General features: G+C 36.6%; 4 protein-coding genes and 2 long non-coding RNA genes across 6 annotated transcripts; 3 read left to right on the top strand and 3 right to left on the bottom strand.

Annotated features, from left to right (window-relative positions):
• Nucleotides 1-6,129: 6,129 nt before the first annotated feature.
• Nucleotides 6,130-13,833, bottom strand: LOC123666515 (facilitated trehalose transporter Tret1-like). Its single transcript, XM_045600596.1, has 3 exons — nt 13,813-13,833; nt 8,057-8,192; nt 6,130-7,582 (listed from the first exon to the last, which is right to left on the bottom strand). Exons 1-3 carry the CDS (start codon nt 13,831-13,833, stop codon nt 6,243-6,245), a joined length of 1,497 nt encoding a protein of 498 aa, XP_045456552.1. The 3' UTR covers nt 6,130-6,242.
• A 4,877-nt stretch (nt 13,834-18,710) lies between these two features.
• LOC123666543 lies at nt 18,711-19,161 on the bottom strand. Its single transcript, XR_006745269.1, has 2 exons — nt 18,965-19,161; nt 18,711-18,765 (listed from the first exon to the last, which is right to left on the bottom strand). It is a non-coding gene; the product is annotated as an uncharacterized LOC123666543 (long non-coding RNA).
• A 41,355-nt stretch (nt 19,162-60,516) lies between these two features.
• On the top strand, nt 60,517-61,062 carry LOC123666560. Its single transcript, XR_006745275.1, has 2 exons — nt 60,517-60,843; nt 60,943-61,062. It is a non-coding gene; the product is annotated as an uncharacterized LOC123666560 (long non-coding RNA).
• Nucleotides 61,063-74,741: 13,679 nt separating this feature from the next.
• Nucleotides 74,742-105,402, top strand: LOC123666546 (lysine-specific demethylase PHF2-like). The gene is given in 21 exon segments (XM_045600659.1): nt 74,742-74,855; nt 75,327-75,412; nt 76,823-77,005; nt 77,198-77,310; nt 78,593-78,729; nt 79,236-79,431; nt 79,927-80,022; nt 80,701-80,850; nt 83,334-83,450; nt 83,813-84,264; nt 85,024-85,247; nt 90,109-90,208; nt 90,793-90,887; nt 92,024-92,191; nt 93,389-93,500; nt 93,937-94,059; nt 94,371-94,468; nt 95,979-96,078; nt 96,411-96,543; nt 104,279-104,354; nt 104,960-105,402. Coding segments are annotated over 21 exon segments (2,940 nt in total). The 5' UTR covers nt 74,742-74,754; the 3' UTR covers nt 105,040-105,402.
• Nucleotides 105,403-106,302: 900 nt separating this feature from the next.
• Nucleotides 106,303-120,184, top strand: LOC123666390. The gene is made up of 3 exons (XM_045600484.1): nt 106,303-106,617; nt 114,191-114,197; nt 119,238-120,184. Exons 1-3 carry the CDS (start codon nt 106,591-106,593, stop codon nt 120,182-120,184), a joined length of 981 nt encoding a protein of 326 aa, XP_045456440.1. The 5' UTR covers nt 106,303-106,590.
• A 1,493-nt stretch (nt 120,185-121,677) lies between these two features.
• On the bottom strand, nt 121,678-127,015 carry LOC123666637 (facilitated trehalose transporter Tret1-like). Its single transcript, XM_045600730.1, has 3 exons — nt 126,804-127,015; nt 123,708-123,843; nt 121,678-123,256 (listed from the first exon to the last, which is right to left on the bottom strand). The coding sequence occupies exons 1-3, from the start codon at nt 126,861-126,863 to the stop codon at nt 121,926-121,928; spliced, it is 1,527 nt and encodes a 508-aa protein (XP_045456686.1). The 5' UTR covers nt 126,864-127,015; the 3' UTR covers nt 121,678-121,925.
• Between the last annotated feature and the right edge of the window lie 15,717 nt (nt 127,016-142,732).

The raw sequence follows: 142,732 nt of genomic DNA, 5'->3' as shown, positions 1-142,732 counted from the left end.
TTTTGCACATGCGTACTAATTTTTTCGTAAAGAGTTAAGAGTAATAGCGAATATATAATCATTAGAGATTATGATTGAAATATTTAATTATTATTTAAGGATTTTTGAACATTCACTGCTTTACGAAGCAGTTTCGAAGCATTGTCAGTTATGTTTCATTTTAAGCGTTTCATATATTCGTTGCTTGGTTTCGAAAATAGATTTTAAATGTAATAATAATATTTTTTTATTTTATAACTGTAATTTGAGACTGAAATCAGGTTACCTGTCTTGTTATTTTAAAATGATATGCCTTTGAGGGCTAAAATAAAAATAAAATTTTATAATAGAAATGTTCCAGCCATGATAGATTATTTTGTATGATCCATATAAATATTTGTCTTATGCGGGAACGAACTTACGATCATAAGCAAGTCAGGTAGTTGCTGATGTGACCAGTGCGCCAATGCGTTGAAGAAATATAATAAATAATTTGTTTATGTTATGTTTTCTGGTTGGAATTAACTAATTATAGACTTCACGTGAGGTCTTACAATAATTGGAGATTATACCACAGTTTCTATACTCACAAAACGATTCGTTTTACTAACGGACAGTATAAACTTCGAACACGACATATATACGAAATCTTCTGAGTATAAGAACCGAGAATAAAACAACTGTTTCGCTACTTGAACAAAACATGATATTTATAGCCTAATTTATAGATACTAAATCCAGGAAATCTTAGGTAGATAAACGTCCAAAAAAAAAAACAAAGTTTATTATGGCTTTCAATGCATTTTTTTACTAAAACATTAAAACCAACCTGATAGTAATGCTATTCATATATTATTCATTGATGTTGGTTGTACTAATTAACTCGTGTTTCTATATTAACTAGCTGTACCCGTTATTCCACCTGCAATTACTATTTGATTTTCCCCTCAATTAAGTTTATCAAATTTTAAAAGAGTAACTACGGAGTTTCTTTTCGATACTTTCTGCAGAATCGACGTTCCGATTTACGTTATTTTTATAATAACTTTAATAAATTTATTATAACCTAATATATTTTTTAATTTTTCAAATTACGATTTATAAGTGTTTTTGAAGTCAACTACGAATTAAGATTTTTTTTTGGTAATGAGTACCTATCCAGTATCAGTATATTTCTATCATCGAATCCTTCGCTGAAGGACTGAGTTTCACTCAAACAACCTGAATGTTTGGCTTGCAACCAAGTAGCAAGCTACACGTACATTCTTTCCGCGAATATGCAAATAGTGCTGACCTTCCTCCTAAGGTTTTCCCTGAGCGCTTCAATTTGAGGTCTTTCAAGCGTCGAATGTACAGACATCTTTTCCTTTAAAGCCGATAACGCACCCGCAACTCCTCTTATGCTGCAGATGTCCGAGCGACGGTAGTCATTTAACATCAGAGGGCTTCGTCCGCTCGTTTGCACCCATTGTTTAAAAAAAATCGTACAAAATTAAAAAAAGAACTTAAGTCGTTCCAAGATTCGTTCAAACTCATTCTGAAGCTACGGTGTGTTCTTTCTTGTGTTCAAATACAGACAAACAAGACGCAAAAAATATATAGTTTTGAATTTGGTATTGATTATGCTCTTCAGAACAATATTTTCATAATATTTCGAATTTAGTTAGAGTATTATTAGGAATCAAAAATCGTTTTTGTTTTTTGATAAACTTTGAAAGTCTTGTATGTAGTAATAGACAGTTCTTTTTCAATTACAAAGCTGTAATATTCGAAAGTGGAGTAGGCTATTTAACATCACGATATAGTTCAACATAACTAAACAGTATCACTCAATGACGGTTTGTATGAAGCTGCAAGCTAAATCTATTTAGTACGTCTAATTTCAGAAATAAGCTAGGCTATATAACATCACGATAATACTTAACGATATAACTCAAAAAAACTAAACAGTGTCGCTAAATTTGACTAGCCCGTTGGCGCAGTTTATAGTGATTCTATCTGCCCGGGGGTTGTGGGTTCGATATTCACTCCGAGTCTGGGTTTAATATATATATTTATTTAAGTGTGTATTATTTATATGTATGATTATAAAAAAAATAGTTATAACAGTCGGCTGTTACCTATAACACAAGCATTAAGTTGCTTACTTTAGGAACAGACGACCGTGTGTGTATGTTATAAGATATTTATTTATTTATTTATTTATTATTTATACTAATATTATAAAGCTGAAAAGTTTGTTTGTTTGTTTCAATAATTACAAACGCGTGTAAAGTTAACAGACCTACCAACAGCGTGCATTCAAATAATTATATTACTACAGCAATGAGTTTAGAATCCAGTTACTGAACTTGACCTAATTCCAGACCTAGAGAGCCTAATGTCGGTCGATGTCGATCTATTTGATCACTAGTTAGGGCCTCCTTGGTTGGTAAGTCTTAACGCCACTTGAGCACGTTTCACTGATAAGTTAGGGGTTATATAGAGCTGTTTTTACACCTTTTAAATTAAAATAATATTTTTTTTAACTGATTTAAAAAAGACGAAGTTCTTATTTCGACTGCGCTGGTCGACTTTTTTATGTGTGTTTTCTTGTAACTTTCCACTGGGTGTACCGATTATAATGTTTTTTTAATCGAATGCTAGTACTTATCGAGATATTTAGTGGATCGATTATTTTTTCGACTACCCACGATATATTCACGATATCGTCCATCAATTAAAATTGAAATCGGTTTCATCGTGTTTGCGAACAAACACGAAGTACAATATACATTTATTTATGAGAAAAGGAGGCTATTTAATATTAATCCAATACCTATTCGAAGTAAATATGTTCCGTTGTTTATTACTGATCCATGAAATTGGAACAAAATCGTAAAAACGCTAATCCTACGTAATATGAATTTTAGTTTAAATAATAGTAAAATACCTGTTAGCGTTTCCCACCAAAAATAAAAAAAAATACTTGTAGTACAGCTTTATATTTATCCCAACACAAGATGTAACTGCGCCTCCCATCCGTGCTCAAGCAGCGCTCCTTGACAGGCCACACCTGGCAGCGTCTCAAACAAGGAGGAGAGCCTTCTTTCATTTTACTAGGACAACGTTACAAGCTTCGCGAAGGTCGGATTTTCGCGCAAGGATTGTAAGCTTTTGTAAATAAACTTTCTTTTTGTTGTCATTTTGATTTTACTATACTACGGAGTTTTTGCTCCGATTCTATATACGGAATCCGTGGTAAAATCGTAATAATCATAATTCATGAAATAAATAAAAAATTGTAAAGTCGATTTAAAAGTGCTTAAGTCCACTTAAATTGAATTAATTTCTACTGTTGGGTATAGGCCTCAGCTCCATGTAAGAGAATTGTCAGAGCGTAATCAGACACGCAGACCTACTGTGGGTTGCGGTTGGTTTAACTAGGATAAAGGACCTGATTATATTTTTGATCTGTAATTCTATAAAATTAACGCAAAAAAAAAAATCGCGTCAATTGTTAAAATAATTAACGTTTTTAAACCTCAACGTTGTAGAATGTACGCTGGTAGGAGTATTTTGATTAGGTTTCTTTCCAAATGTCCTAGGGGTAATAGAGTGCATTTGTATTGAATAATAATAATATAAGAATAATAATAGCTTTATTTCAAATAAACATTTTTCACAAATGGTATCAATTACAAAAATTTAGAATTAGGAATCTTAGGATTAATTACACCAAAAAAAAAATGTTTTGAGCTCAGACTGATCACCCTATATTGATTATAGGTATAATCTGTGTTAAGGATGATCAGCCAACCTCTCCAATGCTATAATATATAATTTTGGCACAAGTTCAATATGAAGGGGTAGACATCTTTACAACAGATGAATCTCTACAAGAGAGAATGAATGTAGTGTTTGTGGCATTTTACAGGCTGAATCGTGTTATTCTTTAAAAAATATGTTGATATGTTCTAATAATTATAATTATGATCTAATAATTATAATTATGATCTAATAATTATAATTAATTATATTTGTGCCGTTTGCAGTCGAAACACTTGGACCTAGGAGTAGCAGTGCTAAAAAAAATTTAAATGAGATAATTCCTCGTCTTATTGCCTCCACTGGTGACAAGAGGGCTGGTGCATTTTTTGCCCAGAGAATCGGCATAGCGATTCAACGGGGAAATGCTGCCAGCATTCTTGGCACAATTCCACGCGGACATGATTTATGCCAAAACTATCTGTAAATATTTAGTTTTTAAGTGGTGAATTGTAAATATGTATAATGTTTAATAGACTATTGTTATTTTAAATAAATATTAATAATACTATTATGATCTAAACTAGATCGATTAAATTGTCCTATTAAGAAAGATAACCATCCAATATGGGCAAAATACATGAGTTCACGCCATTTTTGGCACGAACTTGGGGACGCCTATATCTAGCACTGGACTGCAATAGGCTGAAGAAATTTAAAAAGTATATTAAAATTAGTGGGATAAAATAAAAATCAGATATTAATAACCTTTTATATTTATATTATTATTAAAAATTACATTTCGTTTCAATAGCTAGGCTATATTGTTAAAAATAAAAAGTGGTACAAAAACGTATCACAGATCTATTATTAATAGTGATAAATCACAACATTCTCCCATTTAACTATAATACAGATATTTTACTGGTTAATGAATTTGCATTTAAAACCTTAACGATTAACAAGATATTGTTTACGTATAGATTACATGGATTCGAGGAGAAACTTATCCTGCACATAAGCAGGGAATAGTCTTTGATAGCAGGAGAAAGGAGCACTAGGACCTACTTGTCCTCAATACAACTTCCAGGTTCATATTTTCGAATGGAAATATCTCATAAATATAGTATAATTCGATAGTACCTAAAAAAAGAATAATTTATCACAATATTTTATCTGTTCGATACACTTAAACATCAAATAGCTTGAAGGTAACCAACCAGTGTAACAGGTCCTATGTTGCAATTTTGTTAATTAATTGAGTCCAATGGCTAACCATTAATGTATCATCATTATTACAGTCTATACAGTCCACTACTAGACATAAGCCTCCACAAGTTTACGCCAAAAACAACGTGAACTTATGTGTTTTGCCCATAGTCACTACGCTGGGCAGGCGGGTTGGTGACCGCAGGGCTAATGTATAGTACTGGTTAATTAGTAAATTTCTTTTAATTATGAATTTTTATGTTGCTTAGTCTATTATCACTGGTACTCACTGGTAATGTTTTTCTATGCATTAAAAGGAGAATGGGACTTTTGGGCCAAAATGTAATGAGTAGAGATATTGTTTAAAAAATTGGTCATATTTTTTTATTTTAAAATATAAAATATAAGCTTAATTCTGAATCTAGAAGCGGAGAAAATTGAGAAAGATAGTTTTCATCAAATTATTTGGGTATCGATTCAACTATAATCGATTACAGAATTCAAAAAAAAAAAAAGGTTTGCACTAGTTAATTAATTCAAGATATTTAGATGCACAATTAAAGCTGTAAACAATAAAGTGCATTTAAATAAAGTTACATTAATATGGACAATATCAATTAAAATCTGATAAACCAAAATGATTATCGATTTCATATCGATTTAAAATAAATCATATTTTTAATGACAGCTTTGAAAGCTGACTAACAATAATACTGTGTCCGTCACTCGTTTCGTGTTTACTGTTTTCCGATGCATTCTGAATCCATTCCTGATATTTATTTATGGTTTCAAGTGTATATCAATATTCGTAGTGAGTTTTCAAACAGTCTTCACTAAATATAACAAATATTAATGCTACAAGAACTTAGTGATCGCGTTTTTTTATAGACATTGTAACATAACCTCACTTTTACAAAAAGTCTAATAACTCCACTCTCAGATAGCCAAAATATAGATAATTTTCAGCGAGGAAGCAATAAACCTAAATGCATTAATTGATATCATTTTCATTTCATTACATTTTGGCCCAAGAATGTATGGAATCGTATCATTCTCCTTTTCTCGTTCTGTGTAATGTTAGTCCGGACAAAGTCATTTCCTGTTTGTTAAAATTTATGGCGATATCTCATCATAATACGATTGAACACAATAATAATAATACTACTAGTATTCCAAAGCTGATAATAACAATTATTTTCAAGTCACTGATTGACCATTTAATACAATATAAAACTATTATGAAAGACGCAGTTACAACACTTATTGAAAGGGTACAATTTTTAACTATGTCTTATATTAATTAAAAACTATTTTACAATGTTTCCGTTTTCTATAAGGCTGAGTTGTACTTCTGCTTCTGTATCATTTTTTCCCTTAAAACTATCTTCAATAGCTTGTAAGGTTCTGTCTTTAGTTTCTGGTAACATAACATACATTATTAACAAACATACTGTCAAAGTAACTGAATAGACTAAAAACGCACCTTCAACACCTATAGATGAATAGAAATGTGGAGCTGTCTTCATTGATACAATAAAAGCTGGAGTCAAAAACGATGTTGATAAAGTCGAACCCAAACTTCTATAATTCAATGGGAAAACTTCTCCACAAATAACCCAATTAAGTGGTACTAATCCCAAACAGAAAGAAATGGTATACACAATCATTAATAACATAGGAACTGTATCTAACATAAAGCTATATGTAAGTATTTCCATTTTTCTTAAATAAATAAATATAGATATTGCTGTAAGAGATAATACGGTCATTGCACCACTTGTAAATAAAATAGTTCTACGTTTTACATTCTTAAGTAAGAATATTGCTAGAAAAGCGCACACCGTCCTCAAAATGTCTATAACTGTAAACTGCCAAGTCACTTCTTTAGGGCTTTCTTTGTTTAAAACTCTTTGCAATATTAAATTTCCATAAGCTGGTACCATGTGGGCACCTCCAAATTCAAACACAATCAACATACAAATAGCTATTATCAACGGTTTATAAAATTCCTTTTTCTTGAAAATCTTCATGACCGTTTTAATTGTGTTTATCGTAGACCTGAACAATCTCTTAGCCTTCAAGTTCTCTTGTGGTTCTCCCTTCTTTTTCGATTCTTCTAAAAGTTTTTCTCTTTCTTGAGATCGTATCATTGTTTCTAATTCTTCTCGCTGTTCCTCTCCATCTCCTCGCACCCAACGGAAGGCTTTTTTAGCATCGTCGTATTTGCCTTTGGAAACTAACCAACTTGGTGATTCTGGTGATAGGCTGATGATTACCATTGAAATTATCGGGAACATCGAACATACAATCGCAGTCATTTTCCAAGTTAAATGTGCGCCCCATACATGTGAAAGTAGAATACCAAGTCCTAAAGATATAGCAAATGTACCTAAGAACGCGCCTCTGTATCTAGGCTCAGTGTATTCTGCTACTAAGATAGCTGCTAAAGGCGTTCGAAGTCCCAAAGCTAGGCCATGTAGTAATCGTGCCAATAGGAATAGTGGGACGGAATTTCCTAAGACGAATACTACCCAGCCAAGAAGAGCTGGTACTGTGCACATCAGATGTGCCTTTTGTCTTCCGAAGCGTGTCATCAGAACGGGTGAAATGAAATTTCCGACGATGCCCATTATACCAACTGATGACGCTGAAAAATACAAAAGATTTCGTTTAAACCCTCAAAATGTAATTTGTAATAAAGTCGTTCTAAGCGTCTTAACAATCGAATATCGATGAATAGAGGGCTTTCGTTGACCGATCGCGATTCTCAAAAGCTGAGTTGGAAATAGCCCGACGATTGACCTCGTTTTACTTCAAACGTAAATTTGAACTGGAATTAACCTATTTTTGTCAAGAAGGCTCATTGTCTGGTAAATTGTTCGGTCGTTTTTTATTTAAATATTCGAAGAGGTAAACTTATATATGTGTTGAGTAATAAGGGCTTACGCACATATATTGAATTTGCTTTTCAGATAATGAAACTAATACAAAATCTTGGATAGATTTTCTACAATAAATAGTGATTTTCACACAGAAGTAATATAGAAGTAATATACATCCGAACCTCAGTTTGACAATCATCAGCAATAATGGATATATGTATCAATCGGTCCATATTTACCAATCCAGGAAGTGTCATGGTCGGTGAGTACGACTGGCCCTCCGTCGGTCTTGAGCTGAGCGAACAGCACCGCCGGGAACCCGTGCGCACAACCATGTCCGATTATATTTAGCGCAGCTCCGGATACCACGAATGACTGAAAATGTTAAGATTGCAGATTTTGCTTTTAAAATTTCATTGTTTGTAAATAGTATAGGGACGCGTTAGGACAGCGGTTACAGTAGTGGCTGTTGTGCTGGTGTTCGTGGGTTCGATCCCCAGTAGCAAACGTTTCTATACATATATCGTACAAATGTATGCCGTGGTCTGTGCGTTGTGTATCTTGTGTATTGTATATGTTTCTGGACTCATGTCACACACACACTCACACTTCAGCCCATCGCAGTCCACTGCTGGACATAGGCCTCCCCAAGTTCGCGCCACACATCCCGGTCTTCCGCAATCCTCATCCAGCCTACACCGGCAATCTTACGTAGATCGTCGGTCCAACGGGCCGGAGGACATCCCACACTGCGTTTGCCAAGACGCGGTCTCCACTCTAGGACCCGTCTACTCCAACGGCCATCGGTCCTGCGACACAGATGACCAGCCCACTGCCACTTCAACTTGCTAATTCTGTGGGCTATGTCGGTTACTTTCGTTCTCCCGCGGATAGTCTCATTTCTAATCCTGTCTTTGAGAGAGACCCCAAGCATAGCCCGTTCCATTGCACGTTGAGCGACTTTAAACTTGTGGACCAGTCCCTTGGTCAGTGTCCACGTCTCGGCTCCGTATGTTAACACAGGCAGGACGCATTGCTCGAAAACTTTTGTCTTCAAGCATTGCGGAATCTTCGAAGTGAAGACTCGACGGAGCCTGCCAAACGCCGCCCAGCCCAACCGAATCCTCCTATCGGCCTCCTTCTCGAAGTTGTTGCGGCCTAGTTGGATAGTATGGCCTAGGTAAATATAATCCTGAACAACTTCGAGAAGGGTACCATCGACCGATACCGGTATCGGTATGACTTGGTTGTTAAACATAACTTTCGTCTTATCCAAGTTCATACAGAGACCGACACGTCGGGAGGACTCGTTTAGGCCGGCCAGCATTTGGCCTAACTCATCCAGCGTCTCCGCAAAGATGACAATATCGTCGGCGAAACGAAGGTGAGAGATGAATTCACCGTTGACGTTGATGCCCCGTTCCCCCCAATCCAAGGTCTACGTTGATGCCCCGTTCCCCCCAATCCAAGGTCCCGGACTCATGTAACAAGAGTAAATACTTATATTTATTTCTGTAGTAGCAATATTTTAATGAGCTGAGCTCCATGTTTTTTCCCGCGCTGGTGTTTTTTTTATCTTTTTTAAAAATAATAATTACAGTTTCTAATTGATATTACATTTGTTTCAAAGTTTTTATAATTAGAGATATATTAAAATTGTATAAATAAAATAAAATCGCTAAATTACTAAGCCCTAAACAAGAAAACAGCTGGACCAATTCGGCTAATTCTTAAAGGTTTTTACCGAGTATGAAACAAAAAAAATTTAAATATTTGATAACGTAACGTTCAATGTCACGCGACTGTCAATACAGGACAACATCTTTAGTGTTATTAGGTTAAGTGTATATTGTAAGTAGAATATAATTGTACATATATGGTAACCAGGAAATAAGTGTACATATATGATAACTAGCAAATAAGTGTAAATATAGAAATAGATAAGATATGTTCAGAAATTACATACATGTGTGTATACTTTTCCATCAATCAGTATTTTGTAAGAAAAAAAAAAACACGTCAGCGTCGGACCACATCCTAATTTTATTAAGTAGTCACAGGATCTGTGTGATCGATCTGTAGTAGTAATGAAAAATCGCCTGTGGTATTATTATAACGCATATATAATTAACAAAAGGTATGTTTAACAAACGTAAAATATGTATATTTGTTATGTGTAACAAAGGTATGTTTTGAGCCCGTGGATGTAAATTTTTTAAATAAATAAAAAATATACATATTTATATATATATATCTTATATATATATATATCTTTAGTGTCAACTAGTCAGTAATATACATTAATCCTTCACTTTAGTTTGCGTAAAGATTTCGCGTCTTGTCGAGTAGTGCCAGTGCGTCAACGTTACACATTCGTTCCGCGAAATGTTAGGTATTGCGACATTAAACCTATACTTTACCTATTACGTTATTTTATAACGAAATGATGAGATTTTATTTCTTAAAACGGTAGGTAAAAGAACCTTACATAATTTACTATTCATATTTACAATTATCTGGTACTAATATAATATTTTTTATTTTTAATAATAATAATAATAATAAAAACTCTTTATTGTACACCAATAATGAGCAAAATTATAAAAAGAAGCAGTAGATAAATAAAAAAGGCGGCCTTATCGTTAATGAGCGATCTCTTCCAGGCAACCTTAGGGCAAAGAAAATGGTATATATGTATATACTAGCGGTGCCCGCGGCTTCGCCCGCGTTGAAATCAGTGTTTCACAAACTTTTACCGGCAAACTTCCAATGAAACTCTCATCAAAATTTGCTTAGCCGTTCCGTAAACCTTCCTCTTGAAGCCCTCTCTCCATTGGTGAAACCGCATGAAAATCTGTTCAGTAGATTTTGAGGGAATCGATCACATACACTTTTGGGGACTTTGTTTTATAATACACTAACTGTTGCCCGCGACTACGTTCGCGTGGTTATGAAGATATGCATTACTATTAAGATGTTGCACTTGAAATGCTTATCACACTGAGTAACTTTTTAAAAGGCACAATTTAGTATAATTTAATAGTTTTTTTTTATAAAACCTCTCTATACACCACATTTTTAGCTTTATTTTCAGGCTGCAGTATAAATAACCTATCAGGCGAACTTATAGCTGCTGTTTATGTTTCGTACAAACTATCAACCCCAATTAAACCCCCTTAGCGGTGGAATATCGCAAAATCCGTTCTTAGCGGACGTCTACTTACTATAATCTACCTCCCTGCCAAATTTCATCTTTGTCCATCCTGGATGGATTAAAAACCGCTGGATGGTCCCAGCGGTTTTTGAGTTTTCGTGATGAGTGAGTCAATAACCTTTCTCTTTTATATATAGATTACGATACATTATTTTGACACCTCCTCACCATCTATTGAGCATACATTTTAAATTTCAAGTCTCTTACTTCATAAACATGGGACTTTCACACAAATTTTCAACCCCCGTTTAACCCCTTTAAGGGTCGAATTTTGTAAAATTCGTTCTTAGCGGATGTCTACACTCTATAAGGAGGCTTCCTACCAAATTTCAAGTTTGTAGCTATTATAGTTTCGGAGATTTCGCGATGAGTGAGTCAGCCTACCATCCCCCGTTTTAACCCCAAAAGGCAGTTGATTTCTAAAGATACGTTATTTGGACACCTCCTCACTATCTGTAGAGGACACACTTTAAATTTCAAGTCTCTTACTTTAAAAACATAGGACTTTCATATAAACTTCCAACCCCCGTTTTAGGGGTCGAGTTTCGTAAAATCCGTTCTTAACGAATATTTACGTCTTATAAGGAGTCTGTCTGCCAAATTTTAAGTTTTGGCTATTATAGTTTCGGAGATTTCGTGATGAGTGAGTCAACCTACCATCCCCCGTTTAAACCCCAAAAGGGAGTTGATTTCTAAAGATACATTATTTGGACACCTTTCTACCATCTATAGAGCATACATTTTAAATTTCATGTCTCTTACATCAAAAACATAGGACTTTTATACAAACTTCCAACCCCAGTTTTACCCCCTTAGGAGTTGAATTTTGTAAAATCCATTCTTAGCGGATGTCTACGCTCTTTAAGGAGCCTTCCTGCCAAATTTCAAGTTTGTAGCTATTATAGTTTCGGAGATTTCGCGATGAGTGAGTCAGCGTACCATCCCCCGTTTTAACCCCAAAAGAGGGTTGATTTCTAAGGATACATTATTTGGACACCTTCTCACCATCTATAGAGCATACATTTTAAATTTCAAGTCTCTTACTTTAAAAACATAGGACTTTCATATAAACTTTCAACCCCCGTTTTAGGGGTCGAGTTTCGTAAAATCCGTTCTTAACGGATGTTTACGTCTTATAAGGAGTCTGTCTGCCAAATTTTAAGTTTTGGCTATTATAGTTTCGGCGATTTCGTGATGAGTGAGTCAACCTACCATCCCCCGTTTTAACCCCAAAAGGGAGTTGATTTCTAAAGATACATTATTTGGACACCTTTCTACCATCTATAGAGCATACATTTTAAATTTCATGTCTCTTACATCAAAAACATAGGACTTTTATACAAACTTCCAACCCCAGTTTTACCCCCTTAGGGGTTGAATTTTGTAAAATCCATTCTTAGCGGATGTCTACGCTCTTTAAGGAGCCTTCCTGCCAAATTTCAAGTTTGTAGCTATTATAGTTTCGGAGATTTCGCGATGAGTGAGTCAGCGTACCATCCCCCGTTTTAACCCCAAAAGAGGGTTGATTTTTAAGGATACATTATTTGGACACCTTCTCACCATCTATAGAGCATACATTTTAAATTTCAAGTCTCTTACTTCAAAAATATAGGACTTTCATACAAAATTCCAACCCCCGTTTTACCCCCTTAGGGGTCAAGTTTCGTAAAATCCGTTCTTACCGGATGTTTATGTCCTATAAAGAGCCTACCTGCCAAATTTCAAGTTTGTAGCTATTATAGTTGCGGAGATTTCGCGATAAGTGAGTCAGCCTACCATCCCCCGTTTTAACCCCAAAAGGGAGTTAATTTCTAAAGATATATTATTTGGACACCTTTTCACCATCTATAAAGCTTACATTTTAAATTTCAAGTCTCTTACTTCAAAAACATAGGACTTTCATACAAACTTCCAACCCCCGTTTTACCCCCTTAGGGGTCGAGTTTCGTAAAATCCGTTCTTAGCGGATACCTACGTCTTATAAGGAACCTACTTGCCAAATTTCAAGTTTGTAGGTGTTATAGTTTCAGAGATTTCGTGATGAGTGAGTGACCTTTCGCTTTTATATATATTATTATAGATATAGAAGAATTGCTCGTTTAGTAGTATTAGATATCGATAACAAAGGGCCTATGTCATCACAACAGTTCCCATTTATTAAAGTAAAATAGAAATAATTAAACTTTAAGGGATAACGGCAGACGTGTCCTGGAGTGAAGGCCGCGTGTTGGCAAACGCAACGGCACGTCTTCCACCTCGCTGGACCGACGATCTACGTAAAATTGCCGGTGTAGGCTGGATGAGGATTTCGGGAAACCGGGATGTTTGGCGCCGCAGGAATGTTGGGACTTCGGGAGGCCAACGTCCAGCAGTGGACTACAATAGGCTGGACTGATAACTGACTAACAGTGATAACACTGTAACTGTAACTCAATATAGAATATAACTAGTATTCTATAAAGATTACTAGGAGATACTCTCGGTTTTATTATCAACTATTAAACAGATATGATGATGCTAATAACCAACAAATTTTAATCGCCTAAACGACAAAAATAATGGCACAATAACTTAACTATAAGGTCATTTATTTATAAGCCTTCAAGATAGATTGTGTATAACTTAATTTAAGATTATCTACATTGAACACCAATAGATAAATCCATAACTTGATCAACTTGTCAATACAGATTGACACGAATACAGATTGGTCACTCACACAACTAAGGGCGTGGTCGTAGATTGCAAGATCTCTAATATAATACATATAATGGTGATTACCTGTTTTATAAAGGAATTCATCTTATCAGGACTTCATGAAGGTTCAGGACTCAAGATCTGTAAAAAAAGATATAAATAAAATAATAAAAATTATGGTTTGTTTATTAATCTATACTTCGCTAGTGACTATTAAAAACAAAAACGTCGGATGTGAAAAACAGCAACTTTACAGGAGAGCGATTCAAAGTGTAAATTGCGTGTATCTTTTTACTTATTTTAAGCAGGATCATGAAATTTTAAAGTAATGCTGTACAGGCTATTTATGTTTAATACTATTACTAGCCGGTATTTAATGTGTAAATATGAGAAAAGTCACTTGTTACATTTTTAACATGTTAAGACTAATAGGTACTGATTTGTCAGAAGTACCACAACTAAATAAGATATGCATAAAATAAAAAAATTCTCTTCAGCTGATGATAGACTTGGTTATTTGGGAACGTTTTATGAAATAAACAAAAAAATGCAATTTTGCAGTTCCGACGATGTTAATAGTCACTAGCGACTTGTAAGAGATTACTTTCTATTTCAAAATATCTCACCAACCTTTTACTATAACGTAAATAAAAAATAATAATAATATAATCACTCGCGTAAATAAACACTATAAAATAACATTTATACTAATAGTCATATATTCACATGATTATAATTATATAATTCTTGGGTTAGATAAATCCTCATAAAAAACTAAATAAACTCTTGTTTACTAAAAATTATGACACGAATGGAACTGTTAACTTCTGAAACTACAAACACAAATAATATCAATCGCTTATAAAGGCAAGATTCGAGGACATAAGGAAGTGGGTATAACTTTTTGATTGAACTGAGCTTAGAAACTAAGGTTATTACAGTTGTAAGTATATATCTTAATAGTATTTTATTTTTTGGTAAAATCAGTTAAATTTTAAACGTTTACAATCAAATTAATTTATATTTTTTACATATATATTAAATATTAATATATTTTTTAGTAACATACATTTTAAAATAAAAATAAAAACGAGTGTGCTTTAGACGACTGAAGTAAAACTTACGAAACGTAACTCTCTCTCTTTCTATCTTCACTAACTTATATCTCCCTCTCAACTTCCGTTCGCCTCGCCCGATCACACTTTTCGTAGCTCTCTCGTAACGCATTCATCAGCTCACTCCTCAACTCAAGCGTGTCTAAAGAAGTGTTACTTCATAAAACAATTAATATAGTGTAACAGAAAAATTTCGTCAGCGTCGGACCACTAGGCTTTACCAGACCGTCACAGGACTTTCGAACTGCAGTCTTAGGTAATAAATCGTCCATAGGATTTTTTTTTATGTCACTAGGTCGGCAAACAAGCGTACGGCTCACCTGATGGTAAGCGATTACCGTAGCTTATAGACGCCTGCAATGCCGGAATCATTGCAAGCGCGTTGCCGACCCAATCCCCAATCCCCCCAGGAGCTCTGGTCACCTTACTCACCAACAGGAACACAATACTGCTTGAAAACAGTATTATTTTGCTGTAAGGTCGAGGTACTTCCCCAGTCGGGCTACTCCATATTTTGAGCAGGAAATTCCTGCTGTGCCCCACCTCAGTTAACTGAGGATAAGCATAATTATAATGCATGATGTATTAAAAACATGGGAATTTTAGAGCCTATGAATGTTAATTTTAAATAAAAAAAACCGGCCAAGTGCGACACGGACTCGTGCACCGAGTTTTCCGTACAAACGAAATTATTTAAAATATTTTTATTATATGATGTAACTAAAAATTTATGTTTATCACACTATAAATGAAGGATTGGAACTTTTTTTTACCTCCTTTTATAGAAAGTTTGACCAAATTTAAAAGTGATTGTCATCAAAAATCTAAAGAATATTTCGACCAAAGGAGTAAAGAAAAGGGTATATGGTACAAAGTCATTCAAAATCAGCCCCCCCGCTTACCTTGGTTTATAAAAGCAAGGATTGGTAGGAAGTACATCACTACAGCATTCAAATTACGTTCAGGCCATTTTCCATCCAAGAAGTTTGCCTTTTTAATGAAAAAAGTTAAATCCCCTTGTGACGCATGCGGCTTGCTAGATGATCTACACCACATATTAAGTGAATGTGATAAATACGAAACCGAGAGAGTATCATTGATGAAACGTTTTAATATAAATAAATTTGACATGGGTACATTTTTATCTGTGTTAACAGAACCTTTGTCTGATACAGCAAATTTGTTAGTTAATATAATACATCATCAATGATTCTTTCTCCATTTCTTAGATATAGGGTATCATGGGGCGGGCATGTCTGTCTAGACAAAAGTCCCTAAAAAAGAAGAGATTAATAAAAAAAATGTTTATCACAATTTTTCCTTTATCTGTGCTATAAGAAGTTGCTTTGTACCAAATTTCAAGATTCTGAGTTTACGTGTTTCAGGAATTTCTGAGATTCGGGAAATGCCCGAAAAAAGTTTTGATTCCCTTGTGAGTGTTAAAAATTTTCAGCATAAACGGCTGTATCTTTTGATTGCGTTGGCTTAGAAGTTCGATTTTTGCACAGCTCCAAGGGAAAGTAGACTTGAGTATTTGATATGAATTTCAACTCGATACCTCTAAGCGTTCCTGAGAAAATGGGTCTTGACAGACAGACGGGCAACAAAGTGATCCTATAAGGGTTACTTTTTATTTCTTTTGAGGTATGGAACCCTAAAAAAACAGCTACAGTACTCTTGAGTATTTATTAAAATATTCCGTTTTAATGCAAAAGAGCACTTTCAAGCTTTTATATGAAAAGTTCAATTTTTCGAAATGCATCGAAAGATAGATTAGTTTCTCTCTTGAATGCAAAAATTTGAATGCTTTCAAATGCTACTAATATTAACGACTTTTTGAAGGTTTAACTCTTTAAATAGGATTCCAATCAATCATATCATCATTACAGCCTATACAGTCCACTGCTGGACATAGTCCTCCACAAGTTTACGCCAAAAATAACGTGAACTCATGTGTTATGCCCATAGTAACCACGGTGGGCAGGCGGGTTGGTGACCGCAGGGCTGACTTTGTCGCACCGAAGACGCTGCTGCCCGTCTTCGGCTTGTGTATTTCAAAGCCAGCAGTTAGATGGTTATCCCGCCACCGGTCGGATTTTTAAGTTCGAAGGTGGTAGCGGAACTGTGTTATCCCTTAGTCGCCTCTTACGACACCCACGGGAAGAGGGGGTGGCTATATTCTTTAGTACCGTAGCCACACAGTATCAATCAATCATATACGTTTATATAATAGAAGATAGGAGGAGATTTTACCGTTCCAACATATAATACATTATACAGCTTATAATAAATTGTGAATACAAAATACTATTAAAGTTTACATTATAGTAACGATCGCTCTGGTGTAGTGGTGCCGACCCACAATTTGCGGGTTCGATTCCCGCTCGGGATGGATATTTCTTTCCTCTTTGGGCCTCCCCACAGTACCCCGAAGAGCAGGTTAAACCGTTGGTCTTGATTGTTATCATAAATACTTGATAGCGATCGTTACTCATATCGTAGAGAACATATCCGCCACGCGCATTGGAGCAAGCGTGGTGGATTTAGCATGTATTTACTCCAATTTATTGCCATCGTAACTTTAAGATATTTTCTATTAAAATTAATATATTTATTTTGTACTAGTTGCACGACGCGGTTTCACCCGCGTAATCCCCAATCCAGTGGGACTGTCGGGATAAAAAGTAACCTATGTTTTATTCTAAATGTCCAGTTATCTACGTACCAAGTTTCGTTAAAATTGGTCCAGTAGTTTTTCCGTGAAATAGTAATAAACATTCATACATACATCCTCACTAACATTCGCTTTATAATATAACTAGCTGGTACCCGCGACTTCGTCTGCGCAGGATTAGTAAGTACTTCGAGTAGCTTATTATTTTTATACTAAAATTCATCAAAATTGGTTGGTTCTGTGACATAAAAATCAATTAGTTACTTCCAAATGTGCATTAGAAACATACTCGTATTATGCAATATATTATCAATTTTTACTGTATTTATGGTTCATTGTTTTTGCGATAATGGCTTACTCATAAAAGATAGATACATGCTGTCGCGGACTTTTTTGTAGGACTAATTAACCCAAATATTTCTCTTATACATTATATACGTGTAAACTCTACAGTTTTTGCAGCGCACGCCTGAATAGCTTGCAGATGGCAGAGCTTTTCCGCCTTACTTGGCAATTATCGTTATATTATGGACAATTAACACACTATCTTTAAAAATTATAGCCTATGTGTTATTCTAATGTATAAGCTATATTATTGTAAGCTTTCATTAAAACCCATTCGGGAGTTTTTGCGTGAAAGAGGAACAAACATCCATACATTGGACTTGATTACGCATTGGATTTGATTTACGCATTGGAGCAGCGTGTTGGATTAAGCGCTGATCCTTTTCCTACGTGGGGAAAGAGGCCTATGCCCAGCAGTGGGATATGGCTGAAGCGTAATTTTAAAAAGAAATATTTACTAAATCAATATAAAGCCAAATATTAGTCACATAGTAATGTTTTATATCATTTAACTCAGGTATATCTGATAACATTAGTGTAGCTAGGAACGCGGGGATTTGTCATTCCATGGAGTCAAGATCACGATTAAATACCTAATAATAAAATACGAATGGTTATAAATCTAAATGATAATATCGAGTGTATTCAAACAATGTCAATGTCTATTTCTGTTGAACAAGGGTTGTCTGCATTATTAGCTAAAAACAGAATAAACTTACTTTCCACTGCACTTTCAGTAATCAAACCCTAACTAGATAGTCAAACAATTATAACGTGCAACAATATACCAAAGTGGCAAGAAATTTGGCAACTAACATGTTAGTATATCCTTTCGTAATTTTTTTTTAAATCAAATTTAAGGGCTTTATCGCAAGAGCGATTATGTCGCCCTGGTTAGGAGACCTTTTTTTTTTTATAAATTTTGATCCACGGGCTCAAAATGCCCGTGCCTTTGTTTATCATGCATGCATTATAATACCACAGGCGATTTTTCTACTTATTATACTACAGATCAACAGTCCTGTGACTGCCTAGTAAAACTAGGACGTAGTGCGACGCCGACGGTTTTTTTTATTTTACTTTTTTTTTTAGGTTAGGAGACTTAGATTAATTATTACATATACATAACTTAAGTTCTCTTATCCACTAACTTATATAACATTCGGACCAAGTCTTAGGGTGGGTCAGCCAGAATACTATTACATTTTCCCAACTTATTAATAAAAGAACATCTATCTCTGATGTCATTGCTTGCACATTCCATCAATATACGTGGTAGAAGTCATCAACAACATTACAGACGGAGCGATTCGGAGATGTAATTTGTGGTATGTAACGCAGAAGATTTGTCTGGACCTGATCAGGATGAGATGAGATTTCCTGATCGGGTCTCTGCGTTACATACCTTGCTTGGTTCAGGTTTGAGTATGCCCGGTCCGTTCCTTTTAAAGAACACGAATGTATATTCTTGAAAAAATTGTTTAGTAAAATAATTGTGTTTGCAGATAAACGAAAAAAACCGACTTCAATTATATCGACAAGTAATACACAACGTTGATAGATGAAAAAATAGTCAAGGAAATACGCATTATCAAAGATTACTCCAAAAGTTGTAATCAGATCTCGATGAAATTTAAATGTGACCACATGATTAACATCGGCTTTCGACTAAATTAAAAATCATTAAAATCGGTACAGTTTCTCTCGATTTCTCTGGGATCCCTTCATCAGATCCTGGTTTCCTTATCATGGTACCACACCAGGAATATTTTGTTTCCAACCAAAAAAGAATTATCAAAATTGGCTATCCTGCTTTTTTTGAAGTCGGTTAAAAAAGTGCATTGATATTATAAATATGTTACTTAACATATTATTATATTTACGTCACGCATTCACCAGCTTACTCCACAAGTCAAGTGTTCGTAAACAAGATTTATTTTAAAAATTCACCAGATGGCTAAACAAATTGTAAAGATTATATTAGTGTACGAAATTGACTAAGTCTGTATGCGTATTTCCCCACAGACTAATAAGGCTTCGTAGGATTACTAAGTATTTCCTAACTAACCGTAGAATAACAGACGCACTTAATGACTCAGTTACGTTGCACAATCGGTTATGCAGGCATCGAAATAGTTTAATGTTAATTTTTACTTTTGAACCGATTTCCAAAAAAGGAGAAAGCTCTCAATTCGATTGTTTTTTCCTTAATGTATGTTACCTCAGAACTTTTGACTGGGTGGACCGATTTTGATAATGTTTTTTCTATCAAAAGGTAGTGCGTGTCATGTGGTCCAATTTAATTTTAATTGAGATCTAACAAGCACTTTTCGAGTTATATCTAATTATGCGTCTTTACTTGAACTATTTTGTTCGTCGACCTACGTTGTATTATACGGCATAACTCTTTACTAGGTGTAGCGATTTTGATGATTTTTATTTTAATCAAAAGTTGATGTACGTTTTGTTGTCTGATTTAAATTTGATTGAGATTTGATAAATTTTTGAGTAATAAAAATTTACTTGACCTTTTTTTTATCAACCCACGTTGTGTTGTATTATTGATGTAATCGATGTCGGATTATGTTTCGTTTGCGAACAAACACAATTATTTATCTCTATAAAGGTGGTAGTGGTGAGGTAGCCGTATAAATACCAAAGACAGCCCGCACTTAACATACTTATGATATAACATTTTACCAACTAATACAATTATCAGGTGGAGTTGAGGAGGATAAGGCTTTACTATATCTTTTCTTCTTATTCTTTTAATTTGGCTTCTTGAAGGATTTGCCAATATCTTAAGACATACCTACTGAGTTAATGGTAATACGTCAAATAGTATGATTAGCCCGTTGGCGCAGTTTATAGTCCTGCTTTATGTTCCGCGGTTTGGGGGCATGATTCCCGCCTGAGTTTGTCTGAAATATTTACCATAGGGACAGACGACCTTGTATGTATAAGATATTTATTTATTAATTTCAATAATTATAGATCTTTAAATAACTGTAATCTTACACTTTGACTTAGGTTTAAGCACACAGGACTGGATAAAGTAAGACCTATAATTTACGATTTTAAGTTTTAAAATTATTTGAGCTTTTATTAAACATATACATTTCCTCAGGCACCTGACAACCCTGACCTTAGGACACCTAAGTTGACCTTCGCTATAGACACGCGATAATATAACAAAACTCATAAATACATAATAAACTGTTCATTGTTCGTTCTAATTGATCATTAAATGTTTAACTAGGAAATAATTTAACCGGTTTGGTTACAATCCATTTAATTGAAGATTTTATTTTTATTTTATTTTTTTTTTATTTTATTTTCAAAAGCACACTTACAACATACATATAAAAATTTTAAAATTACAAATATATAATAACAAAGTATCTGATATGCATGTCACTTACAAGTGTACATAACATTTTTGAATACAATGTTTAAAAGCACAAAAAATCACAAATAATTAAAATATTTGAACTTTAAATATACCTACATTAATATAGTTCAACACTTACAATATTCAAAAAAAAGAGTGACACCCCATCATCATCATCACAACCAAAATAATCAAAATCAAAAATAAAGATAAAAAACCTATTATTATCATATACATTTATAAAATTAAACAATTGGACAATTTAATCAAAATAACGATTAGAAACAAATTATTAATTAATTCAATTAGAACAAATTCATTAATTAAGTAATTAAGAATAGGGAAATAACAAAAGTCAAATCAAATTATCAAAAAATTCCAAATAGAAAGATTAAAATCAAAATCAAAATTAAATCAAAATCAAAATTAAATCAAAATCAAATTTAAAATTAAAATCAAAATCAAAATTAAAATCAAAATTAAAATTACTGTAAAATAAATTAAAATAAATTAAATATATTTTTTAAACTAACCATGCATTTTATAATAATTAAGTAACTTACATCTAAAGACAGAGAGAGAGTCGTGAAAAATGTCAATGCCTGGAATCGATTTACTGATACTATTATATTTGTTACACAAACGCACTAGAGGAGCTTGTTTCCCAATGTGAGACTTTACGCATGGAATGTAAAATATCTTGTGCGCGTGGGTACTTCTGTGTGCCCTAGAGGGAACCGATATGATTATCCTCTCTGTTATTTCAGAATTGGTAACCCTATTATGTAATATATTGTGCAGGAAAGTCAGATCTGAAACCTCACGCCTACTCCGAAGAGAAATCATGTGGAACCTTGCCAAACGCTCCCCGTACACTTGTCTGTGCGAAAAATTGCTTTCGTAAAAAGCAAGATGCCTCGTGAAAACACGCTGAATGCTCTCAATACGTTGAGAGTGTATACTGTACTGAGGATTCCAGATAACACTGGCGTACTCAAGACAGCTGCGCACTAGAGAATTATATAATATCGTTTTTGTTCGCCTTGAGAAACCCCGTGTGTTCCGCTTGATAAAACCAAGATTTCGTGCAGCTTTAACAACTATATTATCAACATGTGCCACAAAAGTTAAACGGCCATCTATAATAACTCCTAAGTCTTTAATTTGTGACTTCTCTTGCAAGATAACATTTCCAATAGAGTAACTAGAGACAAGCGGCTTTTTCTTCCGGGTAAATTTTATATGGAAACATTTGCCTACGTTAAGAGTCATTTTATTGTGATGACACCATTCTATTATATTATTGAGATCGCTTTGCACCGAATCTATGTCTGAATTGGTTTTAACTATTTTGTATATTTTCAAATCGTCTGCAAATAGTGAAAATCTACAATGTTTGATAAACTGGGTTATGTCATTTATGAAAACAAGAAACAGAAGGGGGCCTAAATGAGAGCCCTGTGGAACCCCACTGTCAGCCAAGTACGTATCGGACTCAAAGCCATTAACAACAACTTTAAGAGGTCTTTTTGTTAAATACGATTGAAACCATCCAATAAGTGTATTCCCAATGCCATACTGTTGTAGTTTATTAATAAGTATTTGATGGTTTACTTTGTCGAAAGCGCAGCTAAAATCAGTATATATGGCGTCTACCTGGTCCCCCCCATCTATCGCCAGTGCCAAGTCCGAAGTGAAAACCGTTAAATTAGTTTGCGTTGATAAACCATGCCTAAACCCGTGTTGCGAGTGTGTTATGATGTTGCTGAAATATTTACTGAGTGAGGGATACACAAGGCTCTCAAACAGCTTGGAAAAGCATGAGAGGATAGAAATCGGACGGTAGTTCTTAACGTCCGCTCGATCACCTTTTTTGTAAACTGGTACTATTCGAGCTCTTTTCCATTCGTCAGGAAAAATTCCATTTTTCAATGAACTGTTAAAAATGACAGTCAAAGGTAACGCAAGAGCATTTACGCACCTTTTAACAAATATAGGAGGAATTCCGTCTGGACCCGGTCCCTTTCTTGGATCTAATGATTTAATTTTTTTTATAACCTCCACCTCATAGAATACTATTTTATTAAAAGTAGTCATACAGTAAGAGCTATATGCGAGTGGAGTGTTATGCAAATTATTTAAATTAATTGTATTCGTAAGCATAGTTTTGTTTCGGTAGGCGGACGAAAAGTGAGTGGCAAAAAAATTCGCTACTTCCCTACCACAATCAGTGCTTTCGCCATCCAGCGACATCGTTGTAGGCAGAAATTTCATATTACGCTTACTCTTAAAATAATTCCAAAATGACGATGGGTTCCTGGAAACATTTTGTTCGACATTATTCTTGTAATCATTATAACAATTATTAAACAAATCACGACAACGACTACGTAGTATTTCATACTCAAGCTTATCCCTAGGGTTACCATACTTACGATACCTGTTACGAAGCCTCTCCTTCTCCTTTAGCAACTTAATAAGACTGTGTTTAAACCAGTTAGGGTATTTGGAGTTTCGATTTTTCCGTTTGGGTACCAATCGCTCTATTATATCGTACAGTACACTATAAAAAATCGTGACCATGGCATTGACATCCTCACAATCAGCAAATCTGTGATACCAATCTATATTATTTAATTCTGCAACAATCCCCGTATAATCAGCTTTATAAAAATTGAAATGCATACAGACTTTGGGACGGAGGTACGATATGCTGGAACACGAGAATCTTATCAACAGACTAGGGTGATACAAATCCAGCTTACTCAACAAGTCAAGAGGCTCAACTACTGTCACATTAGCCATGTTACTAATTACCAAATCCAAAAGTCTGTCATCACAGTTCTTAATATTATTGTATTGATGCAAATCATTAGTAGATAGAAAATCAATTAATGAGTAACCGAGCACGTTATTGTAATTAGATGGAGTCATACATGAAAAATTGTCTCCAGCACTCCAATCAATAAAACTCATATTAAAATCACCCATTATTATTACGTCATCAATTTGATTTATAACAGTATCTATACCTTCAAATAAACCTTTGGCAGTTTCAACATTTACTGGAGGCGGCAGATAAACAACACAGACACCTATTCTTTTTACAAACTGATCACAGACAATGTCTAATACTACCCACATATTTTCACCATCAGTCTCCCAGCGTGACATTCGACACGAAGAGATATCTTTAGATACAGCAATCAATATGCCTCCTCCGTCTTTTTTAGAGTTAGAGGGAGAACAAAAACGATCCTTCCTGTATACTATATAACGCGAATCGAACAGTTCATTACTAGAAATTGATGAATTTAACCAAGTTTCAGTGAAAACTACAACTTTATAATCGGAATTTAATATATTTTCCATGACATTGTTCGTTTTTGTTCTCAACCCCCTCACATTTTGATAATATATATCAAACATTATATCAACCCAACAACGGTAACATTGACGGACCTAATGACGCTAGTTGATAGCATTAAGGCAATCCATGCTCTTAACCAGCTTAGCCTGACTAAATTCGTCCTTACGTACAAAAATTCTCCCATTCCTGATCCAAGTAAAACGGTAATTCATCTCTTTGGCCCTAATACGTGTGGCTGCGTGAAGAGCTTTATTAGCTGGTGACAAGTGTTCCGAAACATACACTGGCTTGGAAGTTCCACCGATTCCGAGGTGACTTGAGTTTAACTTTTCTTTGGGATTCTTTTTGTTGTATTGAGCAACCGATGCGAGAACTGCGTCACGATGTCTTGCACTTCGCAACTTGACGATGACACTCCGCGGTTTTTCGGGAGTTCTGTTAAATTGTGCAACTCTAGTAACATGTTGTATGTCTTCTTCAGTCAGAGGATTCTTAATAATTTTACTCAACTGAACAACAACATTCACCAAATTCTCATTTCGATTCTCAGGAATACCATTTATTTCAATATTGCTCTCCCTCATGTGCACTTCAACAATATTCAATCGAGACGTCAAATCTTTTACAGTTGATTTGAGAACCTCGTTTTCGCGTTTTAGTAGGTCAACCGTGTTACATCTTTCCTCAAGTCTTATTTTCATTTGTTCATACTGCGCGTTAATAAAGTTTATTGATTCTTGAAATTCTTTTATTTGATTATTAATGGTGTTCAATTGAGCTGTGACTAAGTTTTGAATTGCTGAAGTCAACTCCTGCTGTATAATGTTACGAAGTTTACATTCCGTCAGATCTCCGAGTATGCTGTCGACTTTATATTGAGTAGGTGAGCATTGTGGCGATTGACTTAGTTTTTTACGTTTCGTAACATAGGATACTTCATCGGTGTCTGTGGAAGAATTGTTACAGTCGTCCAATGTTGTAACAGATCTTATAGGTGTATGTATGTTGCCATGTTTTGGTTGCTTATTTAAACATTCCGGGCACTTCCAGTTGTTTTTCTGATGTACTTCCATTTGTTGAAACTGTCTAAGAGGTACATTGCCACATTCGATATCGTATCTAGCTTTGCAGCTGGCACAAGTTAGAAATTGCTTCTTAGGCAAGGTAGTCTTGCATCCCGCACACACGTTGCTGGATGACACGCTCATCATTTTAGCGAAGAAATCTTATTCACAAAAATTTAAATGTAAATAAATATGAGCGCGGCGGGTGTGGTTTGAACCAGTGTCGTCTTAAGCTTCTTACTAAATTCACACCTCAGACCACTAGGCCAAGCGTTGATTTGACGTAGTGAGTGAATTATGTGTATCGTATATGCTCCAACCTTTTGTGAATAGATCGATAACCGGTACCTATACAGAAATATCAGATCACCCACAGTTTAACAAATTGTCTTTCTTTGTTTCAAGTTTGTTGATTATAATTATTAATTTATGTTAAATTCAGTAAGAATGATATTATTCACACTGCGTACGATTCTTAGACAACAAAGTTTGTTTATTTCTCTGTATCACAACTCACTAAATGTTAATATCTTAAGAAACACAATTACGTATCTTCCTTAATAATTTATTTATTTATTTGTGTATATTATTCTAGTCCACTACTGAGATTAGCCGAACACACCACTATTCCTTAGCGCTCACTAGGTATAATGATTTCGAAACTACTTGTATGATTTTATGCGCTTTCAACCACGAGAAAAAACAATTTAATTACGGAGCTTCTCTTTTACGTACTGACACGGCAGAAGCGACGAACGAACTGATGAAACGAACTGACGAAAGATGAAATTATTTTTCATTAAAATATTAAATTAATAATTTATGATAAGCGCATGCCCTGAAAATTAATTAAAATTTTACCTTTTTAATCGATTTCATAAAAAGGAGGAGGTTCCTTAATACGACTGTATGTTTTTTGAGGTTATACTTCTTTTGGCCCGTTAGGGAAAAATGGTGACAGTTTTTTTTTTTCGATAAGCGCGCACACCATCACAATCATCATCATCAATGTGGAGGCCTATGTTCAGCAGTGGACTGCAATAGGCTGAAATGATGAAGTTAGCTAGCAAATGAAGTATAACTTCTTACGTGCGTATATAAGTACACACACACTTTTTTATGTATATCAGAACTTTTGACTGGGTGAAACGATTTCAAAGAATTTTCTTTTAATCGAAAGATGTTGCGTGTAATGTGGCCCCTTTTAAATTTAATTGAGATCTAACAAGTACTTTTCGAGTTATATCTAATAATGCGTATTAACTTCACAATGTTTTTCGTCGACCTACATTGTACTATACCGCATAATGTTTCACTGAGTGTACCAATTTTGGAGATGTTGGGTCAAATCGAAAGTTGATGCTGTTCTTGTAGTCCCATTTAAATTTGATCAAGATCTGTTGACTAACTTTTACTTAATCTTTGATGACGCGTATTATTTAGTTTTTCGTCTACCTACGTTGTTTTACTTGTCGATGTAACTGAAGTCGGTTTTTTTTTCGTTTGTGTGCAAACACAATTGTTAATTACACGTTGTGTATCTTAGCAACCGACGACCGTATATGTTCTTAAATTACAATTTCCTCGTGGGTAAAATGAAGCAACACCACCATGTATATTGAAACATGGTGAACTTACGAGATGTGTGTCGGTTTGCGTGTCACGAGTTATTCATGAACGTAAGGCGAGAACAATGATGACCCGGGTGATGTTGCAAGCTCACGTAACTATTGTGTCTTCGTACATTGTTTACCTATTTATATATTATCTTTCTAAGATCTTAATTTGACGTGTTTATAAAGCTGTTGATTTGTTTGTTTGATCAAACGCTTATTTTTTCGAAACGAGTATACTGTTCGCCTTCTCTTTAACAGACTTCCAAATAATTGTGTTTGCTCGCAAACGAAAAAAAAACCGACTTCAATTACATCGACAAGTAATACAACGTAGATCGACGAAAAAATAGTCAAGCAACTACGCGTTATCAAAGATTACTCAAAAAGTAGTTATCAGATCTCGATAAAATTTATATGTGACCATATGATAAACATCAGCTTTCGATTAAATTAAAAATTATCAAAATCGGTAAATCCAGTAAAAAGTTATTACGGATTTTCGAGAGTTTCCCTCGATTTCTCTGAGATCCCATCATCAGATCCTGGTTTCCTTATCACGGTACCAAATTAGGGATATCCCCTTTGCAACAAAAAAAGAATTATCGAAATCGGTACATCCAGTAGAAAGTTATGCGGTATAATAGAAGGTAAGTCGACGAAAAAAGCGTCAAGTAAAAACGCATTATTAGATATAACTCGAAAAGTAGTTGTTAGATCGCAAATAAATTTAAATGGGACCAATTGGCACACACCACCTTTCGATTAAAACAAAATTTGTCGAAATCGGTCCACACGGTCAAAAGTTCTGATGTAACATACATAAAAAAAAAAAAAAAAAAAAAAAAAAATACAGTCGAATTGAGAACCTCCTCCTTTTTTGGAAGTCGGTTAAAAAGAGGAGGTGTTCAAATACATTGTATTTTTTTTTTGCGAACAGTAAACAATTATATACTAATAAGGTGGCAAACAAGACCGACTTTTTAGAATTGTCATATTAATACGAATTATATAACAATGGTTTAAGATAAAATCTTGAACCAATTGAAGTTAAAAGTAAGTGCAAAAAAGGCTTTCGACGACATGCTTAAAGTTCATCCTGTCCTTCTATACAATCTTTGCCATGTTATTTCTATTTCGCTAGTGTGGATTTAAGCGTAAGGTCCTAGGTACCTGTAATCGATTTCTGGCCTTCTTCATGAGCTCTGGTTACCTTACTATCAAGGAACGCAACAGTGATCAAGAATTCTATTATTCGGCTGTATGTACCTCAATCTTACAGAAGGTCTGAAAAGTTTAAGTACTTTCCCTGTTCGGCAACTGCAATTCCATCCCCGTCCCAAATCCTGCTTATATGAAGCAGACACATTAGGAATTTGCATCGAAAGCCAGGGTTAGCGTCTAGTTTACAATACAATATTGTATGAGTCGTGCGTGCGTCCATCTCTGAGGCAACAGCTAACTTAATTGTTGGTTACGATCACGTTTTTTACACAATGTTTTAATTAGTCCTTCGCATCGATGCAGTTGTCACAGCAACTTTCGGATGCACTAGCGGTCGCGATTTCTATCCCCACGCGTGACGTCTTTGTGGTCATATAGATATTTGTCTCTTGCTGTTTATAATATATTGAGTGTGTTGCTGCCTTTCTAGACTTCCAACACATTTTCTTTTTAGGACCATTGATTAAAAATAAAAACAAAATGTTTACAAAGATTGAATTATTAATACACAAAAATTTCTCACACTTATAGTTTATACATAGAAGGAGTGCAGAATTTTTGATATATATATTTTTTAATTGGGCATAAAAAAACACATTAAATCAGTAAAAAAAATCACACACACTACCACGTATTTGACACACACACGCATATACTCTTTTGTTTATTATTACAGAAGTATAGTCTTTGACAACAGAACCTTAATAATGTTCAAACATATATACAAACCCAATAATGGTCAAATTTCGACCACTGGGCCACTAGTATATATTGGAAACTCCTCTATTGTCAACAGTATTACTTATCTATATAAATAATAACTCGAAAAGTATTTGTTAGATCTCAAATAAATTTAAATGGGACCAATTGACACACACCACCTTTCGATTAAAAAAAAATTGTCGAAATCGGTCCACACGGTCAAAAGTTCTGATACATAAAAAAAAATACAGTCGAATTGAGAACCTCCTCCTTTTTTGGAAGTCGGTTAAAAATGAACGTTGCAAAACGCATAACTCGAGAATGGCTCGACCAATCTGGCTAATTTATTTTTATGTATGTTCCTTAAGGCCCACGGAAGGTTTTAATACAAAAAAAAATTAAAAAAAAATTACTATTAACTTTTGACAGAACGAAGTCTGTCCGGGCAGCTATTTGATATATCATAATATATTCATAATAAACGTGACTAATTGAATATTGGAAATATAAAAAAAAATGGTTATCGACGGACACTGGCTAAAATTAAAAAAAAAAATGTTTTATCAAAAACTTCAATCGGCTAAAGTTTTTACGATATGTAACCGCACCAAGGCGCCACCAAAACACTTATACGTGACCTCCTTATAAAATAATAATAAATAAAAACTCGATGCGTTTTAAACGTTAATTTATTTCCGTATTAATTCATTTTTTCAATTATTTTTACTATCAATTGTTAGTTATAATAGATTATTTATTATTCGTTTTATTGAAAAACTATTCCGCGTTCGTTAAGAATATTTTGATAGCTTTTTATATTACATTTGTATTAAGTAATTTTCGTTTTTACTTCCTTGTTTTTGATGAGCTGGAAATATCCTGGTCAAAATTTGGAGCAGACCGACTGGAGTAGAACCTCAACCTTACAGAAGATCACAGCTAAATAATACTGCTTTCAAGCAGTATTGTGTTCCTGTTGGTGAGTAAGGTGACCAGAGCTCCTGGTGTGATTGGGGGTTGTGCAACGTACTTGCGATGCTTCTGCTGTTGCAGGCGTCTATCAGCTACGGTAATCGCTTACAATCAGGTGAGCCGTACGCTTGTTTGCTGACCTAGTTATATAAAAAAAAGATAAACACGTGGATCGTCTAATTTTTTATTTTTGAACATTCCTTGCTGTCATAACACCAATTTGATTTGCATTTTAGGTGTAATATATGTATCGTTAAGTTGGCTATTATCTAAAACGCAAACATTCCTTTGCCTCCTCAAGGACGAATACAGTGCTTGAATATATTAAAGCACGTGTTTTTAAATTTGAATGTCCATGTCATATTTTCTTTAGTTCACAATAACATATATAATTTAATAATTTTAGTTGCGCGACGAGAAAAATTCCCAGTTACATAAATAAATATTCATTTATGATTTGTTTAAACGAATTTCTATTTTTGATTTCACTTTTATGTAATTTTTTAATCGTGTGAAAGTAAAAGAAAATCAAAAATGACAAAGATAATTATAATGTTTATTTTTAGACTTTTGTTTCACCTACCTACATAAAAATAGCAAGTAAGCAACTTGCTATTTGCAAGAGTTTAATAAATTTTTAATACAATTGTGATATTTTTCCTTGACTTTTATGAAATTTATAAATAGTACAATAAAATTAATCAAAGAATCAATGCAGCATATTTCTTCAAGGTAAACATATAATCTTTATTTTTAGACGTATTGACGGAAAGTATTATTGTTTTTATATACGTTCGTACGGAAAAGTTACGGAACTGTCAATATATTTGTTAATATTTTGTATTGAAACTTAAAAAAAACAAATTAGTTCGACCGTTCAAATACAAGGAAAACTATTTATATTTATTCATGTGTAAGATTTATTTAACAACCACTTTCTAAGCCTTTCCATTAATATGACAATACATAAGTTTTATATTTATACAAACATCCGAAAAGGATCGGTCCTCAATACTTGTTTAACCAACTCACGTGGACGTCCGTTCTTACGGTACTTTTTAATTCTCCATCTATTGAAAAATAGGAAATACAGTAAATCTCTGGCTAATGGGCTGGATTTATTTTAAAATAATGTCTCACGTGACGCGCTCATTGATTTTTAACATTCCAAAACTACGATTGTTTACTTCGACTGCACTGATTAATCTTCTTCGTGTCTTCGCTTTTTTACAGTTGCGTAGCGAGGGGGGGGACCTCTCGTCCCGGGCGCTACTCACTAAGGGGCGCCAAATTGTCCGCAAAACAAAAAATTGCTGAACATATAATACGGTTTTCAAATGGGGGGGGGCTCAATCAAAAATCAAAATCAAAAATAGCTTTATTCAAATAGGCTCTAAGAGCACTTTCGAATCGTCATTTTACAAATTAAAACTTTAAAAATAAATTATTATTTTTGTAAAAAAGATAATATCCCCGGACGCGAGTTAAGCTCGATACGTCACTGCTTTTATGTTCGTTATTGTTAGGAAAAGGTTTTTATGAAAGAAAATTAAAATATATACCTTAAAAATATAATTACAGATTTATAATCGAACTTAAGATGATTCGTATTAAGTTAACGTCTTTATTCATTAAACACATAATAATATTTTATTTGCAAGTCTACATACCAACAGTTCTGTAAATATACTTAAAATTATTTCCAAAAATCGATTACTCTACGGTGCAAGTACACAACACTTATTTAAAATACATATTTATCGAGTTAATTCACACGAATGTCCGAAGTTGACTTACCAAATAGAAATACTGTGTATACATCTTTTTACACTAATATGCTATCACTAGCTTTTGCCTGCGGCTTCGCTCGCGCAAGAACCCTACCTAAGGAAGTACCTAAGGGCTAAGATTATTTATTTTTTCAGTCTATGCTGAAAGTACTTCGTAAAAAGTACTACATTAGAGGTTTTGCGATCAGATGCTAACACGACCAAGTTGTCAGATTTTGGGTAAAATTATGGTACAAATTGTAGTAAGTATACTCCAGCACAAATAAAACACTAATTAAAATTAATGTTATAATGATGTATTTGAAGTTTGAAAACTTATAATAACTTTTTTTTATTGGAGTACACCTACGAAGTTTCGAATTGAATAGTCACCCCATAGTGGTAAAATGGGAGTCCAGAGTTTGTAATGGGGAAACAATTTAATTAATTTTGCCTTGTCTAATGCCCGCCGTCTTGGACTTTGAAATAACTGTCATTTTCGCAATCCCCAAAAACATAAAAAACGACACCCATGTCGATTATTAGGTTTATTTATTCCATTTCACCCCTAAGGAGTTGATTTTCGGAAAATCATAAAAGACGTATTTGCTTATTTATTTTTGGGAGTACTCCTACGAAGTTTCGAATTGAAATATATATTTAATCTTTTTTCGCCATACAAATTTAGAACCACCATTTTACCCCTTTAGGGGTTGAATTTCGAAATATCATTCCTTATTCCTTGTATACATTATAAAGGGACTCTGGAACTCTGTGCAAAATTTCAGCATTTTAGGTCCAAGGGTTTGGGCTTGGGTTTGATGAGTGAATCAGGACTTGTCTTTTTATACATATATAAAAAAAGAAAGAATATTAATAATATTCTTAAACAAATTGTCTTAGAGTTAACTTATCATTCTGAGATATTTGTAAGGGACTACATTTTTTGAGATTCTTCGCCGCAAAATCGATAGGTATTATCACTACAGCATATAGCAATCCTCTGCTGAACATAGGCCTCCACAAGTTCACGCGAAAATTGTTGTGAACTCATGTGTGTTGCCCATAGTCACAACGCTATCGCTAGGCACGCGGGTTGGTGACCGTAGGGCTGGCTTTGTCGCATCGAAGACGCTGCTGCTCGTCTTCGGCCTGTGTATTTCAAAGCCAGCAGTTGGACGGCTATCCCGCCATCAGTCGGCTTTAGAAGTTACAAGGTGGTAGTGGAACTGTGTTATCCCTTAGTCGCCTCTTGCGACACCAACGGAAAGAGAGGGGGTGCTTTATTCTTTTCTGCCGTAACCACACAGCATTTAGCTATTAGTAAATGATGGCGCATAATTTTTGAATGATTGCATCGAAATTGATAACTTCAGATCGCTATTGTCAGGACAAAGTTCAGATAAATGTAATTTAAAGAAATGTTGATATATCATGAAAAAAAAATGGAGGAATTTCATTGGCTCAGGTAGCTTTAAATAAAATAGGCTAATCTCTAAATTAAGGTTTACCTTTATATGCCAGTACCGAAAACGGTAATAAGTGAATAATAAATAGAACAGGAAGGTACATAACACAACACACGGTACGGTAACATAAGGAAAAGAAAAAAATACACATGAAAAATAAAAGGAAAAATAAATTATGTGCGATATATGGTCCAGAAGTGGGTCGGGAAGTGGGGTAGGTTTAAGGGGGTAAACGGTTTATCGCGACTTCGCAAATCAAAAATTAAAAGTTGTAGATAATAAAAAGATCTACCATGTAATTTCTATCAGTCTCTTTTTTATCTTTATTTTTTTTTTAATTTTTATTGATTAATTATATATTTTTTTGCCTATTACTTTATTTTATATTAATAAATCGTTGAAAACTATTTTTTGTAGTAATTAAAGAAAGATAAACGTATCAAAATAATTTGATTTAGGGCACTCTATAAATCGTACACAGCCGTTTTGTCTGGCGAGTGCGACACTTAAAAAACTTAATTGAATTTTAGGAGTGTATAGTAATTTAATTAAATTTATTATTATAATTTGTAAATAAATAAAATCTACATACAACTTTTGAATTTAGACTTTTTTTACATAAACTTACTTTTAGTTACTTATTTCCTACAAAAAAATTGTTTGCACACATAAAAAGATAAATTTTCACCTAATTACGGTATGGTCGCCATAGTTGGTAATATAACATAACATAGCTATTAAAATTTAGAAAAAGTTAAATTTGTTTACATTGTAATCAAATAAATATTCCAACTAACCTCACGACAAATCGATCCTCAGTACGAAATATCCCGAACTCTTTATGAAAACACCGACTTTATACCGACGACGATGGCCATATGTTTACAACTAAATGTTTGCAGTTTCTCGTCCAAATTATAAACTGATTTATGACCTTGGTTGTAATGATATTAATACAACTATATCTATTATGAGGAAATGATATTCTATGTAAATCGAAGTTAATTGTGTTTAGACGCACAATTAATTGTTTATTGTGTTATTTTTACAGAAAATTTCAAGTGGTTAAGGTAGGGGCCGACAGTCGGGGGACTTCGGCCGGCTGGACGACACGACCCCACACGTCTGAGGAGTGGCCTTGTTGTGAGCAAGGGTACCCCACCATTGTGCCGGAGCCCGGAGTCTTTGTCCGGGCCTACCGCTGGGGCGAGGTGGCGAATGCTAGCGCGACCCCATCTTGCCCCATCCAGGTGGACGACTGCTCACACGTGGTGGTTTTTTTAGTCAGTAGGAGTCGGACATAACCCTCTGGCGCCCCCGCGCTGGAGGGTATGCATGATGGATTTTCCCCACGTAAAAAAAGGGCTCAGTAGAAAAAATCATGCCTAAGTTTGGAACAGTCCGTGTACCACGACCTTACAGAAGATCACCTCTAAATAACATTGTTTTCAAGTTTTGTTGTGTTCCTGTGGTGAGTAAGGTGGCCGATGCTTTTGCGTAGTTGAGGGTAGGGTCGGCAAGGCGCTTGCAATACTACACGGTGTTTTACAGCCGTCCATAGGTTACGGTATCTAAAACTATTGAACCGATTTAAATGGAATTTGACGCCACTTTGGCGTAACGGTTATAGCCATGGATTGTGACTGTTGCGCTGGCGGTTACGGGTTCGATCCCACAACCGTCCATAAAAAAATTCTCTAAACATTTGTATTGGCCTTACAGGTGTTTGTCGTGGTCTGGGTGTTTGTACAGTCTTTGTGGGTCTCCCCACCGTGCCTTGGAGAGCACGTTAAGCCGTCGGTCCCGGTTGTTAACATGCACACCTGATAGCGATCGTTATTCATAGTAGGGAATATATCCGCCAACCCGCATTGGCGCAGCGTGGTGGATTAAGATCTGATCCTTCTCCTACATGGGAAAAGAGGCCTATGCCCAATAGTGGGATATTACAGGCTGAAGTGAAATGTAATTTGGTACAAAGATAGTTTTGAGTTTGAGAAAGGAAATAGGCTGCTTTATAATCCAAAAAAGGGGTGTAAGGGGTTGAAAGGTAGGGATGAAAAGTTGTATGGAAGTGTCGTCATTTTTGGAGCTAGGAGCTTGAAACTTACTTTTTAGGCTGTTGATTCGATATAAATAAATACGACATTCAAAGTTTGTAAAAGTTTTACACTAGAGGGTGTAGAATAACATAGGGAATAGATGATGAAAGTTTGAAGGAAGGTTTATGTGAACGTTTTATAAGTTTGCGACAAGAGACAAAAGAGAGCTATTCTGATATCCAAAATAAACCAAAAGATATATCCAAAAAATGCTGTCCAATGTCACTATTCCACGAGGACGAAGTCGCGGGCACAGCTAGTCTAGTGTAATAAGACAATTAGAGACTTAGTTTGCATCTTTTAATTCTGTGCAATAAAGAATACTATTATTATTATTATTATTATTAGATATGGTATAAAATAGGTACTTGATAGTTCGTATACCGTAGCAAAGGTTTGCGTCTTTGATGTTTAGTGAAAAGCCGCTTGACGCAGGGTTGCCGCAAACATAGAGATTATTAAAATTTTTGTCCTCCAAGGTAAATAAAAATTAGAGTTCGATGGTTGAAGTTTGTCAAAGGGTTTGCAAACTAAATGTGATTAGATTTAAACGGACGTTTTTATGTTAGTTTATTTTTGCTATTTTGTTTTATTGTAAACCAAACATTAAATTATTAAATATTTATAACAAATCGTTACCTTACATACACATTGCGTCCCAGTGGCGTAACGTGGGGGGTGCTGGAAGGTCATGCCCCCGGTCGGCACACAAAAGGGGATGACAAAGTCACCACGATTTGTTCAATTAACTGAGGATTGCGGAAAACCGGGATATCTGGCGTGAACTTGAGAAGGCCTATATCTAGCAGTGGACTGCAATAGGCTGAAATGACTGAATGCAAGTTAATAATTTTTGCTGTAGACATACAACTTTAGATTATTTTAGAAATCTCACTGTTAGACGTAAATAACTCACAACTCAATCTTAAAAAAGAAGAAGTATACGGTATCAGAATTAATAGTGACATGGACTCGTCAGATCTCACTCATATTTCAATGGGGCCACACAATAAACCTCGGTTTTCGATTAAAAAATTATCAAAATCGGTATACCCGCTAAAAGTTATAATGTAACACATAAAAATATGGTAGAATTGAGAACCTATTCATTATTTTGAAATCGGTTAAAATTGGTAGTATTACGAGTACGAGTATTGTAATTGATTTGTAATTAATCTCAGTTATGAATAAAAGAAGTTGATTAAAAAATTATAATTTTTTTATTTTTTGTTTAGTTCAAGCGTATACACGGTTTTTTGGAGAAGTAAAACGGCGGTCAATATCTAGTGTAAGGAAAATCAATCTCAAAATATTACGTAACAAAAAAAAATCGTTGAAGGTCGTTAGGATTACCGAGGACTTACGACGTCAACGCAACTATTCTACTTTATAATTATTGCAACAGTTAGTAATTTTAATAGTTTGAACGTCGAGCAATTAGTCAAATTAAATCATCAATTATGATTTCAATAATTTTTCAACAATGACTGTTTTTGTGACAATTTTCCTTCAATTCTGTTGACATGATTTAGTATTTGTTTACGCTTCAGCCTGTAATATCCCCCTACTGGACATAGGCCTTTTCTTCTCATTGTGGTGGATTAAGCTCTGATCCTTCTCCTACATTGGGAAAGAGGCCTATGCCCAGTAGTAGAATATTACAGGCTGAAGCGTTATTTTGGAACCACGTAAATCTCTCGGACCCGGTTGTTATCATAAACACCTGACAACAATCGTAACTAATGTGTATGATATTTTTGTTTTGATTTGTATGTTAAAGATTGCTTGAAAATAAATCTAAAGTTTATTATAATGAAACAATTTTTTTCGGTTTATTAGGTTTTTTACATACTCGACGTTTCGGATACTTTACAGCAACCATGATCACGGAAGGACTGGGGTGTCGGACGTCCTAACGTTACATAGTTATTCGAAACTGCACTATGTTACATCAATATTGTAGTTAGCCCTATCTACGTAGAAAGTTTATGTTAAAAAAAAAATTCATAGCTTTAGCGTACGATTTATATTAATGACTAGCGGTGCTCGCGAGTTCGTCCGCGTGGAATGACTCTACATGTTCAACGTGATTCTTTAAATTGGCATAACTTTTTTATTTATGAACCGATTGACATGAAATAAACACTCAATTTGTTAAGCTAAGCTTGCTACAATGTATAAGTAAAAACTACAACAAAATCGGATATGCCGTTTCTGAGATTAGTGTGCAAACAGACAAAAATTCTGACAATCATTGTTTTGCGTGCTATTTGGGATGATAAAGGTCCCAATAATATTTTTTTTCATATATCTTAAATGTAAAGCAGGGACCCGTTATATTTTTATTATATGTACTGGTAAAGATGTGTGGATTTAGTGACGCTGTATTTCATGCAAGATATTCCCAGTATTATATTAAAATACGGATTTTTCTTCTTCTTAGTCGTTCACTCTTGACAGAGTGGTCGTGGTTGACGACGATTCATTGGCTAAAGTAGCCCCCGCTATACGTCTCCACTTGATGCGGTTTTCGGCGTCTCGAGAACTCTGGACTATGGAGGTCTGTGTCGCAGCTTTGATAAGGTCTGTCCAACGCGTAGGTGATCGACCGCGTGACCGCTTGCCTTCTACTTGCCCTTGGACAACGAGTCGCTCTATGGATTGTTCGTTTCGAACAATGTGTCCAAAATATTTCAGGATTCGAGTTTGCACAGATTTTTATTATTATTAAAATAGTAACTCTGGATTTTCTTGCCGATTCTTCTCTGCTCTAAATTCCGAATCGGCGATAGCTTCTTATTTAACCTTAATTGATAATTTAATTTGTAAAAAAACGATCCGAAGCTTAATTCTTATATATTAATAAAGAAAGATTCGCGGATGCTTTCGTCTCACGGTCGCTAAGATGTGTTCGATCATTTATCTCAGACATTCAGTAGTTGAAAGGTCGACTGGTTGTAATTTCGAACTTGAACTCACATATGACTTATAAGACCAGTTTTAAAGGAAATAAAGAACCCGTTGAAGTAACTACATAATACAAAGAAGCTTAAGATACCAAAATGCAATAACAAATTCAGACTAAAGTCATTTTCCATAAGGGCAGTTGATACGGACATATTTTGATAATAAATATACATATAAATAAACACAAATAAATATATTTTACACCCAGACTCAAGGCGTGAACAGAACCCACAATCGAGGGAGCAAAAACATGGTCAACAATAACTCCCCCAAAGCAATGAGCTAGTTAATAATTATTAATTAGTGGAAACTTTGTTGATAAATGTGTTATGTAAGGAATTTAATTTTATGTAATATATATATATATATATATATATATATATATATATATATATATATATATATATATATATATATATATATATTATGTGTGAATTTACATATTCACACGTCTAGGTTCAAACTTCTATTAGGTAATTAATTATTTATAATAAATATATATACTTTATAACATTTACACACGCTCGTCTGTTCCTAAGGTAAACAACGTTATGGGTAATAGCCGGCTGATATAGCTAAATACTATTTTTTTGATAAATATATACAGAAATAATACATATATAACTAAATACAAATATAATATATCTATACATCTATAAAAATAAATAAAATTGGAGTGTCTGTTTGTAATAATAAAATAACCGCTTTTTACTAAATACATATCGATGTATACACGGTACTCATACCATAAAAACATTTTTTACAATTTTTGTGTCTGTCTGTCTGTTTGTATCGTCTAATCTTTGAAACGACTTGACCGATTTTAATGGGACTTTCACTGGCAGATAGCTGATGTAATAAGGAGTAAAATAGACTACTTTTATTTTAGGAATTTATTTATTTTATAACTCTGCAAACTGAAAAATAACTTTTTTGTTAAATTGCACGTGGACGAGTCGCGGGCACAGCTAGTATGGTAAAACCGGGAGAGATGCCGCAGTGGGATAGATGCCTCATGTTCTAAAAACCTAACATCCCGAACTCACAAATAAAAATTAATCGCATAAGTAGGAGTCGAAGTCACCCCGTACCTCAGATATCCACAGATATTCGTGTGGCAAGGACGCGTTTGGAAATTTACAAACACGTCAAAGTTTTAAAGGTTAGTATTTAAGGTTGTATAATTTTATAAATAGTAATAAATTCCGTTATATTTTTTATCACGTCTATGTACTGGGTCATTGAGTCTGCATATAGTTGTAAATAGATGCTATTTTGTTTATAATTTATTTAAAAAATACGTGGGCATCTATCCCAATCACAAAGGATAGTTGCCCTGATTTTTTGAGGTATAGGTGCCCTTAGGGGCATCTATCCCTTCATTCACCATATACAGAGTAAGTTTATATGTATAATTTTTTTGTGTCTGTTATATTTTTTATGTATTTACGTATATTTATGTTTGGATGTTTTACTGATTCTAGCAGAACTATGCCACGAAAATATAAAAGAAAGGAAGAAATGCGAGCTCGAGTATGTTCTTGGACTATAGAAAACCTACAGTCAGCTTTCGATGAGAAAGTATGATTGTGTAATGTGCATGTTGACACTTGATATGTATATTTTAGACCAACAATTAAGAATTTATACTTTTGTTGAATAAATGCTTTTAGATATGGGAGAAAGTGATAGCGCGACGAATAAGAGAAGAATGTGAGGTCACACAGAACCAATTTGGATTTATGCCGGGCCGGGGAACTACGGACGCCATATTTGCACTCCGCCAAATCTGCGAAAAATATCGACTCGCACAAAAAGACTTGCATATGGTGTTCGTGGATCTGGAAAAGGCATACGATAGGGTCCCCCGTAAGGTTCTGTGGTGGGCTATGAAAGGGAAAGGAGTGCCAGAGAAGTATGTACGACTTGTGCAGGCGATGTATGATAGAGCTAGCACGTCCGGTCTGAAGCCGGAGTAACTGGCAAGTTCAATGTGGCTGTAGGTTTGCACCAGGGGTCGGCTTTAAGCCTGTATTTATTCCTCCTAGTAATGGATGTTCTAACATCAGACATACAGGAGGAAGCACCCTGGTGTATGCTGTTTGCTGACGACGTTCTTTTTGTCGGAGATAATGCTCTTGAGGTACAGAGCAGACTAGGAAAATGGCAGGAAAGACTGGAGGGCGCGGGATTGAGAATAAGTAGATCTAAAACCGAGCACTTATTCTGCAATTTCAGCGGTTTGTCCGGTTTTTCCCATATTTCCTTGGATGGTGTATCCCTACCAGTCTGCTCCAACTTCCGGTACCTTGGGTCATTAATACAAAATGACGGCAACATAGACCGTGACGTGAAAAATAGAATAAATGCGGGATGGATGAAATGGCGACAGGTCTCTGGAACAGCTTGTGATCCACGAATGCCCCTTAAACTTAAGGGTAAAATCTATAAAACGATCATAAGACCTGTCGTAATGTATGGATCGGAATGTTGGGCAACAAAAGTGACGGATGAAAGAACAGTGCACGCAGCCGAGATGAGAATGCTAAGATGGATGTGTGGAGTAACGAGGAAAGATCGGATTAGAAATGAGTATATAAGGGGAAGTTTGAAAGTAGCACCCGTGACAGAGAAAATGAGGAGCAATAGGTTAGCGTGGTATGGGCATGTAATGAGGAGGGATGAACGCTATGTTGGTAAAAGAATGTTAGGGATGAATGTCGAAGGACGAAGAGCGATCGGCAGACCGAAAAAGCGATGGATGGATTGTGTGAGTGAGGATATGAGAAAGAAAGGAGTAAACACTGAAGTGACGAATAATAGAGAGGAATGGAAGAGGAAAACATGTTGTGCCGACCCTACATAAGTGGGATAAGGGCAGGAAGATGATGATGAATAAATGCTTGTAAAATTTAATTAAATATGATACATGATATATATATATATATGAAACTTAAGAATTTATATTTTAGTTAAACAAAAGTTCTAAAAATTTAATTAGGTATAGTAATCTGTGTGATATAAAAATTATATTCTAATTATAACAATTAAAAGATATAAAAAAACACAAAATTTTCTCATTGCTATGGCCCATATTTCTTGGAGACAATCGATGTTTTAGGAGTAGAACTAACCTAACCTAACCTAACATTTGGTTTGGGTTTTTCGTTTACACGGTTTAAAGGGCATCTATCCTACTCACTATTTTCATGGTGGGGCAACTATCCATATAGGTAGGCATCTATCCTCAAAAGAAAGGGTTCACGAAAAGCTAATTTCTACTTAATCTGCATTGGCTAGGTTGAAGAAAAAATAGTCATAATTCAACATAAAGGATTGAGCTAGCTACATTAATAAAAATTATTCGTATAAAAATCATATTTTTAAAATTAGGTGGCTATTTCAAAAAGTGAGGCATCTATCCCGGTTTTACCCTATATAATAAACATAAATACATTTATAGTAGGTCCTCAAAGGAAGCGTAATTGTATATCTAACTAGAGGCTTTTAAATATATATAGTGAGAATCTATATAGGATTCATTGCACCTCTCTTACGTCATCATATATAAGCATTACCTTTAGAAAGAATTACTTAATCAGCGATATTGCACCTACATTACACATACAGTAGGTCAATTATATATAAAGAATTTACCTAAAGTCACAACAATCAGATCAGACAGATTAAAGGCCTGTCTTACTTGTTTGTGCTAATACAATTAAACTTCCCAGGAACTCTAGCCTCTTTACTCACTACAGGAATAAGTACGACACAACTTGAAAGTAGTATTATTTATCTGTGATCTTCTGTAAAGTTGAGGTACTTTCCCAGTGGGGCTGCTCTAGATTTTGAGCAGAATATTTCTTATTTATATTATCTTAAATAAAAATCAATCGATATTTTTATTATTATTTTTTATTCATCATCTTCCTGCCCTTATCCCACTTATGTAGGGTCGGCACAACATGTTTTTCTCTTCCATTCCTCTCTATTATTCGTCACTTCAGTGCTTACTCCTTTCTTTCTCATATCCTCACTCACACAATCCATCCATCGCTTTTTCGGTCTGCCGATCGCTCTTCGTCCTTCGACATTCATCCCTAACATTCTTTTACCGACATAGCGGTCATCCCTCCTCATTACATGCCCATACCACGCTAACCTATTGCTCCTTATTTTCTCTGTCACAGGTGCTACTTTCAAACTTCCCCTTATATACTCATTTCTAATCCGATCTTTCCTCGTTACTCCACACATCCATCTTAGCATTCTCATCTCGGCTGCGTGCACTCTTCTTTCATCCGTCACTTTTGTTGCCCAACATTCTGATCCATACATTACGACAGGTCTTATGATCGTTTTATAGATTTTCCCCTTAAGTTTAAGGGGCATTCGTGGATCACAAGCTGTTCCAGAGACCTGTCGCCATTTCATCCATCCCGCATTTATTCTATTTTTCACGTCACGGTCTATGTTGCCGTCATTTTGTATTAATGACCCAAGGTAGCGGAAGTCGGAGCAGACTGGTAGGGATACACCATCCAAGGAAATATGGGAAAAACCGGACGAACCGCTGAAATCGCAGAACAAGTGCTCGGTTTTAGACCTACTTATCCTCAATCCCGCGCCCTCCAGTCTTTCCTGCCATTTTCCCAGTCTGCTCTGTACCTCAAGGACATTATCTCCGACAAGAACAACGTCGTCAGCAAACAGCATACACCAGGGTGCTTCCTTCTGTATGTCTGATGTTAGAACATCCATTACCAGGAGGAAGAGATACGGGCTTAAAGCCGACCCCTGGTGCAAACCTACAGCCACACTGAACTTGTCAGTTACCCCGGCTTCGGACCGGACGTGGGTGCTAGCTCTATCATACATCGCCTGAACAAGTCGTACATACTTCTCTGGCACTCCTTTCCTTTTCATAGCCCACCACAGAACCTTACGGGGGACCCTATCGTATGCCTTTTCCAGATCCACGAACACCATATGCAAGTCTTTTTGTGCGAGTCGATATTTTTCGCAGAGTTGGCGGAGTGCAAATATGGCGTCCGTAGTTCCCCGGCCCGGCATAAATCCAAATTGGTTCTGTGTGACCTCACATTCTTCTCTCATTCGTCGCGCTATCACTTTCTCCCATATCTTCATGCTATGTGACATGAGCCTTATTCCCCGATAGCTGCTGCAGTCCTGTATGTCACCTTTATTTTTAAAAATGGGCACCAGTGAACTGTAGCACCATTCCTCGGGTATAACCTCTTCTTGCAGCAACTTATTGAAAAATAAAGTCAGCCACTTCCATCCATCCGCATTCAAAAACTTCCACACTATTTTTTATTATTATTAAAAACAATTAAAAATAAACACTGTATGTGTAATTTAATTTTTATTAAATTTACAAACATAAAACATAAACCAAAACTGTGTCCACAAATAAGTTTAACACAATCAGCTTTCGCTAAAACTAAAAAGCAAGAATACATTTGTTAAATAAATTAAATATTAACTTAGCATTTAAAAACCAAATTTAGGATACAACTACAGGCAAATAAATATACGGCTAATATACGTTTGTGGTATAATTTTCAATGTATCCGTTAAACTTCACTTCACTGCTAGTCTATCTATACTAATAATAAAATGGTAGGAAAGTCAAAACTGTAATGTGTGAATATTTTTTTTAAAAGAATACTTGGGGTGTGATCTACAATCGATACCGAAGCCAAAAATATAGTTTTTAGAATTTTTGTCTGTTTGTCTGTATGTATGTCCGGGATAAACTCAAAAAGTACCGCATGGATTTACTTCAAATTTGGCACGAATATTATTAAGAAGTCGGGTCAACATATAGGCTACATATTATCACGCTATCGCCCACGGGGAACGAGCAGTGAACCTTTATTTCCCCAACGCATTCTGTAACAACTTGTAATCTAACGACGCATATTTGAATGTTGTTGTTATTATGTTAATAACCATGCTATATAAGCTACCTTCACACTATAAAAATCACGCAATATAAGTAACTAAGCCGATAAACATAATTAAATGAATATAAGTAGACAAGACAATTTTAAAGCAGCGCCATAGTAATCTATAAGGTTCGGTAACCGAATTACCCTAAAATTTGCAGAATTGTTAAATAATCTATTTCTAGCTTAACGTAATGATAATTAAAGTTTTTAGTTAAATTTAAATTTAATTTAAACTATTAACGTACATCCGTAATTTCCGTACTTTCTTTTCTACTTTAATTTTTTCGTCGAGTTATGGATACAATTTTTCTTGTTTTTGTAAAAAAAAAGGTAGAAATACGGCTTTTCAAGTCTATATAGTGAATTGGATACATTTAATTAATTTGTGTGAATACTAAAAAAAAATTGTAGTTCATTGAACTTACTTTCAGGTCTAAGAAAAAAAAGGCCTTGGTAAGAACATTAAAAGCCGGTTTCTACTCGTGACTATTGTTTCCGGACGAACCCCCAACAACAGGACAAAAAATCCTACAGGGTGCCGTTAAGTGTAAGACGTTTATTATAAACATTTACTCGTAGAAACTAAAATATTCCGTTTATTCTCAGGAGTATCTTCATTGCAAATCATTTAATAACTTCACATTGACCATATTTTCGAAAATGATAAGTCAAAAATGCTTTTACTTGGAAACCCGCTTCGATTAAGTTACATTTTTTTAAATTAAAATTTTCAAGAACATTTATCTAAAGTTATTGCAATTTTAATTGTGGACGCGAATTTATCGTGCAAAGACAACTACAGGTAGTTAAAACGAGTATTTAGAAGAAAAAAATGATAATTAATTTTTTTTTAATTCTGATTTGAAAAATTACAAACCAAAAAATATATACAAGTTAATTAGGAATCAAACTGAAAGTTGATCTAGTCAATTTTAAATTATAATGTTTTATTTAATTCCATTCAATAGTACTCGTCAAAAGACAGACGGATTGAGTTATTATACACACGTAATGTACAATGTTAGAGAGAATATTATGTATTTGGCATAAGGTCACGGTAGGACAAAGAGAAAGTTTTTTCTCGTTTCCGGAATGAACTGTATTTGACTATTTTACTTATAAAAATAGATTTTTTTTTGTCAGAGAAGTAGCGGTAAGACAATTCTTAAAATAAAGTAAAAAAATAAAAATCAATAAAAAGTTATGAAAATAAACTGAGAGTATTATTTACATCGAATTAAAAATGTTGAACGAATATGATGAAATGAATGATATATCACTTTTAAAAATTATGATTACAATGTATAAAATTCGCTAAAAGTATAATCATTACTTTTTTATTAATAAAAAAAATATTATTAATACTTATTATTAATATGAACTTATTAAAGTGTTGAGTTAATGTAAAATAAAATACTTACACAAAATGAAGAAAGACACTATCAAAATAACACTAAATATTTATTTAAACAATAACTCACATATTAACGTCATATTAAACACACTATAACACATGTCTATAAAAACACAATAAAAATATTACATCTCTGTCACTGGCAGTTGATAACTTAATAATTTAAATTAAAAAAAAAAAAAAAATTAATCGTACGCGCTTAGTGAGGGGAAAGTGACAACGGTCGATTTCTCCCTTGGCGGCAAATCGACTGTCCAATGTGCATCGTTCATGATTACAAAACCATGATTACGTGTCTCACAATCAGAGATCCATTGAATAAGATTTGTGGTTTTCTTTTATGATATTATACGAGTATGTATACTTTTATTTTAATTTTGAGAGATATCGTTGTAATAGATATGCTAATTTCAATCAATTATTTTTATTCATCACTAACTTGGACTTATTTAAAAATGAATGAAAACATGAATGAAATATTTATTAATAATATAATCATCTGTCGAAAAGGAGGGGATAAAATAGTAGCTTGTTAAACATTCCATTATTTATTGTAACTTGAAAATTTTGTACTTTTTTTTTTGTAACTGTAGAGCTCTTAGTTAAATGAAAACCTATTGTTTCATCTGTTTCAGTAAGGTAACTTAAAGGCAAAGATCACTCCTAGTGTAATCAGTAGCATTTGTATACTGATACAAAATAGAAACAATAAATCATATTAAAAATAAGGCACTTGGATAAGATGTAAGTGGTCGCCTTTACGCCTAAACAGCGATCTCTTACTGTCGACCTTTGGGCTGAGCGCTGATGTATAAAATGTGGATTTTTTTAATATACAAAATTTATCATGCGATTGCATAAAAAAACATACATATTTAGAACCTGTAAGTCGACTGACATCAGTATATACATATAAATAAACGAATACATCATTATTACATCACTTCAGCCTATCACAGTCCACTGCTGGACATATTCCTCTAAAAGCTCACGCCGATTGTCTGAAATCCTCATCCGACCTCCGTCGGCAATCTAGCATAGATCGTTAGTTCAACGGGTCGGAGGACTAGTCACACTGTGTTTACTGAGATCTGTGAGTGGAAACTCCAGGACACTTTTTCAGCGGTCAACGGTGCTGCCATACATCCGACTTGCCACTTCTACTTACTAATTTTACGAGCTATGTCAGTTACTAACTGGTTCTCTTGTAGATAATTCCATTCCTAATATTATCTTTGAGAGAGACTTTAGCATAACTCATTCCATAGCACGCTGAGTGTTCTGTCTTGTGGTCTTTTTGCCAGTTTCCACGTCTCAGCACCACAACACAGGTGGGACATATCTGAACAAAATGATAATAATATGCATATCTAATTATTTTGTTTTATAATAATGACCGTAAAATAATGCGGACAAACAATGGCAGATATGAAATAATAAAAAGCTAATATTTTCAACATACTCGTATCATAAACACTCGACACTATTCACTTCGAAGATTCCGCATTGCTTGAAGACAAAAGTCTTCGAGCAATGCGTCTTGCCTATGTTTACATGTGGAGCCGAGACGTGGACACTGATAAAGGGACTGGTCCACAAGTTTAAAGTCGCTCAACGTGCAATGGAACGGGCTATGCTTGGGGCTTCTCTCAAAGATAGGATTAGAAATGAGACTATCCGCGAAAGAACGAAAGTAACCGACATAGCCCACAGATTTAGCAAGTTGCCAGTGGGCTGATCATCTGTGTCGCAGCACCGATGGCCGTTGGAGCAGACGGGTCCTGAAGTGGAAACCGCGTCTTGGCAAACTCATTGTGGGACGTCCTCCGACCGTTGGACCGACGATCTACGTAAGATTGCCGGTGTAGGCTGGATGAGGATTGCGGGAAACCGGGATGTCTGGCGCGAACTTGGGGAGGCCCATGTACAGCAGTCGACTGCAATAGGCTGAACTGACTGATTGACTGACGTATCATAAAAGATTCAAAGTGTATAAAATCTTGTTTGACAATCAAAAAAATGTATTGTAATATTGTAAGAGCTGGCAGTAACAAACCGACGAACTAAAAATTAAATTCATTCGTTTTAATGTCTATGTTTAAATTTTACATTTCAGTTTAAGCTTACAAGAACTATTCATGCAATGGTTCTTGAGTTGCAGGCGTCATTAGATTACGATAACCACTTACCATCAGGTGGGCCTTACGCTTGTTAACTACGAAAAGTAAGTAAAGTTTTAGTATAAAATAAGATTAAGGGTGGCAAACAAGCGTAATCCCACCTAAGCCGAGTTAAGTAAATAAGCTGTAGTCTTTGGACGCTGATGGAGTGCTGCACACTAGAAGTATCGCAAGCGCGTTGTCTTCCATACTCCCGAACCTCCCCAGGAGCTCTGGCTGCCTTACTTACCACATGAACACAACACTGCTTGAGAATTGTATCATTGAGCTTCAATCTTCTATAAAGTTGAGGTACATTTCCGTGGTCGTGTTGCTCCGAATTTCAAGCACGATACTTCCTGCTGTGCTCTACCTCATTACCCTAATTATTAAGTAGTATATTCTTTTCAGACTGCGCCAATTTCCAATATCTTGGCCCTGAACTTAATCGTCGACTGCTTTATGTGATCTACAATGCACGGCGAGATGACCCACAAATCCAAGAAGAAAATATTTGTGTAGAAATTAGAAAGATGGCGAAAAATATTTGGTCTCGAAATATAATAATAATAATAATAATAATAATTTATTTATTCACTCCTTTTAACAAAACAATTTACAGTACGTTAAGTATTCACATTTTAAACAGAAACATATACAAGTTAACGTTGGCAGCCGTAATAGTATAAACTGTGATACAGCTGCCTGCGTCTTCCACTGTGAGATATAAGACATAGCAAACATTACGTACATAACAGGTGCAAATCTACTTGAGAAATATTATAAAAATAGTATTTAAACAATATTGTCTTTCTTTTTGGGGGTAATAAAGTGTGTGCGGGTGTGCTCATTTTTACTCCATATCTATATGTGTGTGTGTGTGTGCGTATGAGTGTGTGTGTGTGTGTATGAGTGTGTGTGTGTGTGTGTGTATGAGTGTGGGTGTGTGTGTGTTTGTGTTCATGTGTATACGTGTGAGCGTGCGTGTGCGCATGTGTGTTAGAAGAAACATTTTTTTTTTTTTTTTTTTTAATTTAATAATGAATTACATTTTCAGTCTCGACAAAATCAAGTGATTGAAGCCAGCCGCGAATTACTTTTTTACAGTGCATTGTTTTAAGGGGAAAAATATTGTTCACTTTATTTGCATTATTATAGAGGTGAGCGCCAATGATATAAAATTGCTGTTTTGCAAGAGATGTATTATGTGACGGTATTGTACACACCCTACTTCTGTTGCGCTTTTGAGAGGGATTATATATTAAACTTTTGTGCTTACGAAGTATTGACTGCATGATGAATATCTGCCTGACAGTGAGAACAGAACATTCACGATATAGGAGTGCTGTGGAATATCTTCGTGGTCTTTTAGACAAAACTTTAAGAATTGCACGCTGCGCACGCTCCAGTGGTAGCAGCGTAGTAATATTAGTGCCTCCCCATGTGACAACACAATACTGAAGCAAGGTCTGAACAAGTGCATAATAAACATTCATTAGTATGTCACGGTCTGCAGACATCCTAAGTTTATAGAAAATAGGAATCAATTTTCTTACACGTGCTGTTAAAGCCTGAACATGTAGGGACCAGTTGAGATGTTTATCTATAATAATACCAAGATATTTTGTACTGGGTGTAGAAGTTAAGCTGGGACAGTGACATTCACAATAGTCGTCTGACTTATCACAATGATGAGCTCTTATACAAAAATCACTTGAGGGCTGGGTATTTGCACGTAGTGAAAAAGTCATATATGTGGTCTTATTCAGATTAAGAGTCAGCAAGCTATCATCTAGATATTTTATAATTTGTTTCAATGCATTTTCTGTGTGATTGTGTACCTCTGCCCAGTCTTTCCCATGTAGAATCAGCGCTGTATCATCTGCGTAGGTAATTATTTCACAGTTAGTTAATCGCAGACCACACAAACTGTTAATGTATACCAAAAACAATGTCGGACCAAGGACACTGCCCTGTGGGACTCCATATGTTAACTTAGTGTCACCACTGGTGCAATTTCCTATTTTGACACATTGGGTACGATTCGAAAGGTAATCACACTATGAGAATCACACTATCACAATATGAGATGAATGTGGGATGCATAAAATTAAAATAAGCACATCTTGGTCTGGAATACTTGAAACCCAAAAATAATGAATTAAACGGTCATAAAAACAATCATAATTATAATGAAAGAAGAGATATCACAACAAACTGTAATCTTAGATCAGAATTTAATAAGGTATGGTAGCAGTGAGAAATTAACAGTATAAACTAAACTAAATCAGCCACTAAATTTCCAACTAGGTGTATCCATCGCACTAGTCGACGGGACCGACGATAGCGTTACGTGCTTTCTAAGGCATAATGTTCTCTTTACATACAAGGATATACATAAATTCTAACCAGAAAATATATAATGTTATTTTAATCAGTAAAAACTACACTTAAAAAATTGGTAACTTCTAAATCAATTGAAATAGTAGAAGTAGGATCAGCAGCCAGATCACCTATTATAAATTGATATTTTTATTTCGATATAACTTTAAACAGGCAATTTGGTTTAATTATATACAGAACAGACAAATAAGCTACGAATATTTTATTGTTTTGTCATATACCTTCTTATATAATAAATATATTTAACGCGAAAGTGACTGTTCTTTCTTCAAGGTTAGACGAATCATTTGAAGGATGTTTGTCTAGTAATAATCACATACTGATTTTTTAAGGCAAATAAGCTTTAAGAAAATGTCAAAGATGTACATTTATTATCTACTAGCTGTGCCCGCGACTTCGTCCGCGTGGAATTTAACAAAAAAGTTCTGTTCGCAGAGTTATAAAATAAATAAATTTCTAAAATAAAAGTAACCTAAGTTGCTCCTTCTATAGACTATCTGCCAGTGGAAGTCTCGTAAAAATCGGTCCAGCCGTATCAGAGATTAGTTGGAACAAACAGACAGACAGACAAAAATTGTAATCTGATTCTGTATACTTACACGTGGGAAAAATTAGCTAGTTAAGTTTGACCAAATCATTAATTTGTATTTTATGGCGACGTTCATTTGGACCATGTGTTTAAATATTTTTATTAGCGCACGAATTAGTCGTAGTTATAACGCCGCGTTGGCGCAACGGTCACAGCTATGGGTTGTGCCCGTTGCGCTGGCGGTAGCGGGTTCGATCCCCGCACATGACAAACATTTGTATTGGCCATACAGGTGTTTGCTGTGGTCTGGATGTTTTTGCAGTCCTTGTGGGTCTCCCCACCATGCCTCGGAGAGCACGTTAAGCCATCGGTCCCGGTTGTTATCATGTACACCTGATAGCGATCGTTACTCATAGTAGGGAATATACATATCCGCCAACCCGCATTAAAGTAGCGTGGTGGATTAAGCTCTGATCCTTCCCCTACATGGGGAAAGCGGCATATGCCCAGTAGTGGGATATTACAGGTTGAATCGTAATAGTTATGTATATAATTATATCATATAAGTATCTCAAAAATTATTTCTTGTTGTACAGGAATGACGAACAAACTGATGGCACAGTTAGCTGTAATCCTGTCTTCTTCTTCAAGCAGTTCCGTCTTTACCACACAGGGCTCGTGACCCATGCCCAGGGCCTAGAGTGGTAGCTACACCGTTAACAACAAGTAATTAATTAAAACTAATATATTTTTAATTTGTAAAATGACGATACAAAAGTGCCTTTGAATCCAACTAGAATATACGATGTTTTATTTGGAACGAAGTTTCTTACAGCAGGCTTGACATTTGGCTGGGCGACCGAACTGAGAAAAATGTGAGACCAAAACCGTAAGAAAAATATATAGCGGAAGTGACAAAAAAGTAAATTTCCTAAATACTTTTATGTACTTAATAAAAACCAATCAACAAAATTAAAAAAAAAATTAAGAACGAAAATATATAAAATTTATATAAAATTCAACATTTTTTAAATTGTGTTGCTTTTATACTATTCGAAGGAACTTCGTTCCTACCTGGTGTCCCATGGCATCACATAATTATTATTTTTTATTTATTAATACTTCCGCAAAATCAATTTTCATTTACATACTTACAATTGTCTTACATCGACGTCTTATTAGCGATAACTCTTTAAAGGGCCGTCTATTAATTACGTGATATTTTTACAAACTTTTTAACCCCCTACCTCCCTTAGTCATGTGTGGTGAGGTTCTGAACTAACAACCCCTCCCCCTGTACCCAAAAATCAGGCGTATTATTTTGTACAAAGTATATAAAAAAGTGTCAAACTGTTATCTTTAAATATAATCTGATTAAGTTTTGTAAATTAAGCATACATTTTTACCTCACGAGATTAATGCATGACCCCTAAACGAATGTTAAATGGATATATTCATTACGGCTAAAAATTTTACTTCACATCTTCGTACTCAATTACAATTATCGGTGAAGTTACAAGAATAAAATTTCAAGGTGTTCTCGTGGTAACTATTTTTAAACGGAAGTTTTAAAAACTTGATGACATTACGATGGTGTGTAGTCCTCATCACCAAGATATATTTATTATAAGATACTATAGCTGACCTGGCAAACTACGTTCTGCCATATTTTTTATTTAAAGTTTGCTATAAAATTATCATAGTCATTAATCGAAATAAAACATAACCTATCTTGTAAGTTGGACAAAATTCATATCCCATATTATGTAACCAAAATTTCATTAAATGTGTCCAGTAGTTTCGAAGATTAGCCCGAACAGACAACGGGACACGAGATTTTTATATCAGATGAGAAAAATCATTCACCCCACTTACGTCGTTCGTCTTTATGAATGAGTGAATGAATGAATTACTGATTCATATAGAAGTAACAGGTGCAACGTTTCTTTTGACATTTTGTTAAATTTTTGATATATGAATTATATTTTATGATATAAATATTTTAAATATTATTTTATTTATATACTTATTATATATTATAAATAATTTAATAGAAAATAAATAAAACGCTTGACACTCAGAGGCGGCTCATCTTAAAGAGCGCCGGTGCAGTGCACTCCGACGAAAATTACATAGGTAAAAATTACATGCTATCCTTACATTACATTCTTTATATTCTGATATGCGTATATAACATCTATTATTTTACATAGATTTGACATTAAGTTGTAACGAGTGGTTCCTATGAAACGAAGTTTAAAACGATTCCTAGCACTGTATTTAATGAGTGCGAAAGAGATAGACAATAATAATACAGTGTATCTTTTAATATACAGCTTAAAAAGACTTTCGAAATGCGCCTCGAACTGAAATTGTACTCAGTCAAAGTAGTAGGTACGAAAACTAAATCTTCTAATCGTCGTGTTTTTAAACATGAACAATATTTCAAAACACCTTGGTTATGTGGATGTGAAGAAAACGATAAATGATTTTGTTTTCCGTGTCTGGTGCTTGGAGCTGGCGCCTGAAGTGGTGCTGAATCTTAATGGGCGGAATGGATTTACAGTATAAAAAAATTAATGGTAAGTTCCAGTTTTTCTTTTATTACTTTTGTCAACCCCTATCGTCTATCAATCGTGCGGCGTGTACGGTTAGTAACTCGGGACACGTCTTTTAGGGTTGGCGCATGTTTGTTTTAATTTGTAAGCAATTAAAATGGTTCATACTACCTGTGTGCAGGAGATTGTACATTGTCATCCTGCATAAGTAGAGAACTGCGATTTCATGAATGTCCTTACACAGAAGAAAGGTAAACCTTTACTTAAATGCGACATGCGGTGTTGTCTTGTCATCAAAAATCAAAGGCGTTGGACAACAGATATGTAAGAATTATAATATAGATGCACGTATGGACATATATGGAATTATAATATAGATGCATGTATGGATATTACCATTACTATTGGTAGTGCACCAATTAGGATAATAATAATGTGGTTACAATTACATTCTAACGGTCAAGCGATTCAACGTCTAGTTGCGTCAGACAGCGCGTCGTATTTATGCAATGCGTTGCCATAACTGATGGTAACAATCCGCCTCGGAGTACCACGAGCGGTGGAAATGACATGTTCAGTGTGCCGCTAAGATGAACAATATGACACGAATAATATTAAGTAAATTTAAAATGTGATATAATGATAACTATAAGCGCTCTTGTGTTTAGAGGTAGTCGCTTATAACAATATAATACAATTATTTATTTATTTGTCAAGATACAAACAATATGCATCATAAATTTCCTGCATAGCAAAAATTTTAATTATTAAACAGTTGTAATGGTTATTATGATATTTATTTGACGTTGGTAAACAATAAAATCAGGAAAACATTTTTTTTAATTTCTCTTTTTAACTTTCTACAATTTCTTTGCCAACTTATAGTAACAAGAACAAAGGCCATAAAACTTGATTGGCTTCGATGACTCCTTTAGTTGACTTTCTATTCTATGTCTCTAATGATACAAAGCCTTTTACTATAAGTAGGTAAACACAATTAAAGAGTATTTCGTGTCAAAGATTTACATAGCGATTTGTATACTTGAAATAGCGGAAATAACGTGAAATTATTTATTAAGTTAGAAAGTCTACTAAAACTTTACAAAAATATTTTCTCATCTTTCTTTTTTTTTGTTGAACATACGGTCACATGTTCTTATTGCAGAGTGTGGACAACTTAGGACAGTTGGTAGATACAGATAATTTTTTTCTTCTAAATGTGAATACAAATAATCGTAGATTAAATAAATAAATAAATATCTACACAATACACACACGGTCGTTTGTTCCTAGCAACTAAATGCTTGTGTTATAGGTGTATATATTTTTTTGATAAACATACTTATAAATAATACATATATAAATAGATAAATAAATATGTATATATATTACACCCAGACTCGGGGTGGGAATCGAACCCACAACCCCCGGAGTAGAAAGTCATAGGTTGATTGACTAATTCAGCTTGTAAAATTCCACTGCTGTGCATAGGCATCTTTCTCCATGTAGGTGAAGGATCGAAGCTTAATCCACCACATCACATTTCCTACTATGAGTAATGATCACTATCAGGTGTTTGCGATAACAACCCGGGTCATCAGCTTCACGTGGGCTCCAAAGCACAGCGGGGAGACTGAGCAAGAACGTCATCCAGAAAGAATATAAATAATTTTCCAAATACAAATCTCCTTTCACGGGTTTTCCTAGTTAGTTTTGGGGCCAGATTAGCAATGAAAAATCTATAACAAAGTTTTACGAATAAATATTTCTCATTTCTTTCTCCCAAGCCCGCGAACGCCGCGGCGGCTGGTGCTATACCCAACCCTATATCAGAGCGGTTGTCAGTAAGCAAAAGTTACTAAACCAAAATCCAAAAGCATTATATTTCTTAAGTCTTGTTTACTCGTCCAAAGGTTATGTTAGAGAAAATGTGACAGTGCATTGTGACGTTATGTAATTTATGAATTTTATGAATACATAAACGCATGCTATTACTTATGATTTCTGAGCATATTTTAATACATAATGTATTAAAGTCGAAATATTTGTGATATATATATAGGATCGAAAAGTCACGGTTTCCATCATCATCACTTTAGCCTATCGCAGTCTACGGCTGGACATAAGCCTTCACAAGTTCGCGCCAAAAATATCGTGAACTTATGTGTCACGGTTTTAATGTCATCTCAACCACCTTATTTTTTTCTTTCTTAAATATAATATATTAATTACATATATCAAAATAAGATAGCCTATCTTTAAAGTTGGATAAACAAACACACGGTGTGAAAATTTGATTAAAATCGGTTAAGCAGTTTAGGAGTCCATCGCAGACAAACAAACGTGACTCGCAATTTATACATATGAAGATTTATCACTGCAGAGTGCCAATAATATCTTTCTTAAAAGAAGACAGTGACAAACAGAATATATAAGATCTTGCGAATCTACCGTGATTTGATTGCATAAGACGCCGCAGAGGTGCACGTTCACCCGCTTTTGTTTTAGTATTTTTAGACACAAATAGATGAAACTTCAAAGCGCTACACGAACGGCTAGGCTTACTCAGAACACTAAAGTAAAGTTGATCAACACAGCAGTTGAGCACAAATCGTTGCTATCAATCATATTATTGCAAACTTTATATAGAAGGGTCTGGTTAGAGACTATCCTTCTTTTATCCAATGGAAGTACTCGAAACTTTAATAGTAGATTATCGTAAGAAGACTTACTGTAATAACATTTGTAATTGATGACAACCAGAAATTTACGCTGAACCATTTCCACACGATCGCTATATTTATCATAAAAAGGATTCCAAATGACTGTTGCATATTCAAGTTAATTTGATGAGGGATTTAAAAAGAATCAAATACGATCTAAATGAAGTACACGCTCTAACAACAAAACCGTAAAGTTGATAGGCTTTGTTGACAATATGATCTACATGGGAATCAAAGTGCAACTTCGAGTCCATCAATACATCTAGATCCCTTATATATTGCGATATATATGCGATATTTTTTGTAACGGAACATTACAAAGACTATATTGAGAATTTATAATAATGAACTTTTTAGTAAAAGTTCAATATTATAAATTTTCTTTTACATTTAAAGTTATTCAGTTGTAATTTGTTCTCAATGCAATATTCAGATAATCCATCAAGGTCCGCTTGTAATTTAAGATAACTGCTGTAATTATCTATTCTTAAATATACTTTTAAGTCGTTGGAATATAGTAGGTACTTGGCATTATGGAAACAACACCCAATATCGTTAATAAATAATATAAATATAAGTGGGTCAATTGTTGATCAGTAGAGCTGATAGTAATCGACTTAGAAGCGAATCCGTTGATATTACCCGTTGTGTATTTGCGATATAGGAAGCAAACCAGCGTAAAATATTTCCTCTTATCCCATTAAAGGCTAATTTTTTTAAGAGCAGCAAATGATCGACCTTGTCGAATGCCTTGGAAAAATCTGTATAAACAGCATCTATCTGTTGCCGACTATCAATACTTTCAAACAAAAAATTTGTATAAGTATATCATTTTTTTTTTTTTTGTTATCGCAGGGGAACCCATTTATGGGTGATATCCAGGACGCCCGGGAAGGCAGTCCTAGACCGTATGTCGGCTTCAACACTTGGGGGTGCACTACCGACCAAACCCCTGCGGGAGCCTTCAGCCGCTTTAATTGGAGGCTTTAACAATCCCGACGACGCCATGTCTAGCAGGACCGGGTTACCATCCCGAACCGACACAAGCACAGGGGCATTACTGGAGGTGCATTAAGTAGCGCCTCCTACGCACCCCCGTTCGTCGCCTGCGGACGGAGGCCTCGTCGGTGGCCTCCTCTCTCATCCGCTCGTCGTTCTCCTTCTGGAAAATTACTGTCTCGCAGAAGGAGACCATCGCCGTCCAGGACTCGTCATTGCCGAGCATCGCGGTGATGATGCTCGGCAGTGACAAGTCTCCTCCGACGACTGTCGTCAGATCGCGACGCAGCGCCGCCCATCTCGGGCACACCTCGAGAGTGTGCTGTGCAGAGTCCACCGCCGCGCCACAATCGTGACATCCAGTCGTTGGCTCCTTTTGGACCGTCCGACACAAGTTGTATAAGTATATCATAAGATTACTTATTACTGACCTATTTTTTTACAAATCTTTAATCTTATTAGAAAAATGAGATATACTAATAATAAAAAATCCAACTAAATAATTTTTAGCCATAATTGTGTTTGCTCGCAAACTAAAAAAAACCGACTTCAATTACATCGACGAGTAATAAACGTAGATCGACGAAAAAATAGTCAAGTAACTACGCGTTATCAAAGATTACTCAAAAAGTAGTTATCAGATCTCAATCAAATTTCTATGTGACCACATGACAAACATCAGCTTTCGATTAAATTAAAAATTATTAAAATCGGTACACCCGGTTAAAAGTTATTACAGATTTTCAAGAGTTTCCCTCGATTTCCCTAGGATACCATCATCAGATCCTGGTTTCCTTATCATGGTACTAAACTAGAGATATCTTCTTTCCAACAAAAAAAGAATTATCAACATCGGTACATCCAGTAGAAAGTTATGCGGTATAATACAACGTAGGTCGACGAAAAAAAGCGTCAAGTAAAAACGCATTATTAGATATAACTCGAAAAGTAGTTGTTAGATCTCAAATAAATCTAAATGGGACCAATTGGCACACACCACCTTTCGATTAAAACAAAATTTGTCGAAATCGGTCTACCCGGTCAAAAGTTTTGATGTAACATACAAAAAAAAAATACAGTCGAATTGAGAACCTCCTCCTTTTTTGGAAGTCGCTTAAAAAAGGACTAATTACAAAAATTAACTATTCTACAGATTTTTAATTTTGCATAAATCACTGCGTGACCGTATAGCAATGACGGGCGTAGTGTCACTTTCACGAACCAATATGTTTCCATATTTGATCCAGGTATATCTATAGGCACATTTCTTAGCTGTCTCCCATACTTCCTGAAATAAACCTTTATTTTTAAGGGTGAGATGCTCATTAATAAATATTTGTTGTTTCGGCCGGTAATCCCGAGCTGATCCCTCTTAGTTCCCTTTGCTAGGCGTGCAGAAGCAACAAGGCTATCACGTATCATTCTATTATTAAATTTAGCTATTATATTCTTCGGGCGGGATCTCTTGAAATCTGGCGACAGGACACGATGAACAGATACTCGTACAACATCTTGTTTTGAAAGTGGACATTTTAAAAGTGTTCCTATCTCCAGACGCGTTATCAGCAGATCTTTTCCACGCTTTCTCATGATTTCTAAGTTGTATTGCCTTGCCTGTTGCGCCGTCATATCCACTTTTGATTCCAACTCTTCAACTCGTTTATCCTTCGTTCAAGAATTTCGACACGTTTTTCAATTTCATGAACTGAAGTTAATTTTTAACATCATCAAGATCATTTGTGATTTGAGTGAACTCTCCGTCGCATTGTTCAAACCAAGATTCCAACCTTGAAATTATACGGTTTTCGTATCGCAGCATATCTATCTATCTATCAATATACAGTGTGAACACAACTGGTCAGCGACGATGCACCAGGCGAAATGAAATTAAATGGTTTAATAATGATATAGTGATATAGATAGAATGAAATTTAATGGTTACATAATAAAATGGTTGCTGTAAAGTACCTACCTATCCAAAACTTTAAAAGGCTTTTTAGGCTTTTAAAAAACTTAATAAGCCCCGATAAAATCCGAAAAAGTAGTTTCATTATACCCAATTCAAAAGGTTCATTTTTTTTGTTTTTATTTACAAACTGTCGGTATATGTCACCTGTACAAAGATTTTGTTAAAATTGATAGAAATAATGACGTTTTCAGTGAATAATTAAGTGCGTTTAAAAAACAAATCGACAAAGTTCTGTTCACGATATGAAAGACTTATTATCGACTTATTTTTAATAAACGTAAAATTTTGATTCTAATTTTATCACAATTCTAATTAAATTACCTTACCTGTCACCGAATTTTCCTTTATTATATAAATTTGTAATAAAATTAGTTGTAAGTAAATGTAACCGACATAGCCCACAGAATTAGCAAGTTGAAGTTAGTAGTGGGCTGGTCACCTCTGTCGCAGGATCGATAGCCGTTGGAGCAGACGTGTCCTGGAGTGGAGACCAAGTGATGGCAAACGCAGTGTGAGACGCCTTCCGACCCGCTGGGCCGACGATCTACGTAAAAGATTGCCGGTGTAGGTTGGATGATGCTAGCAGACAACCGGGATATCTGGTGTGAACTTGGAGAGACCTATGTCCAACAGTAGACTGCAATATACTGAAATTACTGACTACACAAATGTAATCAAAATCAATTTATTTATACTGTTATATATTAAGGTTTGTTACTTAGACCTATAACTATTGTTACATATATGCTTTTTGGGGGTGTAAATGGACAGGGTGTGAAGTTCTTCGCCCGCCATCGAAAAGAGAGGATATACCGACCAGACGGGTGTTGAGTCTGGCGGGCTACTGCCCCAAAGGTTATTGTCGGGTTCTTGTATATATACTCAATCGCCCTGAAAATTTTGATAGTGCGATGTAGCATACGTCAGTTATCTCTATTTACGTAGTTCGTATGTAGTGCGATAGATGTCGCCACAGCTTTATACTTTTGTATGTCTCAAACTGTTTTGTATGCCCTATAAAATAGACAAATTAATTAATAATCAAACACATTGTTCCCGTGACTTTCCTCGTGTTTATATATTTCGACTAACCTACTCTTTTCCGTGATATTACTAATGTTTGAAAAAGTACTTCAAAATGTTGATTTTCCAATAACAAGCCACAAAAAAAAATTATTTCGGCAAAATAAACACGCTTTCATGCCATAAAATTAAATTACATTTTAAACCTTTTTTATTTCCGCGAAAACGCTATCAACTATTTTGGTGACGTAATATGGTTAAAAACAAAAGTCGTGTATGACGTAAATAAGACAGAACTCGTTGAGTACGTCAACGTCAATAGTTCAAAATCTTATACTCTTTGTAGTTCAACGTTAACAGCTAAAACTATTTGGTGTATTTGTGTAAAATAATGAATTACAATAGCTATCGTTGGTGTTTAGTGCCTCGTTGTACAAATACTAGCATTAAAAATCCAGGAAAGTTGTTTATCAAAGTGCCAGATGATACTGAAATGAGGAAAGTTTGGTTGGAACTTGCAAAACGAGGTCCTAATTCATTATCAACTAAAAGCCGAGTGTATTTATGCGAGGATCATTTCAATGTAAGTATATGTATATGTATAAATAAAGTTGATGGTAACATAACTTACAATGACTATGAAAGCAAACAACAAATTAGTAATGAACGCATTTTATTTCAGTTGGAACAAGATATGGAGAATTATATGGAATACAAAATAATGGGATCTGTAAAACATGTTAAGATGAAAGTAAACACCACCCCGTCCAGATTTTGAAAACAAAATGAAATGAAATGAAAACATTTATTTCGTCATAAGGTGATATACACATTTATAAAAGTCAAAATAATGTCATTTACAAAAATAATAATAAAATATCTTCGACAATAATTAAAGAAAGTTAAGGTAGCAAAAAAATCAAACAAATAAAAATTTATATCTTAACATTGGGTACATTACAAACTTAGGTAATATACCTAGTGTGTTATGTGCAACCTTAACTTAGTCAAAATAATCAAAATATTAAGTTAAAAGTTTTTAAATTTCTAATGTCTCAGTAGACATTACCTTCCTATTATGTCCTCGGCTTAATTAAATATTACAATAAATAAGATAAACTAATGTCCCTAGTGTAGGCCGAGAGAAATAAAGACAGAGAAAAAAAACTCTTGGTACTCTTTTAATAATTTAAAGGCATATACAAGACAAAACGTAACAGTATGACCATGAAATTATCAGGATAAACACGAGACAGCCAATCGTGTGTGTGGAAACCACCACATGTCACCTGCTCCCAATATTTTAACTATATCTATTTACAGATTGAGATCAGAGACATAGCCTGATCGAGCTTTATTCAATCCCATGCCTTTTCATCATTAAGTTTTCTTGATATATTTTTTTTTAACTTTAGTAAAGGCAGAGATTGAAACGCAACCGGAATCTTATTGTATAATAAGATAAACATTCCTATAAAGGAAATACTTTTTTTTCCTGAGCCGGCATATAGGAAATATTAATTTGTGGTCGTTCCTGAGTGTTACATCATGTGAGGCATGTCAATGACTATGACTAACGAATAAATGCCTACTTTTCTGTATGTACATTATATTTTCATAAATATACTGCGATGCAAAGGTCAGGGTGTTGAACTCTTTAAATTTCTCTTTCAGAGATTCTTTACATCCCATTTTGTAAATATAACGGATAGCCCTTTTCTGCAGAATAAAAATGACATTAATATCAGCCGCATTGCCCTATTGCGAAATGCCATAGAAGATTATACTATGGAAGTAGCTGAAGTAAACTAATCTAGCTGTATCGACATCTGTTAATAACCTTATTCTTTTAACCGCGTACGCTGCAGAACTCAGTCTATCCGTAAACTGACAGATATGGGGTCACCACTGCAACTTTGAATCAATGGTGATTCCTAGAAAAACGGTTGAGTTAACTAAGTTCAATTTATCACCATCAAGTTTTGGATGCATATCAATTTGTTTGACATTTGGAGAAGAAAATTTGATACAATTTGTTTTTTTACTATTGATAAGTAAGTTATTCACAGTACACCAGTTCAGAGAGAGTATTTTTTACATCGTCATAGTTAGTTTCTTGTCTATGTAATTTAAATATTAATGAAGTATCATCAGCAAACAATACAATCTCATGCTTCTACTGTACTAAATACGGTAGGTCATTTATGTATATTAAAAACAAGAATGGACCAAGAAATGAGCCTTGTGGGACCCCCATCTGTAGATGAGATCCAGACGACTTAGTACCATTTACTTCAACCCTCTGAGTTCTATCACTAAGATAAGAACTCGGAAGATTTAGTACGGTATTTTTAATGTCATAGTGACTGAGTTTCCTGATCAATGTATTATGCTGAACACAGTCAAATGCCTTAGATAAATCATAAAATACACCTTAAGCATCACACGAGTCCTCCCAAGCACTGACTATCGATTTTGTTTTCATATTTAGAAAAAAATTTAGGTTGTCACCAAGTACTAGCCAGTATGCTCTTACACAAACACTGCATTTTGTTCAAGGGACTGAAAACAACAAGCTATCTGGAGACTACATTGACCCAACATCAACATCATCTACACTAGGTATTACGGTCTAAGTGTACTGAAGAGGACACCAATGGTTACTATATCATTAGCGTAGTGCTATTGAGTACAATAACAACATATTTAGAGCATTACTATTTTTAATCAAAAATTTATGTTAAATTAAATTTAGGGCTATTATGTACATCACAGGTGACTAATTTATGGGAGGTTAAATTTTTGTTACGTCTGACTCTACCTTAATTCCGGTGCTGCGAGAAGTGTACTCATGTTCCGTTCTGCGACTTTGACACGTTATTTTCGAACAAATGTATGTAAAAACGATCTTTACTGCAAGATCAAAATACGATATGAACTGACCTTTAACGACTGACAAACAGACACTTTTAAACAAAATATCGCGTCAGACACAATATTCTAATAAAATTAGTAACATTGCGTGCTAGAATATAGGTATAGAAATTCGAAAAATAGCCAAAACTGAATCGGAGCACCCCACTGTTCACGTAGTCTTGGTCTGCCCTACCCCTAGTGTTTTTTAAGCCGGAGGTGCGGAGGAAAGGCAGCCCTCGCCCGCCGTGCGAGCGCGCGCGAACGAATACGTAGAGGAGCGGCAGACCAGCCTCCGCTGCGGAACAGAGCATGAGTGAGCGTGCTTTCGCACGCAAGGACGGAAGGGCTGCACTTCCCGCAGCGCCGGAGCCAAGCGTTATTCTAGCCTCAAAGGTGGTAGGTTAATTTTTTCCGATTTAAAAATTTAACCTCAAAACTTCAACCACGATATCTGTAACAACGGGGTTTACACGAAAATAGTTGTCCGGGGGGGGTGAAAAACGCACACACCCTCCCTTCCCCCCCAACCCCATAAATTTTTTGCCGGCGATGTACAATTACCAACGTTAGTACTTAGCTATTGTTTATGAGCATTGCTTCCAGATTTACCAGTACCTGAATCTAAAAAATATAGAGCGGATAAAGCAAATCCAGTGTCAATATTGATTTAATTATGAAAAACATCATTTTTATTCATATTGTATAATTAAAAGGATTTATTATTTCATCGACGGACGATTCGATCGGACATTTCTGGATTCTTTAAGAATATTAATGTAATTGTAATACAGGTATACATAGGAATGATTTGTATATAAATAAGAAATAATACTATTGGTACTTCTTAATGCCCTATGTTTCTGAGGAGTTATATTATTATTAAGTTATATATTATAGTTCTATGGAATCACCGCGCTTCTTTCAACGTATTTCCAGTATATAATCAATTGAGTTTATTACTGAAATGTAAATAACTTTAGACTAATGAATACGCTACAAATCATAGTTTTTTATAACTCAATTGGTTCTATACTGATAATAAGTTAGAAGACACATGGATTATTCCATATTTTTGCTCACAAGTGTTGTTTTACAACTGTGTGTAGTTGCAATGTTTGTAAATTAATGAGTGCTAATCGTGATTTTGAATTACTTCACTTAAAAAAGTAAAATAAAAATATACATATTTGAACTACTTCTTTTATTATTTTTTTTTTTACACTTTCATATGAAATTGGGAAAATATTGTGTTTCCAAAAAGAGATAACTCTGGTTCCGATACATAGTTTTGGTCATAGTCAATCTCTATAATATCTACTTGATATCTACTTGGTTGTCTTTTTCAAAATCACTGCATGCAACACAAAAGTAACTTTTATTCAAATTTGCACTTGTATTTGCACTTGTGCACAATATTGTTTGGTGATAGCACCATTTTTGATATAATTTTTTTAATAAATAAAAAGGTACAAATGGAATGCTAAGTAGCGAAAGAGCACAACTATTACTCCTTGAAATTAAAGTTGATAGATATGTAGGATATGTACCTACCTAGCTGTTTATAGCACTGACAGAACTTTGTTTTTGCACTTATGACGTCATACCATGGCGGGTCGTGTTTTAAGTCACGTGATATACAGATTAAAATATACGATTTCTAATTTCAATATAATAAAACAATAATGTGCTTTTATGATTTCAAATCAGAATATTTAAGTGTATTTCTACGTAAATTTTAAATTTTATCAAATTTAATAATTTCAGTCATCGGTGATCTGTCATCGAAACCGGTCGTTACCTGCGTGCGCTAGTGATTTATTTTTCCACGAGTGCATTTCTACCCTCATTGTGTAAAGTGATTATTATAATGGAATCGGATTTTTTGTTTTTTCAATAAGTGATAACATCGCAACATTCCTATTGTTTCTGACTACAGGAACAAAATGAACTCCCAAACGTTAGTCAATAATCCCAGTTACGCTACTGTGACACAAAACACCATGTTCCCTAAAAAGGACCAAGCAATTATCATTGATGCTTTAGAAAACGTACAAATCAAAGATTATGCTCAAGCGTTAGGAAGAATAATCGACCCATCGCAAATCCGTTTTTTGTCAAGAATATCAAACAATAGAATTTGCATCTACGTGTCATCAAAGGTAATCGCTGATGAGATCATTGATAAAATAAAATATGTCACAATTCAAAACCAAAAACTACCCATCCGACCGCTGATCAGCAGAAACAGACGTATCATCATATCCAATGTGTGTCCCATTATACCGCACGTCGAAATTGAAAAGAAACTATTAGAAATGAATATTACACCACAATCACCCATATCTTTCCTGCGTGCTGGCTTCAATGAAACGGGCTATAACCACATTCTAAGCTTTCGAAGACAAGTTTATGTAACTCCTGAGGATTTCACCCGACTTCCAGATAAAATATCTATGAATTTTGAAGAAATGAATTACTGGATCTATTTCTCATCAGACACAATGACTTGTTTTATATGCAAAAAAGACGGACACGTAGCCTCTAAATGCCCGGAAAATATCAACGACACGAATGTTTTTAACCAAAGAACACCGGATACTACTGAGACAGCAATTTTCAAGCGTCCTCATCCACCCACTGAATCTTCAACTACAACTGATTTTATTGAATCCGAAACAACAAAAGAAAACAGCATTCCTAGCAACGAAAACAGTGATGAGGACTTTGATGATAAATCTTCCCAGTCCAGCTTAGACGAAGTTTACAAGCCCAAGAGTGGAAAGATACTCAAAAGAGCACCTCATAACGATTTGGAATCAATTGACTGGGATCACGTGGAAAACTTTATAAACATCTCCGGTAAAACATATCCACTATCCGGAAAACAAGTTAAAGAGTATCTCACACACACATATGGAGTTAAGGACATATCAGAAATTACTTACAATTACACAGAAGAAATTGGTGCGTTGATCGAAATGTTTACTGACTTGATACCGACCATCTCATATCGCAGTGTTAAAAACAAACTCTCACGTATTGTAGGTAAACTAAAGTACTTATCTTGTAAGAAAAATTCCGATATAAATAAATAAATAAATTACTTTTAGGTAAGTACTACTCTATTTCTTGTGGGATTTAATGGTATTGACTGTAGGATTTAAGCTTAATATTATTCAATGGAACTGTCAAAGTTTGATACCAAAATTAAGTGAATTGGATTCATATCTACATAATGAAAAAGTACATATATGCGTTCTTTCTGAAACTTGGCTGCAATACGAACACCATATTAACTTAACCGGTTACTCTATCTTTAGAAAGGATCGAGTAGATGGATATGCAGGCTTAGCAATTTTGGTTCATCAATCTATAAATTGTTGCCTTAAAACTCTTCCAAGTAATTATAATAACATTGACGTTTTGTGCCTTGAAGTCCTTAATATTAATAAACTTCAACATATCATAGGGGTCTATTCTCCCACAAATGTCACAGTGAGCGTTGGGGACTACCAGGAGCTTTTCAGTTATTTTTCTGAGAAAACTCTAATAGTCGGAGACTTCAATGCACATCACTCGGCTTGGTCATACACAACTGACACACGGGGTAGACTTTTGGCGGACACTAGCATAAATCATAATTATGTATTTCTTAACAATGGAGACTTTACCCGTTGCGCTAAACTTAATGATAGTATAATGTGCACATCACCTGATATATCTTTCTGTAGTTCCGATCTAACACTCGACTTTGATTGGAACGTTACTAACGAATCTCTTGGCAGTGATCACCTCATTATTTCTATTAAAACGTTAGACAGTACTCAAAATAGCCCCGAATTAAAAAGGAACATCAAAAAGGCCAACTGGTGTAGCATATATTTTTATTAGCACGTAGTTTCGTTCCTGCTGATGTATAATAGCACAGTTATGCATTAGCGTTGCTATTTACTTTTTCTAGGCGACTGATTTAATTTTGGAATACCCTCGTATTGTATTACGTCGCGGTTGTCCTTAGGGGGTAGTAGTGTCGCGACACTGGGTTTGTGTATATAAGGCTCAGGACGTGTGTTGCGGGCCTTTTTGCTCTTTTCTTTTTTTGGGTTGGATTCTCTCGCCGTCTTAAGATCTGTGTGCGATTTGTTGTGGGTGAGTCATTGTAGTTCTTATAGGTTTAAGTTTTGCTTTAGTGTAAGGTGATTTTGTGTGTTTTGAAAAAAAAAAATTAAGATTCTGTAGGATTTTTTTTTACTCTCTCTCTTGTGTCTCGTGTTAGGAGTTGTGGGTGTCTCTCTAACCCAACAAGCAATTTTTTAACGCGTAGCACTGGCGCCCAACGTAAATTCTCTAATATTTAAAATTATTTGTTTGTCGGTGAATTATTTTAATTATTTTATTTTGTAGGGTATCGCATTGGCACTCAATTTTTTTTTCTTATTCCTAGCAAGTGTTTTCTCTGGGTATGGAAAGGGTCTTGTTCTTGTGTCTTTGTGTGTTTTGTGTTTTGTGAATTGTGTTAAATTATTACTTTTCATTTTTATTAATTAAATTTGATTACTGTTTCGTTTAGGTTGTGTATTTATATTAGTATGTTTAAAATTTAAAGTTAATATTTAAAAGTTTTTATTTGAATTTAAAAGATTTGTACGATCGTAGTCACGGTTTTTGCATTGTTAATCGTTCCTTGCTAAAAATTTTCAGTTACCTACTTTTTGTATTAATTATTTCTTGCTCAATAATTTTTGCCGTAACTAAATTTTTTTTACTACCCTCTATTAACGAATATTTTTGCTTACTTTGTACTTCTTTGTTACATATTAACATTAATTTAAATCGAACTTTTTTGTACTTTTTGTTTCGTTTTAATTTTATTATTGTGCTACGATGACTCACTTAATAAAATTCGTATCCCTGCCTAAGGCTGAGTTAGAATATGAGGTGGTTGTTCGGAATGAGGAGCCAGCTGCCACGGTTTTAGCTTTACGTAAACAAATATTACAATTATCGGAATTGTTACCGTCAGAGGAGATTTTGGTCAGTCCGTTGGATATTATAACCGATTTGGGCGGTATTAGTGACACCTTGATAAAAGTGAAATCAATTATTAATTCTAATCCGAATTTTAATAGTTTATTGAGGGCAGGGAATTTGTTGGCTCATTTGTATCATAGGATTGGCAGATTGGATGAGGATGAGGTTAAGAAGAATAGGGACATTTACGATTTGTGTATTGATCAACATTACATGACATTACAACATGACATTAGGTGTCATGGGTCGTCCTAAGAATTGTGTCCGTCCTTGGCAGGTTATTTCAATTGACATTATGGGTCCATTGCCTATTAGTAGAAAACAAAATAATTATATATTGGTTGTAACTTGTTGTTTTTCAAAATTTTGTTTAATTTTCCCTATGAAGCGCGCAACTTCCAAAGTAATAATTAAGTTAATTGAAGATAATGTTTTCTTAGTTCATGGTATTCCTCAGTCGGTAATATTGGATAATGGTACGCAATTCATTAGTAATGAGTGTATCAAATTTTTTAAAAGTTATAATGTTCCTAATGTTCATTTTACTCCACGTTATACTCCACAGGTTAATCCGGTTGAGAGATATAATCGTACTATTTTAACTTGTATTGCATCCTTTGTCGATGAGGATCATAGATCGTGGGATAGGTACTTACCTCAAATTCAATTTGCAATTAACAGCGCGGTAAATGAAACTACGGGTTTCACTCCGTCCTTTTTAGTTTTCGGTAGGGAGTTAGTGTCGTGTGGTTCGCATTATTTGGACTCTGATAGTATAGAAAATATGATTTTTACTCCTCGTGACTGTTATGCGGAGAACTTAGGTCAGTTGGCGAGTATTTTCGATAAAGTTCAATTTCGGTTGTATGCCGCTCATTTAAAAAATACTTCAAGTTATAATTTGCGTCGTAGGACTGCGGAATTTAATGTTGGTGATCTTGTTTATAAGAAAACTTACTTCTTGAGTGATAAAGATAAATACTTTTCTAAGAAATTAGCGCCTAAATTTATCAAATGTCGAATTGTTGGTAAAAGATCTCCTCTTGTATACGTATTACAGGATATGAATGGTAAAGATCTTGGGGTTTGGCATATTAAAGATTTGAAGTTAACAGGAAGTTCTGGTAGTAAGGGTAATTGATATTGTGTTTTCTTTTTGTTTTAAATCTATATTACGTATTCCATCTTTGAGACGGGTGATGATCTCATTTTTTTTATTTTGTGCTTATACAAGTACATGACTTATGATAGTTGTGTGTTGGGTACGTCTCTAATGTACTTTTGGTGTTTATTTTTGTTGAGTTATTCCACTGAGCAATAACTTAATTTGTGTGTGTTGGGTGCATCTCTAACGTATCTACTCACTCATATTATTTTGTTTAAAGCCTACGCCATAAGTTGTTGTTGTTGTGTTACAACTTAATTCTGGAACGGGTGGCGATTCCACATATTATTTTATTCTATTGAATATATATTCGATTCTAATTGTGTTATGCACATTCTAAAGCCTACATCGGGAATACGGTATTAAATATGGATTAAAAAGAAAAAAAAAATTGTTAAATTAAAAATTTTAAGTAGCTGCTGAGTGGTGCTCATTTATAGACCGTCACTCTGAGTGTCAGGGCGTTAATTGTCTAGGTCGGTTAATGCACGTTGATAGTTGAATTTCAGGATGTTGTATGTTAGTGACGTATGATTGGGTCGTAAGACAGTGTTGCAGTGAATTCAAAATTATATGTGGTGTTTTTGTAATTCGATTATCTCTTATGATTAATCTATCAAAAAAAATTTTTTTTTCTCTTAGTATGGAGTTAAATTTTATAATCCCTTTCTGAGCTTACCAGATTCTCTCCTTACATTAGTTTTTTTTAGAATTTTGCCAGAGATGCAAAATTCTTCTCTGTCGGGGGGGGTATTGTAGCATATATTTTTATTAGCACGTAGTTTCGTTCCTGCTGATGTATAATAGCACAGTTATGCATTAGCGTTGCTATTTACTTTTTCTAGGCGACTGATTTAATTTTGGAATACCCTCGTATTGTATTACGTCGCGGTTGTCCTTAGGGGGTAGTAGTGTCGCGACACTGGGTTTGTGTATATAAGGCTCAGGACGTGTGTTGCGGGCCTTTTTGCTCTTTTCTTTTTTTGGGTTGGATTCTCTCGCCGTCTTAAGATCTGTGTGCGATTTGTTGTGGGTGAGTCATTGTAGTTCTTATAGGTTTAAGTTTTGCTTTAGTGTAAGGTGATTTTGTGTGTTTTGAAAAAAAAAAATTAAGATTCTGTAGGATTTTTTTTTACTCTCTCTCTTGTGTCTCGTGTTAGGAGTTGTGGGTGTCTCTCTAACCCAACAAGCAATTTTTTAACACGTAGCACTGGGTAGAGTACACACAACACATAGAATCTGCATGTGAGGGATTAAATTATGGAAATAATGTACAAAGTAACTACGATAAACTCATAGAGATTATTGAGGAAAGTGCCAACAAAAACATACCATATATTAAAACTGGTTTTAACCCTAACAAATTTAAGCCAAAACCGTGGTGGAATCCTGACTTATCGAAGGCAGTAGCTGAGAGACGATTATCTCTTAAGAACTTTAGGAAATTACGCACGGTCGAAAACTATTTAATTTACAGAGAAAAAGTAGTTATTGCTCGAAAATTGATAAAACTCGCTAAAAGGAATTCCTGGCAAGAGCTTTGTGACAGCATAGACAGCAACATGCCCAGTCGTGAGGTTTGGAGGAAACTCAGATGGCTTAAAGGTTACCGAAGCCCTAAACATTACTTACCAGAAAGTACCGCAGTCTCTTTTGTAACAGAACTCACTCCTGACAGTGTTTCCTTCCAGCCCCTAGATTCCAATATTGATGGTTCCAACCCTTTATTTTTCACTTTTTCAGAGCTTGTCATGATTCTTAAAAGAGTAGATACTTCGGCGGGTTTGGATACTATTACTTATTCTATGATTAGTCACTTACCAGATAACGCAAAAAAATATCTCTTACACATATTTAACACAATTTATAAAAAAGGCGAAATACCAGAGCAATGGCGTAGGATCAAACTTATTGCCATACCTAAGAGAAACACTGATAAGTATCGTCCTATTTCACTCATGAATTGCCTTTGTAAAACCTTTAACTTAATGATAACTCGTCGTCTTGAACATCATTTCGAAAGCAACAAATTATTTAATGGTAGCACGTTGGGTTTCCGCCGTGGACTTTCTTGTCTAGACAATCTTAGTAGGTTTATTGTAGACACAGAGACTGCTTTTATACACAAGAAATACGTTTTGTGCGCGTATGGAGACATAAGTAACGCTTATAACAATTTGGCAATCGAACCTCTTATTAGCTCTTTGGTTGAATTTGATGTCGATCCGCTCATATGTAGATACATTAGGGAATTTTTGAAAGAAAGAGTTCTGATATATAGGCTACGGGATGGTACAGAAATAACAAGAACAAGCAGGCAAGGTTTAGCTCAAGGTGACCCAATGTCACCCATTTTGTTCAATATAGTCACAATTAAATTATGCAACAAACTTGTTAAGACAGTTAAGGTGTCACAATATGCCGATGACTTCGCTTTTTACTGTATTAATCAAAGTATTGATTTGTGTGCTAGTGTCCTTCAATCAAGTCTTAGCGTCTTTATAACAATGTTACAGGAAATTGGATTAGAAATATCTCTCTCGAAGACTAAAGTTTGCATCCTAACTAGAAAATATAAAGTGCCTTCTATTAGTATACGAATAAATAACACTGAAATTAAGCTTACAAATTGTACAAAGTTTCTGGGTGTATGGGTGGACAGTCGCCTGAACTGGACCCGACAAGTTTTAGAAACTGCTCAAAAATGTATTCCATTCGTCAATATCCTTAGCTGTATAAGTAGTTCAAAGTGGGGTGTCCATCCAACTCACTTAAGAAGACTTTATTTAGCACTGGTGCGATCCCGACTCGATTACGGGTGTATTATTTACGGTAACGCCAACTCTAGGCTCCTACAGAGGTTGGACGTGATACAGAACCAATGTCTTCGGCTTTGTGGTAGCTTTATTCGGGACACCCCAATTTTTACAATGGAAAGCGAACTATGTATTCCATCTTTGAGTCTTAGAAGAATATATCTAAGTGATAAATACTTTCTGAAACTTTCTTCCAGAATATCCGACCCTTTGAAAAAACAATTAGAAGCATTAGACAAGACTTTGAATTCGGGTACAAGATATTGGCGCAAAAACCAAATTCCACTTCTGCTTGAGAGTTTCAGAAACTATTCCAACTTACCCATGTCAAAATTCGAGATTTTGCCCCAATTTTCGCTTTCTTTTGATATTAAAACATTCCCCTGGGATAATATTATCGTGCATAGAGTGAACACTATTAATAAATCTAAAGCTCAACTACCCATTCACGACCTTAAGCAACATACCGAAGATATGATAGATATAAAGTTCTCAGATTACATTCAAATTTACACCGACGGGTCCAAAACAAGAGACGGTTCTAGTTGTGCGTTTTACGATGTAGCTGCGGATTTTGGGGCCAAATTTCTTATTGAAAATTCATGTATACCCATCATGGGAGTTGAACTGACAGCAATTAATGAAGCAGTACATTACATAGAGTCGACAGCATATCATAAAATTGTAATCTTTACAGACTCTAAGAGTAGTTTACAACATTTGTTGAGATGTGCTAAGGGCGGTTGTGTCGGTAGAAACGAAGCTTACCTCATTATTAAATGTATCTATAGATTGATACGTAACGGGGTTGAAGTTCGTCTACAATGGATTCCTTCACATGTGGGCATCAAGGGTAACGAAGTTGCGGACTCACTTGCATCCAAAGCTCTACAGAACGGCATACCTCTCGACATCGTACCGCACTATACTGACCATCTTCCAAAAATAAAAAACGACAATTATATTAAATTTAAATCTTATTTCAATGAGTGCTCTCAAAACAAGGGCCTCTGGTACAGGACCATTGTAGACGAACCACCACGCGAACCTTGGTTTGCCTCAAGAAACCTCAACAGAAAACATTTAACTGTTTGCTTCCGGGCCCGTACTTACCACATCCCACTTAACAAGTTTAACTTCATTATGAAAAAAAGAGACGATCCAAACTGTACACGATGTGAGAGAGAAGAGGACCTCCTACACTTAGTTCTCGAGTGTAAAATCAACGAACAAGCCAGATTGAATTTCTTAAATGAAACTCGATGCTCTACTGGTGAGTTTCTCTTCTTTCTCCATCGAATCTTAAGTTCAGGGTTCACTGCCGAATATAGTGATAGATTTGTAGGTTTCATGATACATTCATTGAATCTTAGATATGACTATTATAAAAATACTCATTAAGTTGCAATCCCAACTGTTAACGTAACGCCTAGGGTATAAGTATCATTGTTATTATTTTTAAGTCGACTTAATCACTTGATGTATGGCTTATAAAATAAATAAGATTAAAAAAAAAAAAAAAAAAATTTAATAATTTATTTTTCACTACCGACAGTACCATCCACTTTAGTGCTGTTGATCAAAAGTTATGCGCGTAGCTTAGATTTCTTCAATTCTTTTTTATTTAAATATAATCTCTAACAATAAGGACAGCAAATAAATTAAAACTTATGCCGCTCATTTTCAGAACATCTTTTTTAATCATAAATTTTAAAGTTTTAAATTTTAATACAAATCCTACATACATACCTACTATTAATAGTCTGAACCATACGATTACGATGATGTACGGATCTCAATTGCAGTCTCGACGACTTTACGGTGAAGGTTTGAACTCCGGAAATACGTGTTATAAATAATAAACTTCGAAATATGATTTATATTGAATTATAAAGTTCTTCGTTAATAAATTAAAAAAAAAAATACATCAAAATATAAATTTAATCAAACAAAAAAATATGTGTTCAACTAAATAATCTATCAATAATACATTTAAATATCAATAATAATAAATAACAAAAATTAAGTATTTGAAAACGGTTTCTGTTTTGAATATTAGATTCCAAATTCCAATTATAAAATAAAGTAAATTTCCTGCTCTCAAGTAGTTTTGTGTTCCTGTGTTCAATAATGTGGTAAAAAGATCATCGGCTAACGAGCAACGCCAGTCGGTACGTTTGCTTGCTATAAATATAATTATCCTAGTGATATAAAATGCGTTACTGCCAACTTTTGATTTAAATATTACTTTAAGTATATTTTTTTCTTCCAGCTTATTTGTTCACTAGCGCCTTACAAATAATTAAAACTAAGTACGTAAAAACTGTTATTAGATAATAATAACAATTAGGCGTCGCAAAATTTTATTATAAAAAGTGGTTGTTATTTATCAAAACCTTTTTGAAAAATTATATTAGTTTCATTTGTATAATAATTTGTGTAATTTAAGAATTTGATTTTGCTAGTACAAAAACGTAGTCTATTGTCTATGGGAAAATGTAATTATAAAGTGGGCACACAGCGCGACGTGGAGAAAAAATAAAAGGATTGTCTATTCGCCATCAAAATGGCGTCATCGAAGGAAACCTATTGTTTGTGTGGTCAACCATATAATATTGGACAATTTATGATAGAGTGTGACTGCTGCCGCGAGTGGTTTCATGGAAGGTAAAGTGGAAAATGATAAAAAATTTAAGTGATAATAAGTTTGCGAGTGAAAAAAAATTAAATGAATTTGACAGCACTCGGCAGTTCGGCCATCATGTTGTGATAATATGTTTTCTTAAATATTTCCGTATTTTACTCAATTTTGAAGAACAAATTAAAGTTTAAAGACTCGAGTTGTGTCTATTGAGAGTTAATAGTGCTTCTGATTGTGGTTTTAAAGTTTTATCGTTTGTTTATATCAATGGTCACCATGGAACTACCAAATGTAGAATTCGAGTTATTAGGCTTTGTTTAGAAAATAATGAAAAACATAATAAATATTTAAACATTAAAACATAATTTTTTGTTAAAGCTTACTTGCCAAAAAAATATTTTTTTGTTACGTCTAAAATAAAAAACAAAATCAAAATATATAAACAACAAAACACGTGTTTTTGGTTCAAATATAGATATTCAAAATTTTTTCCGCAGCTGTGTTGATGTGAAAATTTATCATTCGGACGATATTGACAAGTACCACTGTCCAAAATGCGCGCAGACGTACGGCCCATCTGTATGTAAGTATAAAAATTCCATTGAATTTTCCTATAAGTCATTTTATTACGCAACATAAACACATAATTGCTTCTAATGTCAATTATATTACAATTATATCGATTTTATCTTAATGTAAAATTTTGTAAATAATATTTTCTGTAGTAAAAATTGTCCCTTAAAATTTTTGTAAATCTGTCTGCTTTTTTTAATTATCTGATATTTTTCTAACTTATATACCCTTTTAAAATTATGGGTATGTTTTTAGATTAAGGGCCGTCGAATGATCTAAGCTCAAAATTTGACCGTTTATCAGCGTAATTTCGTTACAAAAAAAAAACATTAACCTATTTAAATTCAAAATTAGACCGCTTATTAACATAATTTCATTACAAAAAAAAAAAAAATAACCCAACCTATCTAACTTCAAAATGATGGCCCTTAATAAATCAAAGACTCTAGAAACTAGCCAAATTAGGATTTATAGTTCAACAGTAATATTGTTTTGTCTCATCTGCTCATGTCCGCCAGTTTGTCATATTGTGTGTATAAATATTAGATAATATATCAGTCAGTCATAATAATAATAATAATAATCAGATAATATATAGAATAATTTAATTGCCTAATGATAATTAAATGTAGGCCTAATAGTATTTATATGCAATATGTTATGATTAGGTCAAGAATAAGTAGGTAAATAATTGTAATTGAATCTCATACAATAATAAAGACAATAGGACTAAGGACAAGTTAAAACTGTGAATTATGACTTGAGGGTTGTTTTGAAGAATCAAACATTACCAATCTAATATATTGGACATATATTTTTATTAAATGCTTATATATTTTTTTTATAATTTTACTTAAATTAGCTTAAAATTATTGAATTTAATTAATTGAAATATATTAGAAATTTCCTATTTATAAAGTTAATTGTTACACACAGCAGCCAGTTTTTACAGCAAAAAATTTAAATATTTCTACTTACACGCCAAATATTGTTATATAGATTTACACCTTTTATATGGAATAGCCCTACAATTACCCACAATAAACTACTGGGAAACACTACTTTTTGAGTGGTAAAAAGCTAGATTTCAAAGAGCAACTTCTTGTAGGATTTCCATGTGTATATAGATTTAGTTACATTGCATTATTTATAAGTATACTAGCTGACCCCGCAATCCTTAATCTCCCCCCCCCCTCCCCTTCCTATAACCTAGGGATATGAAAAATAAATGTTAGCCGATTCTTAAACCTACCCGATATGCACACAAAATATCATAAAAATTGGTCCAGCTGATTCGGAGGAGTATATTAATTAACATTGTTTTATTTATTTTTTATGTCATATATTATCATTGTGTTGTGTTAGTTTGGTAAGAAGTGTGTGGGTCACGTATAAATTTCTTTCATTACATCAATTGTAGTAAAAATCCCAACGAACAATCACCGAGCGGACAGATACGAGTTAGGGGCAGAGACCCGGCCTTCACAAGCTGGGACACCGGCATGGGTCCGGGCGCTGGCAGCTCGGCCTCTCAGGCCCACCTCGGCTGCCTTGCAGAGAATGAGACCACAGAACTTTACTGAAGAATTTGTGAGGGATAATGGTATATTTTCAATATTTTATTTTTTAAAACAAATAGATCGGCAAATAAGCATACTGCTCATCTAATCTTAAGCGATCACTGTAGCTCATAGATGCCTGCAAGACCAGAAGTATCATAAGCCAATTTTTTTTAAGTGACTACCATTTTTTTAGTCTATATTATTATAGTAATAAATCTCAATTTTCCTTTTAGGCTTCACTCGGCCAGTGATTTTCAATACAATTGACGGTTTGGACATGAAAGTGCCCAATCCAGCAACATTTAACGTCAGGTCTGTGCTGAGATACTGCGGAGCTCAGTTAGAGGTATATTAATTAATTTACTAAAAAACTATGAAGAATTTTGGATAAAATGACATATAAATTTAATCTATACATATAATAAAATGGTAGGAAAGTCAAAACTGTACATTGAATATTTTTTTAAAAGAATACTTGGGGTGTGATGTACAATCGATACCGAAGTCAACAATATAGTTTTTAGAATTTTTGTCTGTTTGTCTGTATGTATGTCCGGGATAAACTCAAAAAGTACTGCATGGATTTACTTCAAATTGGCACGAATATTATTAAGCAGTCGGGTCAACATATAGGCTACATATTATCACGCTATCGCCTACGGGGAACGAGCAGTGAACCTTTATTTCTTCAACGCATTCTGCAACAACGTGTAATCTAACGACGCATAATTGAATGTTGTTATTATGTTAATAACCATGTCATAAGCTAGCTTTACACTATAAATAAAAACATTCTGTAGTATATTTAGTATCAGCATTGCACCCGTGCGAAGCCGGGGCGGGTCGCTAGTTGTCAATAAAAGTTTATCTGAAATTATTTGCAGATAGCATAATAAATGACAATTTTGTACACAAAATTAACTTCAAAGTGCTGTCCTGTAAAGTGCCTTTTTTCAATTTCGATATTATACATAGGGACAGTGGACTTCTCGAGGATGGTTAATTGTAACTACTATTTCTTTTTAGTTCCTTTTTTTTGTTTTTTATAACTTTGGCTATATTTTAATTTGTACAAAGCTACACATCTATTTGAAATTTAATTAAAATCGGTCCAGTAGTTTCTGAGATTAGCCCAAACAACATCGTGAAACGAGATTTTTATATATTATGTAGATATATTCGCTATAACTTACACTTTTACTACAAGTTCTTCTAAAATACTATTATCATAACAAACGAAGACAATATATATTATACCAGCTGCCCCCGTGACTTCGTCTGCGTAGAATTGAACAAAATAATTATTGCTCAGTTTGCAGTTATTAAATAAGAAAATAAAAATAAAACCATAACTAGCCTAAGTTACTCCTTATTATATCAGCTATCTGATAGTGAAAGTTTCATCAAAATCGGTCCAGCCGTTTTAGAGATAAGCCGGAACAAACAGACAGACAGATAGACTAAAATTAAAAAAATGTTATTTTGGTACATGTACTGTGTACATAATGAATTTAGTAAAAAGCGGTTATTTTAATATTACAAACAGACACACCAATTTTATTTATTTGTATGTATAGATTACATTATAGTAATGTAATAAATATTGTAAAATCTCTTAATAATTTCAGGTTGAAGTTATAGATGTACGTAAGCAGTCGACATTGAGAATGCCACTCGCAGATTTCGTTGATTATTTCGAGACACCGCCGGAACATAGAGATGATAAAGTGCTTAATGTATTAAGTTTGGAGTTTACGGATACCAAGTAAGTTAGAGTTTGTTGTCCTGGCTGATTTCAGGAGATATTAGTCCAGTAAAAGTAGCTGATGGAGCCATAGTCTTTAAAGAAGAAGAAGAAGAAGTCCAGTAAAATTTTTTTTTGATTAGAAAATCTATTTGCTGACAATGGTTAAGCACTGTTAAGCATATGTGTGTGTGATTTAACTATTTGTGTTTTTACAAATAATTTTTTGTACTTACATATATGTTTCAGAAGTAAAAATATTAGTTTGGAAGCCATTAATCTGAATGAATTAAATGAAAGTATTTGTTTGTACACAAATGTCATATGTAACAGCGGTCACAGGACTGGCCGTTCTGCTTCTGGTCTTGGTTCAAATCCTTCTCATGATTATTATTGGCGCGTGCTCTGTCTGTCGCAGTCTGGGCGTTAGTGCTTGTGTATTATGTTTGTTTCCAGACCCCCGAGAAGAAAGTCCTACATCAAGCATTTTGAAGCATCTATTTATTGTTACTATATTTTTTTTCCAGTATGTGCCCTCTAGTGGAGCCCCCTGGAGCCCTACGGAGTCTGGACTGGGCAAATACTGCTTGGCCATCATCAGCAGAGCCCGCCCGACCAGCGGTACAGCGCTACTGCCTCATGTCCGCTGGGGCTTCATACACTGACTTTCATGTAGACTTTGGTGGCACAACAGTTTGGTACCACGTGCTGAACGGAAGGAAGGTAATAATAATTCATTTTATTTATCAAATTATAAAGTATAATTTGTATACGCTTCTAAAAATGTAACTAAAATTATTTTAAGAATGTTGTACATGTATTTTGTGTGTATGGTTGATATACTTGAAGGTGTGTGCGTGCGTTCTTTAGTGTTTGCAGATATTATATTCTGCTTTAGTTCAAATATGAAAAATAATTAGTTTTTACTTATATTTTGGAGAATTAAGTCATGCATAACATATACCTCTAGATCAGCGTTTCCCATTTGCCGGATCGCGACCCGGTACTGGGTCTTTGAAGTAAAATACCGGGTCACAAAAAATAATACCTGCTATCGATCTATACATCGTTTAAACATATTAAGTGGATCACGAAGGGGCAGTGTGAAAATGACTGGGCCATGGCAGAACAATGTTTGGGAAACAGTGCTCTATATCTATTTCAGGATGGTTGCTTTTTATGTAATTATATTAATTTACATGTAACTTATTGTTACAGATATTCTATTTAATTCCCCCGACGTCAACTAATCTCGCCTTGTATCAGCAATGGAGCGCTGCTAATAATCAAAGCGAGAGATTCTTTGGTGATATGGTAATTGTTGTAGTTTTATTTTTAGCAACCCTATCATTTGACAGATCAGCTAGTCAAGTAAGAGATATGTGGCAAAAGGCTTTTTTTTTTATCATCAAAAAAAAAAACATTCATTATCTGATTGATTTTTTAATTATGGAATCGTTTTTTTAATTACGGGGCCCCATAAATGGTGCTTAGTTTTTATGACGTAATATTTGTTTGGGGATCACTGAAAGTGTGACTTAGTGTGACAAGGGGAAGGAAGGGTAAAAAACGATAAAATTATGCATGACATTTTTGGACGACCCTAAATGTATTCAATAAATAAATAGATAGATAAATGTCACAGATAATAAATGTAGATCGATCGATCGATTCTGCCTGTAACATCCCTCTGCTGGACATCCACCATGTTGCTCCAGTTCAGGTGTCAGACTTATTCCTTACTATAAGTAATGATCGCTATCACATATTTACGATAACCGGGACAGACGGCTTAACATGCTTTCCAACGTATGTGTGGAAACTCACAAGGACAGACATCCAAATTAGAACAAAATACAATACAAACACAAGTATCCATCAAGTACAAGTATCCATCCCGAGTGGGACTGCTATGTCAGATGATAAAATAAAAATTGCATTTCAGAAATGTGTACTATGTAAATATTATTTAATTGGTATAATTATTCCCAGGTGGAATGGTACGGTACAGCCGAAGTCGGTCCAGGTGAAACACTTTTCATACCGACCGGTTGGATCCACGCCGTCTATACTCCGTGTGATTCACTCGTGTTTGGAGGGAATCTTTTACACTCGTACGCTATTGAAATGCAGTTGCAGTAAGTCTATATATAATTGATATAATATATTTGTTTTATATGGATTCGGTTGGCTTGGGAGTTTATAAGAATATTTTTGTTAATGTAAGCAAAGCTCAGTTGTAACTAATGATATTAAATAAGTTTTACTGTATATACTTATCGAGATATACGCTTCAGCCTGTAATATCCCACTACTGGGCATAGGCCTCTTTCCCCATGTAGGAGAAGGATCAGAGCTTAATCCACCACGCTGCTCCAATGCGGGTTGGTGGATATATTCCCAGGTGTATATGATAACAACCGGGACCGACGGCTTAACGTGCTCGCCGAGGCATGGTGGGGAGACCCACTAGGACTGCACAAACACCCAGACCACGGCAAACACCTGTATGGCCAATACAAATGTTTGTCATGTGCGGGGATCGAACCCGCAACCGCCAGCGCAACAGGTACAATCCATGGCTGTGACCGTTGCGCCAACGCGGCGGCGAGATATATTCTAAATTTATTTATACTTTAGATTCTACCTCTATGTTGCGCATTTTATATTATTATTAATATTGATCTAAAGAATATAATTGTTATAGTACAGTATATTCCTCTTCAATATTTCAATCAAGCCTTCATGACACATGAGTTTTTAAGTGCTGTGACTGTTACCTATATTTTTTTTTAATCTGCTGAATTTATGTTCAAAATTGAATGAATACAAACCAATACGAATCCTTTTTTAATAAAGGAACCTTTCGTTGGACTCAATTTTACTTTTACCCTCAGGATATATGAGATAGAGAGTCGGGTGGAGACTCCAATGATGCTCCGTTATCCATTATTTGAAGCGTTGCACTGGTATGCAGCAGCGCAGTTGTTAGCGGCGTTGCGGAGACATAATGAGGAGACACAGGTTAGCTATGTAACCTTTTTGATCTTTGTGATTTTATGACCTTTGTGACCTTGTGACCTTTGATTATCATCATGAACTTTGATCTTTATAGTTCGACAGAAAAGCTTGTGAAACTTTTTGAATAAGAATAGTGTTGGAATAAAATCTACTGTCCTAAAAAGAATCAATTCAGTTAATTCATGTTTTAGAAAAGATACTAATATTGTTCAAACAATTTAATATTACAAGGTCTTTTAATGAAACTCTCAGAGGGAAAAAAAATGGTTCATGTTCAAATGAAGTGCTTAAGCACTATTATAAAGCTATTATAAATAAGATATAGATAATACCTAACAAAATTAATCTCATTATAACCCTCTTATATATAAGTTTGAACATTATTAAGGTTCTGTTGTCAAATACTTCTGTAATGATAAAAGAGTAAATATGTGTGTGTAATATTTTTTTTTATTGATTTAATGTATTACTATGCATTATTTAAAAAAAAAAAAAATTAGCATTCTACACTCCTTCTCTATATAAACTATAAGTGTGCGAAATATCATACTCCTCCGTCCGCGCAATTTTCGTTAAAAGGGGTACAAAGTTTTTGCTTCACGTATTAATATATGTATAAACGTAGATGTAATGTAAGTAAACAATGTTACAGGATGAAGATTTCACAATAAGCGAGAGTTGCGTCACCACCCCGCCGGCAGAACTACCGCCGTTACTGTTGAGAGGAATAAAAATATTAGCAAACGCTCTCAAAGAATGGCACGCTCTTAAAAGTGTAAGTTAATAAACATTTCACGCGTTTTTACCCAAATTATTATTAAATAAGTGAGAATTTTTATTTATTTTTTATTTTTTTTTTACGTCACTAGGTCGGCAAACAAGCGTACGGCTCACCTGATGGTAAGCGATTACCGTAGCCTATAGACGCCTGCAACACCAGAAGCATCGCAAGCGCGTTGCCGACCCAATCCCCAATCCCCCCAGGAGCTCTGGTCACCTTACTCACCAACAGGAACACAATACTGCTTGAAAACAGTATTATTTAGCTGTGATCTTCTGTAAAGTCGAGGTACTACCCCAGTCGGGCTGCTCCATATTTTGAGCAGGAAATTACTGCTGTGCCCTACCTCAGTTAAATTTCATTTTAAAAAGGAGACTTCAAAGAAAAAAGGTAATATTTGTCTGTTACACAATATTCATTGAAATCCTAGATCCTGATGTCTATATATCTGTGTCTAAGATAAAATATTAAGTCAATCCATATGTGTATCCTTAAAGCGTTAAGGGCCCGTCTTCCCACGAATACTCCTACTGCGTCTTGGAACTAATTGCATAATAAATGATGATTGTGACTAGCCCGTTGGCGCAGATTGTAGTGGCCCTGCTGTCTGCTCCGCGGGTTGAGGGTTCGATTCCCACCAAAGTCTGGGATATAGATATTTGTATTTATTTATGTATTATTTCTATCTATACTCATAAAAAAATATAGCATTAACAGTCGGTTGTTACCTATAACACAAGCATTGCTTACCATTAGACTAGAGGACCATTTGTATATGTTACAAGATATTTATTTATATAATATAAAATATGTTTCTTTTTAGACGGACTCGGCGAAACGTGACAATGTACCAAAGTGTCTCAATTCTGGTCAGCTGGTTCGTGAGCTGTGTAAAGAATTACGTACATTAGAAAAACGTAGCAACAGTAATAAGGATAAGGTACTATATTTATTTGATATTCAATTTATACCAGTGCTTTTAAGTTGTAAATTTCTAACGACGAAAAAAATTACCTGTGGCAGTGTTATTAAATAATAAACACGGGAAACACTTTGTTCTTTGGTATTATATATGTATTGTTTTGTAGCTATAGAGATAGATAGATATAAATAATATATTTTTATTTAGGTCTACTTTTATTTTGGTCTTTTTACTAGGTCTGTATCTGTATGGTAAGCCTTATAAATAAAACTGTATTTATACAAGAACACAGACGCAGTGCCACTTACCGTTATGAGTTTATTGTTTTATATATAAATGCTAAAAAATTTAAAAACTAATATTATGACATACATTTTCAGGACTTTAAACTTAAGAACAGTTCACCGGTAAAATCACAAAGCAAGAAAAAAACAGATGCGACACCTAAAAAATCTTTAAAACTCACTCTACCAAAGCCGATAATGCACATGACTCCGAACGGAGATTACACAGATGAAAAATTATACGCAGAAAAATATTACATCGACAATAAGGAGGTTTTATATCCAGATAGATACGTACAGGACAAATATGTAGATAGTGATGTGAAATTTGTCACCGGTGAGGCTAAACTTGTGAGTAGTGATGTGAAATACGTCAATAGTGAGATTAAGTATGTCAACGGTATACCCGACACTAAATACGTGGTCGACAGTAAAGAAATATTAACGGAGAAGTTTGCGTATCAAAGTTACGAAGAGGTTACATATCAAGAAGGGAACGGGTATATAGACAGGCAGGATAAGAAGACGTCCTTGAAGATTAAGTTGAAGTATGTTTTTTTTTTTGTTGTAGTCTCATAGTTGTAAATTGAAAGTAACTTTTGTATTCATAAGGGGAAGGCTTTGTAGATTTGGGAATGACAAATTCTTAAAACATGTTCCGTAATGTTCGAAATGTATCTAGTTAAATTGTAATTCATTATTTATAAACCATTTTACGCAATTATAGGTAACTATTACTGTTAGTAAACAATAATACACTAAGTTTTGGGGCAGTAATTATAAAGTAGGCCGTAGACGGGCAGCAGCGTCTTCGGTGCGACAAAGCCAGTACTGCGGTCACCAACCCGCCTGCCCAGCGTGGTGATTATGGGCAAAACACATGAGTTCACGTTATTTTTGGCGTAAACTTGTGGAGGCCTATGTCCAGCAGTGAACTGTATAAGCTGTAATGATGAATTATAAAGTAGCTAGTACAAGAAATGTAAAAAAAAAACGAGTTTTTTAGACCACACGACTAAAGTAACACTTACGAAACGTAACCCTCTCTCTCTTTCTATCTATCTTTACTAACATATCTTCCTCTCAACTTTCGTTCGCCTCGCCCTATCATAATTTTTGTAACGCTCTCGTCATGCATTCACCAGCTTACTCCCCTAACCCATGTCAAGCATGCATAAAGAAGTTTTAATTCGGAAAGCTAATCTAAATTCTGCAAAATTCCATTCTTAATATTACTGTTATATCTAGACAATTGTTGGCAATAGATGTATAGAGCAGCTGTCTCATGTCAAATATTGTTTTTCCAGTAACTCGCCATCGTCATCAAGAGAAGAACCCCCTCCCTACAGCCTCCCAGAACACTCGATACTAAAATCCCACCTTATAAGAGCCGACCGACTCAAACCTATACAGCAGTGGACGATATCAAAGAAAGACATTGGAGATTATCACGAAGAACAGATACTATTCACTAATGAAAATTTGCAAGCCAATATGAGGATTGAAGGACAGGATATGAATTATGGAGCAGGTAATGATTTTATTTATATTTTTTTCTATGTTATTTAGTTTTATAAACGATATCACTCATGTTTTTTTATTTTATTTTAAATATAACTAGGTTGGCTAACAAGCGTACGACTCACCTGATGGTAAGCGATTACCGTAGCTTCGCCATGACGTCTGCAACAGTAAAAGCATCGCAAGCGCGTTGCTGACCCCGTCCGTCATTCCTCCAGGAGCTCTGGTCACCTTATTCACGAACAGGACCACAACACTGCTTGAAAACAGTATTATTTAGCTGTGATCTTTTCTAAGGTAGGTCGAGGTACTATCTCAGTCAGACTGCTCCATATTTTGAGTGGGAAATTTCCTGCCCTGCCCTATTTTAGTAAAGGTTTAATCTGTATGAGTCTCGATATCATAGTGATTTCATTATAATGTTAATTTGATAATTTTCATATTAAACTAAGTTTATTACTCAATTAAATTTGTTATTAGTGTAATGTTAATGGCAACTGTGAGTGATACTATGATAATAGCTGTCTAGACTTGAGGTTCATCACAAATATTTAATTAGTTTTAGTGTGAAAAGTATCGCAATATCTAGTTATATACGTACTTGGTTGGGTGATTTTTTTTTTTTTTTTTTTTTATTTATTTATTCATATAACGAAACAATAGTACAATAAATGTATAACAATAAAAGTCAAACATTTAAATCACTGTTACATACACTTTATGAGGCTAACAATCACCTATCAAAGTTTACAAAATGTTTACTATTACTCGTAACAACATAAAATACTAAATATGACAAGATAAATGCACATAATTATGTTTTACTGTGATCTATTAATAGTAGTATCACTTTTGACAAGAAGGTAGATTTAAAATTAAAAGAAAATATCAAACAGGCAACTGCATAATATTAAGCGAACTTATCGACCAGTATGATTTACGCGATGCGAGCTACCTCGCCGCCCGCTCCCTCTTACTGTACAGACACTTGCGGGGATGTCGATACGGCGTTTGAGGCTCACTCAATTGGTCATGCGCGTGCTCATAGCAACTACTGCTATTGGATGGCGGAAACAATAGGTAGTGATGAGGCAAACGATACGTGCCGTATTTGTCGATATAAGGCAAATCTGATATTTTTGTTTTACATATATTTGAAATTAATGGATTCTTATGATTCTGAATTTTATTGTAAAATTTGTGAGTAATTTTGAGAATGAAGTTTAGGAGTAACGGAAAATTGATTTTCAAATGTAATTTTATTAGATTTGTTTTGTAAGGGGTATTAAATGAAATTTTTAAACATTTATTTTGAATGACTTGAAGTATTTGGTGGTTACTTATACATGTACTACTCCAAACGGGACAAGCATAGGTTAAGCAAGGCCTAATTAGGGTGCTGTAAATTCTAAGTTTGGTTAGTGGAGAAAGAATACTATTTCTATTGAAAATCGGGCTTAAGCACTTAACTGCCTGAGCTCCTTTAATACGTAAAGTTGAAATATGTTTCGACCAATTAAGTTTACTGTCCATAGTAATCCCTAGATAACGAACCGAACTACTCCATGGTATATTATGCCCTGCAATTGACAGTGTCCTGGTAGGAACCTTTCGTTGCCGAGTAAATAAAATGGCTTCGGTTTTCGCCTCGTTTAACTTTAGCCTCCATTTGGAGAAATAGCTATGAAGTCGATCAATGGATAATTGCAAACACCCAATAATTAAATCAATATCATTTGAAGATGTGTATGAAGCTGTATCGTCGGCAAAGCACGCCAGACTGGTTTTAGGTTGAATAGGTATATCGTTTAGGTAAAGGAGAAACAGGAAAGGTCCTAGGATAGATCCTTGAGGAACTCCGGCCGGAATAATTTGAGGAGAAGAAGCGCAATTACCAATACAGACAAAGAATGAACGATCTCTTAGGTACGACTCAATAATTTTTACTAAATTTAGGGAAATATTTAAGTTTATTAATTTATGTAACAATCCCTCATGCCAAACGCTGTCGAAAGCTTTTTCAATATCGAGGAGAAACATACCCGTTGACTGCCCCAAGTTAAGATGATGGGATATGTGCTCGGAAACTCTGGCAAGTTGCTGTACAGTAGAATAAGCGGCACGGAAGCCAAATTGTTCATTTATAATTAGGTTATTGGATTCTCCTAAGAGTCTGTTGTAAATTATTTTCTCAAATAGCTTACCAAGAGATGGTAGCAAACTAATGGGACGGTAACTTGTCGGTAGTTTATGGTCTTTTCCTGATTTCTTTATAGGGATCACTTTAGCCGATTTCCACATCTTAGGGAAATAACCCAGAAAAAGGCAGCCGTTAAATATTCTAGTTAAAAACACGATCGACTTTTGAGAGAGATTTTTAAGCAATATATTATGTATACCATCACTACCTGGTGATTTACGATTTTTAAAAGTTTTTAAGATTTTCTTTATTTCCAATGGCCTAACAGGTTTGCTAATATCGTTGATACGGTGTTTACTGAGTACTGATAAAGACTTTTGGACTTCTTCATCAGTATCAGATGTATCCCAATTCAAAGTAAGGCATAGGTTGTCGAGAAATGCCCGTGCAAGTGTATCGCACTGATCAGCAGTCGTTGAAGTAATTGTACTATCCGGTCGGGTGAGAGGAGGCAGGACAACAGTGCCACTCCGCTTAAGAGAATTCGACAGACGCCAAATATCGGTACTAGGGTTGTCTACGTTTGAAAGTTTGTCGTTCCATACCTTATCTGAATGTTGTTTAATGAAGGATCGAACAATATTTTGTAAGCTGTGAATACTACGGCGAACAGATTTTTTGAGGGGTCCTTGTGATAAGAGATTATCCAAACGACGAAGAGAATTTTTGAACCTTATTAACCTCTTAATACGACTTGGTAATTTGAAAACACCTTCCTGTATCTTTTTTGTTGGAACAGATAAATTTCTTGCCTTGATTATAATAGAATGTAGATTTTCAACAGCTATATCAATCTCTTCTTGAGATTTAAAAGAGAGAGCAGTAAGGTTGATATTATCGTCAAGAATAGAGTGAAAAGTAGTCCAATCAGCATTTCTATAGCGAAATGTCTGTATATGTTTCTTCCAATCCTTTGTACCCCTAACACTAAAGAATATAGGGTAGTGGTTGGAAGAAAGAGCAACCAAGGTTTCAACGTCACTAATGTTGTACACATTTTGAGCTAAAACAAGATCAGGTGTAGTTGATCTAAGACTAGAAGAGTAGTTAATTTGGGTTGGTAAATTAGGTGCATGAATTATAAAGTCTTTTTGGAACATACTGCGAAAGAGTACACGTCCACGCGTGTTAGTATAGCTACTATTCCAATGTCCATGGTTGGCATTGAAATCGCCAGCTAATACAACTCGCGAGCCAATATTCAGCAGCAAGTCCAGATCATGTTGGAGCAAAGGCAAGTTAGGCGACTGGTAAACTGATACTATGGTATGTTCCACTCCTGATAGTTTTATGTTAATAGCGATAGCTTCAATGTTAACAGTTGCGGGCATAACGACAATAGAGTGTTCTAAATTATTTCGGACTAGAATAGCGACACCTTGACCACGACCATTCGGTAATTTATCTTGTCTGTAACAAGTAAATCCCGGCGTGGCTAATGGTATCGATTGAGTGAGACGAGTCTCACATAATAATATTATATCGACAGATACGTCATGTTGAGAAAAATCAAGTAATTCAGAGATCTTACCACGCACACCATCGGCGTTCCAGGAGAGGATACGTAGTTCATTTCTTTTAGACATATTGACTAAGGTGATTGAGCACGAGCATGACCTTTTCAATAGGTGATGAGCATGCTACATATTCTGACTTTAAACTACGGATTTTTAATAAAATTTGGTACATCTCTATGATAGTGGGATCTTCAGATGGCGACGTGAGACTATCCAGGGGCAAAGGTTGCGAGTTGACTCTTGATGAACGACAGGTATTATTTAATGTATCTCCGGAGGAAGTAATTTGGTTAGCTGCTACTTGCGCCCAAGACTTGCTATTGTCTACCTTTTTAGCAATATGTCTTTGGGCTTCAAACTTAATTCCAACTTCCTTCTTTTGACGAAGGCGTTGTAAGTAAGCTGTTCTAGCACTGCATTTCTTATAATTAGCAGGATGACTTTCATTACAATTACAGCAGCGTGCCGATTCTTGACGATCTTTTTTGCTACATTCAGCTGTGGCGTGAGTTCCGGTACATTTAACGCACCTGGCTGGCATGTTACAGTTTCTCGCTGAGTGGCCAAAATTTTGGCAACGGAAGCACTGGGTACCTTGTGAGTTATTAGGCTTAAACTTGTGAATGGTAACCACGCAGTTAAAAAGATATTTAATTTGACGAAATCTGACTATATCTACTCCTGAAGACAGTTGAACTAAGAAAGGTGGACATGAAGTATTATTTTGTCTGCGAGATTTAAGGATGGTGACTTTGCAATCTTCAAATCCGAGCTTATTCAGTTCGGCTGGTAGGTCATTTTCAAAACAAGGAGGAATACCTTTGATTACTGCTTTAGGCCTCTTCTCGTCTTTGCGTGTGTAAGTAATGAAAGCGATATCTTGTTCGGTATCTTGTTATCTTGGTTGGGTGATTAAAATGTTGGGTAGGTGAAGGATTTCAATAAGATTGTCACGTGGTGTGCGTTTGTTTGAGGTGCGAGTACACATTTCCTTTCTCTCTTTCTCTCATAGCCAATTCGTTTCGTATATCTAAGACACGGTACTGGCCTATCGCTAAAGAAGTTTTACTTCAGTCGTGTGGTCTAAAGCACACTCGTTTTTTGTTTTGTGCAAATGGCAATATGTAATTGTATGGCCATCCTAATGTTTCCAGGTATGTACTCGGCGCAAGATGTGGGCGAGTACTATGAGGAGGGGAAGGGCTACCAGCAGCTGTACGCGCCCGAGCTCGCCTACGAGTACGGCGCCACCACCCCCACCCCCGGACACCCCCCCCCACCCGCTGCGCACGCGCCCCCACCTGCGGTGAGTGATGTCACTCAATTGTCTAGTTTGTATGCTAGAATATGGTATATTGACCGAATAAAACTCTAATTCAATGAGAAGAAAAGTTTAAATGACTACGTAAATTATTTTCGAAGTAAAACTTCTTCACACGCCCTTGACTTGGCGAATAATTTTTTGACTTAGCAAATAAGCTGGTGAATGCGTGATGACAGTGTTACTTAGAGTATTTTCTAATCCAACCGATGTATATCGGTATCCAAGAGATAAAAGCTTTTTATGTATTTTTCCTTTTCACCATCAAATCCCAATTTAATTATGCGATATCTCTATTTGCAATTATGATCAAAAATTTGTAGTCATCAGTATAAACTTTTTCTATGGATGGTAAAACAGGCCATAAAAACAATCTTGTTAGCATTTTAACTTTAAAAAAAATGTAAATGTAAAAATTAAATAATAATAAACAAACAGTAAGTAACAATATACATGGTTGTAATTAGGATTTCATATAAATTATATCACTTGTTAAAGTATTTTTTCTTTATCGTAATCAGGCTCCGAGCTATAGTGGTGGTACGTTTGCGCAAACGCAGTTACCGTCTTACGATGCAGCGGTAGCGCAACAGTTTCAGACCGCTTATGTAAGTAATATTGTTTACTTGAATAATAATAAATGCCACACACTCAACGACCCACTAGAATTGACTCCTATGTCGGTGGTACGGAAACACACAATAGACAAGCGCACAAGCAGCTCGACCACAACAAACATCGCTTAGTCGTCGTCGCATCGTTAGAACCCGCAACTGTGACCGTTGCGCTAACGCGTCGTCGAATATTTCATGATTCTAGTGTGAAAAAATATAGATAAAAAAGTAGAATAAGAAAAAAAAAAAAAAAAAAAAAACAATTTTAATACACTTAAAATTAAACTCAATCCCTTCTGCTTTCATAGTTCTAGTCTCATATCACTCTCATAAATGTCATTGAACATTGAAATTTTTTTAAAAAAATATAAATGCTTACGTAGTTGCAAGATTTACTTCGGCCTATCGCAGTACACTGCTGGCTAGCTTTCTTCTTTCTTTCTTCGGCCTGTGTATTTCAAAGCCGGTAGTTGGATGGTTATCCCGCCATCAGTCGACATTTTAAGTTCCAAGGTGATAGTGGAACTGTGTTATCCTTTAGTCGCCTCTTACGACACTCACGGGAAGAGAGGGTGTGGCTATATTCTTTACTGCCTTAACCACACAGCAGATTGTTGAGTTGCAAAATTATAGAGTGTTAATTAATTCGTTAATGTATATTAAAAAGAAGAATGGACCAAGAATTGAACCTTGTGGGATCCCATCTGTATATGAGACCCAGACAATTTAGTACCATTTACTTCATCGTGCCATTACTCCAACTGAGTTTTATGACTTAGACAAGAACTCAGATGTTTAAGCGCGGTATTTTTAATGCCATAGTGACTTAGTTTCTTGATTAATGTGTCATGATGAAGTCAAACGCTTAGGATAAGACATCACATATCGTAATCAGTAAAAATGTTATCAATGCATGTGGCTGTAGAGTTAGTTACTCGAGTAGACTCGGACGAGGAGGAGGTTAGTAAGATCACAACATTTGAACAACAATAAAAATTTGCTCATTATTATCCACAAACAAATAAATAAGTATCTAACATACACCCAGACCCGGCGCGGGAATGGAACCACAACACAAAGCAGGGTCACCCCAAACTGCGCCGACGGGCTAGTTAAACACATAAAGCTCACAAGTCGTGACGTTCCCCTGCCCGCAGACCCCGGAGCCGCCGCGCGCGGTGCGGCGCTCGGAGCGGCCGGCGCGGCGGCGCGTGTCCAGCTCGTACGAGTACGAGGACGACCTGTACGTGGACGAGGCGCCCGCGCCGCGCCGCCGCCCGCGCGCGCGCTGCCGGCCCAGCGGTGAGTGCCACCACTCGACCTACCGCCACTCGACCTGCCGCTACTCGACCTGTCGCCATTCGACCTGCCGCTACTCGACCTGCCGCTACTCGAACTGTCGCCACTCGACCTACCGCCACTCGACCTACCGCCACTCGACTTGCCGCCACTCGACCTACCGCCACTCGACCTACCGCCACTCGACCTGTCGCCACTCGACCTACCGCCACTCGACCTGCCGCCAGTCGACCTACCGCCAGTCGACCTGTCGCCACTCGACCTACCGCCACTCGACCTACCGCCACTCGACCTGCCGCCAGTCGACCTACCGCCACTCGACCTGCCGCTACTCGACTAGTCGCCACTCGACCTGTCGCCACTCGACCTGTCGCCACTCGATCTGTCGCCACTCGACCTACCGCCACTCGACCTGCCGCTACTCGACCTATCGCCACTCGACCTGCCGCTACTCGACTAGTCGCCACTCGACCTGTCGCCACTCGACCTACCGCCACTCGACCTGCCGCCACTCGACCTACCGCCACACGACCTACCGCCACTCGACCTACCGCCACTCGACCTGCCGCTACTCGACTAGTCGCAACTCGACCTGTCGCCACTCGACCTGTCGCCACTCGACCTGCCGCCACTCGACCTACCGCCACTCGACCTGCCGCTACTCGACCTACCGCCACTCGACCTACAAACATTCGACCTGCCGCCACTCGACCTACCGCCACTCGACCTACCGCCACTCGACCTGCCTTTACACGACCTACCGCTTGAGTTCGGTCTAGAGACAATCAATGACAATACCTATACAGATGTTCGACTTCTAACTGAATTCCTTGAAATCGGGAGTTTTGTAGGTGTTATAGATTACGTTCCAAGTAAAAAAAGTTTATTTCACAGCACTGAGTTACCACTTCAGCTCGGTTACTGTGTGTAACGATCCGTGTTGGGGTTCCTATTAAAAAAAAAAGTTTTTTGGAAGTTTGAAATTAGTACGAGATCCGACCTAATGAATATATGCCTTCATGTTTTTCATCTCAATGATCCAATACATAATAAATATATCGCCATATATCTGATAGAGACCGACCAATAAGCATATTTATAATTTACAATGAAGATTAAGAATGATTCAGCCTTGCCCAAATTACCATCTAAGTTCATTTACTTTATTAAATAATTAACGTTGCCTGGACGCAATTTCAGCATCGAACAGCAACTCCAACACTTACCGACAGACGCGGGCGCCCGCGAATGGCATCGAATCACTCATACAAGCTTCAGAACTTGCGGACGAGGAACAACCAGATAATGACACGTGAGTACCTTTTCTTTTTATTACAATTAGATCGGATGATGGTAAGCGATTACCGTAACCTATAGAAGTCTGCAACACCAGAAGCATCGCAAGAGCTTTGTCAACCCTACCCCCCCGTTCCCCCAGGAGCTCAGGTCACCTTACTCACTACAGGAACACAACACTGCTAGAAAGCAGTATTATGCTATTCCAGACGGGTACTTAATATTTGAAACACAAATATCCACTCCCGAGCGGGATTCGAAACCACGACCATTGGTGTTTAAGCGCCGCCGACACGGCACACGCACCATTAAACCAGAGCGGTATTTCTATGTACATATATATAAAAAAATAGTCAGCTGTTATCTATAACATAAGCATTAAGTTGCTTACCAAAGGAGCAGACGACTGTGTGTGTTCGTTATATGATGTATATTTATTTTGTCTTCAACAGTGAGAATGCAGCCGTCGCCGGCATGTTGAGTATAAGCGAACAGAGATTCGAGGCGCCGGCCAGGACCTTCGGTTTAGCGGTTGAGACACCACAGAAACCAACGGATAGTTCCAGAGTGGAAAGGTGCTAAATGTTATTTTTAATTTTCATTTCTATATATGTAGCGTATATTTTAATTATGAAAGACTATCAATATAAAACTTCTTTAGCAATAGACCTGCACTGTGGCTTAGATATATATACGAAACGTATGAGATAAAGAGAGAAAGAAAATGTGTGCTCACACCTCTCTCTCTCTTGCTTCGTTCGCCTCTCCCGAAGACACTTCTCGTAACATTCTCGTCACGCATTCACTAGCTTACTCCTCAAGTCAAGTGAGCGTGGATTAGTTTTACTTCAAAAATTAAATAAATGTATTTTTTTAGTAGTAGCAGTGGAACGGGTCGCGGACGGTCGAAACGCTCTGCGGCTGTAACTGAGGAGTACGATGAGGAGGATGTCATCAAGGAAGTACATCGCGACGAGGAGTATGGTGAGCTGATGTCCATATTTATCTTAAACAAAGTTCTAAAGAACTAGCTCACGGCTGTTGCGCTGGTGTTCGCCTGTTCGATCCCCGCTCACTACAGATATTTGTATTGGCCATATAGATATTTGTCGAGGTCTGGGCGTTTGTGCTTGTGTATTGTGTTTCTGGACCCTCGACACAAAAAACTAGATAACTACCGGATCGATTTCAAGCTGTTTTTTTTAAGTCTTCTGAAAATTTATCGAAAGTTCTTCGGTAATGAAAAATTTAAAAAATGGTGCAGGAAAGTGGATAACTTCAGAAAACAGTTATTGTAATTTCACGGGTTTGACAGTTTGCGATACACTAGTTTTGATTTATTGATTGATTTATTCTGTGAGATCCCACTGCTGGACATAATTATGCCTCTTTTCCCATTTGACTTACCGTGCTTATCATTTTGAGACTATCGATATTTCAGTGGCGTTGTGGACGTTATGTTTAGCATGAATTACGCCCGGTTTCTGAAACGTTTGTCTAAATATAGGTCTACTAAGCAGCTGTTAGATTTAACATGGCTGTCAAATCAATTTGAGTTGCTGAAACTTCATTCACAGCAAAATTAGCTAGTCCTCGATTAGTTTGATTTGACATTAGGTTTGTAACATGTGGTCATGTAACATAATTAAATATTATTTTATATATTTGTGATGTATCAAAACCTACAGAAACTGTTAATTATGATGTTATTTAATACATCTGATAAGACTGATACATCCAATAAAGCATCATATAAACATCTAAGGAAGATACAAAAAAAGAAAATAGTTCCTAAAAACAATAACTGACTAGCCTGTTGGCGCAGTTTGTAGTGGCCCTGCTTTCTGTTCTGCCGGTTGCGGGTTCGATTCCCGTCTGAGTCTGGGTGTAGTATTTGTATATAGATGTATGTCTATTATTTCTATGTATATTTATAAAAAAAAAATAGTTATAACAGTCGCCTGTTACCTGTACCCAAGTATTAAGTTGTTTACCATAGAAACAAACGACTGTGTGTGTATGTTATAAGATATTTATTTATTATTTAAAAAAAAAAACAATATCATAAAAATAAGACGAAGAGGGCGGCATCTTTAGAAGAAAAAATTAAATTATCACAATACAGAGTGATTTAAAAAAAAAAACAAAAATTAACAAATCATCTGTCAAATCTCTTGTTAAGTATCAAATGAGTTGCTAAAAGCATGGTTAAACTACTTAATTTAAAAATCCAGTTGACATAGCTGTCAAATTTGACCGATTGTCGTTGATTGTCTGATTTGTTAATTTTTGCGTTGATCAGCCTTTCGGAAACCGGGTGTAATTGTATCTGTATTGGTAATAATCAAAGCTTGCTGAAATGCTGAAATTGAACTATCTTGTATACATTTTTTATCATTTAGCAATGATTATTATGATTGTCTTTGGTTAGATTATTGAGTTTTTATTTTTATAAATAGCATTAGAATTATTTAAAAAAATTCTTATTATACAGTGTACCCATCGCTGGAGATGAGTTCGGATGAGGATGAAGAAAGTACGTCTCGTCGCCGTACAGCGCGTTCGAGGACAGATAGTAGGGGCAAGAATGACAAGTACGTTTATTATTTGTAAAACAATTATCATTATTATTATACATATCCTGAGTCAATTTTTCATGTATGGCTCACTTGATAGTAAGCGATTACTGTAGCTCATAGTCGTCTGCAACATCAGAAGTATCACAAGTGCGTTGCCGACCCTACCTCCAATCCCAGGAGCTCTGGTCACCTCACCGCAGTAACACAACACCGCTCGAAAGCAGTATAACTTAGTTGTGATCTTCTGTAAGGTTGAGGTACTACCTCAGTCGGGCTGCTCCATATTTTGAACAGGATATTTCCTGCTGTGACCTACCTCAGTAGATGATTTATATCTCACGCCGCAGGGACGAGTCGTGGTCGCCCCGAGCGCGTCTGGGCCGCGTGCTGCCGCGCCTGCGCGGGCCGGCGCGCTCCGCCGTGCGCCGCGAGTGCGTGCGCGCCGCGCTGCACGCCGCCGCGCACCGCCACCAGCCGCACGCGCACCACCACCCCCACCCGCAGCACCCGCAGGTACGAGCGCTGCCCATACAGTAGTACCGAGTGCGTGCACGCCGCCGCGCACCGCCACCAGCCGCACGCGCACCACCACCCCCACCCGCAGCACCCGCAGGTACGAGCGCTGCCCATACAGTAGTACCGAGTGCGTGCACGCCGCCGCGCACCGCCACCAGCCGCACGCGCACCACCACCCCCACCCGCAGCACCCGCAGGTACGAGCGCTGCCCATACAGTAGTACCGAGTGCGTGCGCGCCGCGCTGCACGCCGCCGCGCACCGCCACCAGCCGCACGCGCACCACCACCCCCACCCGCAGCACCCGCAGGTACGAGCGCTGCCCATACAGTAGTACCGAGTGCGTGCGCGCCGCGCTGCACGCCGCCGCGCACCGCCACCAGCCGCACGCGCACCACCACCCCCACCCGCAGCACCCGCAGGTACGAGCGCTGCCCATACAGTAGTACCGAGTGCGTGCGCGCCGCGCTGCACGCCGCCGCGCACCGCCACCAGCCGCACGCGCACCACCACCCCCACCCGCAGCACCCGCAGGTACGAGCGCTGCCCATACAGTAGTACCGAGTGCGTGCACGCCGCCGCGCACCGCCACCAGCCGCACGCGCACCACCACCCCCACCCGCAGCACCCGCAGGTACGAGCGCTGCCCATACAGTAGTACCGAGTGCGTGCACGCCGCCGCGCACCGCCACCAGCCGCACGCGCACCACCACCCCCACCCGCAGCACCCGCAGGTACGAGCGCTGCCCATACAGTAGTACCGAGTGCGTGCGCGCCGCGCTGCACGCCGCCGCGCACCGCCACCAGCCGCACGCGCACCACCACCCCCACCCGCAGCACCCGCAGGTACGAGCGCTGCCCATACAGTAGTACCGAGTGCGTGCGCGCCGCGCTGCACGCCGCCGCGCACCGCCACCAGCCGCACGCGCACCACCACCCCCACCCGCAGCACCCGCAGGTACGAGCGCTGCCCATACAGTAGTACCGAGTGCGTGCGCGCCGCGCTGCACGCCGCCGCGCACCGCCACCAGCCGCACGCGCACCACCACCCCCACCCGCAGCACCCGCAGGTACGAGCGCTGCCCATACAGTAGTACCGAGTGCGTGCACGCCGCCGCGCACCGCCACCAGCCGCACGCGCACCACCACCCCCACCCGCAGCACCCGCAGGTACGAGCGCTGCCCATACAGTAGTACCGAGTGCGTGCGCGCCGCGCTGCACGCCGCCGCGCACCGCCACCAGCCGCACGCGCACCACCACCCCCACCCGCAGCACCCGCAGGTACGAGCGCTGCCCATACAGTAGTACCGAGTGCGTGCGCGCCGCGCTGCACGCCGCCGCGCACCGCCACCAGCCGCACGCGCACCACCACCCCCACCCGCAGCACCCGCAGGTACGAGCGCTGCCCATACAGTAGTACCGAGTGCGTGCACGCCGCCGCGCACCGCCACCAGCCGCACGCGCACCACCACCCCCACCCGCAGCACCCGCAGGTACGAGCGCTGCCCATACAGTAGTACCGAGTGCGTGCACGCCGCCGCGCACCGCCACCAGCCGCACGCGCACCACCACCCCCACCCGCAGCACCCGCAGGTACGAGCGCTGCCCATACAGTAGTACCGAGTGCGTGCGCGCCGCGCTGCACGCCGCCGCGCACCGCCACCAGCCGCACGCGCACCACCACCCCCACCCGCAGCACCCGCAGGTACGAGCGCTGCCCATACAGTAGTACCGAGTGCGTGCACGCCGCCGCGCACCGCCACCAGCCGCACGCGCACCACCACCCCCACCCGCAGCACCCGCAGGTACGAGCGCTGCCCATACAGTAGTACCGAGTGCGTGCACGCCGCCGCGCACCGCCACCAGCCGCACGCGCACCACCACCCCCACCCGCAGCACCCGCAGGTACGAGCGCTGCCCATACAGTAGTACCGAGTGCGTGCGCGCCGCGCTGCACGCCGCCGCGCACCGCCACCAGCCGCACGCGCACCACCACCCCCACCCGCAGCACCCGCAGGTACGAGCGCTGCCCATACAGTAGTACCGAGTGCGTGCGCGCCGCGCTGCACGCCGCCGCGCACCGCCACCAGCCGCACGCGCACCACCACCCCCACCCGCAGCACCCGCAGGTACGAGCGCTGCCCATACAGTAGTACCGAGTGCGTGCGCGCCGCGCTGCACGCCGCCGCGCACCGCCACCAGCCGCACGCGCACCACCACCCCCACCCGCAGCACCCGCAGGTACGAGCGCTGCCCATACAGTAGTACCGAGTGCGTGCACGCCGCCGCGCACCGCCACCAGCCGCACGCGCACCACCACCCCCACCCGCAGCACCCGCAGGTACGAGCGCTGCCCATACAGTAGTACCGAGTGCGTGCACGCCGCCGCGCACCGCCACCAGCCGCACGCGCACCACCACCCCCACCCGCAGCACCCGCAGGTACGAGCGCTGCCCATACAGTAGTACCGAGTGCGTGCACGCCGCCGCGCACCGCCACCAGCCGCACGCGCACCACCACCCCCACCCGCAGCACCCGCAGGTACGAGCGCTGCCCATACAGTAGTACCGAGTGCGTGCACGCCGCCGCGCACCGCCACCAGCCGCACGCGCACCACCACCCCCACCCGCAGCACCCGCAGGTACGAGCGCTGCCCATACAGTAGTACCGAGTGCGTGCACGCCGCCGCGCACCGCCACCAGCCGCACGCGCACCACCACCCCCACCCGCAGCACCCGCAGGTACGAGCGCTGCCCATACAGTAGTACCGAGTGCGTGCACGCCGCCGCGCACCGCCACCAGCCGCACGCGCACCACCACCCCCACCCGCAGCACCCGCAGGTACGAGCGCTGCCCATACAGTAGTACCGAGTGCGTGCACGCCGCCGCGCACCGCCACCAGCCGCACGCGCACCACCACCCCCACCCGCAGCACCCGCAGGTACGAGCGCTGCCCATACAGTAGTACCGAGTGCGTGCGCGCCGCGCTGCACGCCGCCGCGCACCGCCACCAGCCGCACGCGCACCACCACCCCCACCCGCAGCACCCGCAGGTACGAGCGCTGCCCATACAGTAGTACCGAGTGCGTGCACGCCGCCGCGCACCGCCACCAGCCGCACGCGCACCACCACCCCCACCCGCAGCACCCGCAGGTACGAGCGCTGCCCATACAGTAGTACCGAGTGCGTGCGCGCCGCGCTGCACGCCGCCGCGCACCGCCACCAGCCGCACGCGCACCACCACCCCCACCCGCAGCACCCGCAGGTACGAGCGCTGCCCATACAGTAGTACCGAGTGCGTGCACGCCGCCGCGCACCGCCACCAGCCGCACGCGCACCACCACCCCCACCCGCAGCACCCGCAGGTACGAGCGCTGCCCATACAGTAGTACCGAGTGCGTGCACGCCGCCGCGCACCGCCACCAGCCGCACGCGCACCACCACCCCCACCCGCAGCACCCGCAGGTACGAGCGCTGCCCATACAGTAGTACCGAGTGCGTGCACGCCGCCGCGCACCGCCACCAGCCGCACGCGCACCACCACCCCCACCCGCAGCACCCGCAGGTACGAGCGCTGCCCATACAGTAGTACCGAGTGCGTGCACGCCGCCGCGCACCGCCACCAGCCGCACGCGCACCACCACCCCCACCCGCAGCACCCGCAGGTACGAGCGCTGCCCATACAGTAGTACCGAGTGCGTGCGCGCCGCGCTGCACGCCGCCGCGCACCGCCACCAGCCGCACGCGCACCACCACCCCCACCCGCAGCACCCGCAGGTACGAGCGCTGCCCATACAGTAGTACCGAGTGCGTGCACGCCGCCGCGCACCGCCACCAGCCGCACGCGCACCACCACCCCCACCCGCAGCACCCGCAGGTACGAGCGCTGCCCATACAGTAGTACCGAGTGCGTGCACGCCGCCGCGCACCGCCACCAGCCGCACGCGCACCACCACCCCCACCCGCAGCACCCGCAGGTACGAGCGCTGCCCATACAGTAGTACCGAGTGCGTGCACGCCGCCGCGCACCGCCACCAGCCGCACGCGCACCACCACCCCCACCCGCAGCACCCGCAGGTACGAGCGCTGCCCATACAGTAGTACCGAGTGCGTGCACGCCGCCGCGCACCGCCACCAGCCGCACGCGCACCACCACCCCCACCCGCAGCACCCGCAGGTACGAGCGCTGCCCATACAGTAGTACCGAGTGCGTGCGCGCCGCGCTGCACGCCGCCGCGCACCGCCACCAGCCGCACGCGCACCACCACCCCCACCCGCAGCACCCGCAGGTACGAGCGCTGCCCATACAGTAGTACCGAGTGCGTGCACGCCGCCGCGCACCGCCACCAGCCGCACGCGCACCACCACCCCCACCCGCAGCACCCGCAGGTACGAGCGCTGCCCATACAGTAGTACCGAGTGCGTGCACGCCGCCGCGCACCGCCACCAGCCGCACGCGCACCACCACCCCCACCCGCAGCACCCGCAGGTACGAGCGCTGCCCATACAGTAGTACCGAGTGCGTGCACGCCGCCGCGCACCGCCACCAGCCGCACGCGCACCACCACCCCCACCCGCAGCACCCGCAGGTACGAGCGCTGCCCATACAGTAGTACCGAGTGCGTGCGCGCCGCGCTGCACGCCGCCGCGCACCGCCACCAGCCGCACGCGCACCACCACCCCCACCCGCAGCACCCGCAGGTACGAGCGCTGCCCATACAGTAGTACCGAGTGCGTGCACGCCGCCGCGCACCGCCACCAGCCGCACGCGCACCACCACCCCCACCCGCAGCACCCGCAGGTACGAGCGCTGCCCATACAGTAGTACCGAGTGCGTGCACGCCGCCGCGCACCGCCACCAGCCGCACGCGCACCACCACCCCCACCCGCAGCACCCGCAGGTACGAGCGCTGCCCATACAGTAGTACCGAGTGCGTGCGCGCCGCGCTGCACGCCGCCGCGCACCGCCACCAGCCGCACGCGCACCACCACCCCCACCCGCAGCACCCGCAGGTACGAGCGCTGCCCATACAGTAGTACCGAGTGCGTGCACGCCGCCGCGCACCGCCACCAGCCGCACGCGCACCACCACCCCCACCCGCAGCACCCGCAGGTACGAGCGCTGCCCATACAGTAGTACCGAGTGCGTGCACGCCGCCGCGCACCGCCACCAGCCGCACGCGCACCACCACCCCCACCCGCAGCACCCGCAGGTACGAGCGCTGCCCATACAGTAGTACCGAGTGCGTGCGCGCCGCGCTGCACGCCGCCGCGCACCGCCACCAGCCGCACGCGCACCACCACCCCCACCCGCAGCACCCGCAGGTACGAGCGCTGCCCATACAGTAGTACCGAGTGCGTGCACGCCGCCGCGCACCGCCACCAGCCGCACGCGCACCACCACCCCCACCCGCAGCACCCGCAGGTACGAGCGCTGCCCATACAGTAGTACCGAGTGCGTGCACGCCGCCGCGCACCGCCACCAGCCGCACGCGCACCACCACCCCCACCCGCAGCACCCGCAGGTACGAGCGCTGCCCATACAGTAGTACCGAGTGCGTGCACGCCGCCGCGCACCGCCACCAGCCGCACGCGCACCACCACCCCCACCCGCAGCACCCGCAGGTACGAGCGCTGCCCATACAGTAGTACCGAGTGCGTGCGCGCCGCGCTGCACGCCGCCGCGCACCGCCACCAGCCGCACGCGCACCACCACCCCCACCCGCAGCACCCGCAGGTACGAGCGCTGCCCATACAGTAGTACCGAGTGCGTGCACGCCGCCGCGCACCGCCACCAGCCGCACGCGCACCACCACCCCCACCCGCAGCACCCGCAGGTACGAGCGCTGCCCATACAGTAGTACCGAGTGCGTGCACGCCGCCGCGCACCGCCACCAGCCGCACGCGCACCACCACCCCCACCCGCAGCACCCGCAGGTACGAGCGCTGCCCATACAGTAGTACCGAGTGCGTGCGCGCCGCGCTGCACGCCGCCGCGCACCGCCACCAGCCGCACGCGCACCACCACCCCCACCCGCAGCACCCGCAGGTACGAGCGCTGCCCATACAGTAGTACCGAGTGCGTGCACGCCGCCGCGCACCGCCACCAGCCGCACGCGCACCACCACCCCCACCCGCAGCACCCGCAGGTACGAGCGCTGCCCATACAGTAGTACCGAGTGCGTGCACGCCGCCGCGCACCGCCACCAGCCGCACGCGCACCACCACCCCCACCCGCAGCACCCGCAGGTACGAGCGCTGCCCATACAGTAGTACCGAGTGCGTGCACGCCGCCGCGCACCGCCACCAGCCGCACGCGCACCACCACCCCCACCCGCAGCACCCGCAGGTACGAGCGCTGCCCATACAGTAGTACCGAGTGCGTGCACGCCGCCGCGCACCGCCACCAGCCGCACGCGCACCACCACCCCCACCCGCAGCACCCGCAGGTACGAGCGCTGCCCATACAGTAGTACCGAGTGCGTGCGCGCCGCGCTGCACGCCGCCGCGCACCGCCACCAGCCGCACGCGCACCACCACCCCCACCCGCAGCACCCGCAGGTACGAGCGCTGCCCATACAGTAGTACCGAGTGCGTGCACGCCGCCGCGCACCGCCACCAGCCGCACGCGCACCACCACCCCCACCCGCAGCACCCGCAGGTACGAGCGCTGCCCATACAGTAGTACCGAGTGCGTGCACGCCGCCGCGCACCGCCACCAGCCGCACGCGCACCACCACCCCCACCCGCAGCACCCGCAGGTACGAGCGCTGCCCATACAGTAGTACCGAGTGCGTGCACGCCGCCGCGCACCGCCACCAGCCGCACGCGCACCACCACCCCCACCCGCAGCACCCGCAGGTACGAGCGCTGCCCATACAGTAGTACCGAGTGCGTGCACGCCGCCGCGCACCGCCACCAGCCGCACGCGCACCACCACCCCCACCCGCAGCACCCGCAGGTACGAGCGCTGCCCATACAGTAGTACCGAGTGCGTGCACGCCGCCGCGCACCGCCACCAGCCGCACGCGCACCACCACCCCCACCCGCAGCACCCGCAGGTACGAGCGCTGCCCATACAGTAGTACCGAGTGCGTGCGGGCCCTTATGTAACCCCCGCCACACACACGCACACGCACATGTATGACGCAATGCGTGCGCGCACGTTACCCTTTGATTAATATATCCATATCCTACGAATAACAACCGAAACCGACAAATTAGCGTGCTCTCCAAGACACGGTGGGAAAGACCACCGGGACCGACACCTACTAGCTGCACAGGCACAGGCGAACCACAATGCCGAGTTAGTTAATAACCAATGGTTACAGACTCCATTATGTTTTACATAATTTTTGAAGTAAAACTTCTTTACGCACGCTTGACTTGGATGTCACTAGGTCGGCAAACAAGCGTACGGCTCACATGATGGTAAGCGATTACCGTAGCTTATAGACGCCTGCAACACCAGAAGCATCGCAAGCGCGTTGCCGACCCAATCCCCAATCCCCCCAGGAGCTCTGGTCACCTTACTCACCAACAGGAACACAATACTGCTTGAAAACAGTATTATTTAGAGTGGAAGATAATTATGTTAGATATATGATAGTTAGTGAAGATAGAAAGAGAGAGAGTTGCGTTTCGTAAGTTTTACTTCAGTCGTGTGGTCTAAAGCTCACTCGTTTCTTTTTGTCCACAGAGTGCAAAACGAGCAGTACTAGCTACGAAGAGCAGGCGACCTCCCCCTCCCGCGCACCCCGTCTCCTCCAACAAAAGTAAGTTGCATCACCATTCATTAAAGTTCTTGAACTTGTGACTTTTATATATATATATATATATATTTATATACCTATATACTGGTATCATTTCATGTTGTATAATATTAAATTAACTCAAATGTTGATTATTTTTATACATTTAATCACACTAACGATATAAATAAAGTATTTGAATGCTCTTATGAATTTTAGTAGCTTTCCAATGTGCACACAAGCCCGGCTTTAAGTTTTGTTTACAATGAAAGGACGGTTTATGAAAAACAACTTTGCCTGAGTAGCTCCGTATAACAAAATCAAATTTAAAAAAGTGTCTGTGTCTAGGTGTAATATTTATATTAATATATTATATATAGTATTATTTCTATGTATATTTATAAAAAAAAAAAAAAAAAAACTATTTAGCTATAATAGTTGGCTATTACCTATAACACAAACATTGAGTTGCTTACCATAGGAACAAACGACCGTGTGTATGCTAGAAAGAAAGGTTTCAAAATTTAAAACATAATAGAGTAGCTTCAAACTATTATCTTTTAAAGATTCGTAACCATACACATTGTTGATTTATTTATTACCTTCCTAACCTAATCATATTTTTTCAGATATAAGACTGAAAAAAGGTATGAAGACGGCGAAACAACGCCTAGGAAAAATCCTCAAAATACACAAAATGATATATTAATATAGTTTTTAATATTAGTTAATTGTAGCGACGGACATTAAGATGTATATTTTATATATGTATTTAGATAAAGGACCAATATGTGTTGTAGATCCCGTGCGTAATGTCCCCGATGAATATATAATTGAATAAATTCTATGAACTGTATCGATATTTAGAACATTACATGAACAACGTGTTGGATGGAATTTGTATAAAAAAAAAAATTTTAGCACGCTGTATTACCACATAGAAGTTTAAAAAATGTAACCTTATTGTTCTATGTATTCTATGAAATTATGGATTTTCAAAGTTTTCATCTTGTCATCCGTTATCCTGCCTTGCGAACTGTCAAAAGCGTAAATTAAAAAAAAAATCATTGTTTCCGGGTATTTCTAATTTTCAGCGACTTTAATTTTTTTATCTCATAAGTACTTTTCTGTAAAATGGTATAAAATTCAAAATCTTTGTTTGTACGTTTTTTTTTGCTACCATTTTAATTTAAAAAATCTGAAGACGACTTGCGGTCGCGGAGACCCCACTTGCTTTGTAAAGGTTAATAATATTTTTTTTTGTACATATTCCATTTATTAACATTCTTATGATCACAATAATATATAAAATTTATTATAAATTTAATAATCAATTTCGTGATAATCTTTCTAGAAATATTTAACTTCACTAAATAATATAACGGTTTTATAAACGGGATATTCGAAATCAAATAATCGCTTCTTCAGGATATATACTGTGACGTAATAATATTTATTACTATAAAGACGGTACATGAACAAAATTTCATGTTACTTGGTATTAAGTTGATCCAAGAACAAATTGTAGTGTTCTTTGAAGTTGCAGGTTACGTTATAATTGTAAATTTTTTTGTTTATTTTCTCAACACAATTAATCGATATTTAAAACATTTCAAATTTGGGTTTTCTAATGAAACTTTTAACCGACTTCTATAATAGAGGAGGTTCTCGTTTCGACTTTTTTTCTTAACATACCTATTATTCCTTTAAAACACATTTGTTTTCGAATATCTTAATAATGAACCTAATATTGAAAAGGGAAAGAGTTATTTTTTTAATCACCTTTCTCTATCGCACCTTATATCTAACTACCCACGTTTTACGTTGTTTTTTTGTAATTTATGCGTTTGCTATAGATCTGATCTATATTAATAGTTTTAATTTTATATTATGTATGTTTGTCTATTGATATTTTTTAACTGGACAGGCGTTACTTAGTTATTTCTTTTATACTTGTTTTAATAATATTCATTAATTTATTTAACAATTGTAAGCAATCACTATCATTGATAAAACTTTATATATATTAATCTGTTAAGTATGTATATTGTGTTTTTCTTCTATGTACTTTTAAAGTGTGCTATAAAAACATGTGAATGTGAACCCACGACACGCGACTGGAGGTAACTCCTTAGGAACGATTACCGGTAAAGCTGTCAGGGTAAGTCAGCGTCACTGATTCACACAATTCCCCCCCCCCCCCCCCCAATTATTTCATTGCGCTGACTTTATATCGTTTTTCTTTGAGTAAACTTCAATAATGAAATTGACAAACATAATCTCCATTGACATGACGTCACACTCCTAACGTTTATAAATGTTTCATAATGTTATGTTTAACAAGTTATAAACTTGTTAGCTAACATAATCATATATTTATAAAGCATTAATCAAGCAAAAATTTCTTACTATTTTCTGTGAAAATGTACATTATTTTATAACAAACACAAAATAATAATAATAATAATAATAAAGAAAGCTCAATTCTGTGCTGTCGTTGGTAAGTTTTGCATATAAATTACAGCTATCGATTTTTATTTATATACATTTTTAATAATTAATGACACATTTGTTAACGCCTGTCTTGTTAAAATATCTATATTTATTTAAATTCGATTCTGAAGTTATTAAATAATGTCTGGCGTTACACTGATTATGTGACGTGAGGAATTGTAAATACGATGAATTAAAGCTACGTCCATACATCTGCGACAAATTTGAAAAATATTATTTTATGAATCGTACACTACACATTCAGCGTGTAACATCCTAGCTGGGCTCTATAGGCCTATTTCTCTATGTGGGAGTATGAACACTTGATTCTACGGATCGCAATCGTTATTTTTAAAATTCCGATATTTCGGCGACGTTGCAGGCGCCGTGGTTCGGGTTTTGTACCGGCGGTTGGTCTCGGTGTATATGTTTTGTTATATTTGTACATTTTTGCAAAAAATATATATATGTCAACTGTATGTCTTTCAACCTGCTGTCACCTGAAGCATAAGTTTTAAGATTAGCTTAGGAACAGATGACCATGTCTTTACGTTAAAAGATATTTATTGAAGTATTAATTCTTTACGCACGCTTGACTTGGAGAGTAAACTGGTGAATGCGTAACGAGAGCGTTACGAAAAGTGTGACCGGGAGAGGCGAACGGAAGTTGAGAGGGAGACATAATTTAGTGACAATAGAAAGAGATAGAGTTAAGTTTCGTAAGTTTTACTTGACGCTTCGTCTAAATAACACTCGATTTTTATTTATATGTACACTTATTTTAAATATAATCGATGTTGCTTGTTTGAATTTTTGGTGAATTGGACTGAAAATATCTTAAAAAATTTGAAACAAATTCGATACAAAATGAAAAATAAAAAAAATAAACAGTGTATAAAAATTGTAAAAGATTAGTGATTCGATGATTCCGAAATTGGCTTTTGTTTGGATGATCTGTATTGCTTTATGAAACATAAAATGTGTAGCTGTGGATTTTTGTACAAATAAATAAATAAAAAAGTGGTTGTCTGGAGGAAATGGCTAATGAATGAACTGTAGTAAATCCATTGTACTACTCATTTATTTATTATTTATTTATTTATTATTTATTTATTTAACACTTTATTGTACACAATACAAATAAAATAAGCAGGCAACATTAGCAATAATTTGTAGAAAAAAATGTACAAAAGGCGGCCTTATTGCTTAAGAGCATTTATTACGTCTGAGCAATTATTGCGAATTAAATAAATTAGACCTTAATCCATCTAAGTGTTCACATTTGTCATTCTGTCGTCAGTCAGCCCACATTCCATCAGAATATCGACTAAAGGGTCAGAATTTACAGAGACTTACGAAAGTGCGGGATCTTGGGGTGATTCACGATTCGAAGCTTCTCTTCGATGAGCATATTGATGAAATTATTAAGAAAGCCTCGAAAGCACTGGGATTCATCATGCGAACTTCAGAAAATTTTAAGGACATTAAAACTATTAAGATTTTGTACTGCACGTTTGTTAGGAGTATCTTAGAATATGGATCAGAGATCTGGAATCCCCGCTATAAAAAGTACATAAATAGAATCGAGCAACTACAAATGAAATTTGTTAAGTTTTTGTGTTATCGTCTAAAGCTACCGTACTCCTCTACTATTTACCTTAATCAATGTGCACGATTCCACTTGCTTCCTTTATACAAACGTCGTGAAATTGCTGACATTATTTTTTTAATAAAACTTATTACTAATAAAATTAACTCTCCGGAACTACTTTCTAAAATTAATTTCATTGTACCATTGAAATCAGTACGGCATTATACACCTATTCAACTACCTCTAGTATCCACAAATTACTGCCAAAATGCTTTCCTGTGGCGCGCGAGTAAAGGCTTAAATAATCTGTGTAGACAGAGCGATTTTGATGTATTCAGTTCGGGTGTGGTGGTGGCGAGGCGATTATTGAACCAGAATTTCTTTGCATTGTTTAGTTGATATATGTATATGTAATGTTTAAAAAAGGTTATGTAATAATATCTTGACGTGCAACTACTCTGTCCGCATGATATGTTTATTTATGTACTAGTTCTTATACGTGAAGACCTTTCATTAGCCAAATGTTGTTTAGTTCAATTTGCTATGTATTGTTATTTGTGCTGTTGGTTTTCCGAATATTAAATAAATAAATAAATAAATAAATAAATAAATAAGAGCAATCTCTTCCAGGCAACCTTAGGGCAAAGGAGATGATATATTGACGGTGTAGGTGTAGAGTATAATTTTATAAAAAAACTACTTAATCCGTTATTATCTTTAAACTGTCAAAAAAATGTATTTTTAGTGTACAGTAAAGTCAAAAAAAAAAAAACAATAATTTTTGTGCTGTGTGACTTACTGGGTGTATAGGACTTACTAAGGGCCTGCTTTACCAGTTGTGGATTACGTTGGTTGACGGATGATAATACAAATATATTGACGGCGGGAGGAGCGGTGGGAGGAATAGGCTTGTAGGACCTGATTCTCTTCAGTCAATAAATTGCAGCTTTAAACATTTTTGAATATCATATCAAAAATTGACCGCTCCAGCGGGGTTCGAACCCGCGTCTCCGACTGACCGTGTCGGCGCTCTAGCCAATTAAGCTATGGAACGATGTACCCGCTAGATCGAAATTTTTGCAGCTTTAAGATTAATGTTTGCGATTATCTCATAAATATAGTGGAATTCGATGGTAAAAAAGATTAATGAATCAAAATGATTTTTATTGTCGGATACTGTCATCCGCCAGATAGCGTTATCCACAAGGTCTTATATTATATAGGTGCCTATATTTTTTATTTTTTGTCGCAATTGTATAAACGTAGCTTTATATTCAATGTAAACAATCCCCAATAGACTTCAAATTCGTTTTTTTTTTACTTATTTTTGATGTTAGAAAATTTTACAATTTTTTCTTTTAATCTTTTGTCGCAATTGTATAAACGTAGCTTTATATTCAATGTAAACAATCCCCAATAGACTTCAAATTCGTTTCTTTTCTTTTTTTACTTATTTTTGATGTTAGAAAAATTTACAAAAAAAGGACAAAAAGGTGTATTTTTCCTTCATCATATTTTTTTTTTCATTATTCGCTAACTCGCCACCGAAAATATTTTTTTTAGTAAGAGTTAATTATAGAAGAAAAAAAAAAGTAGTTTTTATATTACATTGGTATTTTCGTTGTTACAATAAGTGATAGTAGTTGTTAAGAATTATTTTTTAAATGTTATTATTTTGTTAATTTAAACGGAATTGCGATGTGGGTGCAAATTTGGTTTATATGAAGTTTTAAACTGGATTTCTTTATTTTTATTTTTTACAAAAATAATGATTTAAAAATATTTTCAATAAAAATAATATCAAATATTATATGATTACTTAAGCCTAGGTTCCGAAATTGAAACGGCCTTCGTCCACCTGTTTAATAGATAAAAATTATTACTTCAATGTATTAAAAAATAAATAGACATAGGGTTGGCTCAAAAATTCCTTGACAGGCTGTAATAAAATATGCAACCGTTTTTATCCAGATTCTTAGGCGACAACCCTATATCATTGTATTCGCAATAAAACAAATAATACAAATAATAATAATAATAATAATACAAAAAAAAAATACAAATCTACCCTCAGTTTAACAATTATCATAATATATATTTTTAAATAAACAGAATTTGCATCCAATAGCTTATTATCATTGAAAAGAACAGGGTGTATCATTTATATAAAAAAATAGTTTTAAGCTACATAACATTGAGTATTCACAATTTTTAGCTGTTTATAATATTTTCTCTATACATTAATTATTTTCTTATTTTGGGCCGTAGGGACTAGGATAGCCTACATAATTAATATAGCTCCAAAAATATAATATAGCCTTTAAATCAAAAATATCGTGTCTCATCTTGGTTCAATTTTTTCAATTTTGGTTCCGATTGTTCTGAATTTCCCACCAATAAATAAATTTGAGGCCAAAAATTGTATAGGCCTTTTTAGCCCTTATGGCCTTATTTCAACGTGCTATGAGTGGACTTAACTTTAATTACTTGCGGGTGATTAGATAATATTAGTGTTAAGGCAATGATTGTAACCTAAATATTTTTTTTTTCTATGAAGTTCTCTTTATGAGCGATATACGTATTAGACGTGTAATGAGTTATGTATGTTTATCTGTTGAAGTTGATTAATGAATTGATTTTGATATTTTTTTTTTGTAACCGAGAATTAAAAGGTTCTCAAGTCGACTGTAATAGTGGTTGTCAGGTAATCGAGAAAAAGATATTTATATTCAAGGTATAGTGGTTATAATGGAAGACATTATTTTCAATATTCAAAGGAATTGTTATAAAATTCGTTAATCAACTTGAACATACTTAATGTTGTAGCGACACACGCCTTCTAATCACATTAATGCCTTCATGTGTAATATGATATGACAATCCCTTTATATATAATTATAATAATTATAATATTTATATAACCCGTTTGTAATCGAAGTACATTTTTAATGTTAGTTCTATAGGTCTGGGTGTGTGTATGGAAATAAAAGAATAGTTTATGTAATATATTTCAAACTATAAAATTTTTCATAAAATTATCTTGATAGATGAAAAAATATTTTCTTAATTGTGAATTAGGGTCATTTAAAGCTCCTGGCGTTGCAAGCGTTCATAGGCTACGGTAAACGTTTACCATCAGAGGAACCGTATGCTTGTTTGCAACCCTACCCTGCATTTATTCGTGCTATTATGGGGGCTTATGAGATTTTTTCCATAGGTTAGTGGCATAAAAAAATTGTGTGTGTCAGCTCTGACGCACGACTGGAGTTTACTCCTTCATATCGACTGTCTAAATAGGCACAAAAAAGGCTTACTAGTAGCCATGCGAAGTTTATATCACTGAAAAGAAAAGAGAGATATATATTATTTTGATCTTAGGACGTATATCACTCATTTAGCTCTTCAGCTCATTCAGCTCAGTGAATTAATTTTATAATGCAACCAAAATGCAACCTTATGTGGTGGTAAAAAAATACTTTTTCGCTTGTTCAAAGCAAGACGATTGAGTCTATGACCTTGTGAAATATGAATCGAAAAGATACAGAGCCATAGCTTACTATCTCTCTCTTTCGCATGATAAACGCCATCGTCCGATCGAGTGGCTCACTAGCTCAGTCTCGTTTACTCCCGCTCAGTACGTCAGTCTCTCGAAAATGATTCATAAGCCTAGTGACCTGCAGGCCTAGCATGCGCGCCACGACAAAATTTTGTCTACCCCTTTTCTCGTATTATCTCTCTATGTCTACAGTAGCTAACATGCGTGCACGCGATACTCTTCTCGTTACGTCAATAGAAGAGATAATCATTAAATTTTAGTGATCTGTGATATTTATCTCTACGGAAGCTAACATGACATCGTAATTTTGTCGAATTTTGTCGTTTTAGGAAGAGAAACTTCTCGTTTTCAATATTATCGACGAGAAAGACGATAAATAAAAAATAAGTAAAACCGGGTGCCTATTTTTTGTATACCATGGCGTTTCCCTATTATAATTATATAATTTCGGTATACGAAGAGCGGGAAATGCGAAAAGTCGAGTGAAGTGTGCCATATAATGACACAAAAAACGTATTTGCGCCCTGTTGCTTCTTATTCTAAATAATAATAATAATAATACTTTATTTCAGACCAAAGTATAAGTCCATATTGGGTTAGTACAACAAGACAAGACAACATTCAGAATAAAAAACAAAACAAAATTATATAAATAGAATAAAAGTAAAATCAATAATTAAAAAAAATATTCAAAAATTCAAAAAATTTAAAAAAAAAAAAAAAAAAAAAAAAAACAATGCGTGATAGAATTACAATTATTTAATGTGCGACAAGATATAAAGCACAACACGAGCATATTGTTTTACATATATAATTAAATTCATTTACTTACGCCGTTTTATTTTCCATATTAGATTTTTTAAATTAGATATACACTTTTTATCTTAGCCAAAAGGCCGAGAACATTGTTAAATAAAACATGTGTCACTCGTTTGAAATTATACAAACGTTGGCTCATCCCGGTTTGGCACGATTGGTCAATAACCTTGTAAATTCAACTTTACGACATAAGAAATAAGAATGATATTCAGTTGTGATTATGGTTGATAATGTTTCTCTACTCGACAAGGCGAAGTCTTCGGAAGAGAATTTTGTCTCTCGTAGTGCGCATGTTAGGGTAATCGAGAAAATACTCGATGTAGACATTATCTCTCTCTCTCGTCAAGAGATATCTCGTTGTATGCATGCTAGGCCGGCTGGAGATATATTTGAAACGTAAGTGAGCTGATGAGAGACTAGCTCACTTGAAAAGATATGTTTCATTTGTATCACTCACTCATGAGTTACCCAAGTCTACTTACTAGTCTAAGAAAAAGATGAATACCATATCAAATGGTAAATAAAGGAATCAAATTAATATAAACGTAACGAGGTCATTCTTTCCGTAAATTTTACTTTTCATATTTTTTCACACCGGGGGCCTTACATGAAAATCGATTATGAAGGAGTAAACTCGAAAAATAGACCCATGTTATAAAAGAAAGGCGTGCTATGATTACGGCCTGGTTATATACGTGTCCTGACTCATACAAATATATTTTTCAACACCTAGACGTATAAATGTGCAACCGAATAAATAATAGTGCCTCGAGTAGTAACATTTACTTGCAAACGGTAATATTAAGGTAGTTTAGGATAGATTTAAATTTATAACACTTCTACCGAACGCTAAATATTCGACAAATTCTACAAAATTACCAAATGATTGTTTGAAAACTTTCCCAGTCTATGAAATGTCCAGCCAGTAAAATATCCGCATATCAAAGTATATTCTAAAATAATTATATAATTATAACTATATTGTACTATTAATATTTTGGTAACTTAGATTTGAATTTCATTCATAGTAATTAGTTGTGGACAATCTTTTACCTGCTGGACAATTTTATGAACTAGATAATGATAATATAAGTACTAAGAAGATTTATCGTATAAAAAGTGATGTTTGTTATGTGTAAGTTACTAAAGACATGTAATTTGAGTTAAAACAATTAAAATATAAGCGAAAATATATAAGAGAAAAATCACTCAAACATTTTCTTCCAAGTAAAAATTTGTCCAAACTCGTTTTTGCTAACGACACTATTTCTTTTTTCTACTTTACATGTCTTTATAATAAAAGTTTAATGTCATAATCATGCGAAAGATTATTTGTAAAGAAAGATATCCATGAATGTAAAATGTGTATTGTCGTGACGAAAAAAAAAAGTTTTCTAGACGTATTTATGTTGTTTTATTTTTTCTCGTTTTTTTTTTAAATCTTGTTTTATGTTTTGTCTTAGTTTTTTCGTATTTTGCACCAACGAGCGCCTTAATGATTCAGTCAGTTCAGCCTATTGTAGTCCACTGTTAGACGTAGGCCTCCCCAAGTTCGCGCCAGATATCCTGGTTTTCTTCAATCCTCATCCAGCCTACACCGGCAATCTTAGTTGATCGTCCGTCCAACGGCCCGGAAGACGTCCACTCCAGGACCCGTCTGCTCCAACGGCCGTTGGTCCTGCGACACAAATGACCAGCCCATTGCCACTTCAACTTGATAATTCTAATTCTAATTAATAATTCAGAATTAGAATTATTAACTCATTAGTTATTATTACACCTCGAGGTTAATTTTGAGTAGTTATCTAGTAGCTAGCTAATTAATGTTTGAACTCCGAAAAAAGATTGGCCACATAACATGGACGTACCCAGAAATTATGTAAGGGTGGGGCTAAAAATCTAAATCGTGATCTCATTTCAGCGCTCTCAGGCACAGCGTTTGCACCATTTTAACTGCCCTTGTTACGGCACTGGGCTTGTTTAGTGAAAAGTTTCAGTCATACATCAAAAATTACATAGCACAATATTACGATTAATTCAATAATACTATAATTTAGGATATAGAATTTTACGATTATTTTGCAGAGTGAGTCAATTTGTTCATTTTTAACCGACTTCCAAAAAAGGAGGTTCTCAATTCGACTGTATTTTTTTTATGTATGTGACTTCAGAACTTTGACTGGGTGGATCGATTTCGACATTTTTTTAATCAAAAGGTGGTGCGTGTCATTTGGTCCCATTTAAATATATCTTTAATATTTAACTGAGGTAGGGCACAGCAGGAATTTCCTGCTCAAAATATGGAGCAGCCCAACTGGGGTAGTACCTCGACCTTACAGAAGATCACAGCTAAATAATACTGTTTTCAAGCAGTATTGTGTTCCTGTTGGTGAGTAAGGTGACCAGAGCTCCTGGGGGGATTGGGGATTGGGTCGGCAACGCGCTTGCGATGCTTTTGGTGTTGCAGGCGTCTATAAGCTACGGTAATCGCTTACCATCAAGTGAGCCATACGCTTGTTTGCCGACCTAGTGACATAAAAAAAATATATCTTTTCGAGTTATATCTAATAATGCGTTTTTACTTGACGCTTTTTCGTCGACCTACGTTGTATTATACCACATAACTTTTTACTGAATGTACCGATTTTGATTATTCTTTTTTTGTTGGAAAGGAGATATACCTAGTTTTGTACCATGATAAGGAAACCAGGATTTGATGATGGGATCCCAGAGAAATCGAGGAAAACTCTAAAATCCGCATATTTTTTTACTGGGTGTACCGATTTTAATAATTTTTAATTTAATCAAAAAATGTTGTTTATCATGTGGTCACATTTAAATTTTATCGAAATCTGGTAACTACTTTTTGAGTAATCTTTGATAACGCGTAGTTACTTGACAATTTTTTCGTCTACCTACGTTGTATTACTTGTCGATGTAATTGAATTCGGTTTTTTTTCGTTTGCCTGCAAACACAATTATGTTATTCCATTTTTTTTTCTTTTAAAATATGCATCGATACTTCACTGCAACTTTAGAAAACTGCTCTCAATTAGAGGCCTGTTATGTTGCGTACATTTTACTGATAACCACCTGCGCACCGAGCTACCAGCGCTGACGGTCAGCGTGACTAAAATCGTTCGGTGTCTTAAAAATACGTATAAACAAGTAAATGCCACTTTTACGTATTCTTGTCGGGACATGAAGTAGGAAAATAAAAATGGCGTATAACTTTAATACTATTTATTATATTAAATCACATAATCACACCATATCTTACATCGATAGCAAATTAACTTTTAAGTCAATTCTGTTACTGCTAAATCTTTCAGAATGCTTGGCTTTATCTTAAGAGTGGGACGTAATTTTAGAAATGTCAGCACAATTGTTCTCCTTTATAACTCTTGTAAGATCTATCTTGGAATATTGCTCAAGCGTATGGAATCCATTTTACAAATGTCATGTTGCTCAATTGGGTAATAATTAATCATAAATTTATTAAATTCTTAAGTTAAGTACTAAGCTTTCATCTTCAAAAAAACATTTTCAAGATATTACGTATGTTCCTTCTTTAGAAAATCGTCGATTAGAGAGATACCATATATTTTTATCTAAGTTACTTCGTAATTTTTTCGATTCCTTATCTGCTAAGCAATGTATCATTTAGGTGTCCCAAAATAAATACTAGTCAGTCCCTGTTTTATATATTTAAAACTATGACCAAATACCTAATACAATGTTACTCTTAGAGCATGTTAAATTTACAACCAATGTTTTCATAACATTGATTATGCTACTTATACAGTGCAATCTGTAAGGAGGGGAATTACGAAATGCTATAAATTTGTAAATTATTATTATTTATATAATTTAGGAATTTATAGTACCGTCAAATCTGGCAACTTTGCCAAGGATTACTAACTTTGCCACCAGCAGAGTGCGAAAGATAATCCTTTCTAAAACGTTGTACGCATATTTTTTAATGTTAAACCTATTTTAGAGGGAAAATACGGTTATCAGTTGGCAACATTTGTTTGAGTAGGGCAATACCACGGCAGTCAATTTTCGGCATTTCCAATTCGAATTCAGTCTGTTACCTAGCCTTAAAATTCAGTGCTCAGGAACTTTTAACATTTTCGTCGATAAGCAACGGATCCAGGTATGTAAGTTTCAGATATAATGTAAATTTTATCTCGAGGATTAGATTGATTACCTTAAAAATGCCCTAGCGTTTGAATTGTGTCTCATAATTTTGTTGGCAATGCTACCAGACTATGGTGGCCAGTATAAGATGGCAACTATACCATGTTTTGTGACGACCTAGGGTTGTACACGAGTAAAAAAAAAGTAATATGTAGATGACACAGTCAAAAAATAAAGTTTTATTTTGTAGAGCTTTACATTCTTGCTAGTTTGAAACTTTTAAAACCTTTATATTCTTGCTAGTTTAACTTAATTATTTCTTAATATCTACTTATAAGAGTCAATACTTACCAACACGCAAACAGATAATATTCATACTAACACGAATGAAATACATATTATATGAAACGAAAAATTTTGATGGCTATGTGAAATACTTTTGTACAGTTGTCTTTGAAGAACCATAATAATTTCTGCTAAAACATCAACTCTCAGAAAGCTTCCACCAACAATCGGTTCTGTAGGTATTAACCATATCTAGCTTTATCCTGCGACTTTTGTCAGCCCCTTTAGTAGTAGGTGGTAACTTATTTTTGTCTATTATTTTAGGAAATGGGTCGCCGTAACCGACGAAAACTAGGATCAAGACACTATAAAAACTGTACCCAGGAAATGCTAGAGTTAGCCGTTGATCTGGTGAAAAAAAAGAATATAAATTCATTGGAAGCAGAAAGACGATTTCTTATACCTCGGCGTACAATAGAAAATAAAGTTAAGGGACTTCATTCAAAACTTCCCGGTGGCCAGTTACGTCTATTAGACTCTGAGGAAAAGGACATCGTGGATGTCTTAATAGCCGCTGCAGATTTTGGTTCCCCATTATCTCGACTAGATCTACGTATACTTATCTTTGAATATTTGAATAAAAATTGTCGGTCTTACCTATTTTCCAATAAAATACCAGGTAAATGGTGGGTAAGAAATTTTTTAAGCAGAAACAAGGATGCATTAACTGAGCGAGCAGTACAGAACATAAAGAAGGCACGGGCGGAAAAAACTGTGGGTGAAATCGAAAATTACTTCAGCAATCTTGAACGCACTGTATTAGATGTCCCTCCACGAAATATTCTAAACTATGATGAGACTAACTTATCCGACAACCCCGGATCAATAAAATGCATTTTCAAACGCAAAGTTAAATATCCCGAAAGAATATTAAACCATTCAAAAGGTAATATTTCTATTATGTTTGCCGCATGTGCAGATGGATCTTTATTACCTACTTATACGGTATACAAATCTGAAAATTTGTGGTCTTCATGGTGCATAGGTGGACCACCGGAAGCGAGATTTAATAGAACGAAGTCGGGATGGTTTGATGCTTTAGTATTTGAAGATTGGTTTAGGACTGTCGTTATTCCATGGGCTACTAAGCTTGATGGACCGAAAGTCGTTATTGGCGATAATTTGTCGAGTCATCTGAATGTGAATATTTTAAGGTTGTGTGAGCAGCATTATATACGGTTTGTATTTTTACCACCGAACTCTACACATGTCACTCAACCATTAGATGTGGCCTATTTCGGACCATTAAAAAAAATCTGGCGGCGAATCCTAACGTGTTATAAAATAAAAAATCCATCTGAGGCTCAAATAAATAAAACTCACTTTCCCATATTGTTGAAAGAGTTACTGATAAAAACCGAAATTTTCGATAAGGATAAAATTAAATCAGGTTTTAAAGCCACAGGCATCGTCCCTTTTAACCCCCAAAAAGTCCTTAAGAAACTGCCTGATTACGAAGAAGAAACAAAATACAAAATAGACGCAGCACTTTTAGATTTTTTGAAAAAAACTAAAGCGCCTGATCCTCTTAAGAGAACAGTATCAAACAAAAAATTGAAAATAGATCCTGGATGCTCAATTTCATGTCAAGATGCAGAAAAAATTATGAATAGAGCAAAAAGAAAACAAAAAACATTAACCAAAAAGTTGAATAATCCAAAAAATAATGAAAAACATGTAACTATTTTATCAGATGTTCGTCTTTCACCAGAAAACCAAGCTTATTTTGATTTAAATCAATGTAGGAGTCTTGATTTAAAATTAATAGATGCAAAATCTAAACTCCCTTTAAAAAAAAAAGAAACTGAAAATATAAATCCATATAAACATCCAGTACCCTCAACTTCTGGGACTTGTAAAGTGATCAAAAAGAAAACCCCAATACAAACAAAAAAACGGAAAGTTAATTATGACAGTGACGAGGAAAATGAAGATAATTATTCACTAAGAGATACTTCAGATGAGGAAATGGTCATGTCTGAAGATGAAGACATGGCTTTGTGTGCCATTTTAAAACATAGTAAAAAGTACGAGACTGATTATTATATAAGCAACACATTGCAAGTGTTGGGTATTGATGAAATTAATACAAATCTGAACAACAGTTTAAGTGAAATGAAGGATTTACACTCAAAAATTGACGAAACGAATATACCAGAACGGAAAAATATCGATATAGGTAAGAAAGATGATGTAATATTGGATATAGATGATAAAGAAATGAATGAAAATGAAAAAGCTGAAAATTTTTTATTCTTCAATATGGGCGAAATTGAAACAAAAGAAAATGAATGTATAAATGACCATGAGAAAAAAGAACGTATGCACTCGGACTTGAACAATATTGGAACAAAGGAAAGAGCTGATAATATAGGTGTGAACTCGACTAATGAACAATGTAAAATAAATGAAAAGACGGATAAACAGTATAAAGAAGAAAGTACTGCTATAGACTTTAATATGGATAAAATAAAAACATTCGAAACTGAAAAGATTAATAAACATGAAAAACAAGGAAGTGTGAAAGAGATTGAAAATTTGGATCTCAACCAAAATGAAGATATTGATAATATACGCGAGAAAAAACAAGAAGTGATCTCAGAAATACAAGAAAATAAAAAAGAAACCATATTTTACGAAAAACAAAGCGTTTTAGTTAGATACTACAATCGTAATAATTGGAAATATTACGTAGGATTCATAGAGAAGATAGACGTACAAGAAATAGAAACATATTATTCGATTAATTATTTAAAGACTGTTAAAAAGCCTAACTTAAGATTTATAGTTTGCAAAAGAGATTATGATGTCGTACCATCTTCATTTATCGTCAAAGCTATAAAATTAAATTTAGTGAAAAAAAACCGAGAATACTTGGTTGAGAAATGTGATGAACATTATTTTTAAGGTCTAAGGTTTTTTATGTCTAAATATTTGATTATTTATTTGACGATTATGAAAGCCAGTAATTTTTCTTTCCTATAATATTTGCTAGAATTTGTTTTTTTTTTTAAACGATTTAAACATTTTTACATTTTATTTGTTTACTGATACAACTTATTAAACAATGTATAAATAATGACATAATTAATTGTTCCTAATAAAATTTATTGGTATAAAGAATATTTTCTTCGATATAATGCTATAGTATTGTTTTTTGTTTTTATAATAATGTTACAGTTTCGTATGTTTCGTTTTTGACAAAACTTTTATTGGTGCTTTGTATGTTCCTATGTACCTAATTACTCGTAAGTAATAAAATAAATAAATACCTACATAATATCTTTTCGTTGTCAACCCTGAACGTATTCACGGAATTTCTATGAAATTCTCAGAAAAGGGTGATCAACTTTGCCAATAACTCTGTGGTTTACTTTATAATAAATATATCTTATGGGTCATATTCCTTAAGTATTGTATCCAAACTATTGATGATTCTTTACTAATGTTATAAGTAGAATTTACATTTTCCAGGAAATTAAATTTATTTGGCAAAGTTACCAGATGGTATAGGTATCTTTGCCATTTTATTTTTTTAACCCTTGCCAAAATATCCTTTATTTTATTTCAAAAACATTTACATCTATGTACTCTTTGATAAATATACTATCTGCAATACATACTTCTGTGATTTCACACGTTTGATTTTTGGTTGAAATTTAACTTTGATTTTGTAACAGTTGTTTAAAGTGGCAAAGTTGCCAGATTTGACGGTAAGTTGGTTTTATATTGCTTGAATTATTTGTATGACTGTGTGTAATTTATCGATGATTTCTTACTAATGTGGCCATTTTAGTTATTTGTTTATTGTATCTACTGTTTATTTCCTAAATTAAAAAAAAATATATATATATATTTTAGAAGTTTTAAACTTGTTAGTACATAATGTACTAATGTAATAATGCTGCTATTAACAATGAAGTTATATTTTGTTACCCTTGCATTTAATGTAATAATCTTAAAGTAAAAACATTTGTAGTATTTTTCGGGTTTTATCGCAGTTTATTAGATTTTTAGATGCCCGACGTTTCGGATACTTTACAGCAACTATGGTCACGGGAGGTCTGACAAACGGGTGGGAAAACTTAATAAACCGCGATAAAATCCGAAAAAGTTGTTTCATTATAATAGTAACTAGTACCTGTAACACGGGCTCGGCCTAGTTCTGGTATTAGTAGTGCATTGCACATCCACTTCACTAGGTGTTCTATTATTAATAAGAATGCAAGCTAAATCTTGACTCCACTGTTTTTGCGATTCACAATATTTGTCTTAAAGTCACTACGGCATTCAAATTTAACTTTTATTTCCTACTTTTTTAAAGCTTATATTCCTATTAATGGAGTTCTAATCGCAGTCTTGTCTGATAATTAACAAGGATTGTGAATCGCAAACTACCCTCAGATGTAAATTAACTTTGAATAATTTGGCTATAAGATGGTTTTTAAGTATACAAAGTGTTTTGTCATTTTATATGCAACAAACTATTTGAATTCGCATTAAACCGCTTATCAGTACTTATATACGAATTTGCATCACAATCCACGCCATAAACATTTCGTTTATAGGGTTAAAATCACTACAATAAAAATTTTATAGTCATCATTAGCGTAATGATAATACGACGACAATTACGTCAATTGTAATTTTATATGACAGGGCTACTACACCGTCTGTCCATATTGAAATGCTTAAACGATGTTAGAGATTGGGTTGATTTTAGTTCTTCGGGAGACAGTGGTTGTCCTCTGAACTCATTTTCGATCTCTAGTAAAGTTCTATCCTTAGTTTCTGGTAATAACCACAATACTACGACAAGGCAATAACCTACAACTCCCGCATACAAGAGATAAGCTCCATATATTCCTACACTACTAAACAAATATGGCGCGGTTTTGACCGTTATAAAAAGATTCGATGACAAGAAGAGAACGCTCAGTCCTCCCGCCAAACTTCTATACTCTAATGGAAATAGTTCTCCAGCTATTATAAAAGGCAGTGGTACCGTACCAGTAGCTATAGAGAACATGTGTGTATGAATTAACAATATTCCGATGAAGGGATGGTCATATGGTAGCATGTTCTGACTTTTGAAATAAGTGTAAGCAGCTGTGACTAGAAAAGCGAACAGGTTAATCGAAACTGTTGCAAATAACATAGTGCGTCGTTTCACCTTCCTTATCACAAACAAAGCTACTGAATTCGAGATGAGTCTTTGGATATCCAAAATTATAATCATTAGAGATATATTAGTACCTGTACCAACTATATTTGTAAATATTTTAAGTGTGTAAGCGGCTAAAAGATTTGCTCCAGACCATTGACCTAATGTGTATATATGGATCATTATAAAAATCGGTTTATAAAATTCTTTTTTTCTTAAGGTCGTATTCACATATGCTATGTTTCTTTTTAATCTCTTACAAAATGATCCAGACTCCTCTGTCAAAGCTTTGGCCTCTCTGATGATTTTACTTGATTCGATCATTTTTTCTAATTCGTCATCCTCTGCATTTCCTCTGAGCCATTTGAACACTTCTCTACATTCATCGTATCTGCCTTGATCAGCTAACCAACTTGGCGATTCAGGGGAGTATATAACAATTAGAAGATCTCCAAAAACTATGAAAACAATAACCAAAGCTGTTATTTGCCAAGTGAAGTATAAACCTAAGGTATGGACGAAAAGAACACCTGTTGCGATTGACAACGAGATAATAGTTAAGAATGCTCCACGGTTTTTCGGACTGGTGTATTCTCCGATTAAGACTGGACCCAGCGACGAACTCATTCCCATTGAGAGGCCTTGAAGGAATCTGGCTATTAAGAGAGTTGTTATACTTGAGGCAGTGAGGATACAGAACCAGCCAATAATCATGGGTGCTATGCTGACCAAGTTAGCAGTTCTCCTACCAAATTTGGCCATGATAGAAGGAACTATAAAATTTCCTGCCACTAATGCGAATCCCAAAATTGAGGCTGAAACATTAAACAAGTAAATTAGACTAATACACTTATAAACATATATTATATGGTTATAACCGGTATTATACTTTAATTCTTACTACTTAGTCGGGCAAATATGAACTGAACTAGATCTAATTTGCTCATGTATAAGTAGCATGTATATTTAAATATTGATATTGAGTTAATACCATTCATTCGTTTGCCTTCATGGCTTTAATTTGTGCCAGAATAGCGCGGCTGATTTAGCCAATGATACGAATAATGAAGAAGACAAATTATTTCATATAAATGTGTCTTTGGCAGAAGTTTGCAAATCAGTCAATCTACTTTCAACTATGTTCACGAATTAAGTATTTGTCGGATAATGGCCACTGTTTAACTCATATGTACAAAGGTATCAACTTATTTAATAATATAAAAAATTATTACTAAATTAATAAATATTTGTTTAAAAGAATTTTACCTATCCATGATCCTGACACGTCATCAATAGGTATTAGAGAATTCGGAAGAGCAAGCTGTGGTAATAAGATGGCTGCAAATCCCATCACCAAACCATGCGATGCGAGGTTTAGAGACACCCCCGCTGTCACGAAGCACTGAAATGAACGATCGAAAATGAAAAATGTAACTACACACTGTTGCAGATGCAACGATATAATTTTAAAATCTTGAGATTTATTACAAATATTTTGTATCGTAAAATGTATGTTAAGTAAAGGACAGGAAAAGATACGAAAAAGCGAAAGAGTTATTTAAAGAAAGCAAACATAACTCTGAATATTTCTGGAATATATGTATTACTTTTATAATAATAAAGGTATATTATATATCGTTCCAATTTTAGTATATGTACTGCCGAAGCGAGTACTGGTATGTAATATAAAAGACAAAAGAATAAAAATGAAGGAGAGGCATACATCCACATACGCTCTTGAATTTTGCTGGTGGTACTTTTGCAGATAAGGAAATACATACATAAATAATAATAAAAATATTCATTAGAAATATTTTTCAGTAAATATTTATAGATCCTAATTTAAGCCATCAAAGAGGCAAGCGAGAGGATGTGGTGCTTTTTCGTGTGCTATAGATTAAAATACCCTCATTATACAATTAACTTTGATGGCAGTAAGAGTTATCATTTTATCAACTTTTATTATTTAATTATTTAAATAAAGACTAAGTACGAAATAATTTAGCAAAGATTTATTTACTTTTCTGTTCTGAATTAAACATTTTAGAATATGGTATTTTATTTGACTCGGAGTAAAGATGTGTACCGACATAATTATATTACTAGCTTTGGTTAAATATGAGAAAGTACTAACTTACTGCATGCTATCTGCATGATAAAAATGCAGTCAGGTTTTGGTTTAACGGCATTTTTGTTACTGTTATGTACAAAGATCTCTTAGTATGAAGAAGACATTTTTTTTTACTTCTGTGGGTTTGTTGGAATTGGAAAATATTCCATACTCATAACAGCGCATTCAGCAGCTTGACTTTAAATGTCATTCAAAATCTTACCCAACCTGCCGTCAGAGTAAATTATTAATATCATTATTAATAATAATTATAGATTAATAAAGGACAAGAGAATATTACAATACCAGGCAATATAATCAGTCGATATCGTATAAGTCATTCAATGAGTAGGCCAAATATTTTAGACTGCAGCTTAGAAAAAATTTAGTGTAAGCCAGATTTTGGCATACGACATTTTTTTAGTTGATCTAACGAAACTGCCAAATACCACTTTCCGACCTCAGATTGCCCGTAATTTATTTTCCTTTCATTTTCGTTGGGTTTCATAACAATGGGTTTCATAATATTATAATTTTTTTTTACTTTCTACCATTTTCAAAGGCTAAAATCACTGGTCTAAAAGGATCACGTCAAGTCTGTCTGAATTCTGAAAAAAAAAACCTACCCGACGCTACGTCAAAGTTTGCGCCTCATACTTTGCTTACGCTGAACTCAATAGTTTTGTGTTGTTCTGGTTGTATAATATTATGCTATTGAATTATTTATTGTTTTATCTGGATTTGTTGCCGTTGATAAAACATAACATGTGCTTTTACAATTGATAACATATATAATATAAACGCTTAAATAACTGTGATAAAAAAATAAGAAAACAAACAACTGAAATATTTTTTAGGTAATATCTACAAACTTCAGCCTTCGTATTGTTATCTGCTGAGCCAAATGATAATCTAAATATGTGGTATGTCAATATCTTGTGCAATCTATCAGAATAAGAAAAATATATATAAACGTGTGTATGGAGTGTGTGGTAATCGTAATTGTCATTAAAACACCATTAAAATCATATTAATTGTATTGACTAATAACCCAATGTAGGCTGATCGAAAAGTTGACCTAGTAATTAGTTCATCAGTCCAGAGTTTATCTACCGTAACTAGGTGTGATTACTTTTGAATACTTGTAAACTGTTACAGCCTTTTTCGGCTTATGGAAGTCACAGCAATTGACTGACTATAAAACCTCCTGATCCTCCTCATGAAATGATTACAAGGTCATGCAGATATGTTTATACAAAATGTGTCCTGGTAGGTATATTGCTCGATGAGTGCATTTATATATTTAGATTAGGTGAAGAAGAAAAAAGATATTTAAATTACCCACTTTCTAAGTTTTTCTACTCACTGTCCTAATCTACCTCTACATCTATCAAGTTTTTTTACATTTTGGAAACAACACACAACAATACAACAGTAAGATAAATATTTTATCTTTATAATATTGGTCAAGTCTTAGGTGCATATCACCAATCTTTATTGGTTCCTTATTGCGAATAAATTATAAACTTATTATGGGTTGATTTTTAGATCAGAACGAAGAAATTTTATGGGATATGTCGAGATTCAGCCTATTGTAGCTATTAAGCACTAATCGTCCTTACAATAACTTCTCAAGTTCTCAATGACATCTTTATAATTTCTATTATACAATTGTCAGATATGACATTGAGATATCTTCGAGTGTTTTTTATCGATTGATATACATTTAGTAAATTGTCACTGTTTTTGTTTTATTTAACTTAAGAATAATATACCGGTTTCACTCATTTTTTTTCTTTTTAGTTTTCTAATATAATTATATTTATATTCATATAAATTGCATTTCGCTTCAACCTATCGCAATCTACTGCTGGACGTATGCCTCCCAAAGTTCGCGCCAAACTACCTGAATCTCCACAGTCCTAATCCATCCCACACTGCGTTTTCCACATTGCGTTGACTATCCGTCAGTATTTTGTAACAAATATTACTTATAGTGTTTATTACACATTAATAAATTATAATTACGCAATAAATAATGTATGATTCGAATTCGTTTTTTCGGGATTTCTACCATGTACCTTTTTATCTTTGAGGCTCCGATATTTCAAAAAACGAATTCAAATAATGTTAAGAACCATGGAAATTTAAAACAATATAATGTATGATTCATTACATAAATATTAACACATAAATTTGCAATTATTATAAAGAAATTTTTAAAAATAAAAAAATATAATAACAATAATTACCTGCTTTTTGAAAGGAGTTATCCATGATGTCTTATCCATGTCAATATCCGCACTAAACATCGTTACATAACTTTTTTTCACGAAGACATGTCTCTATAATTTATGTTACACTACTGTCGGATATGGCAATGAGAAGTTTTTGAGTGTTTTTTATCGATTGATAGGGAAAATCGATAAGACGTTCCGTACATTTTCCGTTGTACAGCATAATAAAGACTACTTTTATGGCAAAACGCCAGTTTTCATATAAATAGATACTCATTGAGTAATTCAATGTCACGTTACAGCCAACTGGTCGAAATAGCTTCGACAGTCCAACCAAACATCTGCACCTTTTAGTCAACGACGCCATTCAATTAAATGTTGGTTGAAGAGACGGTTGACGACCTCTCTGGTGTAATGGTGCGTGTGTCGTGTCTGCAGCGCGTAACCACCGACGGTTGCGGTTTCGATTCCCACTCGGAGTGGATATTTTTGTTTATACAAATATTTAGTTCCGGCCTGTTTGTTAGTCCTTGTGTGTCTTCCCACCATGCCTCGGAGAGCACGTTAAGCTGTCTGTCCCGGTTGTTATCATGTACACCTGATAGCGATCGTTACACATAGTAGCTAATATATCCGCCAACCCGCATTGGAGCAACGTGGAGGATTAAGCTGTGATCCTTCTCCTACATGGGGAAAGTGGCTTATGCCCGGCAGTAGGATATTATAGGCTAAAGCGTAAAGAGATGGATGATAAAACGATAGTACATACAACGTTCAACTTAGTTGAATATCAATTTTGAACAGTATTTATATTTTCGTATGTATAAGTTACAAGATACGTTTTATCAGATAACTGTGTCAAAATGACCAGACAAACACACCATGAAATATAATTTGCTAAATAAGTAAATTATTTTTTTCGTATATTATTAGGTAATAAGATATAAGAAGTGCGAAGCGAGGTAGGTAGGTGAGAGTATTGAGGCAACAGACAACGTGTGCTCAGCGACTGATCAAGGGTTCTGACCGCCCTAGTCTAATTATGAGGACGCGCCCCCACCAGGTGTAACGGACGGCCTAAAAAGTAGTAAGTGAGTAGAGTAGTAGTATGAAAATTTTAACATGGTTCATACTACCTATAAAAGTTTTCAGATCAATCTGCAAGCGAAACTAACGCTGCCTTACTCGCCACAGGAATACATACTATTTGAGAACAGTATTTTTTTGGATGTGATCTTCTGCAAGGTCGAGGTAGACCTCCAGTTGAGCTGTCATAGATTTTTACCACGCTTTTATTAGCTTTGGTTGTATCTATGTATGTATATATGTGGTGCTTGTTATATGAAATGTAACAATTATTCTACTTGCAACTATCTGTGCGGAGAGTTATAAAAACATAGTAAAAGGTTATGAAAATATAGTAAATTGTACCCGACGTTTTTTACTCTGAATTGAATTATTCTCGTAATAACTTAAATTTTATCACAATTTTATTTTGAAGTAATTATTTATGATTGATTGTTCGATCTTCTACTACTGTAATATAAACTCTTTGTAATTAAAAATTATTTTCTACTTTTTATTTCGATTAGCTATAAAAGGGAGGTAGGTGGTTTTTTAGTTTTTTAAAATTATTATTTATTATCAAAATATTTACTACTGTAAGCTACAACATCGTTATTGTGTAGATGTGCAAGTATGTGTTATACTGAATAATAGGAAAAAAATCAAGGAAAAAATCGCTTTAATTATTAGATCGATTATTTTTAAAATGCCTGCGTTACTTATACAGGCATTTGTCATATTACCCGTTTATAAGTTCACACAAGTATATGTAATTTCAGTAATTTTTATAGCACGCGGTTATCACAATTACGTCGAGATCATCATGTTATAATTATCTTATCGTTATCAAATTATTATTTAACTGCTTACGGCGCATTAAATTGTCCTTGTTTCTATTGGTATGTATCTGTTGTCGCTAATTCTAGAGTATTGGTGTGATAGTCTATAAGCAACGAGCATGGATTTGATTTCCCGAAGTGTGGTCCCGGGTTCCTGGTCCTTGTGGCTCTCCCCACCAAGCTTCTAAGCTAGCGAAAAGTTCGGCCCAGTTGTAATCATGTACACTTGGTAATAAATGTAACTGCTAGACAAGAAAGTATCAGCCACTTCACAATGGAGTTTCAATATGTTTTCCAGAATATCTACAGTTGGATAATTTTTAATATATACACGATAATCAGTTATCGTAGTCTATGGACGCACGAAACTCCTGAAGCATCACAAACACGTTGTTGACCTTATCCCCGATCTTTTTCAGAACTTCTCCCTACCTTACTCACCATAGGACCACAATAACTAACTAATTCAGGACAGTAATTTTCTTTGTAATCTGTAAGTTTGAGGTACATACCCTTTGGGGCTGCTCCAGATTTTGAGCAGGAAGTTTCATAATGTTCTGTATGTCAATAAAAAATTCCGTTCCATTTTCAAATTATTTACTACTATTGTTTCCTAAAAATTTAAATTTCTACTAATTTACTTTGATCTACGATCAAAAGTCAGATGATTTATACTATTCAGTGCTTAATGGTTAAATATTTGTATACAAACATTTGTTATCTGCCCTTGTCGTCTCTAGGACAAGGTCTTAATAAAAGGTTGTCTATTTCTATTAATATTATATCAAACATATCCTTCTATCTATCAGACAAATCCTTTAATATTTAGTTAAAAATGTGTCTTTTCTTGAGCTCAGACAGACTTTGTACGTTACTCTTAATTTGTAATAATTCTGACTTATTTGTTTGTGGTGCACGAGTACAATAAAGCTTATTATTATTACCATTGATTGCAACTGAAAGATTCGCCTACTCAGGATGTAATTCCCTGACTGAATCTTGGTCTCCAGCAAGTATAGAAGTAGACTGCGATAGGTCGAACCAATCGCAGTCCGCTGGTGAACATAGTTATTTCCAAGCTTACACCAAGTAGGCTCTGTGAAATTCTCAACCAGCCTCCTCCAGCGATTTTTTGTCAAGAAAAGCGACTGCGAAAAGAATATATCGAAATCTTCTTGGTGAAAGTTTACTCTGGAGACTTATTACACCTATTTGGAATAGATGGACGATTTGGGGTCATCATCATCGTCACTTCAGCCTATCGCAGTCTACTGCTGGACATAGGCCTCCACAAGTTCGCGCCAAAAACGGCGAACTCATGTATGTTGCCCATAGTCACCACGTTGGGCAGGCGGGTCGGTTACCGCAGAGCTGGCTTTAACGCACAGAAGACTTTGCTGCCCGTCTCCAGCCCGTGTATATCAAAGCCAGCAGTTCGATGGTTATATGCAATCCGGCTCTTTTTGCTATGGCCAAATATTTTTTGGAACAAGTTAGCTTCTTGGACAATTTTTGTTCATAAATCAGTTAAAGTTTCTATTTGGTAAATTCTTACTTTAATTAAATGTCAGCTTGTTACGAGGAATTCAAATTTGCTTATTTAATTAAAATTTATATAGGTATTAATAACAAAATGTGGGTTCCAAATTATATAACAGAGGTAGGGCACAGCAGGAAATTTCCTGCTCAAAATATGGAGCAGCCCGACTGGGGTACTACCTCGACCTCACAAAAGACCACAACTAAATAATACTATTTTCCTCTACTTAAGTCAAGTCAAGATGTGGAGGTGGTTACGTCGCAGGGCCGATGGTCACTGACGCAGACGCGTCCTGAAGGAGCGCGTGTTGGAACATAACACTCCCGCCGGCCCCGGACCAATGATTTATATAAGATCACTGGCGGAGGCTGGATGAGGAATCCGAAAAACCAGGATATACAAATACAAATACTCTTTATTGTACACTATCAGAGAAAAAAAATTTATACCGAAAAAGAAAATATAGACATGTACAAAAGGCGATCTTATCGCTAAAAGAGCGATCTCTTCCAGACAACCTCAAGCATATTTGGCATATAGGATATTTGGCACGAGCTTGGGGAGGCCAATTTCTAGAAGTGGATTGCGATAAGCTTAGACGAGCGATCGAACGGATGAGCCAGAACAGTGACGAATAATTCTTTTTAGATATAAATAATTAATTTATAATTGTGTTTGCTAGCAAACGAAAAATACCAATTACATCAACAAGTAATATAACGTAAGTAGACGGAAAAATTAACAAACGCACTAATCGTCACTACGATTTTCGAGGGTTCCCTTCGATTTCTCTGAGATTCCATCATCAGATTCTGGTTTTCTTATCATGGTAACATCCTTGGGATATCGCCTTTTCAATAAAAAAAGAATTATCCAAATCGGTTCCTAAACGACGAATTTATCCCCGGACATAGTATATAAAAAACTATATGCATACAGTTGAATTGAGTAACCTCCTCCTTTTTGAAGTCGGTGAAAAATAAAACGATTTGCTAACTGTAACAAATTATTTACATTTTTTTCTTATTGTTTCAAAACTAATTGGACAAAGGTTGAGTCGAACGATTATTAATTTAGACTGAATTCTTTAACCAAAGTTATACTAAGAGAAGAACTTGTTATAATTTCCATGGACTAAGCTATTAGCTTTAAAAAAATAATTTTGATTACGCGTAGAAACATGGAAAATAGTTTTCTACGCGTTCCTGCTTAGAGATTAATTAAGAGCTTTAATCCATAACGTAGTTGTTTGATCGCAGTTTTATTGTAAGTAAACTGGATATGACAACATTTTGCTATATGGCATCTAATTTATACGGTGCCGTTGATCATTTGTTATCTTTTTAATTTAAGGTATATAAAGTTTAATGTCAAAAAAAGTGTATAATCTGCAAGATTATATAGGTTTGCTTTTCAAATAAGATTAAACAATAAAACGAAAATTTTAAACTACGTAGTTATAGTTTTGTTTTTGTTAGTGTTTGTTTTAAGATATAATTTTGATTATTAAACTTCGAAAATTTTCAACTAATAACATTTGTAATACATCTAAACATATGAGTTTGGCTTTCAACTTGTGGAGGCCTATGTCCAGTAGTGGACTGCGAAAGGCTGCTGTGACTGACGACTGACTGTGAAAATTTCTAATTGTTTGTTTGTCTGTTACTTGAATAACTAAGGCAAGATGTAGATCACTTCACCAGTTTTCCCTGTGTTTAGTACTAAATAACGTGGGCGTTGTTATATAGTAGAATTTATTCCATCTCATTTCATTTTCAACTTTGGTTCACTTTTCTTCAAATTTCCGGCTAAACTACAAGTTCTTTTGAAAAAAGTTCTATAGCAAAGTTGTAGGTACTAAAAAAGTCTAAAACTTTTGTATTTAAACTTTTTTCGCATATCATCAGAATTCACGTGAAAAATTAAAAAAAAACAAGTTTTTGGTTTTTTATTTTTATCTTTTACAAGAACCTTTGAAAACTTACCTATTTATGTCCACTATACTGTAATTCGTTTAATTTAATATATTTATTTTTTCACCTTATTTTGACCTCAATATCTATAAAGCACCCTCATTTTCAATCGAAAATTCCCTCGTGAAAATATTAGCTTTTTTAAAAAGTCGGTAGGCTTTTTGTTCCTTGGAATCTCTTTTTTCTGATGGTGTAAAAAAATATACATTGCTATGGTAAATGTTCTCAGAAAATGCAAAGAAAAAATCAAAATCATAAACAGCTTTATTCAAATAGGCTCCAAGAGCAGTTTCGAATCGTCATTTTACAAACTGAAACTTTAAAAATCAATTATTATATTTGTAGAAGTAAAGCTACCACCGATTCGGAATGCAGATTCTGCAGAGAAGAATCGGCAAGAAACTCCGCAGCCCTACCACTTCCCGACCTTAGATCGCTCTTAATTTATATTTCCTTTCATTTTCGTTGTATTCTCTTTCTTATACAGTGGGTTCCATCCTACTATATATATTTTTTTGGTTTCTAAAGCTACCCGCACTGGGCTAATATGTATTTAATGTTATAAAAAGGCTTGATTCAAGACACCTGAAATGGAGCTGCCTTAAAAGGAAGAATTCACTAAAAAAAAAATTTATAAATAAATCCTTTTCTTCGTTCAAAGGGGAATGTATATAGTGTTGATCTGCGTTTGATACATTGGTTCAGAGTGTACGCTAAAGAGATTTTGGTCTTACAATATTTACAAGCTATTCACCACCATACATCACATCGCTCCTGATACAACTTGCTCCTGATACAACCGACTTAAAGCCTCCAAAAGCTACTATGAAAATTTTTCATAAATCAAATTTTTATTGAAAATGTCTTAGATTCCGTTCAATATTGGGGCATGAAGTGAGTTAACGAATCGACTATGAGTGTTTTGAGTCATAGGAAAACGTCACTACCTCTAAACATTTTTTTAATATCATATTAAAAATCAACCGTCCCAGCAGGGATCGAAGCTGTCAAAGATTTTCATTGTAATATGAAAACTTTGAATAGATACAAGTTCTGTATTATTTGTGTTTGCTCGCAAACGAAAAAAAACCTACTTCAATTACATCGACGAGTAATACAACGTAGATCGATGAAAAAATAGTCAAGTAACTACGCGTTATCAAAGATTACTCAAAAAGTAGTTATCAAATTTCAATAAAATTTATATGTGACCACATGACAAACATCAGCTTTCGATTAAATTAAAAATTATTAAAATCGGTACACCCAGTAAAAAGTTATTGGGGATTTTCAAGAAGTTCCCTCGATTTCCCTGGGATCCTATCATTAGATCCTGGTTTCCTTATCATGGCACTAAACTAGGGATATCTTCTTTCTAACAAAAAAAGCGTCAAGTAAAAACGCATTATTAGATATAACTCGAAAAGTAGTTGTTAGATCTCAAATAAATTTAAATGGGACCAATTGGCACACACCACCTTTCGATTAAAAAAACATTTGTCGAAATCGGTCCACACGGTCAAAAGTTCTGATGTAACATACATAAAAAAATACAGTCGGATTGAGAACCTCCTCCTTTTTTGGAAGTCGGTTAAAAAGAACTCACTATAGATGGCACCACGGTCGCTTAGAAGCGTAAAAATCATCATATCAAAAATTGACCTGACGGATACATCGTTCCATAGCTTAATTGGCTAGAGAACCGACATGGTGAGACGGAGATCCAGGGTCGGTCCCCGCTAGAACGGCCCTTTTATTACAAGCCTTTATTTAACTTGCAATGTGTGTATGTATGATTGTTCAGGTGAAATATAGCAACTTAATTTTGAAGTAGATAGTAAAAGTTTTAAAGTAAAAATTTATTTTTTTCGTTTTAGCGCATTCCAATAAAAGCTTGTTTTTTAAAATGCGTTTTTTTTTTACTTTTAATTTATTGATATGATATTAAAAAATATTTATAATTCTTTAATGTGTGGGTAACACAAAAATAAATAATAAGTCACCACCTCTGTCTGTACACAGATATATAATAATACACAATAGATCACAAGACCTGTCGACAAGACCGTAAAGTATCATTTTCGAAATCGATTTAGCAACAACAATATCTTACTTTTAGTTTGCCAAGAAGTTAATCAAATTTGTAGAAACAGTGGACAACAATACAATACTTAGTGTTATCAACATAATGTGCATAATTATATTCTTAATTTCCTATATAAAAATTACTGTTGCTTTACTTAGAAAATATGGTATCACCAGGGTAGCTTAGATTTAGCAGAGAGGTACGAGTAAATTGTGGAATTTAGTTAAAAAGAAAACTATACTTGAAGCGACCAGAATTATTGAACTGCGATCTTCTGTAAGATCGAGGTACTTCCCCAGTCAGGCTACTCTATATTTTGAGCAGAATTTCTGTTGTACCCAACCTTAGTAAAAATTATAATTTTATTTAAATATAATTTACTGAAAATGCATTTTTTTAAATGAAGTAATGTAATATTATTAAAATTTATACCTACATATTAACGTCTCAGCAAAAAATAAAAACATATTCTATTCGAAATGGCAACCTTTAAGCTTTTATACAGGCCTTTAGTCTGTTTGGCCACGAATCTATGGATTTACGAACTGTTTCCAAGGGAAATTTCACCACTGCTTGCTCCATAGATTTTTTAAGAGACTCAATGTCACCGTGTCTTTTAGAGCAGGCCATGTCCTCTAAAACTGACTACAATTTGAAGTCTAAAGGGTTGAGGTCTGAGGAGAGTCTAGATGAGGGCCAATCTTCAACTCTTATAAAGTCCGGAACGTTGGTTTCATTTCAGGCTTGGGCACTTTGTGCCTTGTGACCAGGTGCAGAGTCCTGCTGGAAAGTCCACGGTATATTTTTAAAAAGTGTATTGCTGAGAGGTTCCACAACATGATCCAAGACTGTGTACACTTTGGCTGAATTACTGACGCAGGATGATGACCACGTTGTACCTTTCCGTCAACTTGAGCAGCTTCTTTAGGACTGTGAGCGTACACTTTATCATTTTGCTTATTGTAGTGTTCTTCAATCGTGAATTTTTTTCATAAATAAAGAGGATACTTCTGTGCCTTTCAACTGCGTATCGCGACAGAAGGCGTTTTTATCGATCCACTCTCTTTAATTGATAGATTGATTTAGGGCATGTCCTGTATATCGGCGATAAGCACCGAGCTTCAGGTCTTGTTTTATAATACGCGATAGAGTCCTAGCGGGAATCTTCATTTCTCGCGATAAGATTTTTTGCTTCCCAATGGGGTTTCGACGAATTCTGGCTTTAACAGTATTAACAGCCTTTGTAGTTCTAACAACACGCGGCCGCCCCAATCTTTTCTGGTTTTCGACAGACGAAGTGTTACTGTATCTGTTGATAGTACGATATATGAACATACGGCTAATACCAAGCTTTTGAAGTGTCTGGAATATGATCGACGGCTCCATACCCACTCTGTGCAAGACGATAACTGCAATCCTATTTTCTGTAACACCCCATTCCATATTGTAATTTGATAATGAACACGAAACGTAACGTACGTTTCCAATTTCAAAATAATAAAAAAGTTAAGAAAAAGAAAACTTTTTATGTATCAGTATTTATGGCCAGAATAGTTATATATATAAACTACGATGTGGTTACTCGCGAATCTTAGACCTACGTAAGATAAACCGTGAACAAACAGAGAAAACAAACACAAATCTTGTCGTCTACCTATTTACCAACTTATTATGATTTTTTGGTACTTATTACGCATTACTATCTCGTGCAAAAATATAGAACGCAGAGTTTTTTTTTTAATCTAAGAAGATGGTAATCAAGTGTACTGTTCATCATGGTAAGCGGATAGCCTATAAACGCGTTGCCGATCTATTACCTTAACCTCCTTTGGAGATCTGGCTACCTTACTCACCACAGACTATTTGAAACACAACACTACTTGAAAGCCCGTTAGTCAAAAGGTCACAGCACTGGCTTATGGCTGTTGTGCCGTCGATTGCAAGTTCGATCCCCACACATAATATACATTTGTACTAGCCATATAGATAGTTGGCGTGGTCTGGGCATTTGCGCTTTTGTTTTGTGTGTATCTACGGCACTGTGCTGTGTGGCTACGGCACTAAAGAATTTAGCCACCCCCTCTCTTCCCGTGGGTGTCGTAAGAGGCGACTAAGGGATAACAAGGTTCCACAACCACCTTGGAACTTAAGAAGCCGACCGATGGAGGGATAACCATCCAACTGCTGGCTTTGAAATACCCAGGCCGAAGACGGGCAACAGCGTCTTCGGTGCGACAAAGCCGCCGTACTGCAGTCACCAACCCGCTTGCCCAGCGTGGTGACTATGGGCAAAACACATGAGTTTACGTTATTTTTGGCGTCAACTTGTGGGGGCCTATGTCCAGCAGTGGACTGTTTAGGCTGTAATGATGATTGTGTGTATTTCCAAACTCTCGACATTGGAGTAAAATCCTAGTGGGTACTGTTTAGTGTGAAGGGCCTATTTATTTATTTATAAGCAACCAGTACTATTTATCGGCGATCTTCAAATTTTTAAATTTCGAACGACATATTTCGAAATCGCACCAACACACCAGTCTTCTCTTAATTTTTAAACTTAATTTTAAATTAAGAAGGTAATTAAATATGCGTTATCGAAGATTACTCAAAAAGTAGTCATCAGATCTCAACCAAAACCAGAATCATCTAAATCGGTATACCCAGTGAAAATTTATGCGGTATAATATAACGTAGGTCGATTAAATAGTCGAGTAAATACGCATGATTACAAGTACTTGTCAAAGTTCAATTAAATTTAAATGGGACATGGAAAAAAAAACATGAAATCGGTCGACCCACTCAGAAGTTCTGAGGTAACATACATTTTAAAAAATACAGTCGAATTGAATCTTTTTTTGGAAGTCGGTTAAAAATAATAAGTTCAACTGCTAAAATTTGCTATTAAGATGGATTGATTATATGTGATAAATAGTTGTGGAGGGATAATCCAAGGTGGACTAAAATCTTTAACGGATTATAATTACATCTATTTTTGTACAGATAAGAATACTCGACAAATATAAAGATTTATCTCGGCAGGCCAAAAAAGAGGTTTTATAATATATTTTTAAAAAGTTTATCAGAAACTTGCGCCGTAAACAGAGAGAGCACTGTTTGACAGACATTTGTACGAGTATAGAGACTACAAAGGTGGCGTTTATGACCTGATATTAAATTAATGAATCTAAATATGGACAATACAGTCACGCTACATAAAAGTTTTCTAAAAACTGAAAACATTTCACATCATAATATTTATAAATATAAATATAAGTGAATTCGGCTCAATGCAACTTTGCTATTATTATTCTGGATGTGACTCCACCCATTTAATATATAATATCATTAAATAGTTTAAAACAAAGTCGTTTCCTGCTGTGTGTATACTTAGATCTATAAAACTACGCAACGGATTTTGATGCGGTTGTCTTCTCCACGAGTTATTTATGAATGGTCACAGATAATGTTCGACTTCTTTTTCAATACTTAATATATTAACAAAAATTGCAAAACTATTTATAATGTTACAAATGAACACAATAATACAATAAAGTAAAATTTAAGTAATTTTTTTATTTTTCAAAATATTTAAGTATTTTTGTTCAAAATATTTAAGTAATGTTGTTTTAATATTTCATATAGAAATATCAAAAATAAATTAAAACAACAAAACATACATAATTTTAAGCGGTTGGAGGATTACGCCAAGGAGACGAAACGGCCGGGGTTAGGGCTGTAGGCTGAGAACCCAGCGGACAATCCTAGCCAAGTGGAGTACTATTATTCATCATTGGCCTTATTCCGTCTATTGTAGATTTAGACAGTGTCAGACAGACACTGCGTCGCCTAGGACAGTTTTCAGGAAAACGCAGAGTTGACAAGCTCTGCGCCAACCTCTTGACCTCACTGGCTAGGCCCACAGGAACGACGAGTCGATACGTGTGGAGCCAGTTCGGCTGCAGGAGTCTTTCGCATTTTAGAGCTGTGCCACAAATGCTTGACGGAGACCCCATTTCGGGTTTCAAATGAAGTTTTCCTTCTCCAGGACCCTGATGATTTTGAGCCAGGTTTATCCCTTGGTCGCCTTTTACGACCCCCACGGCAAGAAAGGGGATGGTGCTATTCTATTCGGCCGACACCACACGGCATACCATTATAATTATTAATTATTTTGCTATTATTGTGAGTTTTTGAGATTTTTGAGAACATTTAGATATCAAAATAAAGGTTGAGACAACTTTCAGTTTATTTTTATACTAATGTTAATTCCTTTTATCAGTTTAAAGATAGGAACTACATGGGCAGAAGCATAAAAAACTAGAAGGTAATTAAAATAAATAAGTAAGACCTAGACCCAGTTAGACTATCACATTTAGATAATTTTTTAATTTATGAAAGGCGATTGTGACGTCTGGGAATCTTATCAAAAGATTTTAATTTATTTAAGTGACCCCAATTCTCCCCGTTTGTAATAATCAGATAAAAAATTATTTATTTTTGTTTTTATTAGCTAACTTTACCCGCCACTTCTCCTTCGATTCTCATCTCAAAAGGTTCAATGCTTATAGAACAAAAATTACTCCAGCTAAAATTGAACCTTACGTACAATGATTTCTGAGATCACGGGTTTCAAGTTATGTTGGACATTAAAACTGTTAAAATAAAATTTTGTGTGAAGAGTAACAAATAAAAAAATTATTTAATCTAACAACGCGGTATCAAATCGCATCTGGTACACATTTCGACCCTCTCGCAGAAGAGCCGTGCCTTGTTTCGGGATAAAAATAGTGTCTATCTCGTAATATGACCTTAAATAATCGCTTCAGCCTGTAATATTCCACTGCTGGGTATATGTGCTATCCCCATGTAAGAGAAGAATCAAAGCTTAATCCATCACGCTGCTCTAATGTGGGGTGGCGGATATGAGTGACGACCGCCATCAGGTGTACATGATAACAACCGAGACCGACGGTTTAACGTGCTCTCTGAGGCACAGTGGGGAGATCCACAAGGACTGCAGAAAATCCAGACCGTAGCAAATATCTGAATGGCCACGAATGTTTTCATGTGCGGGGATCGAACCCGCAACCGGCAGCGCAACAGCCACAAACCAGTGCTGTGACAGTTGCACCAACATGTCGTGAACTTAAATAATGCCAAATTTAATTTTAACGTTTTCAGTAGTGTGGTAAGGAGGAGAAGATATATACAACATACAAAATTTAAAAAAAATGCATTTTGTATTCAATGTCAATTACCTACAGATAAGCCTTCAAAAAAGTTTTTAAAATAGCGATCTGATATAAATTTTTTTATTACAAGCATAGGTATATAAACTTTGTATCTGAACTAAACATTTTGTTATATACGTATTTATATAGAAGCAAATAAGCTGAGGTAGGGCACAGAAATTGTGCCGGGGCCCGGAGGCTTTGTCCGGGCCTACCGACGGGGCGAGAAGGCGAATGTTAGCGCGACCCCATCTCGCCCCACCCAGGCAAACGACTACTCACACGTGGTGGTTTTTAGTCAGTCTGACATAACCCTCTGGCGCCCCCGCGCTGGAGAACCATTAAGGATTTTCCCCACGTAAAAAAAGGGCACAGTAGGAGACATCCTGCTCAATATCTGGAGCAGCCTAACTGGGGAAGTACCTCGACCTTACAGAAGATCACAGCTAAATAATACCGCTCTCAAGCAGCGTTCTGTTACTGTGGTAAAGTGACCAGAGCTCTTGATGGGGGTTGGGAGTAAGGTCGCCAACGCGCTTGCGATGCTTCTGGTGTTGCAGGTTATCGCTTATCATCAAGTGAGCAGGACGCTTGTTTGCTGACCTAGTTGTACAAAAAAAGTGCGAGCGTACAAAGTACACATGTCAGAAGTAAAACTTCTTTGGCAAACTATTTTTTAAGTCTCATTTATTTATACAAATTCTAAGCTCTAGATTTTCGTTCCAGAGCCATCTAGTTAGTTTGCATTGTAATCCTATCGATAATTATGTAACAACCCTTGTAGTTTTTATAGTACACACTAGGTGGCTCTGTTGTTCGACCACAACGTTGCACATCTTCGTGACGCTCAGATTGTTATTATTGCGTTCCATTCGTAAAAGTTTTACCCTCATGCGCCTAAAGAAATTACACTTTAAAAAAAGTTAAATATGTTATCTATTTTAAATTTTGTATAATTATCAAAACATAGCGGTTCATGTTAAAACTGAGTAAACATTTATTTTATTGCTTGAAACGTACAATTAGGAAAGATAACGCCAGTTTTGACGATATTATTTATAATATTATTTACTAGCGACCCACTCCGGCTTCGCACTGGTATAAAATATAATTATAGCCTATGTTATTCACTGAAAAAATGATTACAATCGATCAAGTAGTTTTGATTTATTCATTACTGCCCGTAGCCCGCACGCGGTAACTTTAGGGTAAAAGCCGGCCGGAACCGCCGCAAACGCTACGTACCGCAATTTTTAAATCTGTAATATCTTCGAAAATATTCATTTTAAATCATATGCTGTAAAGGGCCATATAGATCTATATTAAATCAACAATGTATTTAAGGTATTTACTTAATTAGATAAGGAATAATGCTGTATTGGCTAAAATCGTTTTGAAAATTAGCTATTATTTGTCGTAAAAAGTAAATAACAAAAAATGTTATTGTGGGATATCCATAAGCGATAGACATATACCATAGCGGAGTTTTCTGTAGACCTTTTCAATGTGTACAATACTTAGTCCATTATTTTGATAAATCTCGTCTCTCGTAGTCTCTCAGGCTGCGTTTGCAATGTAAGCGGAAAAAATGAAATTATTTACGACATCACATAAGAAACCTCAAAAATAACAGTATTTCTCCACTATGCATTGCATGTTATTACACATATAAACCTTCCTTTTTAGTCACTCTATCTATTAATAAAAACCGCATCAAAATCCGTTGCGTAGTTTTAAAGATTTAAGCATACATAGGGACGTAGGGACATAGGGACAGAGAAAGCGACTTTGTTTTATGCTATGTAGTGATATAGACTTTTTACGAAAACTTCATCAAGAATAATTTCCTAGTATCATACCTACTTGATGACAAATTCTAGCCAAAATGTACCTATAGAATAATTTTTTTCAACAAATTTTGTTTCTAGCACTAAGTTGGCAATACACATGAATGTCTGCAACTTTACAACGAGCTTGGCGTTGTCCTCTTTTTTCTTGCCGTGTTCTTAAAGTGCTCTACTTACTCAATACCTTTGTACCTTACTCACCACAGGGACATACCACGACTCGACCAATATTACTATACTCTGTATGTTAGAATCGTTATTTCAACACCATAAATTAAATGTGATAGTCATTTTATTCTCATATTGAGTAAAAATAGGCCACCAATAAAATAATCAAGAAACCTCTTCTATATGGAGTAAGGGACTTTGGGTCTTTTGGCCAACAGTAGACTTCTGCCCACATGTCTGCTGGCTTACTACTACGTTTGGTTCAGTTCAAATCAAAATAATAGTAGGAGATCTCTGTATAAATGTTTACAGGCTTGTTTAGTTCAGTTTAGCTCAATTCAAAACAAATGAATATAAAGTAAGAACCTAATCACACACGGAAATTGTAAATAACAGAATAATTACAATGTTAGGTTACTCGATCCTTACATATATAATATAAACTTTGCAGTAATAATAAACGTTAATCTTGTCGTATCACCGTGTAAATAAAATGATTTATCTCTTCTCTATTGGAATTATGCTTGTAAATTATTTTAAATGTCTATTTAGTTTTTCCTAAATTAAACAAATATAGAACCAAAAAATGTTATATACTGGCTTTTAAGATTTTGCAAGTAATTACTAACAGATGTAGATATATTTACTACTGACATAACAAAAATTAAAAGATAGTTAATAAGAGATACCCATTTAGTATTTAAAACAGCGAGTAGAATGATGGCTAAAATGCAGCATTACACGGTGAAACAATGTTACAATTATTGGGTTACATTAAACCTTCAATCACCACTCACATTTTAATTATCTTCTTGAAAATGTTTTGAGAAACTCGAGCTAAATCTGTAAATATCATCTATAAATACGAGATGAATATATTTCTGAAGGTTCAATTAAGATTCTGAAAAAGATAACTATAATAGTACCAAAACTATTTACGAGAATGCCTTGCGTGGTAAAATCCTAATCCTCGGTAATATAGATGATACGCAATAAAACTGCCAAATGACACAAATCTTATAAAACTCGATATTGTTTATACTTCAATTTACCACGAATAATTTTGCCAATACCACATACAATAGGCAACTACAAAGAAGATTAAATAATACGTTCATACGACGCAAGCACATGTAAGTAATTACAATTCGAATTAAACAAAAAAAGATATTACTGAAATCTTTTTTATCCGAAC

The sequence above is a fragment of the Melitaea cinxia genome, chromosome 26 (genome assembly GCF_905220565.1).
Source record: "Melitaea cinxia chromosome 26, ilMelCinx1.1, whole genome shotgun sequence".
NCBI lineage: Eukaryota > Metazoa > Arthropoda > Insecta > Lepidoptera > Nymphalidae > Melitaea > Melitaea cinxia.
The sequence above is the reverse complement of the archived record's forward strand: the minus strand, read 5'-3'. Positions and strand labels throughout refer to the sequence as shown.

What these genes read in the sequence shown, in the direction of transcription:
- LOC123666515 (XM_045600596.1), bottom strand. Translation starts at nt 13,833, where the DNA reads ATGAATTCCTTTATAAAACAG. An exon ending in TGAATTCCTTTATAAAACAG is followed by an intron (nt 8,193 to 13,812) that starts GTAATCACCATT and finishes TAACATTTTCAG; the next exon opens with TCATTCGTGGTATCCGGAGC. An exon ending in CCATGACACTTCCTGGATTG is followed by an intron (nt 7,583 to 8,056) that starts GTAAATATGGAC and finishes TGTATTTTTCAG; the next exon opens with CGTCATCAGTTGGTATAATG.
- LOC123666390 (XM_045600484.1), top strand. Translation starts at nt 106,591, where the DNA reads ATGAAATTGACAAACATAATCTCCATT.
- LOC123666637 (XM_045600730.1), bottom strand. Translation starts at nt 126,863, where the DNA reads ATGTTTAGTGCGGATATTGACATGGATAAGACATCATGGATAACTCCT. An exon ending in TAACTCCTTTCAAAAAGCAG is followed by an intron (nt 123,844 to 126,803) that starts GTAATTATTGTT and finishes CGTTCATTTCAG; the next exon opens with TGCTTCGTGACAGCGGGGGT. An exon ending in CGTGTCAGGATCATGGATAG is followed by an intron (nt 123,257 to 123,707) that starts GTAAAATTCTTT and finishes TTAATGTTTCAG; the next exon opens with CCTCAATTTTGGGATTCGCA.